Source organism: Xenopus laevis, chromosome 2S (assembly GCF_017654675.1).
Source record: "Xenopus laevis strain J_2021 chromosome 2S, Xenopus_laevis_v10.1, whole genome shotgun sequence".
Lineage (NCBI taxonomy): Eukaryota > Metazoa > Chordata > Amphibia > Anura > Pipidae > Xenopus > Xenopus laevis.
Window position 1 is genome coordinate 71,955,225 of NC_054374.1, and position 144,179 is coordinate 72,099,403.

A 144,179-nucleotide genomic window follows, 5' to 3' on the forward strand; every position below is an offset into this window, starting at 1 on the left:
CCTCGAAGCTCTAGCCAACCAGCTGTAGAGGACTCCCAACGGTGTACCCAATGACCCCCCAATGAAAACTTTGGCCAGGTGTTTCATAAAACTGTGATGGCAGGCTATAAAAAAATCCCATACCTGGTCTATATGGACACCACTCTGGGGTAATAAGTTACTAGGCAAATTCAAAACCTTGCCAGAGTTTAGCTTCTGGGTCAGTGCCAATGTAAAATACCTAGGTGACACAGTTGGAACAGTTGAGCTGAAACAATTCACTCAGCTGAAGGAGGAATATGGTCTACACAACCAGATGTTCTTTAGATTTTTGCAACTAAGGCATGCATTCCAGGCCCAATTTCATGAGGGGGCCCCTCAGGTAGCTGAGTAAACACTAGCACGTTACCTCCATAGACCAGAGCTGACCAAGCCTCTTAACTGGTTCTATGCAATCGTCCTACAAGGGAACTTTGACCCCATACAACAGGTGTGTAGAAAATGGAACAAGTAGGGAAAACTCACATGCCTGTGTCCTGGCTGCTTCTCGGCTATGTCCACTCCCAATGTTGTGCCGGCTCCCTCATGCTGGTCTCCATTCCAGCGGACATCATATGTGAGGGATAAGGTAGTTTAAGGAAGCCAATCCACACTTATGGCGTAAAATCAAATTTCCAGCTTTATTGGATCATAAAATAACAAACAGGCATCTATTACAGATGTACTCCTACCCTATGTGACCTAACATGTCATAGGGTAGGAGTACATCTGTAATAGATGCCTGTTTGTTATTTTATGATCCAATAAAGCTGGAAATTTGATTTTACGCCATAAGTGTGGATTGGCTTCCTTAAACTACCTTATCCCTCACGTGTAGAAAATGGGCCTCTAATTTTCCATCACTGGATGAGGAAGCATGGGCAAGTATACTTGAACAAATTCCAGAAGCCAATGTTTGTGTCAGAGATCACTTTATTCACACCAATTCTTAAACAGAGTGTACTTAACCCCCACACAGCTGGCACGTACATCATCCAGATGTATGTCTTAAATTTAATGTAGGAACTGGTACCTACTATTCATGTTTTCTGGGCTTGTCCTAAGATCCAACAATATTGGGCCACAATTCTTAGGTACATTCATATCTCCTTGGGACCCAACATGCCTCCTTGGACTACTAGAAGGACTTACCATCCCCTCCAGCGATAAACTGTGCCTACAACAGCTTCTCCATTATGGAGAAAAGCCATTTTACTGACTTGTAAAGCTTCAGAACCTCCTACACTTAGCTTCTGGAACTAGTTGATGACAGCCTCCCTAGGCAAAAACTGGCATATGCTGCCCGTGGATGCCTGGAAAAATTTGGGAAACTTTGGGACAAATGGCTTGCGAAACCTCAAACGGGTATGATATGTATTACCTAAAAGGGACACAAAGAACGTGTACTTGGGAAAGCTCATCTTGCTCCTCTTCTCTCTTCTTCTTTTCTTTCTTCCTCTTTTATCTCATGTTAATGGAAAACTCAATAAAGAAAACCTTTAAAAAAATATCTCATAGTGCTTAAGTGCATAATTGAATGCCTTCTTGTGATGCATTGAGAATGAACAGAAAATGAACTGCTGATTAATATTGGTTGTCATAAAACTTTAACACAGCACATAACAACAATCCATTTTACAAGACACTTAAATATGCACCCAAAATATAGTGGATGTTTGCACCAGGTGCAAATTTGTTACCACTAGGCTCATTCACTAAAATGCAAAGTTGCTTCCTGGGCGCCGAACATTGGCAACTTTTCGCCAACCTTCTGGATTTGATTGACTAGACGTTTCCCTGCTTATTATTATGAATATGTATTTATAAAGGGACAAAATATATTGTACCATTGTACAATAAATGTGGGAATGGATTGAACATACAGATTTGCATATAAAAAAAACTGATAACCAGTGCAAAAGGTAATGAGGGCCCTGTCCAAATGAGCTTACAGTCTAAGGTACTTAAATGTGGGCCCAGAAGTTAGCTTTGCCAGTTCCTTTCAGTTATCTAGATGACAAGGAGCACATCAGTAACCCTCCTTTCAAGTTGTGGAGATGTCTTGCATCACAGCGGGTGGTGGTTTGACTCTCAGGGGCAAATTCACTAACAATCGTAGTTTCGCCAGCGCTTCGCAAATTCACTAAAATCCGAAGTTGCGCACAGGGGTAGCGTAAGGTTGCGAAGTTGCGTTAGCGTTGATTTGCTAAGTAAAGCGAAGTTACGCTAGCGAAGGCTAATTTGCATAGGGCGCCAAATTCAAATTTCAATGGAGGAATACGTATCAGCACTACAAATGCCTAGAAAACCTTCAATTCATCAAATAAAAATTTTATTTTGCCCTACACATGTGCCCACTGTCTAGGTAAGTTGCCATGAGTCAGGAAATGTAGGGGGGAAGGAGGGGAGCCCCAAAAAATTTTTCGATCTTTTTCAGCCTATCACCCATAATGTAGAAAACACGCCAGCGTTTTTTGGGACTTAGAAACTTTTTTGACTTTTTTTGAAACAATCCCTATCTACTCTATTGCGCTTCGCCAGGTCTGAGGTGGCGAAGGAAGTCTAGCGTAAAAGGTAGCGTTCAGTACACTGCGTGCGTTAGTGAATTTGCGTAGTTACGTCGCTAGCGAAACTTCGCCAGGCGTAAGGGTGCGAAGTAACACTAGCGAAACTACGCCAGCGTTCGTTAGTGAATTTGCGCAGTAACGAAAATGACAAACGCTAGCGAAGTAACGCTAGCGTTCGGCGCTTCGTGAATTTGCCCCTCAGGGTTAGTTAAAAAGACAGGCCCGGATTTGGGCCTAGGGTGGCGGAAATTTAGGGGGCAGCATGCTGCCCAACCACAACCACATTGGTCCAAAAACACTGGGGATGCGCAGGAGAAAAAAACATTTTTTATATTTCCCCATTGCTCCAGTCCCAGTAATGAAAATTTGTATGTATAAAAGGGAGGGGACGGGCGACTGACGGCAGTGGGCCTAGGGGCACCCGCTATATAAATCTGGCCCAGTAAAAAGAACAGTTGGTAAGGTGTGGGGGTTAACTTGGGAGGCCTGGGGTTCTGGGGGGGGAAGTGGATAGGTAGCAGAATCCAAGCTTTGGGCCTGGGATCAGAGTCCGTCTTCTTGGAGGATTGGTGGAATAGTTTTACTGCTGTTTAATGTTTGTAGTAAAAACAGTTGTGTTACAAATAGTACAAAGGTGGCCTTCTCTTCCCAATTGTGGTTAGGGGTAAACTTTAAAAGGTACCACTACAGAGATTAACTGGCCACTGCATTGTTTAAACCTAAAATTCATTGTATTGTTCACAAATGTAATCCCCCTGCATTGTTCACACTTGGAACACCTCTATTGTTCTCAAACCTAAAGATGGCCATAGACGCAAAGATCTGATCATACGAATCGAGGATTTGTATGATTTTTGGACCGTGTGGAGAGTTACGTCATTTATAGTCTGCCTTTCCTATGCTCTGTGTGTGCCATACTCTGCCTGCACTATGCTCCCTGCATGTGTCATTCTCTGCCTGCCCTATGCTCCCTGTATGTGCCATAATCTGCCTTATGCTCCCTATGTGTGCCATATTCTGCGAGTGTGTGCCATACTTTGCGTGTCCTACTGTGCCTGTGTGTGCCATAATCTGTCTGCCCCATGCTCCCTGAGTGTGCCATACTCTGCCTGCCCTATGTTCCTTGGGTGTGTTGTACTCTGCCTGTTCTATGCTCCTTCAGACTAAATAATCGGAGACTCTGGGCATATGGTGATTTCCCCATCAAGACTTCGCCCTTTCTCTTTGCCCCTTTTAACCCATCTAGGTATATGGTAGTTCCTCATCTAGGGACCCTGACCTAGGCTCCCATGACTGGTTCCTCCCCCAAAAGCCTGGGATTTTTATTTCTTTACTGAAGGCTCCTGGCAATGGAACTGGCCATACAAATCAGGACTACCAGAGAGCAGCATCTTTTAGCAGCAATGTGAGGCCAGTTGTTTCACCCACAGTTCCTGGGACCTTTCTATTGGCTCCTGTGTCTTGCTACTCCCCCTGTTGCCTGGGGAATAGCTGAAAACTTCTCACCCAAAGCTCTTTGGACTCTGCCCTGAGAATATGGTGGTTCCCCATCAAGCCCTTGCCCTTACTCTATCTTTCTAACCCATCTTGGTGTATGGTGGTTCCCCATCTAGGGACCCTGAGTAGGAACAATTGCACATGTGCAAGCAAGGGGGCTTTTAGTGAGAGAAGAGCGAGTAAGGAGCAACTGTGCATGTGTAGGGGGTGGTAGACTTGCCAGCTGGAAGGCACTTTGGAGAGATTAGTCGCCCGAAGTAGTGAGTATTTGCCGCTGGTTGACTAATCTCCCCATCTGCCACCACCCTAACACTGCAGTGAGATGATGCGAGATAATACAAGATAACTCATTTCGATTTCTGATAACTGGCATTTCATCTGAATTTTTGTTTGGTGGTCCAGTTGTAGGAATAAGGCAGAAAAAAGTGCTGACTTTTCCATTTCTACATATGTCAGAATTTGCCAGGAGAATATTGAATAATGTAGCTCTGAGACTAGAACAAACTTTATAGCAAAAAGGATAGTATGAGCAGTAAATTCTAAAAAGTCAACCTAATTTGTTTTGTTACACCAAACAAATAAGACAGATAAACAATGAAGGTGACGTTTGTATAAGAATAAATATATGTAAATTTATTAACAAACATTGTATAACAGAAAAAGACAGATATTAACAGATAACTCAACCTGACTAAAATAACTGACATTCCCATATGTCTTTTTTAAGGCCAGAAGAGGTTTGGCACTGAACTGGTTCCAAGTATAACAAGTATATAAAAAAATATAAGCAATTTCTTATAATTCTAACTTTACCTTGCTCTAAGCTGTGCAAAAGGGGCAGTGATGGTACATACAGGTCTATACATTTATTCAAGATGTAAAGTTTCTCAGGTTATCTATGCTGGTTATAAACATTAGCAAATAATGTCCTTAGGACTTAGTACATCATGCTTATAGATTCAGTTCTGGGAAGAAAGTTGATGGGCTGTTATTTAAAGTGATAGTGACACCTCTAACTTTGTGCTTACATCTCTACTTTGATGGAAATAACTAAAATCGCAATAAAAAACTAAAAATCATAAAATTACTGATGTAAACCCACAAATTAGTAAATAAATTGTTTTGAAAAAGAAAAAACACTCCTCATATGGAGAAGGATACTACTTCCTGTAGGGGGCGAGTACTACTGCGTTCAGCCTCTCTTATCTCACACCCACTCCTGCAAAAAATAAAAGCTTCATCTTTCTGAAATCTTCTCTCCCACACTGCTCAGGTTTGGGGGTTTTTTCAGAAGGTGCTTTTAACTCATTCCCTTTTACTAGGTTATATATTTGTGTTACTGCCTGATTGACTTTTCCTGCACTAACGATCTACTCCAGCTCTGGGGGTTAAAAGGTTAATCTTGCAAGCAGTCCTGGCACTGATCATTCTGTCTGTGTAGGGAATGCAGGCAGACAAGGGCCACACATAAGTCAGAATAAGTTAAAAGCACCATTAACAAAAACGAGCAGCACAGAGCAAAAAGAGGAGTTTTGCAGTGTGGTGGAGGTGCAGAGTTTTGTTATTGTATAATCACATACCTGAACATGAAAGAAAGCAGGGGCACTGTGATACGGTGGCTGTAAACCCTGACCCTCTGTGTAGTAGTATAGTATAAGCACAACACCATTTAATTGTGCCGGATTTTTCCTGTCAGTCAAGCATTTAACTTCCGGCCTTGCAGCTCTGATTGACAAGCCCCAAGGGACCATAAGAATGTTTTGAAGTCCGCCACGCTCTTAAAGGAGAAATTACTTATGTCCAGTTTTACATATAAAGAGGTTGCATTGAGGAAAATGGTCCTAAAGTGCATATAGGCATATTTTGATGAAGAATTCAATTATGCTAAAACCTGATTCACTATCCCTTCAATTGAGGTTTGAAGGCCCATTGTGCAACATATGCAGTCCTGATATAGGAACCAAAATATATATGAGAGCAGACATGAACATGTTCTGTTCAGCAAGTACATATAAATGAAAATCTTAATTCAAGACACACAAAAAATGTGTTCTAAAAAATGATGAAGTGCAGAAGATGTCCAAGCAGGGTAAAGATTGGGAATAATGAGGCCTTATGAGAAGATTAAAACTTTAGGAAGAATCCAGAAGAGGCAGCCACTTTGGTTAAAGACTCATCTTCTGTGTTTCTTCAGAAACATAAATAAAATCTCAACATAAAACTGGGTAGTTCTGTACATTGAATCACCACTGGGCACATTTTCCTTCCAAATCTGGATCCTTATTGATAGTGGCGAGTGTCCAGGAGATGATATATGCTCAGGGGACAGGAACATTTGAAACCATCAATGATTTATGCCGAAGACAGATTCCTTCAGGTGCTCAACCTCCATCTGAAAATAAACAACTGGTTTATTAGCATTTGAAGGAGAAGGAAAGTAATTTGCAATACTCAACTATAATTGTTGCTTGTGTGCACCCCTCTGAACCCGCATTATTTTCACTGGCCCAAATCGGTCTGGGAGCCTCTCATACCGTTACGGGTCGAAGTTTTCCAAACGTTCTATTCTTTGCGGCCGGCACATTTTGGCCGTGTTCAACGTCATGTCCTCGTCTCTCCGAATTTGAAAATGCCCATTGCGCTAAATTAAGCCCTCCCCTTGACCTCGCGCGTCAACAAAAAAAAAAAACAAAAGCCCCCCCTTTTTTAAGCACCCCCCCCTTTTACTCAGAAGGCGTGTCTGCTGCTTCTTTCCCTGCTGGCTTGCTCCAATATGCGCATGCCTCAGGCATACTACAGAGAGGGAAACTGCGCATGATCCAGGTCGTGAGTCCGCAATGGGAAGATAGGCATGCTGGGAAAACGCTTCTCCTACTCTAACACTATCAGAGGAAACGGATCAACAGAGCTGCCTACAAAGAAAGCACACAGAGGTACATGTAACACACCAGCAGATCTTTAGTAACACAGGCTGCTTTTTTAAAGATAATTCATGTTTGGGCTTTACAGGTCCTTTAAAATTCTTGCATGATGTATGCATGTTGAGGATAATATAAGTTACATGTTTGTTCATTATGAGGTTTTAACAGACAATCATAAAAAAAAGGTATTTTACTGGAAAACTGAAGATTCTTTAACCCTGTTTAATGGACCAAATCAAAACTATTTTAAAGAATTAATGGACAAGCAAAGTGCAAACTAAATATTGACACCTACACATGATTTGATAATGTAGGTTGTTAAAGGGATACTGTCGTGGAAAAATCAGTTAATGTTCTGCTACTCCAGCAGACTTCTGCACTGAAATCCCAATTCATAAAAGAGCAAGATTTTTTTTATACTCTATTTTTAGAAATCTGACATGGGGCTAGACATATTGTCAGTTTCCAGCTGCCCCATTCATGTGACAAGTGCTTGGCACTTTAGGATGGAACTACTTTCTAGCAGGCTGAACAATAAACAGGATGACTGGGGAAACTGCCGCCCCAGCTATGCTCTCATTCTCAGCAAGGCACCCCCGCTCCCAGTGTTAGGATATATGCAAATCAACAAAAGAGCTGAGAGAAAGCAAACGAAGAGGCAGAACTTGCTGCTAAGTGCTCTTTATTGCACACAACACAACTTTCTAGCAGGCTGTTATTTCTCCTACTTAATGTAATCAATCAGTCTTAAGTGGGAACTTGGCTTTTTACTATTTGAGTGTTTGTTTTTAGATCTACCAGCTGCTATCTGGTTCCCAATTGTTCTTTTGTTAGGGCTGCTGGGAGGTAAAGTAAAGGGGATGATATCACTCCAACTTGCAAAAAGTTGCAAAGAGTGACTAAAGTTTATCAGAGCACAAGTCATATTGATTGGGGGCAGCTAGGAAACTGACAATATGTCTAGCCCATGTCAGATTTTCAAAATCGAATATAAAAAAAAAACCGGTTTGCTCTTTTGAAAAATGGATTTCAGTGTAGAATTCTCCTGGAGCAGCACTTTTGATTGTGTTTTGAAAAAAACACATTTTCCCATGACAGTATCCCTTTAAGCTCAACACAGACCCATACTGTTTTCCCATGCAACCTTCTCTTCACTCTACAAGCATGCCAAGTTTATTATGGGGCATGACTTTGTATTTTTACATTAACCTGGGTGCATGGTCCTCTCTAACAGGTACATAGAAAGCAAATACTCTACTCTAACCAGTCCTCAAGTTCACCCAGCAACAAGAAGATAGAAAAAAATTTGGGCACCAATTGTAAATTTGCTTATTTTGTTATTGTAGTAAATAACAACTGCAGAAAACACAAGTAAAGCACAATATAGTAAATGTTATGCTCACTTAAATTTTACAGTATCTAGTAAGAATTAAGTCAAGGCAAGTGGACATTTAGAGTTTTTTCTTGAAACATTTCCCCGCTCATTCGATGGCTCTTCAGTTCAACCTGAAGTGGTAGTGAATTCCCCCAACATGTAAACCCTTAAGGATAGTAAAGTCACCCCCCCCAGACATCCAATCGGCGGCTTCACAACAATTCACACTTCCAGTCATGTTCCTACCACTTCAGTTGAACTGAAAAAGCCGCTTGTATGAGTAGTGAAACATTTTCAAGAAAACTCTAAAAGTCCAGTTGCCTTTGACTTAATTCTACTAGATACTGTATATCATGAGCTGGATAAATGAGAATCTTCATAGTCACTTACATTTTATATAGTGAACTTTAAAGCATAACATCAAATAAAATAGTAATTGTGGCATGTATAAAAGTTTTATAAGGTGCCAGTGTTATTAGAAGACTTTTTCTTTTGACATGCATACAGGGTTTACTATTTACCTGGATTGCTATTCGCTTGGCTCTCTCTTCATTCATCTCTGATCTAATATCTTCCATATCTTTTCTGCCATAACAAAATCATAAGATGCAGTCAACAATCTGTCTGATGTATTAGCACAGCACAGACAGGCTTAATTCATAACCATTTTTTCCTCTAAACTCTAAACTAGGTACAAAAATGGATTAAGCATTGTATGAAAATGTTATACACTCTGGCCATGCTATACTTATATATTCATCAGTTTGTAAGATTGTGGCTACTTTGGAAACTTGAGTTGCAAGGTGCAACTGAAAATTGTAGCTCTATTTTTAGAGCCCCCTTATTTCATGAGCAGTACTTTCAAGTATAGGACTTCCTTCCTTTTGCATTGTGCCTGCAGGCTGTCGTGTTTTACGTGTTGCATTGTGGGTAGAGAAGTACAGAAAAAAATGTTTCAATCCCTCATGTGATTTTAAGGGTTCAGATTTAGTTCAGTCAATCTGTTGGATTCAGCTGAATCCTGAACCAATTCAGGATTTGGAGCATCAAGTACTGAATCCAGGATTTGACACATCCCCTAATAAAAATATGACTTAGCAGTACCACACCCTAAATAAAAACATACAAATGTTTGTTTCTCAAGATATCCATCATGAACTTGAGTGATGCAATCTCTGCTGCAAGGTCTTCTACTTTTGAATTATCCACAAAGGAGATGTGATTTCCAGCAGTCTTCTGGCTTTGCTTCTCAGTTGAGGCAGCTAAGGGAGACAGAGGGCTTGTCTTAGTTGGTGAGGGTGCAGGGCTAGGGGTAGTGGGGATCCTTGGATTCTGTTAATAAAAGGGAACACAAATTACTTTTTTTACTGTCATCATGAATAGGTATTGCTTAGAACAGGGTTGGAACTAGGGTTAGGTAGAAGAGGCATCTGCCTAGGGCGTAACGATGGGGGTCCTGGGCAGGTATCTGTTAATAGGTCTTCTGCCTACCCTAGTCCATGTTCGCTCCCCTCCCTCCCCTCTGTTGCTATTCCCTCCCCTCTGTCACTCTCTCCTACATCCCCTCTATCAGTCTCTCCTCCTCCCTCTATCAGTTTCTTCCCTTCCCCCTGTCAGTTCTTTGCTGTTACAGCACATTTCTTTGTGTGTGCACATGGGGGGTAGGGTTGCCCCCTTTTCCAAATGTTTACCGGCCTGGTGGGGGCAGGAACAAAAGGCATGATGTCAAAAGGGGCGGTGCATGCCGTAAAAGGGGCATGGCCACAGCGCGACATTTCAAGACGGGGACAAAGTCACAAAAGCTACGTTTTTACAGGAGATTGGGGTCAGGCGAGGGGTCTTTTTTAAGGGTATTACAAATTTACCCAGCAGCTACATTGCCGGTAAATTTGTAATACTGGCCCGACGACCTTGGCAGGTGTTTTTTGCCTAGGGTACCAAAACCTAAACTGTAGTAAGTATAAACAAAACACAATGCATAGCAAGAACTCTCATATACTGTTATACACTTGTCAAAGCAACAATTATATTAATCACAAAATAACAGTAAGACCTGCCATGTTATCTGCTTTATTACTTGTTTTTTAATGCTGTTTGCTAATTTAAATTGCTATACTCTGAATAAAATTTAAAAGGCTACAGATGGCATAAGTGGAAGATGTATTTAGGGACAGCAGGGCAGTGGGTTCTTGAGGCCAGGATTTATGAAAAAGTGTATACAGAGAACAAAGAACAAATAATCCTTGCACTCCTAAACTCGTCCTCATCAATATGTTAAAGGACATTGTGACATTTAGTGCAAATGCTGCTAAGTATATGTCTTCCGTATGAAAGGAGAAGTAAAGGTATCTTAGTGGTACCAAATCGATACCTGATACCCCAGGCCGGTGATTCCTTATCATTTTGGTATGTGCATGAGCAGTAGCGCTGAAGTTAAAGCTGAATTTAGAAGCAAAAAGCCAGCTTTTCATTTTACTGCACATGTACTCTGACCAGGAGCCAAAGAGAAGACCAGTGATGATATTTGGCAATGTCATTGTTGTCAATATATTTCGCTATATTTAAGATGGCCAACTAATTTAAATGAATCTCTATTCCGGTCAATCCTTTCTGATTCATCAAGAATTCGAATATTCCATTTTTTTATTTTATAGTTTATACATTTTACTAACAATTTGGCTTACTAAAGGGTTTCTATATTCCCAATTGGTTGTCCTTTTGATTAAACTTTTATTGGGATGCTTTCTTTGGTGTAATATAGTATACAATGTGGTTGGCCATCTTAAATTGATTACCTATGGCTTGCCAGAATTTTCTTAAATTTGATGAAATCAAAATCTTGAATTCTAATTAATTTGCCCATAAACAGTATCTAGTTTTCTATCAGCATGTAGTAACTTGTCATATCCTTATTGTACCCCTTCTTTATGATTTAAAATATTATTTATTTTAATTTAAAAATCTAGCAATTAAATCTGCCCCTTCCTCAATAAGGAAAGTAAGGTGTCAATAGGACCTGATGTCTAAATATACATTTGCAGATGAGGATACTTTGCTGTGAGAATTCACCTTCTCTTCATCCTTTTTATCATCTGATTCTGCTATAGGCTTCTTTAAAAAAAAAAAAATAAGCACAAATAATAATTCACCTCATTTAAGATCACCCAGCATTAAGTGCTTTTCTGGCCGTTCTGGGAGCTAGTAAAGTTTTAATTCTTCAAAATGGTTGGATTTATTTTCTTTATTTAAAAAAAAGAGTCTAAACTCACTTCAGAAGATGTCACCTTTCCCTTAGGAAGTCTTTTGCCCATCATTTTTGGTCTGTCTACAGTAGGATGTGCCAGCTTCATGGAGGACACCCTGAGTCCATCTAAAGTATCTGTATGGGGAAACCAAACACATCCACATACATGTAGCAATTCTAAAACATTATATACAAATCACACAGGGCAACAGACCAGATAAATATATTTGTATGTTTTTTGTGATTATTTCCAAACATTGTAGCTAGTGCCTTATTGGCAAGCGCTGTCTCTGATGTTGCTGTTTCTGTTAACCTCCAAGACCTGCAAATCAACTAGATGGAAGCCAAAAATATCTGGAAACTCCATCTAAAATGACAATAAACAAAGTCATCATAAGAACTATTCATAGGTAGCTTTGGGTTTTATGGGTGATCCCTGGCAAAAACATAGCATTACCATGTGCAATGCCAAGCATCAGCATGAGTGGTATGGAGGTCACTCCTACTGTGCTCTCTGGAGTACACTACCTGCCTGAATGTAGAATTAAAATGGTAAAGTATAGTAGATAAAGAATAATGACTAGAGAAGTTTATATGGTTTGGGCTAGGGCCCCATCAAAGCTGACTTAAAGCTACAGTGCACAGTGACATTGTTGAATATTCAGTCTCTTGTTTCAGCACAATATTGTCCCATGAAAACAGGGGTGAATATTTTGGACCACATAGCACAAACCGTTCTTTTGATTTACATCTTCTTTCATAAAAGGAAACAAAAAAATGCTTATGTTTTAAAGGACATAAATTAAAGGGATGCTGTCATGTGTAAACACAAAATGTAGTTACATATTGTCAGTTTCCCAGGTGACCCCATTCATGTGACTTGTGCTCTGATAAACTTTGGTCACTCTTTACTGCTGCACTGCAAGTTGGAGTGATATCATCACCCCCTCCCCACCCCCCAGCAGCCCATCAGTAAAACAATGGGAAGGTAATCAGATAACAGCTCCCTGGTAGATATAAGAACAGCACTAAATAGTAAAAATCCATGTCCCACTGTGACTCAGTTACATTGAGTAGGACAAAACAAGCCTGCCAGAAAGCAGTTCATTATTTCTTTTTCTTAACACAGCCAGTACAGTAAAATGCAGATTTTAGACAAGATGATTTTAACTTACATTTTTCCTTTCCACTAGAAATAGACAAGTAATGAAAATAGTTAAATCCAATAAAGAGCTACAACTTACTTGACCCCTTGGAATTTTGCTTCAACTCTTCTCTTGTTTCAGTGCTGGGTCTGTAAATATAAGATAACATCTCTAGGTTTTTAACTGTAACTATAACAACTGGATATAGTAGCACACATGGACCATATATATATATATATATATATATATATATATATATATATATATATATATATATATATATATAGAGGACAAGGTGACAGATGCTTTACTTTTGTTTGTGTATTTTTATATGGATGAGATCATTTTTAAAAGTTTAGCTTTTGTTAATGTTTTTGTTATATATCTCCAATGTCTCTGTAATAACCAGTGCAAATGTCTCTTTGCATATCTTACTTGTTGGAAGGACTAGCAGCATTATGTTTGACCTTGTTTGGCACTGGAGGGGGAGGAGCTGACTTCTTTGCTGGTTGGTTGTTCGCTTTGGGAGTATGGTCAGTCTTTGGTTCACGTTGCACTAAAACAAAGAAGGAAACCAATACAGACTTGCTTAAAAGCTTTGAAAATATGAGACAATAGTTAATGGGCTTACGTTTCTTATTGTTTATTCCCTATTTTACCATAGGCCCATGTGCTTGTTCTGGCTCTCTGCCAAAAGCCAATTAAGTTAGAAACTTTGTTTCTTTTTCTGGCTTCATTGCAGAGAAAAAACTGGACTTTCCAGTACAAATGAGGGGCTGCAGGTTGAGCTGTCAAAAGAGGGACCGTCCTCTAAAAATGGGACAGTTAGGTATGGAATGGCACTGAGCTAGGATATTGTATCAGTCAACCCAAGACTGCATGGTCTGCATCAGTTTGGCCACTTTGCAGAAATATCCCTCTAAATGTGACCTATTGTCAGATTTATACTGAGTTGGGCACAATTTTGCAACATTTGCATTGCAAAGCAAAGTTGTTTAGAAAGCACCACAGATGATCTTGGACCCATAAATATCACCCATGCAGTAAGACTCCTAAACACTTCCCATGGATTTCAGTGGAAAGTGTTTTGGAATATTCCAAGGGCCTTATTTGTTTCACCACATCACCAGTGACAATAGACTATGCTAGTGATCACATAACATTATTAGTGAGCTATGAAATTGGTAGGTCATTCCCTGGAAAATGTACATGTTGGGGAGTTAGCAGTTTTGACACTAAATGCAATTTTAAAGGGACAATATTGAGGAGCAGCATGAGGGGTTGTTCACCTTTGAGATAACTTTTAGTATGGCGTAGAGAGTGATATGCTGAGACAATTTACTTTCATCTTTTATTATTTGTGGTTTTTGAGTTATTTAGCTTTTTATTCAGCAGCTCTCCAGTTATAGAATAGAAAGACAAGAAATAAAAAGTAACAATAACAATACATTTGTAGCCTTACAGAGCATTTGTTTTTTAGAAGGGAGTCAGTGATGCCCATTTGAAAGCTCCAAAGAGTCAGAAGAAAAAGGCAAATAAATATAAACTATAAAAAACAAATAATGAAAACCAATTGAAAAGTTACTTAGAATTGGCCGTTCTATAACATAATAAAAGTTACCTTAAAGTTGAACCACCCCTTTAAGGTGAGCACAGTGATCGCAGGGCTGCCTAGTTATTTGCTATCTACAACTAAAGGGTTTCCCATGACACCAAATATTGCATGGGAATAAGTTGGTGTGAGTTCTGAAGACCCCATTGTATACTACAGAGTTTATCTGTTATCTGCTGTGTATCCTGTTCCTTTTCTCCTCTTTCAGCTTTGAATGGCTGCCCCCATGGCTACACAGCAGCTTGTTTATATAAACTATAGTTGTGAAGCAAATACTACATAGTTTTACCAGTGCAGGGCAATAGTACATTATATTTTCATTACTTTAAAAAACTTTCATTTTTTGAGCATATGACCCTAAAGCAACAGGACATGGGTATGGTTCCCGTGGGCCCTCAGCCAATTTCAATTGTTCTTAAAAACATGCAAGTATTACTAATATTGTACTGATGCTTTTAGTAAATGAAATGTTTAAAGAAAATGAGCGTTTTTCAAATTCAAATTTTTTGCTATGTTAGGGAAAATTGAAGCTAGGAGTTTTTTCAAAGATATGTATATATGTATAGTGTATAGTTAGCATTTGCATAGATCTGTATTGATATTCCTCTATGTGCTTCATGTTGCAAGAATTTATAGGTGGTTTATATTTTAAGTGAAGGTGATCATTATGCAGTTAATCAATTTTTTTTTCGGCCTAGAAAGCCAATTGAATTGCTGAATCCCAAGAGTGAGGTCCCTTGCAGGGATTGATTAGTTTAACCAAAAGCCGGTCTTTCAGGCAGTTCGGTAGAGGGTGGGTTTGATAGACCATCTTTGGTTGAGTATATTGACCCTAAGCAAACAGGCGAAGGGTAGTGGTTCTTCCTTGGGTCCCTCAGCAATTTAATTGTTCTTAAAAACATGCGCATAATTACTAATATTTACTGGTTGTTTTAGTAAATGGAATGTTAAATAAATGAATTTTCTTTTAATTCAGAATTTTATGCCTATGGTTAGGAATTAATCTAGGTGAGTTTTTTAAGATAGTTATTATATATGTATAGTGTTATACTTAGGCATTTTGCATAGATCGTAATTGTATTCTCTATGGCTTATGTTGTGTTGAAGAATTTCAGATTAGATTTTTAAGGAAGGTGATTTCATGTATTTGTTACTCAAGTTTATTTAGGCCTAGTAATCCATTGAATTGCTGAGTCCCCAAGGGGGTGGGTCCCTTTGCAGGGATGATTAGTATTAACCCAAGCGGTCTTCCATGGCAGGTTCGGTAGAGGGTGCTTGATAGACCTCTATTGTTGAGTATATGAACCCTAACAACAGGAATGGGTAGTGGTCCCTTGGGATCCCGCGAGCAATTTAACCAATTGTTTCTTAAAAAACATGCATATTACTAATAAGTTAACTGATGTTTTAGATAAATAAATGTTTAAAATTAAACAAGGTTTTTCAATTCAAATTTTATTGCTTATGTTAGGGAATTAAATCTAGGTGAGTTTTTCAAATATGTATATATGTATAGTTTATAGTTAGCATTTTGCCATAGGATCTTGTATGTATTCTCTGCGTGTGCTTATGTTGCAAGAATTTAGGTTTTAGATTTTTTAAGGTGAGTGATTTATGTATTGTTACTCAATTTATTGAGGCCTAGTAATCAATTGAATTGCTGAGTCCCCAAGGGGTGGGGTCCCTTTGCACGGGATGATTAGTTTAACCAAAGCGCCGTCTTTCATGGCAGGTTCGCGTAGAGGTGGGTGATAGAACCTCTTTGGTTGAGCATATGACCCTAAGCAAACAGGAATGGGTAGTGTTCCCTTGGTCCCCTCAGCAATGCAATTGTTCTTAAAAACAGCATAATTACTAATATTTGTGTACTGATGTTTAGTAAATGAAATGTTTAAAATAAATAAGGTATTTTTCCAATCAGAATTTTATTGCTATGGTTTAGCGAATTTAAGTCTAGGTGAGTTTTTTCAAGATATGTATATTATGTATAGGTTTAAGTAGCATTTTGCATAGAATGTGTATTGTATTAGAGTAGCGAACGCCGATTTGGTGTTCGCGAAACGCCTTCAGCGAACACCGGCAAAAAAATGGCGAACGTTCTATGCGAACAGTTTCGCGAACTTCGAACACCCGCTAAAATCGTGAATCGATCGGAACAATCGCAAGATTTTAATCGATATCAGTCGAAGGATTTTCATTCGAATCGAACGATCGAAGCCATTCGATCGAATGCTTTTCATCTGGATCAAATGCTGTACAATCCGTTCGAACGAAATGGAAATCGTTCGATTATTAGCGCGTCAAAGGAATTCGAGGATGGATCTCGATAACGAAATCGAACGCGAACTCAAAATGCGAACGTTCCCAAACGTATCTGCGAAACATTCGCGGAGCGACACGGTCGAAAGTTCGCGCGAACTAGTTCGCGGGCGAACAGTTCGCTACATTCCCTAATTGTATTCTCTATGTGGCTCTATGATTGAAGAATTGTAGGTTTTAGAGATTTTAGTGAAGGTGATTAACATGTATTCGTTAATCAAGTTTTTTTAGGCCTAAAGCCAATTGAATTGCTGAGTCCGCGAAGGGGCGGGTACCCTGTTGCAGGGGATGATAGTTTAACCAAAAGGTCTTTTCATGGAGGTTCGTTGGTAGTAGTGGTCTGATTAGACCTCTTTTGGTTGACAGTATATGACCCTAAGCAACAGGAATGCGCGTAGTGGTTCCCTTCCGGGGCCACTCAGCAATGTCCAATTGTTCTTAAAAACAAAGCATTTTACTAATATGATAACTGAATGTTTATTTAAATGTTTAAATAAATGAAAGTTTTTCAATTCAGAATTTTATTGCTATGTAGGAAATTGAATATAGGGAGTTTTTTCAAGATATGTATATATGCTATTAGTGTTATAAGTTAGCATTTTGCATAGATGGTGTATTTGTATCTCTATGTGCTTATGTTGAAGAATTTAGGTTTTAGATTTTTAAGTGAAGGTGGATTCAGGTTTTCGTTAATCAAGTTTTAGGACCTAGGAAAGCCAATTGAATTGCTGATCCCCAAGGGGAGATGGTCCCTTTGCAGGGATTGATTAGTTTAACCAAGCGGTCTTTCCATGCAGGTTCCGGTAGAGGGCTGGGTCTTTTGATAGACCTCTTTTGGTTTTGCAGAGTATGACCCTAAGCAACAGGGAATGGGTAGTGGTTCCCTTGGGTCCCTCAGCAATTTCAATTGTGCTTTAAAAACATGCAGATATTACTTAATATTGTACTGATGTTTTAGTAAAATGAAAAATGTTAAATAAATAGCGTTTTTCAATTCAGAATTGTATTGCTCATGGTTTAGGATTTTAATCTAGGTGAGTTTTTTCAAGATATTGTATATATGGTATAGTTATAGTTAGCGTTTTGCAATAGATCTGTATTGTATTCTCTCTGTGCTTATGATTGAAGAAATTTAGGTTTTAGATTTTTAATGAGGTGATTCATGTATTGTTACTCAATATTATTTTAGCCTTAGAATCAATTGAATGCTGAGTCCCCAAGGGGGTGCGGTCCCTTTGCAGGGAGATAGGTTAACCAAAGCGGTCTTCAATGCGCAGGTTCGGTAGAGGGTGGCTTGATAGACTCTTTGGTTGAGTATTGATGACCTAAAGCAACAGGGAATGGGTAGTGGTTCCCTGGCGTCCCTCGACAATCAATTGTTCGTAAAAACATGCATATTACTAAATATCTGTCTGATGTTTTAGTAAATGAAATGTTTTAAATAAATAAGTTTTTCAATTCAGAAATTTTATTGCTGATTGTTAGGAATTAATCTAGGTGAGTTTTTTCAAGATATGTATATATGTATTAGTGTTATATTACGCTTTTGGCATAGATCTGTAATTGTATTCCTCTGTGCTTATGTTGAAAGAATTTTAGGTTTAGATTTTAAGTGAAGGTGATTCATGTATTTGTTACTCAATTTATATAGCGCCTTAGTAATCCAATTGAATTGCTGAGTCCCCAAGGGGTGGGTCCCGTTGCAGGGTATGATTATTTAACAAAGCGGTCTTTTCATGCAGGTTCGCGTAGAGGGTGGCTTGATAGAAACCTCTTTGGTTTGAGTATATGACCCTAAGCAACAGGGAATGGGTAAGTGTTCCCTTGGGTCCGCAGCAATTCAATTGATTCTTAAAAAACATGCATATTACTAATATGTACTGATGTTTTAGTAAATGAAATGTTTAAATAAATAAGGTTTTTCAATTCCAGAATTTTATTATGCTATGGTAGGAATTTGAATCTAGGTGAGTTTTTCAACGGATATGCTTATATATGTTATAGTGTTATAGTTTAGCGTTTTGTCAAATCTGTATTGATATTCTCAAGTGTGGCTTATGTTGAAGGAATGTTAGGTTTTAGATTTTTAAGTGAATGTGCATTCATGTATTCGTTTAATCAAAGTTTTTAGGCCTAGAGAAGCAATTGAATGCTGAAGTCCCCAAGGGGGTGGGTCCCTTTGCAGGGGATTATTTAGTTTAACCAGGGACGGTCCTTTCATGGAGATTCGCGTAGAGAGGTGCGGCTTGATAGACCTCTTTGTTGAGTATATACCCTAAGCAACAGGGAAAGCGGTAGTGGTTCCCTTGGGCCCTCAGCAATTCAATTGTTCTATAAATACATGCATATTACACTATGTGTAACTGATGTTTAGGTAAATGAAATGATTTAAATAATTGAGGCAATAACCAGTTTTCAATTCAGAATTTTAATTGCTGATGGTTTAGAGAATTGAATCTAGGTGAGTTTGTTCCAAGATAGGATATACTATATGTATAAGTGTTATAGTTAGCATTTTGCATAGATCTGTATTGTATTCTCTATGTGTCTTATGGTGTGTTTGAAGAGATTTTAGGTTTAAATTTTAAGTGAAGGTGATTCATGTATTGCGTTAATTCAATTGTTTTTTTAGTATAAGCTAAGAAAGGCCAATTGAATTGCTGAGTCCCCCAAGGGTGGGTCCCTTCTGCAGGCGGATTATGATAGTTTTAACCAAAGAGGTCTTTCATGGGAGGTTCCGATAGAGGGTGGGTTTGATAGACCTCTTTGGATTGAGTATATGACCCTAAGCAACAGGGAATGAGGTAGTGGTTCCCTTGGGGCCTCAGCAATGCAAATTGTTCTTAAAAACAAGCATTTACTAATATTGTACTGATGTTTATTTAAATGTTTAAATAATAAGAAGAGAAGGAGAAAAAGGAGTTTTTTAATTCAGAATTTTATTGCTATGCGTTTAGGAATGTGGAATATTTAGGGGAGTTTTTTCAAGATATTGTATATATGTATAGTAGTGTATAGTTAGCATTTTGCATAATGTCTCATTGTAATTCTCTATGTGCTTATGTTGAAGAATTTGTAGGTTTTTAGATTGTAAGTGAAGGTGATTCATGTTTTCCGTTAATCAAGTTTTTTTTAGGCCTAGAAAAGCCAAAGTGAATTGCTGAGTCCCGAAGGGGGTGGGTTCACTTTGCAGAGGGGATGATTAGTTTAACGAAAGCGGTCTTTCATGGCAGGTTCGGTAGAGGGTGGGTTTGATAGACCTCTTTGGTTGAGCATATGACCCTAAGCAACAGGGAATGGGTAGTGGTTCCCTTGGGGCCCTCAGCAATTCAATTGTTCTTAAAAACATGCATATTACTAATATTGTACTGATGTTTAAGTAAATAAAATGTTTAAATAAATGAGGTTTTTCAATTCAGAATTTTATTGCTATGGTTAGGAATTGAATCTAGGTGAGTTTTTTCAAGATATGTATATATGTATAGTGTTATAGTTAGCATTTTGCATAGATGTGTATTGTATTCTCTATGTGCTTATGTTGAAGAATTTTAGGTTTTATATTTTTAAGTGAAGGTGATTCATGTATTCGGTAATCAATTTTTTTTTCGGCCTAGAAAGCCAATTGAATTGCTGAATCCCCAAGGGGGTGGGTCCCTTTGCAGGGGATGATTAGTTTAACCAAAGAGGTCTTTCATGGAGGTTCGGTAGAGGTGGGTTTGATAGACCTCTTTGGTTGAGTATATGACCCTAAGCAACAGGAATGGTGGTTCCCTTGGGCCCTCAGCAATTCAATTGTTCTTAAAAACATGCATATTACTAATATTGTACTGATGTTTTAGTAAATGAAATGTTTAAATAAATAAATAAGGTTTTTCAATTCAGAATTTTATTGCTATGGTTAGGAATTGAATCTAGTTGAGTTTTTTCAAGATATATATATGTATAGTGTTATAGTTAGCATTTTGCATAGATCTGTATTGTATTCTCTATGTGCTTATGTTGAAGAATTTTAGGTTTTATATTTTTAAGTGCAGGTGATTCATGTATTCGTTAATCAATTGTTTTTTAGGCCTAGAAAGCCAATTGAATTGCTGAGTCCCCAAGGGGGTGGGTCCCTTTGCAGGGGATGATTAGTTTAACCAAAGCGGTCTTTCATGGCAGGTTTGGTAGAGGGTGGGTTTGATAGACCTCTTTGGTTGAGTATATGACCCTAAGCAACAAGGAATGGGTTGTGGTTCCCTTGGGGCCCTCAGCAATTCAATTGTTCTTAAAAACAAGCATTTTACTAATATTGTACTGATGTTTAAGTAAATGAAATGTTTAAATAAATGAGTTTTTCAATTCAGAATTTTATTGCTATGGTTAGGAATTGAATCTAGGTGAGTTTTTTTAAGATATATGTATATATGTATAGTGTTATAGTTAGCATTTTGCATAGATCTGTATTGTATTCTCTATGTGCTTATGTTGAAGAATTTTAGGTTTTATATTTTTAAGTGAAGGTGATTCATGTATTCGTTAATCAATTTTTTTTTCGGCCTAGAAAGCCAATTGAATTGCTGAGTCCCCAAGGGGTGGGTCCCTTTGCAGGGTGATTAGTTTAACCAAAGCGGTCTTTCATGGCAGGTTCGGTAGAGGGTGGGTTTGATAGACCTCTTTGGTTTAGTATATGACCCTAAGCAACAGGGAATGGGTAGTGGTTCCCTTGGGGCCCTCAGCAATTCAATTGTTCTTAAAAACATGCATATTACTAATATTGTACTGATGTTTAAGTAAATAAAATGTTTAAATAAATGAATTTTTTTTAATTCAGAATTTTATTGCTATGGTTAGGAATTGAATCTAGGTGAGTTTTTTCAAGATATATATATATGTATAGTGTTATAGTTAGCATTTTGCATAGATCTGTATTGTATTCTCTATGTGCTTATGTTGTGTTGAAGAATTTTAGGTTTTATATTTTTAAGTGAAGGTGATTCATGTATTCGTTAATCAATTGTTTTTTAGGCCTAGAAAGCCAATTGAATTGCTGAGTCCCCAAGGGGGTGGGTCCCTTTGCAGGGGATGATTAGTTTAACCAAAGAGGTCTTTCATGGAGGTTCGGTAGAGGGTGGGTTTGATAGACCTCTTTGGTTGAGTATATGACCCTAAGCAACAGGGAATGGGTAGTGGTTCCCTTGGGGCCCTCAGCAATTCAATTGTTCTTAAAAACAAGCATTTTACTAATATTGTACTGATGTTTATTTAAATGTTTAAATAAATGAAGTTTTTCAATTCAGAATTTTATTGCTATGGTTAGAATTTAATGTAGGTGAGTTTTTTTCAAGATATGTATATATGTATAGTGTTATAGTTAGCATTTTGCATAGATCTATTGTATTCTCTATGTGCTTATGTTGAAGAATTTTAGGTTTTAGATTTTTAAGTGAAGGTGATTCATGTTTTCGTTAATCAAGTTTTTTTTAGGCCTAGAAAGCCAATTGAATTGCTGAGTCCCGAAGGGGGTGGGTCACTTTGCAGGGGATGATTAGTTTAACGAAAGCGATCTTTCATGGCAGGTTCGGTAGAGGGTGGGTTTGATAGACCTCTTTGGTTGAGCATATGACCCTAAGCAACAGGGAATGGGTAGTGGTTCCCTTGGGCCCTCAGCAATTCAATTGTTCTTAAAAACATGCATATTACTAATATTGTACTGATGTTTAGTAAAAAATGTTTAAATAAATAAGGTTTTTCAATTCAGAATTTTATTGCTATGGTTAGGAATTTAATCTAGGTGAGTTTTTTCAAGATATGTATATATGTATAGTGTTATAGTTAGCATTTTGCATAGATGTGTATTGTATTCTCTATGTGCTTATGTTGAAGAATTTTAGGTTTTATATTTTTAAGTGAAGGTGATTCATGTATTCGTTAATCAATTTTTTTTTCGGCCTAGAAAGCCAATTGAATTGCTGAGTCCCCAAGGGGGTGGGTCCCTTTGCAGGGATGATTAGTTTAACCAAAGGCGGTCTTTCATGGAGGTTCGGTAGAGGGTGGGCTTGATAGACCTCTTTGGTTGAGCATATGACCCTAAGCAACAGGGAAAGGGTAGTGGTTCCCTTGGGGCCCTCAGCAATTCAATTGTTCTTAAATACATGCATATTACTACTATTGTACTGATGTTGTAGTAAATGAAATGTTTAAATAAATGAGGTTTTTCAATTCAGAATTTTATTGCTATGGTTAGGAATTGAATCTAGGTGAGTTTTTTCAAGATATGTATATATGTATAGTGTTATAGTTAGCATTTTGCATAGATCTGTATTGTATTCTCTATGTGCTTATGTTGAAGAATTTTAGGTTTTAGATTTTTAAGTGAAGGTGATTCATGTATTCGTTAATCAAGTTGTTTTTTAGGCCTAGAAAGCCAATTGAATTGCTGAGTCCCCAAGGGGGTGGGTCCCTTTGCAGGGGATGATTAGTTTAACCAAAGAGGTCTTTCATGACAGGTTAGGTAGAGGGTGGGTTTGATAGACCTCTTTGGTTGAGCATATGACCCTAAGCAACAGGGAAAGGGTAGTGGTTCCCTTGGGGCCCTCAGCAATTGAATTGTTCATAAATACATGCATATTACTACTATTGTACTGATGTTTTAGTAAATGAAATGTTTAAATAAATGACATTTTTGAATTCAGGGTTATGTTTCTATAGTTAGGAATTGAATCTAGATGAGTTTTTTCAAGATATTTAGACCTACAAAAATCAATTGAATTGCTGAGTCCCAAGGGGGGTGGGTCCCTTTGCGGGGGGAATGACTAGCTTTAACCAAAATTGGTCCTTCATAGCGGGTTTGGTAGAAGGCGGGTTTTGATGTGCCTTTTTGGTTAAGCATATGACCCTAAGCAACAGGGAAAGGGTAGGGGTTCCCTTGGTGCCCTTAGCAATTGAATTGTTCTTAAATACATGCATATTACTACTGGTTGTACGATAATTTTAGTTAATGCAGAGAAGGGCACACACAGCAGAGTATGTCAAACACAGACAGAGAAGGGGCACACACAGGCCAAGCAGGGGCACACACAGGCAGAGCAGGGGCACACACAGGAAGAGCAGGGCACACGCAGGCAGAGCAGGGCACACACATGCAGAGTATGTCACATACAGGCAGAGCATACACAGACAGAGCAGGGCACATGCAGCAGAGCAGGGCACACACATGCAGAGCAGGGCACACACTGTCAGAATATGTCACACACAGGCCCTGAGCAGGCACACATCAGGCAGAGCAGGGCACACAAGCAGAGCAGAACACACACACAGGCAGAACAGTACACACACAGGCAGAGCAGGGTAGAGTCCTGCCGCAGGTCCGTTTTTTAGCTGAAGTAGATTGATCAGAAAAAAAGAGTAAAAACAGGAAGTGCTGTCACTGTAAACCGGAAGTGACGTGACCAGAAAAAAGGAGTGAATATTGATATTGAGAAGACCCGCGGCCCGACTCGCAGAACCCGCGGGTATAACCGCACCTGGAACTTCTAAACGCAACCCGCAGGTTTTAGCGGGTAACCCCCGGGTACACAAACCGCTGCAGGACTCTAGAGCAGGACACACGCATGCAGAGCAGGGCACATGCAGGCAGGAGCAGGGCACACACAGGCCAGAGTATGTCACACCACAGTCAGAGCACATACAGGAAGAGCAGGGCCACATGCAGGCAGAACAGGGCCCACACAGGCAGAGTATGTCACACACAGGAAGAGCAGGAGATACGCAGACAGGGTAGGACACACACAGGCAGAGCAGAGCACACACAGGGAGCATAGGGAGGCCAGAACAGAGCAGGAGACGGAGGAAACCCAGCAGGGCACACACAGGCAGAGCAGGGCACCACAGAGACAGAAACAGTTTTAGGCCTGGTTTAATCAGGGGGCAGGGCCATGGTGCAATGGAGCTGGGGCTATGACACTGGGGCGGCAGGTTGTGATGCCAGGGCAGGGCTATGACTTTGAAAACACTGATTGGCTGATTTCCACGTCAATCAATAAGGAATCATGCCTGGTTTTCCTGACTTGGAAAAGTCGGCAGGCTTGTTTGTGACTGATTTGATAAACTGCTCTAAAAGTCTCATGTGTCAGTAAAGATCACATAAGTATCAAGCACACGCAACAATGGTGGCCTTGTATGTGTTGCAATTGGCAAGCTGCCTGTATTTCTTGCTTAGTTAAAATAAATGCCTGTTGATTATATTATTGGATCATGACTCTTTGTGCTCTGCTTATTTTATCTTTTGTTGTGGTTTTCTTTCATACCTTTATATTCAATTAAACATCAGTTTAGGAATGGTTCCATGCATTTTGCAAAAGCTGGGTATGTCTTGTATTTTACATGAATGCTTTGGACATATTGTGGTCTGGGTTTTATTTGTAATGTATCATCATGCTGGGACTGGGGCTGCATTTCTATAGTGTGGGCTGTAAAATATGTATGCCAGTATGTTAACGTATAGTATATTTATTTTGACGTCTGTCCTTGTTTACAAAACTATACAAAAAGAGCTCTCCTATATAGCCAACATTGTGTTATGCTGAGTCATGTGTTTTACACTTGGTAATGAGTAAAACTGTCTCATTTCATTTGCTAAATCACTAAAACAATTGCAAAATGTCCTATTATTGCCCTATTCAGTGGCTTCTGAGTGGCTGCCCCATTACACAGCAGCTTACTGATATCAACTTTAGCAATGTTTCATTTTTACCAGTTCAATGTAACTACATATTTAAAATACATAGCAAACCTTTACATTTTTTAATGTAACTGGTCATTTAATATTAAAGATGCTCTTTGCACTGGCTATAGAGCCCAATAGCCATTAGAATACGTAACAACCCTAATACTGAGTGACAATATAGAGCGGGAAGAGAAAATCTCGCTATATACGGACAACATACTGGTGTACCTCGCCAATGTGAAAGATTCCCTCTCAATACTCCTGCAGGAGATTATAGAGTTTGGAGCGCTCTCAGTTCCTTAGGGTCAACTGGGGGAAATCAGTTATATTTCCAATAGACCGGGGCATTCAAAGGAACCAAGATATTATTAACATGTATTTATATAGCGCCAACATATTGCGTAGCACTGTAAGATACACAACTTCAATGTGGTCTCCCCTCATTCACCTATTTGGGTATCATAATTCACAAAAACCCTAAGAAATATGCAGAACTAAACTTAGCCCCAATAGTCAGATCTCTGAAATCTAAATTACAGCTGGGTTAACTACCCCTATCTTTACCAGGCCCAGTCAATATCTTTAAAATTATATTCTGCCAAAGTTTCTTTATGCGTCCCACAACGTACATACTACACTCACTAAAGCGTGGTTTAAGCAGCCTGAGGCATATAACAGAGACTTTATTTGGGCAGGAGAAAGGCCTAGGATAAGCATGCAAATGTTACAGGCCCCAGTAAAGAAGGGAGGCCTAGCCCTTCCTGACCTTTAAAACTAAAATTTAATTGGTATATTCGTGGTGGTGGCTCCACCTAGACCCTAACAGGCTACAGTAATAGAAGCTGCAGTTATCTCTTCCCTCGAAGCTCTAGCCAACCAGCTGTAGAGGACTCCCAACGGTGTACCCAATGACCCCCCAATGAAAACGTTGGCCCAGGTGTTTCATAAAACTGTGATGGCAGGCTATAAAAAAATCCCATACCTGGTCTATATGGACACCACTCTGGGGTAATAAGTTACTAGGCAAATTCAAACCTTGCCAGAGTTTAGCTTCTGGGTCAGTGCCAATGTAAAATACCTAGGTGGACACAGTTGGACAAGTTGAGCTGAAACAATTCACCTCAGCTGAAGGAGCAATATGGTCTACACAACCAGAATGTTCTTTAGATTTTTGCAAACTAAGGCATGCATTCCAGGCCCAATTTCATGAGGGGGCCCCTCAGGTTAGCTGAGTAAACACTAGCACGTTACCTCCATAGACCAGAGCTGACCAAGCCTCTTAACTGGTTCTATGCAATCGTCCTACAAGGGAACTTTGACCCCATACAACAGGTGTGTAGAAAATGGAACAAGTAGGGAAAACTCACATGCCTGTGTCCTGGCTGCTTCTCAGCTATGTCCACATCCAATGTTTGTGCCGGCTCCCTCATGCTGGTCTCCATTCCCAGCGGACATCATATTGTGAGGGATAAGGTAGTTTAAGGAAGCCAATCCACACTTATGGCGTAAAATCAAATTTCCAGCTTTATTGGATCATAAAATAACAACACAGGCCATCTATTACAGATGTACTCCTACCCTATGTGACCTAACATGTCATAGGGTAGGAAGTACATCTGTAAATAGATGCCTGTTTGTTATTTTATGATCCAATAAAGCTGGAAATTTGATTTTAACGCCATAAGTGTGGATGGGCTTCCTTAAACTACCTTATCCCTCACATGTGTAGAAAATGGGCCTCTAATTTTCCATCACTGGATGAGGAAGCATGGGCAAGTATACTTGAACAAATTCCAGAAGCCAATGTTTGTGTCAGAGATCACTTTATTCACACCAAATTCTTAAACAGAGTGTACTTAACCCCACACAGGCTGGCACGTACATCATCCAGATGTATGTCTTAAATTTAATGTAGGAACTGGTACCTACTATTCATGTTTTCTGGGCTTGTCCTAAGATCCAACAATATTGGGCCACAATTCTTAGGTACATTCATATCTCCTTGGGACCCAACATGCCTCCTTGGACTACTAGAAGGACTTACCATCCCCTCCAGCGATAAACTGTGCCTACAACAGCTTCTCCATTATGGAGAAAAGCCATTTTACTGACTTGTAAAGCTTCAGAACCTCCTACACTTAGCTTCTGGAACTAGTTGATGACAGCCTCCCTAGGCAAAAACTGGCATATGCTGCCCGTGGATGCCTGGAAAAATTTGGGAAACTTTGGGACAAATGGCTTGCGAAACCTCAAACGGGTATGATATGTATTACCTAAAAGGGACACAAAAGAACGTGTACTTGGGAAAGCTCATCTTGCTCCCTCTTCTCTCTTCTTCTTTTCTTTCTTCCTCTTTTATCTCATGTTAATGGAAAACTCAATAAAGAAAACCTTTAAAAAAATATCTCATAGTGCTTAAGTGCATAATTGAATGCCTTCTTGTGATGCATTGAGAATGAACAGAAAATGAACTGCTGATTAATATTGGTTGTCATAAAACTTTAACACAGCACATAACAACAATCCATTTTACAAGACACTTAAATATGCACCCAAAATATAGTGGATGTTTGCACCAGGTGCAAATTCGTTACCACTAGGCTCATTCACTAAAATGCAAAGTTGCTTCCTGGGCGCCGAACATTGGCAACTTTTCGCCAACCTTCTGGATTTGATTGACTAGACGTTTCCCTGCTTATTATTATGAATATGTATTTATAAAGGGACAACATATATTGTACCATTGTACAATAAATGTGGGAATGGATTGAACATACAGATTTGCATATAAAAAAAACTGATAACCAGTGCAAAAGGTAATGAGGGCCCTGTCCAAATGAGCTTACAGTCTAAGGTACTTAAATGTGGGCCCAGAAGTTAGCTTTGCCAGTTCCTTTCAGTTATCTAGATGACAAGGAGCACATCAGTAACCCTCCTTTCAAGTTGTGGAGATGTCTTGCATCACAGCGGGTGGTGGTTTGACTCTCAGGGGCAAATTCACTAACAATCGTAGTTTCGCCAGCGCTTCGCAAATTCACTAAAATCCGAAGTTGCGCACAGGGGTAGCGTAAGGTTGCGAAGTTGCGTTAGCGTTGATTCGCTAAGTAAAGCGAAGTTACCCTAGCGAAGGCTAATTTGCATAGGGCGCCAAATTCAAATTTCAATGGAGGAATACGTATCAGCACTACAAATGCCTAGAAAACCTTCAATTCATCAAATAAAAATTTTATTTTGCCCTACACATGTGCCCACTGTCTAGGTAAGTTGCCATGAGTCAGGAAATGTAGGGGGGAAGGAGGGGAGCCCCAAAAAAATTTTCGATCTTTTTCAGCCTATCACCCATAATGTAGAAAACACGCCAGCGGTTTTTGGGACTTAGAAAAATTTTTGACTTTTTTTGAAACAATCCCTATCTACTCTATTGCGCTTCGCCAGGTCTGAGGTGGCGAAGGAAGTCTAGCGTAAAAGGTAGCGTTCAGTACACTGTGTGCGTTAGTGAATTTGCGTAGTTACGTCGCTAGCGAAACTTCGCCAGGCGTAAGGGTGCGAAGTAACACTAGCGAAACTACGCCAGCGTTCGTTAGTGAATTTGCGCAGTAACGAAAATGACAAACGCTAGCGAAGTAACGCTAGCGTTCGGCGCTTCGTGAATTTGCCCCTCAGGGTTAGTTAAAAAGACAGGCCCGGATTTGGGCCTAGGGTGGCGGAAATTTAGGGGGCAGCATGCTGCCCAACCACAACCACATTGGTCCAAAAACACTGGGGATGCGCAGGAGAAAAAAACATTTTTTATATTTCCCCATTGCTCCAGTCCCAGTAATGAAAATTTGTATGTATAAAAGGGAGGGGACGGGCGACTGACGGCAGTGGGCCTAGGGGCACCCGCTATATAAATCTGGCCCAGTAAAAAGAACAGTTGGTAAGGTGTGGGGTTAACTTGGGAGGCCTGGGGTTCTGGGGGGGAAGTGGATAGGTAGCAGAATCCAAGCTTTGGGCCTGGGATCAGAGTCCGTCTTCTTGGAGGATTGGTGGAATAGTTTTACTGCTGTTTAATGTTTGTAGTAAAAACAGTTGTGTTACAAATAGTACAAAGGTGGCCTTCTCTTCCCAATTGTGGTTAGGGGTAAACTTTAAAAGGTACCACAACAGAGATTAACTGGCCACTGCATTGTTTAAACCTAAAATTCATTGTATTGTTCACAAATGTAATCCCCCTGCATTGTTCACACTTGGAACACCTCTATTGTTCTCAACCCTAAAGATGGCCATAGACGCAAAGATCTGATCATACGAATCGAGGATTTGTATGATTTTTGGACCGTGTGGAGAGTTCCGTCATTTATAGTCTGCCTTTCCTATGCTCTGTGTGTGCCATACTCTGCCTGCACTATGCTCCCTGTATGTGCCATAATCTGCCTTATGCTCCCTATGTGTGCCATATTCTGCGAGTGTGTGCCATACTTTGCGTGTCCTACTGTGCCTGTGTGTGCCATAATCTGTCTGCCCCATGCTCCCTGAGTGTGCCATACTCTGCCTGCCCTATGTTCCTTGGGTGTGTTGTACTCTGCCTGTTCTATGCTCCTTCAGACTAAATAATCGGAGACTCTGGGCATATGGTGATTTCCCCATCAAGACTTCGCCCTTTCTCTTTGCCCCTTTTAACCCATCTAGGTATATGGTAGTTCCTCATCTAGGGACCCTGACCTAGGCTCCCATGACTGGTTCCTCCCCCAAAAGCCTGGGATTTTTATTTCTTTACTGAAGGCTCCTGGCAATGGAACTGGCCATACAAATCAGGACTACCAGAGAGCAGCATCTTTTAGCAGCAATGTGAGGCCAGTTGTTTCACCCACAGTTCCTGGGACCTTTCTATTGGCTCCTGTGTCTTGCTACTCCCCCTGTTGCCTGGGGAATAGCTGAAAACTTCTCACCCAAAGCTCTTTGGACTCTGCCCTGAGAATATGGTGGTTCCCCATCAAGCCCTTGCCCTTACTCTATCTTTCTAACCCATCTTGGTGTATGGTGGTTCCCCATCTAGGGACCCTGAGTAGGAACAATTGCACATGTGCAAGCAAGGGGGCTTCTAGTGAGAGAAGAGCGAGTAAGGAGCAACTGTGCATGTGTAGGGGGTGGTAGACTTGCCAGCTGGAAGGCACTTTGGAGAGATTAGTCGCCCGAAAGTAGTGAGTATTTGCCGCTGGTTGACTAATCTCCCATCTGCCACCACCCTAACACTGCAGTGAGATGATGCGAGATAATACAAGATAACTCATTTCGATTTCTGATAACTGGCATTTCATCTGAATTTTTGTTTGGTGGTCCAGTTGTAGGAATAAGGCAGAAAAAGTGCTGACTTTTCCATTTCTACATATGTCAGAATTTGCCAGGAGAATATTGAATAATGTAGCTCTGAGACTAGAACAAACTTTATAGCAAAAAAGGATAGTATGAGCAGTAAATTCTAAAAAGTCAACCTAATTTGTTTTGTTACACCAAACAAATAAGACAGATAAACAATGAAGGTGTCGTTTGAATAAGAATAAATATATGTAAATTTATTAACAAACATTGTATAACAGAAAAAGACAGATATTAACAGATAACTCAACCTGACTAAAATAACTGACATTCCCATATGTCTTTTTTAAGGCCAGAAGAGGTTTGGCACTGAACTGGTTCCAAGTCTAACAAGTATATAAAAAAATATAAGCAATTTCTTATAATTCTAACTTTACCTTGCTCTAAGCTGTGCAAAAGGGGCAGTGATGGTACATACAGGTCTATACATTTATTCAAGATGTAAAGTTTCTCAGGTTATCTATGCTGGTTATAAACATTAGCAAATAATGTCCTTAGGACTTAGTACATCATGCTTGTAGATTCAGTTCTGGGAAGAAAGTTGATGGGCTGTTATTTAAAGTGATAGTGACACCTCTTAACTTTGTGCTTACATCTCTACTTTGATGGAAATAATAACTAAAAATCGCAATAAAAAAACTAAAAAATCATAAAATTACTGATGTAAACCCCACAATTAGTAAATAAATTGTTTTAAAAAAGAAAAAACACTCCTCATATGGAGAAGGATACTACTTCCTGTAGGGGGCGAGTACTAACTTTTCAGCCTCTCTTATCTCACACCCACTCCTGCAAAAAATAAAAAGCTTCATCTTTCTGAAATCTTCTCTCCACACTGCTCAGGTTTGGGGTTTTTTCAGAAGGTGCTTTTTAACTCATTCCCTTTTACTAGGTTATATATTTGTGTTACTGCCTGATTGACTTTTCCTGCACTAACGATCTACTCCAGCTCTGGGGGTTAAAAGGTTAATCTTGCAAGCAGTCCTGGCACTGATCATTCTGTCTGTGTAGGGAATGCAGGCAGACAAGGGCCACACATAAGTCAGAATAAGTTAAAAGCACCATTAAAAAAAAACGAGCAGCACAGAGCAAAAGAGGAGTTTTGCAGTGTGGTGGAGGTGCAGAGTTTTTTATTGTATAATCACATACCTGAACATGAAAGAAAGCAGCGGCACTGTGATACGGTGGCTGTAAACCCTGACCCTGTGTGTAGTAGTATAGTATAAGCACAACACCATTAATTGTGCCGGATTTTCCTGTCAGTCAAGCATTAAACTTCCGGCCTTGCAGCTCTGATTGACAAGCCCCAAGGGACCATAAGAATGTTTTGAAGTCCGCCACGCTCTTAAAGGAAAATTACTTATGTCCAGTTTACATATAAAGAGGTTGCATTGAGGAAAATGGTCTAAAGTGCATATAGGCATATTTTGATGAAGAATTCAATTATGCTAAAACCTGATTCACTATCCTTCAATTGAGGTTTTGAAGGCCCATTGTGCAACATATGCAGTCCTGATATAGGAACCAAAATATATATGAGAGCAGACATGAACATGTTCTGTTCAGCAAGTACATATAAATGAAAATCTTAATTCAAGACACACAAAAAATGTGTTCTAAAAATGATGAAGTGCAGAAGATGTCCAAGCAGGTAAAGATTGGGAATAATGAGGCTTATGAGAAGATTAAAACTTTAGGAAGAATCCAGAAGAGGCAGCCACTTTGGTTAAAGACTCATCTTCTGTGTTTCTTCAGAACATAAATAAAATCTCAATATAAAAACTGGGTAGTTCTGTACATTGAATCACCACTGGGCACATTTTCCTTCCAAATCTGGATCCTTATTGATAGTGGACCAGTGCCAGGAGATAATATGCTCAGGGGACAGGAACATTTTGAAACCATCAATGATTTATGCGAAGACAGATTCTTCAGGTGCTCAACCTCCATCTGAAAATAAACAACTGGTTTATTAGCATTAAAAGGAGAAGGAAAGGTAATTTGGCAATACTCAACTATAATTGTTGCTTGTGTGCACCCCTCCTGTGAAACCGCATTATTTTCACTGCCCAAATCGGTCTGGAGCTCTCATACCGTTACGTCGAAGTTTTCAAACGTTCTATTCTTTGGCGGCCGCCATTTTGGCCGTGTCAACGTCATGTCCTCTCTCTCCGAATTTGAAAATTGCCCATTGCGCTAAATTAAGCCCTCCCCTTGACCTCGCGCGTCACACACAGCTAGCTAGCTCAAAGAAGGCGTGTCTGCTGCTTCTTTCCCTGCTGCTGCTCAATATGCGCATGCTCAGCAGTACTACAGAGAGGAAACTGCGCATGATCCAGGTCGTGAGTCGCAATGGGAAGATAGGCATGCTGGGAAAAACGCTTCTCCTACTCTACACTATCAGAGGAAACGGATCAAAACAGAGCTGCTACAAGAAAGCACACAGAGTACATGTAAACACACCAGCAGCACTTTTAGTAACACAGCTGCTTTTTTAACGATAATTCATGTTTGGGCTTTACAGGTCCTTTAAAATTCTGCATGAATGTATGCATGTTGAGGATAATATAAGTTACATGTTTGTTCATTATGAGGTTTTTAACAGACCAATCATAAAAAAAAAATATAGAGTTGCATTAAGGTATTTACTGGAAAACTGAAGATTCTTTAAACCCTGTTTTAATGGACCAAATCAAAAAAACTATTTTAAGAATTAATCGGGACAAGCAAAGTGCAAACTAATATTGACACCTACAACTGATTTGATAATATAGGTTGTTAAAAGGGATACTGTCGTGGAAAAATCAGTTAATGTTCTGCTACTCCAGCAGACTTCTGCACTGAAATTCCAATTCATAAAAGAGCAGATTTTTTTTATACTCATATTTTAGAATTACATCTGACATGGCAGTTACATATTGTACAGTTTCCCAGCTGCCCCATTCATGTGACAAGTGCTTGCACTTTAGGATGGAACTACTTTCTAGCAGGCTGTTGATTTGATGCTCTCTAGCAAATCCAGGTGAATGCAATCATCAAACTCAGACTTGCCTAAGTGGTGGGACTTGGCTTTTACTATTGGAGTGTTGTTTTTAGATCTACCAGCTGCTATCTGGTTCCCATTGTTCTTTTGTTAGGCTGCTGGGAGGTAAAGTAAGGGGATGATATCACTCCAACTTGCAAAAAGTTGCAAAGAGTGACTAAAGTTTATCAGAGCACAAGTCATATGATTGGGGGCAGCTAGGAAACTGACAATATGTCTAGCCCCATGTCAGATTCAAAAATCGAATATAAAAAAAACGGTTTGCTCTTTTGAAAAATGGATTTCAGTGTAGAATTCTCCTGGAGCAGCACTTTTGATGTGTTTTGAAAAAAACACATTTTCCCATGACAGTATCCCTTTAAGCTCAACACAGACCATACTGTTTTCCATGCAACCTTCTCTTCACTCTACAAGCATGCCAAGTTTATTATGGGGCATGACTTTGTATTTTACATTACCTGGGTGCATGGTCCTCTCTAACAGTACATAGAAAGCAAATACTCTACTCTACAGTCCTCAAAGTTCACCCAAGCAACAAGAAGATCAGAAAAAAATTTGGGCACCAATTGTAAATTTGCTTATTTTGTTAATTTGTAGTAAATAACAACTGCAGAAAAACACAATATAGTAAATGTTAATGCTCACTTAAATTTTACAGTATCTAGTAGAATTAAGTCAAAGGCAAGTGGACATTTAGAGTTTTCTTTGAAAACATTTCCCCCTCATTCGAGTGGCTTCTTCAGTTCAACTGAAGTGGTAAGTGAATTCCCCAACATGTAAACCCTTAAGGATAGTAAAGTCAACAGACATCCAATCGGCGGCTTCACAACAATTCACACTTCCAGTCATGTTCCTACCACTTCAGTTGAACTGAAAAAGCCGCTTGTATGAGTAGTGAAACATTTTCAAGAAAACTCTAAAAGTCCAGTTGCCTTTGACTTAATTCTACTAGATACTGTATATCATGAGCTGGATAAATGAGAATCTTCATAGTCACTTACATTTTATATAGTGAACTTTAAAGCATAACATCAAATAAAATAGTAATTGTGGCATGTATAAAAGTTTATAAGGTGCCAGTGTTATTAGAAAGACTTTTTCTTTTGAATTGCATACAGGGTTTACTATTACCCTGGATTGCTATTCGCTTGGCTCTCTCTTCATTCATCTCTGATCTAATATCTTCCATATTTCTTTTCTGCATAAACAAAATCATAAGATGCAGTCAACAATCTGTCTGATGTATTAGCACAGCACAGGACAGGCTTAATTCATAACCATTTTTTCCTCTAAAACTCTAAACTAGGTACAAAATGGATTAGCATTGTATGAAAATGTTATACACTCTGGCCATGCTATACTTATATATTATCAGTTTGTAGATTGTGCTACTTTGGCTTGAGTTGCAAGGTGCAACTGAAAATTGTAGCTCTATTTTTAGAGCCCCTTATTCATGAGCAGTACTTTCAAGTATAGGACTTCCTTCCTTTTGCATTGTGCCTGCAGGCTGTCGGTGTTTTACGTGTTGCATTGTGGGTAGAGAAGTACAAGAAAAAAAATGTTTCAATCCCTCATGTGATTTTAAGGGTTCAGATTTAGTTCAGTCAATCTGTTGGATTCAGCTGAATCCTGAACCAATTCAGGATTTGGAGCATCAAGTACTGAATCCCAGGATTTGACACATCCCCTATATAAAAATATGACTTAGCAGTACCCACCCTAAATAAAAACATACAAATGTTTGTTTCTCAAGATATCATCATGAAGTTGAGTGATGCAATCTCTGCTGCAAGGTCTTCTACTTTTGAATTATCCACAAAGGAGATGTGATTTCCAGCAGTCTTCTGGCTTTGCTTCTCAGTTGAGGCAGCTAAGGAGACAGAGGCTTGTCTTAGTTGGTGAGGGTGCAGGGCTGGGGTAGTGGGGATCCTTGGATTCTGTTAATAAAAGGGAACACAAATTACTTTTTTTACTTCATCATGAATAGTATTGCTTAGAACAGGGTTGGACTAGGGTTAGGTAGAAGAGGCATCTGCCTAGGGTGTAACATGGGGGGTCCTGGGCAGGTATCTGTTAATAGGTCTTCTGCCTACCCTAGTCCATGTTCGCTCCCCTCCCTCCCCTCTGTTGCTATTCCCTCCCCTCTGTCACTCTCTCCTACATCCCCTCTATCAGTCTCTCCCTCCTCCCTCTATCAGTTTCTTCCTTCCCCTGTCAGTTCTTTGCTGCTTTACAGCACATTCTTTGTGTGTGCACATGGGGTAGGGTTGCCACCCTTTTCCAAAATGTTTTACCGGCCTGTGGGGGCAGGGGGCAGCATGATCAAAAGGGCGTGCCATGCCGTAAAAGGGCATGGACACGGCGCAGACATTTCAAGACGGCACAAAGTCACAAAAGCTACGTTTTTACAGGGGATTGGGGTCAGGCGAGGGGCCTTTTTAAGGGTATTACAAATTTACCTACCAGCAGCTACATTGCCGGTAAATTTGTAATACTGGCCCCGACCTTGGCAGGTGTTTTTAACCAAAACCTAAACTGTAGTAAGTAATGAACAAAAACAATGCACAGCAAGAACTCTCATATACTGTTATACCTTGTCAAAGCAACAATTATATTAATCACAAAATAACAGTAAGACCTGCCATGTTATCTGCTTTATTACTTGTTTTTTTTAATGCTGTTTGCTAATTTAAATTGCTATACTCTGAATAAAATTTAAAAGGCTACAGAAATCTACTATAACAAAAAAACTGATGGCATAAGTGGAAGATGTATTTAGGGACAGCAGGGCAGTGGGTTCTTGAGGCCAGGATTTATGAAAAAGTGTATACAGAGAACAAAGAACAAATAATCCTTGCACTCCTAAACTCGTCCTCATCAATATGTTAAAGGACATTGTGACATTTAGTGCAAATGCTGCTAAGTATATGTCTTCCGTATGAAAGGAGAAGTAAAGGTATCTTAGTGGTACCAAATCGATACCTGATACCCCAGGCCGGTGATTCCTTATCATTTTGGTATGTGCATGAGCAGTAGCGCTGAAGTTAAAGCTGAATTTAGAAGCAAAAAGCCAGCTTTTCATTTTACTGCACATGTACTCTGACCAGGAGCCAAAAGAGAAGACCAGTGATGATATTTGGCAATGTCATTGTTGTCAATATATTTCGCTATATTTAAGATGGCCAACTAATTTAAATGAATCTCTATTCGGTCAATCCTTTCTGATTCATCAAGAATTCGAATATTCCATTTTTTTATTTTATAGTTTATACATTTTACTAACCAATTTGGCTTACTAAGGTTTCTATATTCCCAATTGGTTGTCCTTTTGATTAATCTTTTATTGGGCATGCTTTCTTTGGTGTATATATAGTATACAATTGTGGTTGGCATCTTAATTGATTACCTATGGCTTGACCAGAGATTTTCTTAAATTTGATGAAATCAAATCTTGAATTCTAATTAATTTGCCATAAACAGTATCTAGTTTTCTATCAGCATGTAGTAACTTGTCATATCCTTATTGTACCCCTTCTTATGATTTAAAAATATGTATTTATTTTTAATTTAAAAATCTAGCAATTAAATCTGGCCCCCCCCCCCTTCTCAATAAGGAAGTAAGGTGTCAATAGGACCTGATGTCTAAATATACATTTGCAGATGAGGATACTTTGCTGTGAGAATTCACCTTCTCTTCATCCTTTTTATCATCTGATTCTGCTATAGGCTTCTTTTAAAAAAAAAAAAATAAGCAACAAATAATAATTCACCTCATTTAAGATCACCCCAGCATTAAAGTGCTTTTCTGGCCGTTCTGGGAGCTAGTAAAGTTTTAAATTCTTCAAAATGGTTGGATTTATTTTCTTTATTTTAAAAAAAAGAGTCTAAACTCACTTCAGAAGATGTCACCTTTCCCTTAGGAAGTCTTTTGCCCCATCATTTTTGGTCTGTCTACAGTAGGATGTGCCAGCTTCATGGAGGACACCCTGAGTCCATCTAAAGTATTCTGTGGGGAACCAAACACATCCACATAATGTAGCAATTCTAAAACATTATATACAAATCACACAGGGCAACAGACCAGATAAAGTATATTTGTATGTTTTTTTGTGATTATTTCCAAACATTGTAGCTAGTGCCTTATTTGGCAAGCGCTGTCTCTGCATGTTGCTGTTTCTGTTAACCTCCAAGACCTGCAAATCAACAAGATGGAAGCCAAAAATATCTGGAAACTCCATCTAAAATGACAATAACAAAAGTCATCATAAGAACTATTCATAGGTAGCTTTGGGTTTTATGGGTGATCCCTGGCAAAAACATAGCATTACCATGTGGCAATGCCAAGCATCAGCATGAGTGTATGGAGGTCACTCCTACTGTGCTCTCTGGAGTACACTACTGCCTGAATGTAGAATTAAAATGGTAAAGTATAGTAGATAAAGAATAATGACTAGAGAAGTTTATATGGTTGGGCTAGGGCCCCATCAAAGCTGACTTAAAGCTACAGTGCACAGTGACATTGTTGGAAATATTCAGTCTCTTGTTTCAGCAACAATATTGTCCCATGAAAACAGGGGTGAATATTTGGACCACATAGCACAAACCGTTCTTTTGATTTACATCTTCTTTCATAAAAGGAAACAAAAAAATGCTTATGATTTAAAAGGACATAAATTAAAGGGATGCCGTCATGTGAAAACATAATTTTTCAAAATGTACCAGTTCAAAATGGGGGCTAGACATATTGTCAGTTCCCAGGTGACCCCATTCATGTGACTTGTGCTCTGCATAAACTTTGGTCACTCTTTACTGCTGCACTGCAAGTTGGAGTGATATCAATCACCCCCTCCCACCCCCCCAGCAGCCCATCAGTGAAAAAATGGGAGGTAATCAGATAACAGCTCCCTGGTAGATATAAGAAACAGCACTAAATAAGTAAAATCATGTCCCACTGTGACTCAGTTACATTGAGTAGGAGCAAACAATAGCCTGCCACAAAGCAGTTCATTATTTCTTTTTCTTAACACAGCCAGTACAGTAAAATGCAGATTTAGACAAGATGATTTTAACTTACATTTTTCCTTTCCACTAGAAATAGACAAGTAATGAAAATAGTTAAATCCAATAAAGAGCTACAACTTACTTGACCCCTTGGAATTTTGCTTCAACTCTTCTCTTGTTTCCAGTGCTGGGTACTGTAAATAATAAGATAACATCTCTAGTTTTTAACTGTAACTATAACAATGGATATAGTAGCACATATAGTAGTGGGACCATATATATATATTATATATATATATATATATATATTTATATATATATATATATATATATATATATATATGATATATTATGAGGACAAGGTGACAGATGCTTTACTTTTGTTTGTGTATTTTTTATATGGATGAGATCATTTTTAAAAGTTTAGCTTTTGTTAATGTTTTTGTTATAATATCTCCAACTGTCTCTGTAATAACCAGTGCAAATGTCTCTTTGCATATCTTACTTGTTGGAAGGACTAGCAGCATTATGTTTGACCTTGTTTGGCACTGGAGGGGGAGGAGCTGACTTCTTTGCTGGTTGGTTGTTCGCTTTGGGAGTATGGTCAGGTCTTTGGTTCACGTTGCAACTAAAACAAAGAAGGAAACCAATACAGACTTGCTTAAAAGCTTTGAAAATAGTGAGACAATAGTTAATGGGCTTACGTTTCTTATTGTTTATTCCCTATTTTTACCATAGGCCCATGTGCTTGTTCTGGGCTCTCTGCCAAAAAGCAATTAAGTTAGAAAACTTGTTTCTTTTTCTGGCTTCATTGCAGAGAAAAACTGGACTTTCCAGTACAAATGAGGGGCTGCAGGTTGAGCTGTCAAAAGAGGGACAGTCCCTCTAAAAATGGGACAGTTAGGTATGGAATGGCACTGAGCTAGGATATTGTATCAGTCAACCCAAGACTGCATGGTCTGCATCAGTTTGGCCACTTTGCAGAAATATCCCTCTAAATGTGACCTATTGTCAGATTTATACTGAGTTGGGCACAATTTTGCAACATTTGCATTGCCAAAGCAAAGTTGTTTAGAAAGCACCACAGATGATCTTGGACCCATAAATATCACCCATGCAGTAAGACTCCTAAACACTTCCCATGGATTTCAGTGGAAAGTGTTTTGGAATATTCCAAGGGCCTTATTTGTTTCACCACATCACCAGTGACAATAGACTATGCTAGTGATCACATAACATTATTAGTGAGCTATGAAATTGGTAGGTCATTCCCTGGAAAATGTACATGTTGGGGAGTTAGCAGTTTTGACACTAAATGCAATTTTAAAGGACAATATTGAGGGAGCAGCATGAGGGGTTGTTCACCTTTGAGATAACTTTTAGTATGGCGTAGAGAGTGATATGCTGAGACAATTTACTTTCATCTTTTATTATTTGTGGTTTTTGAGTTATTTAGCTTTTTTATTCAGCAGCTCTCCAGTTATAGAATAGAAAGACAAGAATAAAAAGTAACAATAACAATACATTTGTAGCCTTACAGAGCATTTGTTTTTTAGAAGGGAGTCAGTGATGCCCATTTGAAAGCTCCAAAGAGTCAGAAGAAAAAGGCAAATAAATATAAAACTATAAAAAACAAATAATGAAAACCAATTGAAAAGTTACTTAGAATTGGCCGTTCTATAACATAATAAAAGTTACCTTAAAGTTGAACCACCCCTTTAAGGTGAGCACAGTGATCGCAGGGCTGCCTAGTTATTTGCTATCTACAACTAAAGGTTTCCCATGACACCAAATATTGCATGGGAATAAGTTGGTGTGAGTTCTGAAGACCCCATTGTATACTACAGAGTTTATCTGTTATCTGCTGTGTATCCTGTTCCTTTTCTCCTCTTTCAGCTTTGAATGGCTGCCCCCATGGCTACACAGCAGCTTGTTTATATAAACTATAGTTGTGAAGCAAATACTACATAGTTTTACCAGTGCAGGGCAATAGTACATTATATTTTCATTACTTTAAAAAACTTTCATTTTTCATTTAATAGGGGCTGCAAAGGTACAGTAGCATACCTTCCAACATTTGAAAAATGTAAAGAGAAACAAAAATATTAGATGAGTGTAGTGCAGCAACATTTTACCACGCCCTTTTTATAGACACACCCCCTAATTACCATGTCCATTTTACTAAATTTGGCAGGTTATGAAAGTTTGAACACATTTCTGGGAGTTTTAAGGGCCATGTTTTATGTGTTATAACAGTTTTGCTAATGAAGCAGAAATCGCCCTTTAAGCACCAAGAAACCTGCTTATCTTAAATTGTTACAAATGTATCAAAGTGCAGCTTCTCAGTGTTCTGGTCTCTCTGCTAAAAAGACTCTATTTTAATTACGTTTCAGAGACTTTGTATGTTTTCCTGGCATCAGTGCAGGAGATCAAAGAGAAACTTGTGATATTTCACTAAGAAACCTGGCGCTCCGGGCTGAGTTGTCAAAATCTGGACTGTCCCACAGAAAATGCAGCGCACACAGTAATATATACCTTCATAGTTTACTCTCTATCCCATGGAAAATACATTCTTGTGATCTTTATACCAATGTGCCTGTACATGTGCATGCTTATCAAGGGTTTACACCAAAAACGCAAATGATTGCACTTTAAAGGACCAGTAACTCAAAAAATGTTTTTAAAAAATTCATTAGTATAGAACAAAATAAAAACACCAATACAAATTAACTTTAAAATAGCAAAGCTTTATTAAGAAATAACTTACAGAAACTCTGCTTCCTGTCCTCTACAGAAAAGGCGACAGGGTGACGACGATCCATTGTGCATCGCTCAATTTCTTCTCCCATATTCTACTGACAGCGTGTGGAAGGCGATGTCGGCGGGCTCCCCATTAGCTTCCAGGTGTCCAGCGCAGGAGGAGGTAGCGAATCTACAATGTACTGTGGCCTGTACAATCGGAAGAGGCTCCCACACTGCGCCAATAGCGTGAACATATTTCATTTGCAGGCGCTCCTGACAGTTTCGGCAGTCACAGGTGTAAGGTGCATCGCTTGTGTATTCGGGCAGGCTAAGTCTCTCTGAGCCAAAGGATGAGCACTCTGTCCTCTTTGCAGCGCTCTCAGGTTTGATCCCGTAGTTGCGCCCGTTAGCTTGGAATCCAGAGAAGGAAGGCGCAGCACTGGAGATGGGATCCAGCCAGGAGTGTACCGTGTATCTGCCGCTGTCTGCCCGATGGGCTTCAACCACAAGTGCAAAGAAGCAGTTTCAAATGGCAGAGTCTTCAAAAATCTGCCCGGCAGCTGTCTGTGTGTCCTCCTGCCCCAGATCTCAGCAGCTCCAACCCAGTGTGTTCTTATTTCCTACACGCTGCATGTAGCTAAACATGCGAGGCAGGTCTCGTGCTGGAAATAAGGACACACTGGGTTGGAGCAGCTGAGATCTGGGGCAGGAGGAGACAGCTGCCGGGCAGATTTTTGAAGACTCTGCAATTGGGCAGACAGCGGCGCGCTCCTGGCTGGATCCCATCTCCAGTGCTGCGCCTTCCTTCTCTGGATTCCAAGCTAACGGGCGCAACTATGGGATCAAACCTGAGAGCGCTGCAAAGAGGACAGCGTGCTCATCCTTTGGCTCCCAGGGACTCAGCCTGCCCAAATACACAAGCGATGCACCTTACATCTGTGACTGCCGAAACTGTCAGGAGCGCCTGCAAATAAAATATGTTCACGCTGTGTGAGCCTCTTCAGTCTGTACAGGCCACAGGGCATAGGCACATTGTAGATTCGCTACACCTGGAAGCTAATGGGGAGCCCGCCGACATCGCTTTCCACACACTGTCAGTAGAATATGGGAGAAGAAATCGAGCATTGCACAATGGATCATCATCGCCTTTTCTGTAGAGTACAGGAAGCGGAGTTTCTGTAAGTTATTTCTTAATAAAGGCTTTGCTATTTTAAAGTTTAATTTGTCTTTGTGTTTTTATTTCATTCTATACAATTAAATTCTATATAATTTAGAAAGAATTTTGATGTTACTGGTCCTTTAAAGTGTCTCCTCATCTCTCTACCCAACCTCATGACTCATTTCAGAAAAGCTCTGTCTATATACTCTCCCATCTTAAAATCTGGGGGTGTTTTTTTCAATTTCCTATGATATACAACCAAACACACAGCATTTTGGCAACTGCAAGCTCAAAATTGCGATTTCCAACAATTCCTTAAGAATAAAATTCCTACTGTTTGACTGAGTAGGGTAACGCTGTTTCTATAGCATGGGGACTACACTGTAGTCTCTATTTTTAAAAAGGAAAAAAAGACTACAACATGCAGATGATTTGATCTAGAAAGCCAGCTAATGGAAATGGCCATAGTAATGTTTCCATTCCCTTCTGTGCATGTTTCTGTAAAAATGCCATCTCTGCTAGACTAAAAAAATTGAATTATTAAATAACTTGAGCAAATGTTTAAATATGAAGGACTATAATCTACTATGAATCTATGTGACAGTATAATGTTCATTTTCTCTAAAACGCAAAAGTCATGGGACACAAGTGAATTTACTACGGCATGATAACAACTGGTGACACTTTTTAAGCATCAAGGATATATTTTACAGGCTATTCATGGATCTTGTGTTTTATATAGGGAATAATGTACAGGTATGGGATCCATTATCTGGAAACCCATTATCCAGAAAGTTCCAAATTTCGGCATGGCCGTCTCCCATAGACTTAATTTGATTCAAATAATTCAAATAATTAAAACTGATTTTCTTTTTCTCTGTAATAATGTGCATTGTACTTGATACCAGCTAAGCTATACAGTAATTAATCCGTATTAAAGGCAAAACAATCCTATTTGGTTTATTGTTTCAATTTTTTTTTAGTAGAATTAAGGTAAAGTGGTCTCAATTATGGAAAATCCCTTATCCAGAAAACCCTAGGTCTCAAGCACTCTGAATAACAGGTGACAAATTTTAAAGATTCATGATTTTATGATGTAGTTTTTATTTCTAAATTACACTGCAAATAATTCACTCTACAATATAAAATTTCATTTGTGAACCAGCAAGTGTATTTTTTTTGGTTGTAATATTGGTGTGTAGGCAGCCATCTCAGGTCATTTTGCCTGGTCATGTGCTTTTCAGCACTTTAGGATGTAACGGCTTTCTGGTAGGTTGTTGTTTTTTCTACTCGATGTAACTGAATGTGTCTTAGTGGGACCTGGATTCTACTATTAAGTGCTATTCTTATATCTACCAGGCCACTGTTGTTGTGTTAGGGAGCTGTAATCTGGTTACCTTCCCATTGTTGGAAGCTTCTTTGTTTCCACTGGATGTGGTATTTCTCCCCTCAATTTTATAACCTTTGTGGTCAGTTCCTGTACCTCGTCCTTGGTACTGGCAATCAATTGAAAGTATAGTTGGTGGAACAGACCAAGGTAGACGCAGAGCTTTGCTGCAAAAAAATCCTTTTATTGACACAACATGTTTCGAGCAAAAATGTTTCGAGCACTTGACAAAGGGCATTTTTGCTCGAAACATGTTGTGTCAATAAAAGGATTTTTTTGCACCAAAGCTCTGCGTCTACCTTGGTCTGTTCCACCAACTATACTTTCAATTGATTACCTTCCCATTGTTCTGTTGTTAGGCTGCTGTGGGGGGGAGGGGGTGATATCACTCCAACTTGCAGTACAGCAGTAAAGAGTGTCTGAAATTTATCAGAACACAAGTCACATGACTGGGGGCAGCTGGGAAACCGACAATATGTCCAGTCCCATGTCAGATTTCAAAATTAAATATAAAGAAATCTGTTTGCTCTTTGAGAATGGATTTCAGTGCAGAATTTTGAAAAACATTTTTCCCATAACATTATCCCTTTAAGGATATTAGAAATCACAGATGAGAGGGGTTTTCATAACCATAACGGCACAAAGCCTTAGGCCAAGTGTTTTCATTCAAATTATGGAACTTCAAGTTAATGTCTAGGACTGGAATTGTTTCCTGTGTCATTGAATGGAAAATGCAGCACAGCTCTTTGCACCAGTGATTAAGGACAGCACCAGATTTATCTCAGGTGCTACCCTAGACATGGCTCCCCTTACCCAACCACTCTCTTACCAATTTGGCACATGCAAAATAATAAGTGTGCAGGACTGTATTTAGGTCCGATGCTGTCCTCGGAACCGAACGTAAACACGCCCCTACATGGCCGTGGCGGTGACGTCACTTCCGGCAAACCAGCCGGCCCTCTATGCTTCACCCCCCCAGCTCTTTCACCCTTTTACCTATGGAAATTCGTGGAAAAGGCCGGGCAATTATTATTTTTTTTTAATTTAAAAAATACATTTATAGGCACCTGAGGGCCACCCCCAAAAACCTGCTGCCCTAGGCACAGGCCGCTGGGTGCCTTAATATAAATACGGCCATGAGTGTGTGTAATATCATAATGTGAGCACTATGGGGCAAATTTATCAAAGGTCGAATTGAAAATTCTAATTTAAATATTTGAGTTTTCAAGTTTATTTTAGTGTAATTCAACCAGAGAATACTTGTGATGACAGTATCCCTTAAAGTTCTACAATCATAAGAACTAATGCTAATAAATGCAGGGTACAGTAATTTAGTTGATTGTATGAATAAAAAGCCTAGTTAAGAACGGATTTCCTTTAGTCAGCTGCATATACTCACAGTCAGTGCATGGCTTCTCAGGTGCTCCTGTCGGGTAAATCTTTTCCGACAAACGTCACAGGGATAAGGCCGCTCACCAGTGTGAGAGCGGATGTGGCGTTTGAGGATCCCTTTCTGCTTGGCTGTGTATGGACAGAATGGACACTTGTGCAGCTTGATAGGAACAACTAGGACATCCCCTTTAAGAAAAGGTAAGAAGAACACATGAGTGTGCAACCCCCATTTTATGTTTTTCAGCGGACCAGGAAAAATTATGTAAAATCATGGAAATTTGTTAACACAACTTTTTCTTCAAGGATATAAGCACGAGTCAGTTTGACTTTGAGATACAATATTTACTGTGTTAATAACAAGGGTTAAACATTGCAGCATCAATGTTACACTATGTGGGGCATGTGCAAGGCCTCTCTGTCAGTCACATACACAACCTAAAGCAATAAGTGATTGTTATATTTTAAACCTCTTTATTTGACTAATAACATTCACAAACAGAAATTTTTGGGTAGATCAGGACAAAATTGTTATGTAAAATCCAGGAAAACATTACTTAAAATCAGGTTAATGTACCCACTGAAATGCATTATAAATTGGTGGGACCACAAATAAAAATTGTAAAATGCAGGAGAACTTAAAATCAGGGTACTTAAAATCGAGGTTTCGTTGTAGTTTCCAAAGAATTAAAGTCTTCATGGTTCAAGTCTGCATTTTAAAGGAGAGGGTAAAGCCTATTTAATTGGGATTGCCAAAAGTTAGGCACGCCCAAGTGATTATATGTACTCACCTCAGACCCGGGCCGGTGCTCCTATCAGGAGAAAACTGCACCGGTCTGGGGTTTCTTCCAGTGAGTACCACAGAGCAGACTGGCTTCCCTCTTTCTTCAAATATCCCGGGGCAGGCGTGTCCGCAGTATAGCCGTCTTCTTTGTTAAAGTTGGGCTTTTACACGCTACTGCACATGCTCACCCGTGCAAAGAAAGAAGAAGCTGGAAGCCGATCACTCCGTGATGCTCACTGGAAGAACCCCAATGTTGGTGCAGTTTTCTGCTGATAGGAGCACCGGCCCGGGGTGTGAGGTGAGTATACACAATCACTTGCGGGTGCCTAACTTTTGGCAGCTCCAAGTAAAGTCAGCCTTTCCTTTTCCTTTAATGATTGAGATAAGTTGAAATGCAGCCACTTCAACTAGTTGGATCACAACCCAGTAGTGCATTTCTATGCCAGTTGCTATTTCATTATGCACTATGTGAACCAACCAAATGATTAATTTATAATGCAACGCATGATGCAAAGTGCACTTTTTAAATGCGGTTCATCATTCTTTCCCCACAATGCAGTGTTTTTCACCCAGAATTCCAGCATAATTTCTGCATCAACAGTGTGATGCAAGCAACATTAGCAGAGTGGGCATCGCACACAAAGTTAGTAATGGCTACTGATATGACCTGCCAGGGGAACCCTGGAATTACTGCCATATCCAGAATGGAGGTAATTCCAGGTTAAACACAAGTCAACAAAGCATGCGTATACAACTCCTCAGAGCAAACTGGGTGCATTAATGATCCTGCAAAAACACTAAAGGGCATATATTTGTATATAAGTTTGTAGCTTTTTTGTGATTTAAGAAATTCGCAGCTATAACCACAAATCTATATTTTCCAAATTAAAATTTTCACTATTTTGGATTATGGCACATGGGATAAATCTGCTCTATCACAAGTGACAAATATACTGAAAATGCTTTCTCACTGGCAATAATGTAAATTGCCAAGGGAAAACATATGCTTTGCTTTCTGAAGCTGCCTCTTTTTGAATGGGTTTAAGTGCACAATTTTATCTTGTATTATCTCCCCCAGCTCTGCTGAATTTTAAGGGATCTCTCTTATTTGGAAACACGATATCCATAAAGCATTTTACACAAATAATTCTATTTTCTAAGAATTATTTCTTGTTATCTATTATAAACCAGTAAATTGTGCTTGTTTCTAACCAAGCTGCATAAATTGGTATTGGTGGCAAAAACATTTGTATTGGGTTTATTTAATTTTTCAAGTTTTTCAGTAGACTTGTGATCCATAACTTACAAAAACACCTTGTGTCTGGAAATCCCCAGAATCAAAGTGTTCTGGATAATAAATCTTCTGCCTGCATTATAGGGTATGAAAAATACAGCTTTATATAATACAAAAACCCTCTTATGGTCCATTACCTGTGTCTTCCCCAAACCAGTCACCTTGAATATCCATCATAGAGCTCATTGGGACACCAGTATCTTCTTGACGAGATTCAAAGTCCCGTGGAAAATGATGCACTGCATCATCCTTCCTCTGGGAAGAACTATTTCTCAAAAGAGCCTCAAGAAATTGCTTCATGTGATAGTTATTGCATGCTATATCAACCCCAGATGCTGAATGCAGACCTTCCTCTCCCTGTTCCAGTCCTGTAGGAATATGGTAGGTTTGTACACCCTCTGACACCTCCACAACATCAGAGTCAAATTCCTCTTTTGGTTCTACTGCTTTGTTGGAACTTTTACTTTCATTGGAGCCTTCTGTTGGGTGATGTTTTACCATCAGCTCTATAGAGTTGCAACTACTGCAGTCGCCACCGGGTGGATCTTTCTGGCAGTCACTGTCATTTTCTTTCTCAGGTGAGGCCCCCAGCTCTGCTTCTCTTCCACTATTTATGCCATCGCTGCCACTGTCTGCCTGTCCAAAGGAACTTTCCTTCTCAATCTTCCGGCATATGTCTAATGAAGAGTGGATATAGGCTTTACAGAAGTTGACCACATCTGTCATCTGCAGATAACTAGCCGCACTCATAACTTCGATTACATTTTCTCCACACACGTTCAGCTTGCCTGAATAAAGAAAGTCCAGGATGGTAGAGAATGCCTCTGATGTGACAATATCCAGAGAGGCTGTGCTGTGTCTCCCGCTGTCCTGAATATAGTGAACTAGCATGGCTCCAAAATAACCACTGTTCGCAAACAAAACATTCCTGTGGGCTTTGAAAATTCGGCCCTCTACAATTATGCTGCAGTCACAGAAGAAATCCCTCTTCCTCTGTTCATTTAATTCCCCAAGTAGTTTGGTATAATATGATGACATCTCCATGGCTCCAACACAAAAATATCTCCTAGCTGAAAGAAGGAAAAAAACCATGAAGCAAATAAAATCATCAAATAAATGAACCGCTTCAAAATGATTGCTCTGAGAACATCTATTATTTTTAGGTTTAAAGGAAAACTATACCCCCCAAACAATGTAGGTCGCTATAAAAAATTGGACCAATCCCTGGATCAACTTTGTACTACAGTTAATTTCAGCAACCCTGTATTTTCTCACTTGCTAAAAAAACCATCCAAATTCTTCTGGGAGAAAATTCCACAACGTCACAGTTTGTGCTCCACATTATTAAAGTGATACAATAAAAACTGGAACGTGTCGGTATCAGTAAATAGAAGCTGCATGTTAAATATAAACAGCTAAAAGCTGCCCCCCAGCCCTGCGAACCTTAGTAACGGCGACCCTCCGACACCATTAAATCATCTTGCTGAGTTGTTTCACTCATGGTGGGCTGAGAGCGGTGATCCCTCGAATTACAAATGAAAACAGGACTCCAGCCTATGGAGGGATCGCCCCCAGCCCAGCCCAGCGTGACTGAAACAACTCAGCAAGATGATTTAATGGTGTCGGAGGGTCGCCGTTACCAGACTTTTGGGAGCTTTTAGCTGACTATATTTCACATGCAGCTTCTTTTCACTGATATTTTTCTAGGAACATGTCAGTATCACTTTAGGTTGGAATCTCCATCAATCTCAGCCACAATACATTGTAAAACAATCTACTCTGTAATCACATATTACATACTTTTCCGTTATCCAAGGCATGCTTCAAGATTTGCAGTAAGTCTATGGAACTCACTCTAAAGTGCTTAAGCCAGCAGCTATTCTAAAGGCATACCCAGCATATTGAAGTAAACTTCTGCCTACCATACTCTTTCTTCCTTTCCTCAAACATTACTAAAGGTGGCCATAGATGTAGAGATCCTCTCGTTTGGCGGTGTCGCCAAACAAGGGGATCTCTACCCAATATGCCCACATAGAAGTGGGCGATATCGGGCTGATCCGATCGTGGGCCCTAGGACCCAGCGATCGGATCATAATGGATCCGATATGGGCAGTCGGATCACAGGACCACCCGGATCTAGATCTGCCCGACTTTTGGCCAGATATCGATCAGGAAAGCCCGTCAGATGGCCCCACACACAGGCCAATAAGCAGCTTTTATCAGCCCGTATATGGGGCCTTTACTCATCACCTCAATGGGCTAATTGCCTGCCCTATTAGAATCGCTACTATTTACTTTTCAAAAAATATTAACTTTTTTTTGCCTTTCCCACAACTTTTCTCCAGGAAATCAGTGGGTTATTTACAATGTTTATTGGTCAAGTGCACGTAGAATTATGAAAGCAATTATCCAATATGGTCATTGGACTGGGACAACAGGTTGCCCATGATTACTATTTTTCATTATAAATGAAGGGTGAGTGCAGATAGACAGCCTACGTACTACTGCAGGGACACCACAAATGAACCCATGAGCTAGCAATGAATGGCGAGTGGGTGACTTACTAAACACACAAGCTAAGGCAGATGCATACAGGGCCGGGTTAGCCGCTAGGCGAGTGAGGCGCTAATGTAAGGCAAGTCCATCACACCGCCCAACAGTCCCTCTCTTCTTAACTCAGTCCGCAGTCCCGGAAAGCTGCTTCAACGCCCCGCAAACCCGATAATACCCAGCGCTTAGACTCCAGCAGGACAGCTTCTCCCGACGTCACAAGTCTCGTTTCTCGCAAGACTGTGGCGTCACGACGACTAACGTGTAGAAACGCAGTGACGCAGCACGTAGCCTTACAGGAAGGGGCGGCTTGTAAGATGCGCTAGGGGCTGAAGAAGTGCTGTGGCTTGTACTTGTCAGTGAAAAATAAAAAACACTTCGTATATTTCGTGTTGGTTCATAGCCATGACCACTAACACATTATTCCTTCAGAAATCACATATATTTTATTCTCAGAGCTCTTTGTGCTATCAGAACCTCTTCTCCCTATTTGTTCGAGGAGGACAGAGTTGGTGAAATGAAACAATCTTAAATCAAAGTGCTCCTAGCCCTTCTGCTATTTTACTAAATAAGGGGCAGAGTTTTCACACATTAAAGACCAATTTAAGAAAAGACGGGATGTTACAGCAAAAGTAATCTTTTAGGCACTTTTGTTCATGATGGCGGGAGAAGGGTCCTCACATCGCAGACCAAGGGCCAGTTTAGGAGAAGTAATGTGTTATATCTACCGCTCACCCGCCACTAAACTTATCCTGCAATGGTGGTGCTGGTCCTCCCTCAGCAATAGCAGTAAATGCACAGGTCTGCACACACTATTTATCTGCAGTCTGGGATGTGGCCCCTCTTTTTATTAATATTTCACCACAAAGATCAACGTTTTGGGGGGTTCAACCTCCCTTCGTTGATCTTTGTGGTGAAATATTAATAAAAAGAGGGGCCACGTCCCCGACTGCAGATAAATAGTGTGTGTGCCGACCTGTGAATTTACTCCAGTTTAGAAGAAGACAATGGGGCAAATTCACTAAGCTCCAAAAATTCGCCAGCGACGGCTTTGCTCTCAGCGCAACACTTCGCCAGGCGTAGATTCGACAGGACAATGCTAATTCACTTAAATCCAAAGCGTCCAGGACCCGAACTCTGGCGAAGTTGCACTAGCGTTACTGCGCCAAGTGAAGCAAAGTTGCGTTAGAATTGCCTAATTTGCATATGGCTGCGCTAGTGTTACTGTGCCAAGTGAAGCAAAGTTGCGTTAGCATTGCCTAATTTGCATACGGCGGGAAGTTAAAGTTGAATGGACGTATATGTTGCAGCAAATACATTATATTACACAAGCCCGGGAAACCTTAATAAAAGAAAATAGAGTTGTTATATTGCCCTACACATGAGCCCAGTGTAACGTTTATGTGCCATATGTTAGGAAATGTAGGGGGGAAGCAGGTTACCCCAAAAATATTTACGCTCTTTTTCAGCCTATCACCCTGAAAAAGGAAAAGACTAGCATTTTTTGGGACTTAGAAAAATCTTCAACTATTTTTTTAGGAAGTCCTATCTACTCTATTGCACTTAGCCTGGTCTGAGGTGGCGAAGGCAAGTCTGGCACAAGAGGTAACGTTCAGTAAAATCTACATCTTAGTGAAATGGCGTAGTTACATACCAAAAGAGATATCTTTTACACTTCATTAACTCTGTAAAGTTTGTAAGTTCCCTGTTCCAAAAAGGTGAAGAATGGTGCTGGCAGGGTCTTCCCTGTTTCGCTGTTACCATTAAACAGACTTGTTTCAAGTTCTGGTCCAGAGTTTTATAAGCAGAATTTTCACAATTTATAAAAAAATATGGACTAATTTGGGACAATATAGTAGATGAAACATACAAAATTTTACCTACCTTATACCAGGTGAAATATACCAACAGGTTTTAGGCTTTTTTGTCCACAGTGGCACGTGAGAGTGTGTTTTTTTGATAATTTAGGAGACGAGAATTTCTGAAATTGGGCCAATCTTGGATTTTTATACTATTTTTAAACTGGCATGATATTCTAGTGTTTTTGTCAAACTTTGGCCAGATTTTTTACAATTTGGGACAGAACTAGAGCAAATTTAGGGGAAGACAATGGGTGAAATTGATCAAAATTAGGATAGTGCTACTGATGCCAAATGGCCCGAGGTTAGCTGCCTGAAATTGGGGCCTAAGTGGGGGCCAGTTATTAACCATACATAGTTAGGTTTTAACAAGTTGGAAACCAGATTCCATGGTGCTAACTGTAGGTAGTGAGAGAGAGGTAGACAACTGTTCTACACCAAGGAGGAAGGAAGGGGCCAGCAGTCCTGTGTTACCTCAACAGTCAGGGACACATTGGTAACTGTTCAGGGCAAGACATGTTTTTTATGCTGCATGAATGGCACCCTTCGGTTTTTCCTAGTGGTTTTACAACTATTCACAATCCAATCATGTAGCTAAGGGGATGGCTCATTGTTTCAGAGGCTTATGGGGAGAAACAAACCCTTTACGAAAACCCCTACCCCCCCACCCCGCGTAGACCCCCTCCCTGCTCCGCCCCAGCCTAGCTGCCCCCCCCGGGAAATAGACCTAACTTTTTACTTACCCCTTGGTGCATATTTACAGCATCTGAGTTCATCGCAGCTATCTTCTTCCGGCTGCTGGCAATTTCCGTCCATTTCGGTCCTTATGCAGTTGTTGCAAACCGGTAAATTGCTCCAACTGTGCATGCACCACTTCGCCGGCAGCACCGGATTTCTCCCCTGGGCGCCCGATGCCTCAGGGTCCTATCGCCTGCTATCGGCTCACACCATTCCCCCTTCTTGCGCAAGTGTGCACATGCGCATGCATCGTAGCGCTGGAGAACTCTGCGTTCCCTATACATTCTAGGATGCGGCTGGGCGGCATGCCGCCTCTAAAATTTCGCCGCCCTAGTCCTGGGCCTTTGTGGTCTCGCCACAAATCCGGCCCTGTTCTCCAGTCTCTGTCTCAGCTTACCGTAGATGACCCAGAAGATGACTGCTGTGAACTCCGATGCTGTGACTCAGCACCGAGGGGTAAGTAAAAAGTTAGGGGCATTTTCCCGGTGGGGTGGGGGGGACAGCTAGGCTGGGGGGGAGGAGGGAAGGGGGGTTCTCTTTTAAAGTGCCAAAATGCAATGTGCTAAAGTTCCATAATCCACCCTCATCACAGACTTGTAAATTGCCTGTACTGCCTGGAAAATGGTATGGACACATCTCCAACAAACTACTGCCTGACCATCGATTTCAGTACAGTCTTCTGGGAAGCTGTACCTCATATTTGCATATCATTAGATTATCCAGTGACATGAAATATTCTGTTAGAGGAGTTGCTCAAGACAAATATATTTTAATGCCCTTTGGTAATTTAATGAGCTTTGTTTCTATGTAAAATCTGTCCTAGGGCCTTGCTAGAACAGCTGGAATTTTTTTTAGGTTTAGAGTGATACCTCATTCTTTGCAGCTGGATATACAATAGATTATAGTATAACAAGAAAAATCCAAGAAAATGTTTAAAGGACCTGCCATAGAAATGCAGAAAACATTCTAGTCTGCCTGTCTAAACGCAACACAAAGGGTTATGTCACACACAGTGCTTTCTCTATCAGTCTTTTTATGCCAGCAGGAAAATACTCAATATTACTCATAACTGTAGTGGCAACTGTCTGTTGCATTTTAATACCTAAATATATTCCAAGTATGCAGTGATAGAAGGTTGCCATTTAATTTACTGGCAGCATGAATGAGTGGTCTTTAAATAATTTTTGGGAGCACTTAACATCCATAACATCACATGCAACACAATACAGAAAGGCATATCTGAATCCAGTGCCAATTAACATCATCGGGAGTAAAGCAAATGGTGCATACACCGTTCTGGAACCTTAAAGTGGATGACTGTGGCATTTAAAGGGATACTGGTCCTAAGTGAGGTTCCCAGAAAAATCAGAAGTGAATTAAAAGTTCACTAAATTAAAAGAGAAACTTGCAGTTTATAATGTAATATTGTATAGAGCTGTCTTACCAATTGTGTTACACTTATCTTTAAGTAAATCTTCCCTTGTGTCTGTAAGTATATCATTTTAACTAGCACATGATTCTAATACAAGGTATTACGGTTTATTGTTTAAAGCATCAACATTTTACAGAACATTGATATTAAATGCAACTGCATTTAGATAGCAAATACACTTATGAAATAGGAGAGTAGCTTATGCATTCACATAAAACACATTTATATCTACAAAATCAAACAAAAAGTACACACAACTACTTTCTATAATCAAGAACACATATTCTTCTGAAAGTACTACACAACGTTTACCAAAAATATATATATTTAAGCATAAATGTAACATTGTAATAAAAACTCTTTAAAGGCATAAAGTGCACTTTGTGGTGGTTGTACACAAGAGTGGGGTTACTATGAGGCACTTATAGAAATACAATGTGCAGGGCAAAACGGATATATTTGCAGCAGTGCAGACTGTATCATACATAAGTGTACCTGGATATAGAGATAATTTATCATTTTACAGATTGACAAAGAAATGGACGTTCTCTTCTTAAAACCGCATGTAAAATGGGTTTAGGTTCTGAGCTTTGTCCCCTCTGTCCTGATCCAAATAACTTTCGTTGATTGGACACAAATAAACTTGCAGTTTTGTTGCCTAGTCCTACAAATACTTACTGTGATAATGTGGTATCAATGACAACCACAATAACAGAATCCCTTATCTCTTTTAAATCAATAGTCCACAAAGCAGAAATAATCTGTTGCTATTTCTCTGGAACACTGTCCCAAAATTTGTGGCACTCGCACTAGTGACTTCCAGCTGTGAATATAGACTGCTACAAGTTGTTTATACTGTATTGGTTATAACCAGATCAGGTATAATCTCAGCAGCATTATCACTAGTGTGGTAGGGAACAAATGCGTGGCTCTAGTCTTGGTGTAGGAAGGAGGGGTTTGGGTTCCTAGAGCACTGGGCTGATTTTTCCTTGGGGTACAACCTATACAGTCGTGACAGTTTGCAAATGGAAGGGGGTCCGCGGTGCTAGGGGAAAGAATGGCTAAGAGGTTGGTGGGGTGTTTAAACTAGGCAAGGGGGGTGGGTGAGATAAAGAATTATGGGGAAGCTAGGGTAGGTGGGGCAGTGGGATTAGTAAGGGGTTATTGGGGAGGAGTGAGGGGGGCATACAATTTACCAGTTAAGGAGGTCCCTCTGTTACAAGGAAAACAGAGTAGATAAGAAGTCAGCACTCACCAACGAGTTAGTGTGTCAATAAGGTGCATGTCTCAGGCAGCCACTTCCAGACGAAAATTTTGCAGCTTTTGTATACAAGAGTTACAAGGAATACTAACTTAACATATAATTTTGTATACAAAAGTTACAAGGAATACTAACTTAACATATAATTCTCCACTAAGTAATGTAAATTTCAAAAGTAAAAGTAGTAACCTCCGCTGTATGCTGGCAAAAGCATGGAGTTTGTCAGGTAAAATGGGAGACCTAAAATTAATTGCATGCTCTAAAAATTAGGATATAAATGGTATCACTGAGACCTGGTGGGATGAAACATGTGACTGGACTGTGAATTTAAATGGTTACACCCTTTTTAGGAAGGACAGAGGGATTAAAAAGGGTGGAGGAGTGTGTTTGTATGTAAAGCCAGAATTAAAGCCATGCACTAAAGAAATAACCATACCTGGCATGCCCTGACTAAGTAATTCAATAAATATGCAAGTGCATGTATTTTAAAATCAGGGTTTTTTAGTTACATAGTTATGATCATAAAATTGATAAGCCATTATACCACGTCAAGGTAAACACCACACAAACAACAAGTTAGGGACCACTGTGTGGGGTTTACCTTGACATGGTATGGTGGCTTATCAATTTTATGAAACCCTGTTTTTAAAATACTGTACATGCACTTGCATATTTATTGAATTACTTAGACAGGGCATCAGGGAATGTGCATTGATTGACCAGATCAGTAGCACTTCCTTTGTACCTAAATATATTAAAATTTAGCCTTAGGTGTGCACCCACAACCACCTTTTTTTGTATTTTCAATGTTGATGAATGCAAGGTTATGCACTTTGGACAGACATAATATCAAAGGCTATTGTGATACTAGATTCTATAGTTAGTATAGCTATGGGTATATAGAATTTATGTGAAAGTAGGGAGGGGTGTGTGTATGGATGCTGGGTTTTCATTTGGAGGGGTTGAACTTGATGGACTTTGTCTTTTTTCAACCTGATTTAACTATGTTACTATGTAACACCTGGGATTAAAATAATTTTCACATTTAGTAGGGGTAGCGTATACTGGAAAAAGAGGAGAGACTGAAGAAAGGTTTAGAACATACGGTATGTGAGGTAGAACTATTTTATAAATAAACCTGAAATGGTATAGACGAAGTTGCTAGGCCTAATGATCAAGTGTATCAATAGGTCTGTATACTGTATGCATGTGTATATACTGTAAATCTTTTCAAGGGGTTGAACAAATGTGAAATCTAATGGGACACACAATTAGGGATTGCAATGCCAAGCTTCAGATGAGGTCCTGTTGCATAGGCCTAAACTGTGGGAATACAATTACAATTTGAATGAAATCTAGAGAGGGACAGAACTTTCCAGGAAAGGGAACAGAAGGGCTGAAGCTTAAAGAGGTATTAGGTGAAACTTATGGACCCAGAAGAACATGAAATCTCAGTAGGGATTGTGTGGAGGACAAAGTATGGGTTTGAGGTTCCCCACCATGTCTGCATATGCCTACATTACCACCCCAAAATACCCTATCCATATGTGGGGCATAGCAATAGGAGTAGCAGATCCAGAAGTGGTGAGAACTCTATGGGATTCAGACTGATTTGTAGTTTAAAATATCTTACCAAATCTGGTCTACTTTCAAACAGTTTGGGTGGCCTAGAGAGAGATCGGTCCCACTTATTGTCCACATTTCCTAGTTATGCCACAGACCCTGTTGGTCAGATTGTTCTCCCACCCAGTGCTCACACTACATTTTTTCTGTTAAAATCTTATAATGGATACAACAAAAAAATCTGTTTCCTGAAAAAATACAACATTTTTGGTAGTTTTTGATGTTGCAAATTCATGCTGGTATGGGGGGTGGTTCTGCTCTGCCCCTCCACTGTCATAAGGTCAGCCTCTTATCAGAGGCCTCTTATTGGAGAGGCATGTTGCATAAGGCGTTCCCTGGACAATCATACGATTGCTGCAGTAGCTGGCAGAGGATAAAGGTGCCGGCCTTCTGCTTTATTATGGAATTTCTAAATACCTTGGATTATCCTGAGCATTAAATTCCATACCTGTTCACAAGGCTTTTTAAGTAAGGAAATTTAGATCAAAGGATATACTGAGAAATGGCAATGAGAGTAACAATTTGGGGAAAATGAAACAAAACAGCTTTTTCCATCTTTATAGTCTTTATGATTGGGGGAAGTCTTGCTGTGTTTGCTTAACTGACTGCTGCCCATATTTTTTTAAAAAATCATTGCTCACGAGCTTGGAGCCGATGAGGTCCCTACATAGCTATTCTGTTATTGGAAAAAGACAGGACTACTATTTGCAGTCCTTATGTGGATTTAATACTGTAATATAGAAAAACAGGGGTTTGAGTAAAATAATCAAACTACTGAAATGGCACATAAGGCTCTCTTGCCAATAGCAGTTCCTTTTAAAAAGTCCTTGTATCTTGCACTACCATGTTTCCTTTATAGTTAGCCATTTTTGTTAAGAAGGCAATATTCTTAATGCAGAATGTTTGGTAGTGAAGGCTACAAGTCAAATTTAGTCATTATATGCCCTTTTCTCAGTTAAAGTCTCCTCCCTGCTTCAGTGCTATCAATGTGTGCTGTATGATGTACATGTGTACTCCTTTCACATAAATTTACATGTGTACACCCAGCATTGTATACAGGCATGCTTTCTCAGTCTAAAAGCAACTGCTAGATCCTTCATTCCTAAAAACTGAAGATATCTCCATCCTCTTGGATCTTCAGTGCCTGCAACAGAGGGAAGTTGCTCAGGTTCTCGTCTTCAATAAGAAAGATGCTATCTTCTTCATTGTTACTGTGAAACCACATATTCTCATAGGTTTGGGGGCTGGGAGATGTGTTGCTAAGGAGAGGTTGTGTGGAGTTAGACCGTAAGTGGGAAGTTGATGTGGGACTTTGTCCAAAGTATCCTGTTATCACCTTAGCATACTGCACAGTGTCAGCAACATTGATATAGGGCCTCTGGACCCCAGCATCATCTGTACTGCATTGTGGTTTGTGTTCAAATGAAACAGGAGTGCATTTGGTGACATCTGTAGATGGGGGTTTCTTCTCAGGCCACCCCTCCAGAATTGTGAGATCACTCGTAATCATTTCTCTGATGTTAAGTGACATCTTGGGGGTCTATAGGATGTAACATCCAAACAAGTAATTACATTTCTTTATTACATAAATAATTAAATACAGTAAACATAAACTGTTTTGTATGTGCAAGGTATTCCTTATAGAAGAATTCCCAAAGATTGGGGTTGCCCCAACTGGATGGCCCTGCCTGAGATTAAAATAGCTTGACATCTGGGGTGAAGGCAGAAACACATTGTCAAGCAGCTTTGTTGGGATGAGATGTCCAACATCAAATAATTATCCCTGGTTCAATGTGGCTTTGCTTTTTTACATTTGCATATTTTATTGCGGAACAAGGTTTGAAGGATGCTATAAATCCTGAAATTTTCCAGGAATCTCCAATATTAATTTATTTTACCTCATGACATACTGGCCTCCATTTCCCCATGCTGCTGTTTGCAGGATCTGGTACAACTTGCCAAAACTTATTCTTCACTCTGTCAAACAAGAAAGCAACATGAACGGCTTACTAGTACTGTTGAACAATGAATAATTGTAAAAATATGCTGCTGACATCTAACTACCAGTAAGCTGGAGACTAGACTTGATCAGAGAAAAAATATTTGAAATTACTTGTACATAGCACATTCTTACTGGTGAGACAATAGATCAACCTTCTTGAAGGGCAATGCCCATGCTTGATACAAAATACAAATTTAATACAGGAAAGTATTTTGTGAAACAAAGTACAATAGGGCCTATAAAATGTGAAGATAGTAGTGAAAGAGGTTATTGCACGGTTGCTAGTTATGTTAAAAATTATTTTATACACAAGGCCATGTAATCACTGCCCAGAAATGGGTTGTAGAGGACTGCTTTAAGCCCCAAACTCTTTCACAAGAAATGCAGAAATTTACCCTTTATTTTTTCCCAGGCAAATGAAGGAGCTTCCAATAACAATCATCACAGATGACATACACAGAACCATTATTAATACATGGATCTCCATCTCATCTGGATAATAAAAGATTGTAACAATTAAAATATATTCTGTTAAAGTTTTTTTCTTGAATATAGATGAATAGGTGTTCCTGGTCCAAAAAGCTATAGTTTGTTAACATGTGTAATCGTGAGTTTGTATGAATGAGAAGATATGAATTGCCTTAATGAGGGAATAGTTTAAGTAGCTAACCTGTGCTGCACCAGTGCTTGCATATAATACAATCTATAAAAATAATTGTATAAAATCTAGTTCAAAATAGCCTTTAGGGGGTTATTTATTAAAGCCCGATTTTTTCTCATTGGCCATTTAAAGGGGAAAAACAGAATTTTTTAGTTTAAAAAATCTAAAATTGTTCCTGGATTTATTAAACCCAGAGGGTGTTAAAAATCAGAATAAAAAAAGTATTCCAACACAGACCTGCTGAGTTCATGTAGAAGTCAATGGGAGAAGTCGAAATGATATCCTGATCTGTGCTTGGTTTCACACACTAATCCGAACATTTTGTGGTTTATGGGCGTAAAATCTGAAAAAGTGGCAGTATTCAGCCATCAAACCCGAAAAAAGTTGCAGTTTTCATTTTTTTCGCGGTTTTATCAAGTTTTTTCCCAAACAAGACATTTTTGGGAAAATGTATTAATAGATAAGGGGAAATGTTTTCAGAAAATTCTAATATAATTTTGGATTTTGATAAATAACCCCCTGAGTTTTGTAATGACTGACATCAGTCTACATAACTTACAAAGTGTTCTTCTATCACTGTCAGTCCAGAAGACGGTGTAGTTTGTTATAAATCCATGGCGTCTCTCCAAGGGGACTGGTTCCCAGGACAGCTGGGCTGATGACTTTGTGACACTTATTAGTGTAAGTTTGGGGGCAATTTCTGGAACTGTAAAAGTATGAAATTATAACAAAAACACAGGAAACACGCAAGGAACACGTGGATATATACGGTAGCTGTAAGACTAGCTAGGGACACCCGTCAAGGAATCAATGCAATGTGTCCTCTGCACACCCGTTTTCTGAGCCAGCTAGGATGCCAGCTTGGATCTTGTTAGGAGTATCAGTTTCACTAATCAAGTTATGGTTAGTTAAAAGACAATAAAGCTTCACTTGTTTACTATTCTAAAATGAAACATTTGTAGCAAAAGTAGGGTTGGCCATTACCAGCCCACTATCACTGTCACATCTCATAGTGGTATCAGGGAGGCTGCTGCCATGAGGCGAGTTGAGAAACTTGCCTCAGGTATCAATAGCCCGCAAGGTAGCAGGGGTGGCTAAAAAGCTGCTCCTGGTAACTTTAGTAGCCCAACAGCCATTCTCTGCCTGTGATTCTCAGTTTTAATAAAATTACAAGCGTAATTTCGGTATAAAACACCCACCTCCTTGTCTGGAATAAGCATTAACCTGTACTGGGGACCCAACTTGATTTTCATAAACAGGATAAACCCAGACAGTGTACTGCTGAAAAGGTTCAATATCTGGAAGTCAATGAAACAAAGGTTAAATCTTAAAGAATAAAGACAGAGGTTAAACAGCCTTTGCGCATGTTCACTAGGTACACTTTTCAGATTTAATGATGGTTAGGTAGAGCTACCAAATAGCTGCATAAGGGCAGCACAAGACCCAAGCAGTTGGACTGTAGTGTACATGGGATCTTTTCTGAACTTTTAAAAAATCCCAAGCTCCATTATAAAAACAAAACAAAAAAATACAGTCAGCCTCATAATGTGGAAGTTAATGTGGGTCAGTTATGACCTCCAAAGTCATTCAGATGCGCAATTTAGGGAGGCAGAGGTGCAAGCTGCAATGTGTGCCTGTCTTTGGGTAGACAGTAAGGACAGGGCTGGCCTGTACCATGTTACACTGTGCACCTAGCCTCAGATTTTTTTATCCAGCACAAATGCAGCGTAGCCATTCCCATGGGCAGTAGTGCTCTAAAGAATGTACCTCTGCTTGGGGATAAGTAAATTACCACTAGTATAATAATATAACAGGAGACATGGGACAGGGTCTTTATAATTCTGATTTAAGTACCATATCATTTTGTTTAGGTTCTTAAAGGGAAGCTATAATCAAATACAAAAATATTTTTATTGCAGTTACTGAAATAAGCAGAATATTATTCTCTCTTCATGTCGGCTCCTGTGCGAACACACTCAACAGATTTTGCCTCAAATTATAAGTCTCACACTTCTTTGGCAAAATCCGCCAAGTGTGTTTGCACCGGAGTCGAGACAAGGCTTTCAGAGTAGGGTCGGGGGCTGAAATTGGCCTGTGGATTTTAGCTCTGTCTGACCCTAGACTTAGTTAATTATGGAAAATTATGGAACCATTATCTGGAAAACCCCAGGTCCCAAGCCTTCTGGATAACAGGTTCCATACCTGTATTTGTACTGCTCTGTTCCTTTTTACTGTATTTTTAGACAAGACACTTTCTGCCAAGCAGTATGTTGATTTTTGACAAAAGGCATGTTCTTCTGTCAAAAGATAGTGCAAGGGAGAAAAGTGTATTCTGCTGTAAATACATCAAAAAGAATCCAGTAGCACACTGATGAATTATCAAATAGTGAAAAAAGTGTGTATTCAGTCCAAAAATGCTTCTGCTGTAAATAAGCAGAATAAGTAAAGAAGTGCCTTTTTTCAAAATTAAAGTGGTCTTGCAGCAGCTGAGTATAGAGCAGCAACTATGGTACCAAGAAAGTGAAAAACAGTAAATAGCAGATTCAAATAAAAAAAAACCAGATATTGCACAGTCTTGTACAGGTATGGGATCCGTTATCAGGAAACCCATTATCCAGAAATGGCCATCTCCCATAGACTCCATTTTATCCAAATAATCCAAATTTTTAAAAAAAGATTTTCTTTTTTTCTGTATTAATAAAACAGTAACTTGTACTTGATCCAAACTAAGATGTAATTATTCCTTATTTGAAGCAAAACCAGCCCATTGGGTTTAATAATGTTTACGTGATTTTCTTGTAGACTTAAGGAATGAAGATCCAAATTACGGAAAGATCCGTTATCCGGAAACCCTCAGGTCCTGAGCTTTCTAGATATGAGGTCCCATACTTGTATTAGCTTTTGTCATTCAAAAACAGGTCAGGCTACACTAGTTTATTAATCATGAAATGATTTCATATTACCTACAATGCTTGGGAAATGGGGGTTTCCTGATAATGGTTTTTTTCCATAACCTGAATCATCATACCAAGTCTGCTAAAAACATTTAAGCATTAAATAAACCCAATATGATTGTTTGCCTCTAATATAGACAGAGAACAGTTTTATTATTACAGAAGGAAACAGGAATAATAATCTCCAAGGGAAATGGTTACACTTTTTGGTTAAAGGTTTACCAGATAAGGGATACCTGTAATAGAAAATACATCTGTACTTGTCTGCACATGCTACTACCATTCCCAGGGTAAACGATTGTTAGGACTAATTTACTATTGCTCCTGACTCAACAGCACTAAAAATTGTACCCCTTAGTTCCCTGACACAGTGGGGCAAATTTACTAAAGGGCGAAGTGGCTAACGATAGCGAAAATTCGCCAGTGTGACGTCATATCGTTACTTCACCGTTTTACTAATGGGTGCTGGTGTAAATTCGCTAGCGAAGTGGACCTACTCTAGCACTACTTTGCACCATTACACCAGGCGAAGTTGCGCTATGGCGAAGGGACTTAACTACGCTAATTCACTATCTTGCGCATTTTACTGAACGTTACCTCTTGCGCCAGACTTGCCTTCGACACTTCAGACCAGGCGAAGTGCAATAGAGTAGATAGGGCTTGCTTCAAAAAAAGTCCCAAAAAAACGTTGGTGTCTTTTACTTTTTTAAGGGTGATAGGCTGAAAAAGATCGTAAATTTTTTTGGGGGTACCCTCCTTCCCCCCTATATTTACTAACATATGGCACCTAAACTATACAGTGGGCGCATGTATAGGGCAAAATAACAACTCTATTTTATTTTATGAAGCTTTCACAGGCTTGTGTAGTGTAATGTATTTGCTGCTACATATACGTCCATTGTACTTTAACTTGACGCTGTATGCAAATTAGGCATCGATAGCGTAATTTCGCTACCTTTTGCCCCAGAGTACCATAAATGGCACAATGGCTCCCCCTTGTAATAGAGGTGCCTTGCACCCATTGGCTCATCCAACTTGCATGTCTAAATGACCTGCATGTTAGGGGGCATGATAGGGTATGTCTATGTCCCTCCTACCTCCTTCCCATAGATATGCAGCTCTTTTTCAATTTGTTGTAAAGTGTTGCAGATTTGGGCTCAACATGAGAACGGTAAAGAGGGCTGTTTTTTGCTCTTTACACCTTGCCTGGCAGTAATAAATTAGCCCTCGTATATAAATAAATTAATCAATTGAAAGGGGAAAGGCAGAAGCTTATAGCTAATAAAAAAGTTAGCTATGCATTTATACGGGGGTTGGGGACAGGGGGGTACTACTGTACCGGGCCTAAAAGGGGAGCTTGGCTGTGCTGCACCTTTCGAAATAGCTGGGCCCCCCTTGACTGCCAAGCCGAACAGCCGAAGTCCCGAAGAGTCGTAGTTCCGAAAAGCCGAAGGTGAAGTCCCGAAGCAACAAAAAGACCCGAAGTCATGAAAGGAGTCGAACTTGAAGTCCTGAAAAGACCTGAAGTCACGGAGGGAGTCGAATTTGAAGTCTCCGAAGCCGCTAAAAACCCCAAAGTCACGAAAGGAACTGAACTTGAAGTCCCGAAGCCGCAAAAAGAAACAAAGTCACTGAAGGGGTTAATTGAAGTCCTGATGCTTTGAAAAGACCCGGAGTCACGAAAGTAGCCGAATTTGAAGTCACGTAGCCGCAAAAAGACCCTAAGTCACAGAAGGAGCTGAACTTGAAGTCCTGAAACTGCAAAAAGACACAAAATCGTGAAAGGAGCCGAATTTGAAGTCATGAAGCCGCAAAAATACCAAAAGTCGCGAAAGGAGCTTAACTTGAAGTCCCGAAACCACGAAAAGACGTGAAGTCACGGTAGGGGGTCATGATGGAGCGAAAAGACCCGAAGTCACGAAAGGAGCCAAATTTGAAGTCACAAAGCTGCAAAAAGAAACAAAGTCACAAAAGGAGCCAACTTTGAAGTCCTGAAGCCACGAGTTCAGTTCTGCTGAACACTGATAAGGTGGCCTTTATTATAATCACATATGTTCTTTGAACTGTGGTGTGCACAGGATCTGGGGTGGGCGAAGCCAAGGGGGCCTGAAAATGTTGTTGTACGGGGCCCCAGTGACTTCTAATGTGGCCCTGGTTGGGTACATCCATGAGGTGCACGATATACTTGTTTGAGGTGCCGTATATTTCCCATGATTATTATGTAGCAGCAACATATTCAGCAGCATTGTAAATAAATGAACATTAAACATACAGAAACGACCAATAGCCGAGCTTACAATCTAAAGACATTGTTCCTACCTTGCAAGATGGAGGTGCTGCTTCCTTCTGGTTCAGTTTTCCATTTGAAGTCGCTTTCAAGATTTTGTGAGCTTTTTCTCCACTCCAGCACATAGCTCTTAGCCATGGTTTGCAACCTCCACTCCACAGCAAGGCTGTTATCAGTATTGGGTAACACATGGATCCAGGAGACAGGCATACCTGGAACTTCAATGGCGTTGACATGAAGTTATTTTACTAAAAACATGTAATCTGTTTAAAAGTTTGCTGGCTCTGTTTATTGCAATTGAAATGTTACTTGTGGATGGCTCCACTTACTAACATTGGTGCAATGGTCAGTAATCCATGGCACCCAATCAGTGACGAATTTTACTGAGTGACATTTGTTACTACAGGTTATTGCACTGGTGTAAAATGTGCTAGTATTACAGGCATGGGCTCTGTTATCCAAAAACCCATTATCCAGAAAGCTCCAAATTACAGAAGACTCCATTTTATCCAAATAAATCAAGTTTTTGTTCATTTTGCTACGGTGAATGAATTACATCTGAGCTATGAAAGTGCCCAGGGCATACATAAATTACCCCTATAACTTACTTTCTAAAAATACTTAGTACTTAGTTATGTAGTTCTTACATATTAAGAACCTTGTACTTACTTTTTCTATCTCTAAAGTCAATTTCCATTCTTGGTGAATGCCCAGCAGTGTTATAAACCCATAGATAAGCACCAGTTGCTCCATGTGGCAGATGGAAACTGCAGTTGAGAAAGGTTGTATTGCACACCACATTGCCATTCCAGTATGGCTCTAACCTGATACCCACTATGTACCAGGGGTTTTCAGAGTTGGCTTCTTCCTTCTTTAGTGCCTAATGGAGATCAACATAAACAGCTCTAGTCCTTTGACCTTATATTGGGCAATGGTAGCTTAATTCAATCTTCATTTTAGGACAGTGGTGTGTAGTGGATAGTAACCACTTTTGAAATAGTGGATAATCCCAAAGTGGCAATACTCTATTACATTATATCCCCCTCCTCCAGCAATTAAATATATTTTAGCATCTGTAACAATATGTTTCCTTATTTTATGATAGTTCTCCTTTAAGAATGAACTTGATGCATCTACTCAATGCTAAGTGAGAGTTTTAACTCCATATGCCACCCATTAGCACAATGCACAACCAGTCAATATATTTATTTTTAAAAATATACAAATTAATAAAACTAAATAATGTAAAGAAATATAACATCTTCATCTGGTGGTTCTTTTTCCTTAATGGACTGGTAGGTTCAGAAAGATAACAGCAGTTAATCATCTGAGGTGTCAGTCTATAGGCTGAAAGTTATACTTAGCTAGCTTTAGTATGAAAATTGAGTGTAGCTCAGACTATAGACACTCTTTGAAATCCACAGGGCCACAAATATAAAAAGTGAAAACGCTGTTTATTTTAATTTAATTAAACAGCAAATATGTCCAATGACCCCACACGTTTCGTACCCTATGGGCACATATTTATTAACTAGGCACTGACATGATAAAGTGCCTATAGGGCACCAAATGCGAAAGGCCATCAGAGATGTTTACTTTTAATTAAATTAAAATACAGTATTTTTTACTTCATGCTTGCGGCCCTGTGGATTTTCTAGCATGCTTGGAACTCTCCTTTGATAGTATTGCTGATGGTTTTCCGCACCCTTGAGTTGAGGGTCTTGGGCTGTTGCACCTGAACCACCTCAATATGGTAAGTTTATCAACACGTTATTTTTGGCATCTTCTCTGTGATTGAAAATAGCTCAGCTAGGCAGCTTATTCATGCTATCAATCACGCCAAATAATTTTTAAAGTGTTTTATATCCTTTTGGTTCAATTAAGTAATTCAGATGTAATTTTGTATCTGTAGCACAAAAGAGATTGTTTCCACTGAGAACAAAAAAAAATATTGTTGTCCGAAACTGAAGAGACACGTTACTGTAATTTCTTGCAAATGACTACACTTAAAAGCAGATTTATACAGCAATAAGTATCCAAACATTTCCCAGCAATAGCAGCCAATGGGTCTTATTCTACTAAAAACTAGGCACAAAAGCATTTGCAAGTTTGTGCACATCAAAATGCCATACAATAGGTTGCTCCTATAGTAATCAGAGGTGCATGGAAGAGCTGACCAGCCACTGACCAGACATAAAGTAAAGGGCTTTTTTGTGATTGTGGGTATGATAAAAAATTGCTTGCAAGTAAGGGTCATTAAAAATATATGCATGTAAAATGCACTGTGGTTATACTCCTCCTGTAACGATAACTGAAGGAAATGGAAACAAGTGTTTCATATTCTATACAGTATATATATATATATATATATATATATATATATATATATATATATATATATATATATATAATATAATATAATATAATACATATCACTAGGAATATTAGACCTCCCACATTAAGGCATTAAGAAAACAAAACTTTCTTATGGTTCACTTAGGATTCGGATTTGACTGCAAAATTGTGCTTAGTCTAGTTATACCTATGCTAGTTTCGTTTTATTGTATCTTTCTTAAATGAAAAATCCAAATAAGGTGACCCTGCTATTTTGACTTTCATTTGACCAGTTCAAATGGGCATGTCCTTATTAGACCCTGTTCCTTGGCTTGCTATGTCGCTTTTTTATCTACCCTCTGTTAGAGAATTATAATGCAATGTGCAATTTTAATAGAATTTTAATAGAATCTTGGACAATATACGGTATGCTATAGGAAAAGTATTATAAATTAACATTTCAATTAGACAAATAAAATGACGAATAAAACAAAAATGGATAAATAGTGACGCCACTTGCTTCAGTTTGGAAATATATTATGACCAGTGTATCATAATACAGTCAGGTGTACCATTCTGTGTCTTTAAATTTAAAAAATACAAACCTGATTCAGATGTGAGCAAACTTGTATCTGATCCCCACTCACTCCAGTATCCTTTCATAAATATTCGAATGCAGCGGAGTTGGAAATGATATCTTGTAGCAGGGGAAAGGTTGCAGTATTCCAACTCATCTGAATCTTTCATTATGGGTTTAGTCTAAAGTCATAAAACACATTTAGACAAAGACTCCCTAGCACTAGGAGCAGACTGGCAATCTGTGCAAATGCTAGAGGGTCTGCTGTAAGATGCCATAGTTACTATTTTTGGACCTGTAGGGGGCTGTTTGGGCCTCTGTGTATTTGAATTGCCAGAGTTTATTTTGATTCCATTCTGGACCTGCCTAGCACCCCTAGATCAATTTGGGCTCCGTAGCACACATATTTTTACTAGCACTTTCCAGGACTAGTAATATTGTAATCACAACTCCTGACTGCAGTATAAACACAAATTAAAAAATGTCCGGCATTTGACTATGCTTGGATTATACCTAGATTTGAATTCCGTTTATGCCCTCTTGCCTCATAAAATCTACAGATCAAGGGGCACATTTACTTAGCTCAAGTGAAGGATTAGAATAAAAAATACTTCGAATTTTGAAGTATTTTTTTGGCTACTTCGACCATCAAATTGGCTACATCGACATTCGACTACGACTTCGAATCGAACGATTCGAACTAAAAATCGTTTGACTATTCGACCATTCGATAGTCGAAGTATTGTCTCTTTAAAAAAACTTCGACCACCTACCGAACATCAATGTTAGCCAATTTGTGATCGAAGGAAAATCGTTCGTTTGATGGATTAAAATCCTTCGAATCGAAGGATTTAATCGTTTGATCAAACGATTTTTCCTTCGATCTTTCGATCGTACTAAATGCGGTAAATCCTTCGACTTTGATGTCGAAGGATTTTACTTCGACGGTCGAATATCGAGGGTTAATTAACCCTCGATATTCGACCCTAAGTAAATGTGCCCCTTAGTAACCAGGTTTGTACAATAACTTACCTCTGTCCATTGGTTCTCTTCTGCCTTTCTGTAGCGCAACTGATACCACTGTTCAATAAAACTCCCCGTTTCTGACTTTTTGGTCTGAATCCTGACACAGCCGGGGTGAGACAGGATTGGTGCTGCTTCCTTTATGACTGGAGGATCCAACTTCACTAAATAAAGAAAGCACAAAACTTAAAAAAAAGCTTCATTGTCCTTACACATAGCTATTGATATCATTTTGACAACATTTTTAATTTTTAAGGCAGTTTATTGAAATACTGGAGTGTTCACCAGCTTACAGAACACAATTCCTGCTCCTATATACTTTTGGTGAGTTCCCTCATGACATACTGTATGAGCCTTTGTGGACTACCAGTAATACAAGTAGGAATGTTGGGTTGTCCCCTGTACTCTCTCCAATCCAAATACTTTTGAGAAATGTATTTGTCTCCTAGCTTTACCCTCACATTCCCAGTCTTTCAGTCAATCTCTTAGTTGTTCCCTTTGCTCCTTGCAATGACAAACCCCATCCACTCTGGGAGTTCCTTTTAGGGGTAAGTAGACTTCCTCATGAGTCCTTCCTAATAATCACAATTAAATATGTTTACACAGGACAAGCTTCCTGTGTAAAGTCTGCTCCAATATGTGAGCTGGACCAGTGAAAAAGGAGTGTGTGGCCCACCTGTTCCTTCCACAAAATTTCAGCTTCCAGGACCATACGGCAAGCTTCTCTGAATATAGAAAACAACTCCCACTACTGGGGAATCAAAGGCAAAGTTCACTTTTTGACATTTTACTTTAGTCACCGGTTTCCAATATATATTGGAACATTTATAAAATTTGATTTAAAAACTGCCACTATCCTGTATCCAGTAATAAAGGGTTCAGCAGAACAAAAAACAGTTTGCCTGAATGTTCTGTAAAATTATATATCATTACCACATATCTGTCTATCTATCTATATACACAAACAAACAACACTGAGGGCTCCTTTATGTCCATGGGCAAAGATCAATTTCTCCATGTTTTTTTTCCACAATGAAGCATTTTTCCCCAGAATTCCAGCAGATGTAAATGAGCCCTTATATGTTGTCTCATTTCATGTAACTATATGGCTAATGTCTGAATGGGCAAACAATAGTACACTTTAGTCATTATCTGTCCTAACCATGGCCAGTAAGAGTAGCAATGGTATAACATAGTCTAGCAACCATCATTATTGTTTCCATTATTGTAGATCAGTAATTGTAGTTATTCAGTAGTTATTGTATTGGGGAAATCTTTATTCATGCTGTATTTCAGAATGCTAAGGAGATGCGTTAGCTTGCTTTGAATGTTACCAAATTACTACTAACTGAGGGGTGACGAGTAAAATGTGCCCACTGATTAGTTAGTATTGTTTGCTAGACTTTTACTCTATTCCCCAATGTAGAAACGATTCAGAGTAGAGAGGACGTTACCATAGTTCATTGGTGTGAGACAGAGATAGGATGAGATAACACGTCCCAACTCGTTTTGCGCTGTAATCCATACTGCATGTTTCTTGTAGAGATGGTATTGAGTACGAGGTATGGCGCATGATGTCTCACCAGGTCGAGGCACACAAGTGTATTTTTTTCCCTCATATGGTTTACAGTTTTTATTTGTCCTAAAATATAAATAATATAAATAAAAAATTCTGGTATTTGCAATTTCAGCATGTTTGGGCTTTGCTTTATCACGTAAGTTATAACATATATTACAGCTGAAAAACTCAAACAACTATTTGCTTTTTGAATAAAATACAAGGATACACCACCACTTTATAAATGTCTACATTAACTCAATGTTGAAATTGACACGGCCAACATTTCCTTTGTGCAGTTTGTATTGTGTATCATGTTTGTTATGTGGGCGGTATGTAAATCAGAAATAATGTTCTGTAACAGTAGACTTGTAAACAGAATCCACACAAGCCTTTATCAGTCATATCTTTTAAGATAATTTTGGGCTAAAACACGGCCTACTGAATAACAGACCGAGAATCAGCCCCCTACGTTGAATATACCTGGATCCATTATTACAGTATGTCAGCCCAGGTGCAGATACACACGGCCGATTCCAGTGCCGAAAAGCAAACATGTGTGTGCGTGTGCCTACATCCAGGATGACACACTGGTGCAATAAGAAGTAACAACACAGTTGTGCAGCTTTTGTGGCTCCCTTGATCCTTTTTATGTTCATGTATACCTGATCTTAACGGTGTGGCCATGTGGGGTAGAGCCATTCGTAATTCAAGACTTGGAGTGCGTTGGAGAATATTTATATATTATAAATCAGTACTTACTCAGCAATTGAGAGAGTAGCATTGGTCTTTATCAGGGGGTTACTCCCAAGTTGCCAACTGCATACTAGCCTTTCATCTGTGAGGTTTAGGTGGCAGGTCAGATTGGTCGGTTTAGCTGGAGGATCTACAACAATATAGAAATAAGTGTAGTAGATGATATACATCACAGTATTTGAAGTGGATATCTTTGTTATAAACCGCTGTATAAAAATATGTCATATGTAAAATTAGAGACTAAAGATTTTTATTTAACAAATACTGTCCTTTTTCTAATTAATTATTTACACATACAGTTATGGGATCCCTTTTTCTAAGTTTCTAATGATGGGAAGGCCATCACCCACAGAGTTCATTTCAAACGAATAATTCCATTTTTTCAAGGATTTTCTATTTTCTGTAATAAAAGAATACCTTATACTTGATGTTAACTGAGCTGCATAAATCTTAACTGAGCTGCATAAATCTATGTTTGTGCTAAAGAAATCCTATTAATTAATGTTTTCACGTTTTTATTATCTTATGGTACATACGGTAGATCCAAATTCTGGAAAGACCCCTTATCCAGAAAACCCCAGCATTCTGGATAATGAATGCCATACGTCTATATAACTATGGGGATAGTATTTATTAATGCTTCTTTTATATTAGGCTCTATAATTCCTAATTTTAGATTCAATACTGATTTAGGGGATTATTTATCAAAATCCAAAATTTGGACTTTCCCCCCTATTTATCAATACATTTTCACGAAAATTTCTTGTGCAGGTAAAAGACTCGTGAAAGAAATCAGAATCATATGACTTTTTCGTATTTGTCTTTCGGATTTGACGCCCGATACCACGAAATCTTCAAATTATTAAACTAAACCCAGAGCAGATCAGGATATCTTTAAAATGTCAATGGGACATTTGCCATTGACTTCTACATGAATTCAGCAAGTCTGAGTAATTTTCATTCTGACTTTTAACACCATCGGGGTTTAATAAATCTTGAAAAAGTGTTTTTCCCCTTTAAAAGTAAGACCAGAAAAGAAAATTGGACTTTAATAAATAACTGCATAAGTGTTAACTGTATTACTACAGAGAGGAGTACTGGCTTGTGTCTAGGGGCAGAAGTAAAGGATTCTAACTTGATGGTGCCAAAAGTTATGCAAGTACGTACCTGAAACCCCGGGCTGGTGCTCCTATCAGAAGAAAACTGCACCGGCCATGGATTCTTCCAGCGAGCACCTTCGAGTGATCGTCTTCCAACTTCTTCTATCTTCTTATTTCCCGGGGCAGATGCATGCTCAGTAGAACAAAATATCCAACGTTTTCGTTAAAGTTCAGCTTTTTGCGCTACTGTGCATGCTCAGCCACGAGAAAAAAGAAGCAGGAAGACAATCGCTCTTTGGTGCTCACTGGAGGAATCCCAGACCGTTGCAGTTTTCTGCTGATAGGAGCACCGGCCCAGGGTTTCAGGTAAGTACATGTGATCACTTGGGGTGTCTATCTTTTGACACCCCAAAGTTAGAAGTCCTTCTCCTTCAAGCACAAGTGGGATTTGAGTAGAAGTTTAAGTACAATCATACTGTATTTATTTATGAATTCTTACACATATAATTTGTACTTACACAATGCAGGTTAGAAATTTGTTTTAAGCTATTCATCAGTTGGGAAAGCCACTACATAGACAAGGTGTGCTAAAATACTACAAGGCTGCATATATCTCAAGGGGAAGCCGACACAAATTTATATTTGTATTGCTCTTGTGGGTTCTGAACCTGACCGCTAACAGCCCCCACATCATAGAGCGACAGAATGGGCTAATTGAGGCCTAGCTAAAACTGTTGCTGCCACCTGTCTTTGTCTGTTTTTAGACCTCTATTTGTTTCTTATCTTATCCCTCTCCTTTCTTTTCCGTTGTTACTTTTCTGTTTATTTTTTTGTGAAAAAAAACCTAAAATGTAAAAAATAAAAAAAAAGAGCAATAAAAACCAACAATCTTCTTGGAATATGAGACTCACAGCCAGCATTAATTTCCACTCTGTCCATTAGCTGTATTCCTTGATCCATTCGAAAGTGGCAAGAGAGCGCTGCAGAAGTTTTGTTGAAACTTCTGAAGTAAATTGAAGACATATTTTGATGAACATCAGTGTGATCTTTACTTGGGATGACATTTTGGTCTAGTTTCTAAATCACTTGGGCATCCAGGTTCAAACCAGGGCAGACTTGTTTGCCAACAGCACAGGATGCAAAGAGAGGGGAACCAAGCTGGACTGTGTGAGATTCTATGGAAATGACTCCACACGTTTTGGCTGTCACACCTGTGAAGATGGGTGGAATTAGTAAACACACTCGGCTCCAAATGTTATATTAATTAAATACATAGCCCTTTTGAACATCTGTTAGTTTAAAGGAGTTGTTCACCTTTAAATTAACTTTTAGTATATTACAGAATGGCTAATTCTAAGCAACTTTTAAATTTGTCTTCATTTTTTTCCTTTTTATAGTTTTTGAATTATTTGACTTTCAAATGGGGGTCACTGGCCCATCTAAAAACAAATGCTCTGTAAGACTATTGCTACTTTTTATTACTCATCTTTTTACTCAGGCCTCTCCTATTCATATTCCAGTCCCTTATTCAAATCAATGCATGGTTGCCAGGGTAATTTAGACCCTAGCAACCAGACTGCTGAAATTGCAAACTCATACCTCCTAACTGTCCCATTTTTGGAGGGACAGTCCCTCTTTTGACAGCTCAACCCGCAGTCCCTTGTTTGTACTGGAAAGTCTCGTTTTTCTCTGCACTGAACAGCCAGAAAAAGAAACAAAATTTCTAACTTAATTGGCTTTTGACAGAGAGCCCAAAACAGCCACAGCGGCAGAAAAGATACTTTTGTAACAATTTCAACAGGTCCCTTGGGAAAAGTTAGACTCACAGCTTAAAGGGCAATTCACCATCATTAGCAAAACTGTAATAACTGAAAAAAACACAGAAATATGTTCAAACTTTCATAACCTGACAAATTTTGAAAAATGAACATGGTAATTTGGGGGTGTGGCCACAAAAATGGGAGTTGTCCCTCTTTTTATTTCCAAAATGTTGAGTGGTATGCAATCTGGAGAGCTGCTGAATAAAAGGCTAAATAAAAAAAACCCATACATAATAATAAATGAAAACCAATTGCAAATTGTCTCCAAATATCACTCTCTACATCATACTTAAAGTTGATTTAATGTTGAACAACCCCTTTAATGGGATTTCAATGAGCGTCATCAGACTATAATTAAACAGACATGTGAAACCATTCATTCCCATGGCATATACAGTATATATTAAGTCATGACTTGTACTTGCAGATGTGTATAATACCTTACAGATACAGTATTGTTTTCCCTCAATCTCATTGGACCCAGAAGATTCAGACGGGGAAATTCACTAAGGTGCGAAGTGGTGAACGCTGGCGAAAATTCGCCAGCGTTAAGTAAGTTCGATACCTCGTCTATTTACTAATGGGCACTGGCGAAAATACGCTAGCGAAGAAGACTCTAGCGCAACTTCGCACTCTAACGTCAGAAGATTCAGACGGGGAAATTCACTAAGGGGCGAAGTGGTGAACGCTGGCGAAAATTCGCCAGCGTTAAGTAAGTTCGATATTTCGCCTATTTACTAATGGGCACTGGCGAAAATACGCTAGCGAAGAAGACTCTAGCGCAACTTCGCACTCTAACGCCGGGCGGATTTTCACCAGGGCTAAAGCTCAACTATCTTGAATAATTTTGCGCTATATCTGCCAAATCAATATTTTTTTTGTTTTTGTAGCTTTAAGTACAGGTATGGGACCTGTTATCCAGAATGTTCGGGGCTTGGGGTTTTCCGATAACAGATCTTTCCATAATTACCTTAAAGGAGAAACAAACCCGTAACATTAAAAAACCCCTACCGCCTACCCTTTGTAGACCCCCCTCCCTTCTCCCCTCCAGCCTAGGTGGTAACCGGGCCAAATGCCCCTAGCTTTTTACTTACCCCTCGGTGCAGATTCTGTCCCCTGCAGTTCATGGCAGCCATCTTCTTTTCTTGGTAAACATTGTTTTCGGTGCATGCGCAGTTGGAGTAATTTTCCGGTCAACTGCGCATGCGCCAAAAACGAAGGTCTGCTTCCAAAGTTTAACGAAGAAAAGATGATGCTGCCGTGAACTGCGGGGGACCAAATCTGCACCAAGGGGTAAGTTAAAGTTAGGGTACCACCTAGGCTGGGGGGGAGGAGGGAGGTGGGTCTACAAAGGGAAGGGGGGTAGGGTTTGTTTCTCCTTTAAGTATACTTAAAAATCATGTAAACATGAAATAAACCCAATAAGCAGGTTTTGCTTCCAATAAGCATTACTTATATCTTTGTTTGGATCAAGTATAATGTTCTGTTTTATTATTACAGAGAAAAAGAAAATAATTTTTAAAAATTTGGATTATTTGATTATAATGGAGTCTATGGGAGATGGCCTTTAATTGGAAACTTTCTGGATAATGGGTTTCCGGATAGCCGATCCCATACCTTCCAACAGGGCCAGAACTAGGGGTAGGCAGAGTAGGCACGTGCCTAGGGCGCAAAGCTGGGAGGGCGCCAGGCACGTACCTCCTCTGTCGCCTACCCCAAGTCCGGTTCCCTTCTCTGCCCGTTTCTTCACGCTTTTTTGCGCTTCTGCGCATGCGCGCAAACTTCAGGCATGCGCACTTTATTGCAAATGTGCGCATGCGCACGCGAGCGCATGCGCACACCAAACAGGTGCCGCGACTGCCCGGCCGGCCTAGGGCGCCTGCCCAGCGTGGCCTGGCACTGCCTTCCAAATCCCTGTTATGACAGCTGTCATTCACACTGGATTTTTATTGAGTAACTGTAAGCAATAACTTTAAGGAATATTTGTTTTTTTCAGCAGTTTAGTGTAAGTGGTATTAAGCAATGGTTGGGCTGTGCTGGGCATTATTTAAAAATTATTACTACTTGTGAGGTGTAAGGGGGAAAAGGGTTTGTTGGGATAGGGAAATAATGATGATATAAAAAAAAAATCATGTAAGAAGAAGTGGAATGTATTGACCTACATTTGTATTAAACTTAACGGGGTGGTTCGCCTTTAACTTACCTTTTAGTATGTTGTAGAATGGCCATTTCTAAGCAACTTTTCAATTGGTTTTTAGTATTTTTTTTTATAGTTTTTAATTATTTGCAAACTGGGGAGCTGTCGAATAAAAACGAAATAAACAAAAACTGCAAATATTTAAAAAAAATGAAAACTAATTGCAAATTGTCTCAGGGTATCACTCTCTACATCATACTACAAGTTAACTCAAAGGTGAACAACCCCTTTAACTGAGTTACTCTCCCAAGCTTGCGGTATAGGTTCCTAAAAGGCATATTCTTGCTGTTCATGGGAAGAAATGATGCAGATATTCAAACCATACCCCATTTATAAAACGTTCCATTTTTTTCAACTTTCCATTGTAGATGATGAATTGATGGCTTACCTCCAGACATGAGTAGAAGCAGTATTTCCATCAGCATAATTCCCCATTTTCTCCACATCTTTTGTCCCATTACCTGCAAATGAGTAATACAAGAACAGTAAGCTCTGCAAAAAAAAAACCATGTGGCTGGATGCGCAGTTACAGACCAAAAAAAGAATCGAGCCAACATAAATTCTGCACAAGTACATATTAATTGATCTTCATACACATTATGGCTTTAAATCCCTAAACGTCCTTGTCTCTCTAGTTGCTGGGCAGATGCACATGTATCTAGAGGTTAATTTACATATTCCAGTTATTGGCCAAGAGGCTTTATGATCACTCCCTGCCATACTTTAAACATTGTTTCTGATAAGGGGTGTTCCTTTCTCTTTGGCTTCTAGTTGTTTACCCGGCTGGCTCTGTTTCAGGGAGCCTGGCTACACCAAGTTCCAGTAAAGCCTTTGTGCACTTTTGAGGTATTTCTGCCTGGAGGAGGTATGCTGTACTACCTTGACTACATCTGCAGGGGTGACATTCAGCTGTCTCTCAATTACTGGCCTAGCCCTTGATGAGCAGTTTTGCATGTGCAATCTTTGGACTGTAAGTAATCCTGTGGATCTTTTGTCTCTGACAATTAAACTGTTTCTGTTCTGTTTCACTGCAAAAACCTCCTGGCATCATTAATTTCTTATTCTTATGCACAGTAGCCTGTGGGAGTTGTAGTTGTACTACACCACACCTTCCTTTCTTCCACTTAGCAAAGGCTCTGCCTTAAGTGTAAGGGCTCTTACTGACGAGCGTTTTTACCTGTGCTCCCCTGCGTTCCGTTTTTCTGCGTTCAGACGCAGGGGAGGGCAGGAATAGACGCATTACATTTTTTCCAATTTGGCTGTACTCACACAGGCGTGTGTAGGCGCCGAACGCAGGTTGAGACGCAACATGCTGCATTTTTCCTGCGTTCGGCGCCTACACGCGCCTGTGTGAGTACAGCCCCATTGGAAAAAATGTAATGCGTCTAATCCTGCGCTCCCCTGCGGCTAAACGCAGAAAAATGGAACGCAGGGGAGCGCGGGTAAAAACACTCGTCTGTAAGAGCCCTTAGAGTCAAATATAACCCATGCTCTATAGCTTTAGCTGGACATGAACCCCTTTGTGCTTAAATAGCCCAAAATAGCATTACAATATATAATTTCATAATAATTTTGCTCACTTATTATCATGACCTTTCTGCTTCTGGCATATTCTACCTTACTGAAATGATCTGTATCTCTCTTGAAACAACACTGTCTGGTTTTAGTATACAGCATCAGTTTATACTCCTGTCCTGCGAAAGATTTGACGCTTAGTTCAAGTTTAACAACTCTCCATGTAACATTATCTTTTGTGAGTACTGAGATATCCATATGAGCTTCTTGTTTTGAAGTTTTATAAATATTTGCGCGTTCAATTCAGTACCTGGTACTTGCTGGTAACTAAACTGGAGTAAATCCATGTTGATCATTTTTTGCTTACGTTTAAATGTATAGCATGGCATGATCAGGTCACAAGCATTCTAGGTAATAGATTCAATACTTGTATTTTATAATGGGTGAAGAGCAGCCATTTCAGTTGTAAATGAACTCCATCAAGTAATGACCTTAACTTGTATAGCAAAAGGTGAAATAAATGAGAGAGGGGATATCTTGCAACCATTACAAACTTTGATAATAGGTTAATAGGTTTCATATTCAATTAAATCACTTCCTATTGATAAGAAGATTAAAGCCAAGCAACCATATAGCAGCCAAAGGAGAACTATAAAAAAAAATAATTAAATAATATATTTAATATTAATATATAATAAATATTTAATATATAAATACTGTATACCATTTAAAAATATAATAATATAAAATATATATTTAATATATACATATTTAATACTAATATGTGATAGTTAATAGATATTTTTTATCCTAATAATAAGATCAAAGAACCTTATGTCATTTTCATATACATATCTGTAAATGGTGTCCTTTTACATATTTTACCTTGAGCCACTATTAGGGCTCTTAGACATGAGCGTTATTAGCTGTGTTCCGGTTTCATGCGTTCAGCCGCAGGGGAGCGCAGAATTAGATGCACTGATGGGGCTGTACTCACACAGACACATGTAAGCACCGAACGCAGGTTGGGACTAGGGATGGGCGAATTTGACCCATTTCGTTTCGGCAAAATTTTATTTTTTTGGACGCGCTTCTTTTTTTTGTCGCACAACACCATCTAATTATATGGGCATCATTTCCGCAGGGAAACAAGGCGAAAAAAATCGCCATCCCTAGTTGGGACGCAGCATGTTGCATTTTTCCTGCATTCGGCGCTTACATGCATCTGTGTGAGTACAGCCTCATCGAAAAGAATTCAATGTGTCTACTCGTGCGCTCCCCTGCAGCTGAACGCATGAAACCGGAACGCAGGGGAGCGCAGCTAAAAACGCTCCTCTGTAAGAGCCCTTATGTGTTGCTTTGTATGCTTACTCACTAAAAGACACAACCTTCTTATTTATTGGCTGATATAACTTAGCATATATGTGTGCACTTGGTTTATGTTCACTTTTAAATTAAACTTTAGTGTGATGTATGAGAGTTAGACAATTTGCAATTGCTTTTCATTTTTATTATTTGTGGTTGTTATTTAGCATAAAATTCAGCAGCTCTTCAGCTTGCAGTTTTGGCAGTCTGGTTGCTAGGATCCAAATTACCCTAGCAACCATGCATTGATTTGAATAAGAGAGGGGCTAAACAGAAAGTTGAGTGATAAAAAGTAGCAGTAACTATAAATGTGTAGCCTTACAGAGCATATGTTTTAGATGGGGTCAGTGACCCCCATTTGAAAACTGAAAAGAGTTAGAAGAATATTTCAAATAATTCAAAAACTATAAAAAATAATAATGAAGATCAATTGAAAAGTTGCTTAGAATTGGCCCTGCTATAACATACTAAAACCACCCCTTTAATGTTTAAAGGTATATTATAATATTTACGGTAAGCCATGTTGGCCTACATTATAGCAACATAGTCCTATCTGGAAACAAAACATTACACATAATAGAACCCTTACCTGTAAATTAATTAAAATAAATAAATTAAGATGAAAATGAAAACTTGAGGCTATCCTTAATTCTACCACAGCCTCAAACACACCCTACTTCCCCCATGACTCAACAGAAGCAGACGGTGTCTTGACGGCAAATACACCATCACTATTAATCAATTTTCCAAGTTAAAGCAAGTCAGTGCAGCCTGCCTTGAGCAAGAGTAGGTACGGTAGGTGTGTAAAGTGAGAGGGGTTGAATTAGGCTGATCTGGGTGTGATGCCACTTGGAACTAAGACAAGCGATTTACCCTCCTATAGTGCTAATTATATACAAATGCATTTAGGCTGCATATTTAACATTAACACAGTGAGTAATACAAAGGCAGTATTGTGCTATGTTTATGGATATACCATTTGTAAAATTTGAGATCAACATCTTCATGTACAGGTATAGGATCCCTTATCCGGAAACCTGATATCCAGAAAGCTCCGAATTACGTAATGGCTCCCATAGACTTCATTTTATCCAAATAATCCAAATTTTTAAAAATGATTTCTTTTTTCTCTGTAATAATAAAACAATAGCTTGTACTTGATCCCAACTAAGATATAATTAATAGGGATGCACCGAATCCACTATTTTGGATTCGGCCAAACCCCCGAATCCTTTGTGAAAGAATCGGCCGAATACCGAACCGAATCCAAACCCTTATTTGCATATGCAATTTAGGGGTGGGAAGGGGAAAACATTTTTTACTTCCTTGTTTTCTGAGAAAAAGTCACGTGATTTCCCTCCCGCCTCTAATTTGCATATGCAAATTAGGATTTGGTTCGGCCGAATCCTGCTGAAAAAGGCCGAATCCCGAACCGAATCCTGGATTCAGTGCATCCCTAATAATGAATCCTTATTGGAAGCAAAACCAGCCTATTGGGCTTATTTAATGTTTAAATTAATTTCTAGTAGACTTAAGGCATGAAGACCCAAATTACGGAAAGATCCGTTATCCAGAAAACCTGAGGTCCCAAGCATTCTGGAAAACAGGTCCCATACCCATATTAATTATTTTCTAGGAATATTATTTTCCTACATTGCATCCTTTCTTTTTCCCTTGTAGTCAATTTAAACAGTAATAATGTGGTAATTTTAAAGAATTTGAGAAATATACGCCTCTGCCACCACACTGACGTGTATCGTAGTGGGATCACTCCTAATTATAGATATCCACCCAGTATATATTTTACTCTGTAACTTTATGTAATGGAGGCATGAAATGAAACTAAAATGAGCAGACTCTTCATGTTTGATGTTTTTGACAGTAAAAACAAAACAATCACCTATGCACATTCAGGTATTGGACCTGTTATCCAGAATGCTTGGGACATGGCGTTGTCCGGATAACGGATCTTTCTGTAATTCGGATCTTCATACCTTATGTCTACTAGAAAATCATGTGAATATTAAATAACCCCAATAGACTGGTTTTGCTTCTGATAAGGATTAAATATACATTATATGGGAAAGTCTCTGAGCTCTTAGTCACTGCATATAAATGTAGTAGTGGATATTTCTGCCAAGTTTCATGACCTTCCAAAGGTTTTGTTGTTTAAAAAAGTATCAGGTACAGTTTATCAACAATTTTTTAACCCCTAGGAAACTGCTAAACTCATCAAATCATGTTTTAACAAGTGACGAGTAATAAGCCAAAAATGGACCCACATGCCTCTATGATTTTCTTTTAAAAGGGATTGTGGCTCACAAAGCTGATTATTATAGTGCTGTGTGCTGTATGCACTTGATGTAGTTTCAGGTCTATCTATCTATCTATCTATCTATCTATCTATCTATCAGGCTGATCTATTTTAAATATGGGATGGCACACTGTGTATTGTATTGGCTCTTTATTCTACAATGATTAGAAGTTTTAAGTATGCTCTATAACTTCAGCTACTTGAGCTACTACATCCTACTCCACAGAACCACACAAGGTGTATTTTAACACCAGGTTCAGTACTTCATCTTTGTTTTAGTGATTCCCAGACTTAAGTTCTGGGTCCCCCAAGAAAACAAACAAGAAAATTATATTATTATTTTTATTGACTTTGTATTTATTTCTTATTATTACTATCTTTGTGCCATTCAATTTAAGATAACATATTGGCACAATATTTATATTTATAATAACAGTCACAGAGGACATATAATAATAATGCTCTAATTAAAGAAGAGCGATGACTCTTAATTAAATTGAGTAACATGGCCCGGTAGAAATTGAGTAACATAGCCTGGTATATATTTCCTGCTCAGTTGTTGCTGGAGTCCCTACTTCTAATCAGAACATTTGCACTGTTTGCTGTCAACAGAGTATTAGTGATTAAATGGATTGTGATTTTTTCATTAGAATCTGATGAAAGAGATTTGAAGGATTAATGGTCAGTCTTATGTTTCATAATTCCTTAGTTGCCTAAGTATCAGGTATCAAATTGACCTTTTAATAACTGGTTTCAAATAGTCAGTTGTCATATGTGTAAATCAAGGTTATATATACACACACACACACACACACACACACACACACACACACACACACACACACACACACACACACACACACACACACACACACACACACACACACACACACACACACACACACACACACACACACACACACACACACACACACACACACACACACACACACACACACACACACACACACACACAGACACACACAGACACACACACACACACACTCTTCCTAATGTTTAAATTATGAATTTGGGAACTGATAGAACTCTGTGCAAACGTTGATGCTCTGTTGAGCTGTTGAGGTAAACACCTGCCTCAGCCGCAGAACAGAGCAAAAAGATAGGTGTCTTCCCTATATGCAGCATTGCTTATAGAATTGGTGGCACATGGATGGGATATAGGCAACCTTTCACTCTTTGTGTGGAGAGCAAGTGGTTGCAAGGTACTCCTGAAAAAAAATGTGTGCTTATATTTTACAAAAATGATAGGGGACATTGGTTGAGTAGAGCTACATAGATCAACTATGGGACTATCCCAGCTAAGCTGCTGCTCTGTCATATAGGACACTTAGATTTAATTATTATATACAGGTATGGGACCTGTTATCCAGAATGCTTGGATAACAGATCTTTCCATATTTTAGATCTTCATACCTTAAGTCTACTAGAAAATCATGTAAACATTAAATAAACCCAAAAGGATGCTTTTGCTTCCAATAAGGATTAATTATATCTTAGTTTGGATCAAGTTAAAGGTACTGTTTTAGTATGTCAGAGAAAAAGGGAATTGTTTTAAAATTTTGAATTATTTGCATAAAATGGGGCCTATGGGAAATGGCCTTTCCGTAAGCTTTTTGGATAATGGGTTTCCGAATAATTGATGCCTTACCTGTACATATATATATTTTTTTTTACTAAAATTTGTATTGTTTTTTCAGGTTACAAAGATGTAAGTTGGGAAAAAGACGTGGGAGCATGTAAGTAGTAGGTAAGTAATGGAAGGGGGATGGGGGACATTGGCCAATGTTGTTTGCTACTTATTCTTTTGGCTGCTACACTTGGCTTCTTTTTTGCTGTGTACAATGTACAGTAAGGTTGTCCATAAATCCGTAAGGTTGATCATGTTCTCCCTAGTTGATTTCGTTAATCTTGGTGTAAGTAGTCTGGCTGAGGTGAGGATGTGGAAAGTTAGTTTCCTTAATTTGGGAGTAATATCTTGTAATCCATGGTTGAGTAATGCTAAGGGCTCTTACTCACTTGCGTTCTGACCTGCGCTCCCCTGCGTTCCGTTTTTTGGCGTTCAGCCGCAGGGGAGCGCAGGAATAGACGCATGTCATTATTTCAAATGGGGCTGTACTCACTCAGGCGCGTGTAGGTGCCGAACGCAGGAAAAATGCAGCATGTTGCGTCTCAACCTGCGTTCGGCGCCTACACGCGCCTGAGTGAGTACAGCCCCATTTGAAATAATGACATGCGTCTATTCCTGCGCTCCCCTGCGGCTGAACGCCAAAAAACGGAACGCAGGGGAGCGCAGGTCAGAACGCAAGTGAGTAAGAGCCCTAACGCTGGGGTCAATCATATTGGGATGGTGGTGACTTCCTTTCAAAAGGGAGCTAGTGCCGCGCAGGCTCACCAAATATAAAATAGGGTTCCTTTTGCTGCACTGCATCTTCAACAATTTGCAGGTGTATTTGGGAACATGTACTGAGGGTGCTTTGTACCACCTGTACAGGATTTTTCTTTGATTTTTTGTACTATATATTTTTAGCCCAGGTATAGGATCTATTAATTATAAACCTGCTTTCCAAAATGTTCTAAAATATGTCATCGCCGATTCCCATAGTGTTCCATTTAGACAAACTCTTTAGGTCTTGACTGATATGTATTTTATTTGCTCAGACACTGCTTGTACCTGCTAAACTAGCATAAAACTACTGGCATAACTACCATATAACATACTACGCATCTGCAAGGTGGATCTACTGTATGTTTTAGTATGTTATAGAATGGCTAATTCTAAGCAACTTTTCAATTGAGCTTTATTTTTTTCTATATTATAGTTTTTGAATTACAGTGACACCTCAATTTTACAAGCCCCTGATTTTAAGTTTCCCCTCATTTTACACCATTTTTTGTGGTCCCACCACAATTTCCCTGCTCTAACATTTTCCCAGATTTTACATAATTTTTTACTGGTCACCTGAAAACAGCAAAATAGGGAGTTTCTCTGTATTTGCCTTCTGTTTCTGACTCTTTCCAAGTTTCAAATAGAGTTCATTGACCCCAAAATCTAAAAAACAAATGCTTTGCAAGGCTACAAAGGTCGAATTTCAAATTCATGTGAATTTTTTTTAATTCGAATATACTCACAATTCGACTGGGAGATTATTAAGAAAAAATTCGAATTGTATTTGATTCATATGAATTGAGTTTTTCTCTGAAAAAAAATGTCAGGAAGGCTATTAACATCTCCAAATGGCTCAACGGATCTCTGCCATTGACTTGTACATGAACTCGGCCGGCTTTAGGTGGCGAATATTTGAATTAGGACTGTTTCCATGGTCAAGCTGTGATAAATCTCACATTCAAATTTACATTTGAATTGGCGGGATTAAATAAAAATGTGTGAATTTTGACACTGGAAAATTTGAATTCAATTATTGGCGCCTTGATAACTCTGCCCCCTAATGTTATTGCTGCTAAATTATTTTTATTATTCATCTTTCTATTCAGACACTCTCCAATTCATATTCTAGCCTCTTATTCAAATCAATGCATTGTTGCTAGGGTAATTTGGACCCTAGCAACAAGATCAATGCTGAAATTCCAAACTGGAGAGCTGCTGAATAAAAAGCTAAATAACTCAAAAAACACAAATAATGAAAAATAATTGCAAATTGTCTCGCAATATTACTTTCTACATCGTACTAAAAGTTAATTCAAAGGTGAACAACCTCTTTAAGAACATTGTGCCCACATTATGGAAAGACCTCTTATTCATAAGAACCCAGGCCCCAAGCATTCTGAATAAAAGAATACATTTCAGGATACCTACTGTATAAAATTGTGAAGCAGAACTATACTGCTTGCAAAACAAGTCAGACGTGTATCCTGCCCAACCTGATAGCAATGCGAACAAATACCAATATTGTAATAAAATAAATGAATCATCAGCCTCACAGGCTGAGCACACAGGTCTGTGCAAGTAGCAGAAATATGTATGTCATGACGTTAAATGCATTCAGCACTTTGCCTTTGGGTACATGGAGCATTAAAGCTATAACGTTAAACAATTTGAGAGCTGTAGTGGGTAAATGTACTAAATCTATTCAATAAAGCATACAGCTTTTATAACTTCCCTGAATGTTAAAGCATTCAGAATATGAGTGAACAATAGATCTCAGATTTTACTATCATTTGTACTGGAAAATCAAAGGTAAACATTCTCTACATAAGTTAAAAAGAAAGTAAGAATTCTATTAAAGTTAATATCTTGTTGCTGTCTCATTGGCAGCACTGAAACTTCTAAAACAGAAACTAAATGGTTAAAACATCTTAGCATGATAAACTGATATCTTCATATATCTGAAATTAAAGGTAAATGTTCTTCCTCCTACACAACACAGCCTAATGCTTCTGCCATGCCTTGCCTTGCCTTGTCGACTGTAAATCATTCAGTTTCCTAATTAACTGCACCAGTTAATTAAGTAAGTAGTAAGTTTACTAGAAAATCATGTAAACAGTAAATAAGCCCCATAGGCTTGTTTTGCTTCCAATAAGGGGGCAAATCCACTAACCTCCGAAAATTTGCCAGCGACAGCTTCGCTCACAGCGCAACACTTCGCCAGGCTTAGATTCGCCAGCACAACGCTAATTCACTAAAATCCGAAGTTGCATCCAGGGCGCCGAACGCTGGAGAAGTTGTGCTAGCGTTACTGCGCCAAGCAAAGCGAAGTTGCGCTAGCGCTGCCTAATTTGCAACGGCAGGAAGTTAAAGTTCAATGGACGTATATGTAGCAGCAAATACATTGCATTACACAAGCCCAGGGAAGCTTAATACAATAAAATAGAGTTGTTATATTGCCCCACACATGAGCCCAGTGTATAGTTTATGTGCCATATGTTAGGAAATGTAGGGGGGAAGCCGGTTACCCCCAATAAAATGTACGCTCTTTTGCAGCCTATCACCCTGAAAAAGGAAAAGACCTAGCGTTTTTTGTGGAACATTTTCAACTATTTTTTGAGGAACTCCTATCTACTCTATTGCACTTCGCCTGGCCTGGGGTGGCGAAGGTAAGTCTGGCGCAAGAGGTAACGTTCAGTAAAATCCGCATTTTAGTGAATTTGCTTAGTTAAGTCCATTCGCCAGAGTGAAAATTCGCCTGGCGTTAGGGAGCGAAGTATCGCTACAGTCTATCTCCTTCACTAGTGAAGTTACGCTAGCGACCGTTAGTAAATCGGCGAAGTTCCGAAATGACGTCACTCTGGCGAATTTTCGCCAGCATTAGTGACTTCACCCTTTAGTAAATTTGCCCCAAGTTTGGATCAAGTACAATGTACCTTTAATATATATATATATATATATATAACTTAAACGTGTATCATCCTCAAGGAGCACTCACGGGTCTTACAACTCATCAAAAAAATTGAATATAGTGTGGGCAGAGAAACTAACATTTCGGCTGGAACACCACTTTGAAAAAGGCTGGTGTTCCAGCCGAAACGTTAGTTTCTGTGCCCACTATATATATATATAACACCATTATGTATTAATTCATCTGCATAATTAATTGCACACAATGAAAGATAACATACTTAAATAATACAATAACTACATTAGCCAAATGTAACTAAATAACTAAATATATTTACTAGTATAGTATGTAAATTAAGGATAAAAGTCCCATCCTGAACAGACTTAAAAGAGTTCAGAATTAGGTAATATCAGACAGAGAAACATACTCTGTAAAAATAAAATGCTGATGATATTTTCCCCGCTTGATGCCAAAGGGGGAATTGCTTGCAGGTAGTTCTCACCTTGCTTCTGTCGGTTAGCCGCTGGTTCCTGCACTCTGCTCAGTGTTGTTTGCCAGCTGCAGTTCCCAGCATAATGATGCCGTTACCGTCTCTCCAACCCACTGGAAATTGCAAAACACTTCCCTGATCATTGAACAGGCATGAGAGCTGGAGGAGGGGAGAAGTGACACTAGAATTGCCACAAAGGGGACACCCCTTCCACTTGTAAGAAAAAAAGTCCTTTTACTATCACTGGTGTAAAAGTTTATTTTGACAGTGTTAATATTCAACAGAATTAGATTTAAACAGCAAGGGTTTGCACAAATTAGTAAACCATCCCTAATACAATAGTTTATTGTAAAAGCACTAGAAAGAAACTATATGCCTCATGCAACGTTTAGCATCAATATTATAGCATATTAAGTGCCATACAATACAGTGCTAAGTGAAGAAAGATATCAGGGTTTTTTTCATCTTCCAGGGTGACACTACAAGAGCTCTATGGGGTAAAAGGTTGAATCCTTTAGTCCTAACTTACTGAGCGCATACCCCAAGGCAATTCTACTCATGGCAGTGCTAGATCAAAAATCCGGCACCTGGTACAGAGAGCTGGGTCAGAAGGTGCATCAGATGTGATCCCTTGTCCTTAGAGCCTGTCTTAGGAAAGCAGTAGGGACAGTGTCCTATTGCAGGTTACACCTCCTGACTTACCAACTTGCGAGTTAGAATGACACACAAGTTAGGGGACAGGAGGGTGGTACACCTACGTGCTCCCAACTGACTGGCCCTTCTGGATACAGTGCATGAAGGGGCAAATTTAGGGGCTTCAAAGTTGCACCAGCGACGGCTTCACTCGCTTCACAACACTTCGCCAGGCATAGATTCGACAGGGCAGCGTATATTCACGAAGATCCGAAGTTGTGCACAGGTTAACGAACGGTTGCGCTAGCGATAATACGATAAGCAGTCTGAAGTTACGATAGCGATGCCTAATTACTGTAGCATTCGGCGTGCAGTTAAAGTTGAATGGACGTATATGCTGCAGCAACTACATTACACTACACAAGGCCAGGGAAAATTAATAACATTAAATAGAGGTCTTATATTGTCTTACACATGTGCCCACTGTATAGTTTAGGTGCCAAATGTAAGGGGGAATGAGGGTATCCCAAAAAAAAAAATTTCAGCCTATTACCCAGTAAAAAGTAAAAATGCCAGCGTTTTTTGGGACTTAGAACAATTTTCAACTTTTTTTTGACCAACTCCTTTCTACTCTATTGCACTTTGCCCGGTCTGAGCTGGCGAAGTAAAGTCTGGCGCAAAAGGTAACGTTCACTAAAATCCGCAACTTAGTGAATTAGCGTAGTTACTTCCCTTCGCCAGAGTGCAACTTCACATGGCGTAAGGGTGCGAAGTACCGATATAGTCTGTCTATCTACTTCGCTAGCGAATTTACGCCAGGTACTGTTAGTAAATCGGCGAAGTGGCAAAATGACGTCATGCTGGCGAATTTTCATAAATTTGCCCCAGAAGAGTCCAAAAAATGACAATTTTGATTTAAGTTAACTTTTAGTATGTTATAGAATGACCAATTCTAAGCAAATGTTCACTTGGTCTTCATTATTTATTTTCTATAGTTTTTTTAATTATTTGCCTTTTTCTTCTGACTCTTTTCTAGCTCTAACTCTTTTTTCCCTATTAATAACATTGGGATCAGCCATCATTTTTACAGGCCATGCCGTTAAAATACCAGCCAGACGGCAACCCTATTGTACAGAGGCATTATTTTAATCATTGAATATGCTTAAACTCAATAGAGATGTTGCAACTGGATATCTGGAATACCTTCCTAAGCAAATTTCTCTTAAAGGAAAACTATGCCCCCAAACAATGTAGGTCTCTAAAAATATATTGCATAAAACAGCTCATGTATAAAACCATACTTCAAGTAAATAAACCATTTTCATAATAATATAAATGTTTAGTAGTATATGCTATTGGGCAATCCTTAATAGAATATTGCCATTTTAAAAAAATAAGGGCAGCCCCCTTGGATCTTAGATTTACGGTGCACATAAACACATGAAACAAACCATACATGTTAGGTCATATGATCCAATTAACAGACAGAGTTCTGTCTTTTGCTTCCACAATTCTTCCTGTTACAGTTAGAGTTGTAGCATTTCTGGTCAGGTGATCTCTGAGGCAGCACACAGACCACTTTGGCTTCCATAGTTTTTGTAGCGTAAAGACAGGGAAAGCTATTACCTCAAGTCTCCACCATGTCATACAACCCCACGGCTAAAGGTTTTTTTCAAATTTCTTCTGATTTGTCCCGCTGTGCCCTCTGAAACGAGTTCAGTTGCAGCCGCCATTCTCTTCTCTGTGACATCACTAAGATGGCTGGCAGCACCAACAATTTGCACACATGCCAAAAATTCTGTGCTGAATAGGTAGCGTTGCCAGGACATAGCAAGCTGGTGAACGAGAAAGGAGTAGCAGCAAACCACACATTGATCAACTCAGAGGGCAAAGTAATAAGCAGTGGCCAATCAGTGCATATATCTTCCACCTTAATGCGTGCATCACCATGCCAACCTTGTTAGTAGCGATGCAAATTAGGATACGGATTCAGTATGGCCGGGCAGAAGGATTTGGCTGAATCGGAATCCTGCTGAAAAAGTGTGAATCCTGAATCCCGAACCAATCCTGAATTCAGTGCATCCCTACTTGTTAGTGTGTTGTGATTGGTGCACTTAATGAAGGGAGGGCTTTGCCAGGGTCAGTGCTTGGGAGCACTCATTCTCCCACAGTACAAGGGGCACCCACTAATTTTATCTATGCGTTTGCGCTGCTTACTAATTCTATGTTGTTCTCATCTTCCACAGTCTTGGTCTTGGAGCAGGAGAGGTGAATGATGGGATCCAAAAAAAGGCTTGACATAAAGGAGATTGAATACCACTAATGGCAACACTAGAGGTATGCCTTTCATGACGCTTAACTCTTTAATAGCCTTTCCTTGTCCTCTAAGAGGTAATGTCAGAGGACCTAAAAATTGTCACTCTTTGAAGCAATTTTCACTTGGGAATGTAAGCTGCCCTTACTCGAAAGCAGTGATCCCCAACCAGTGTCTTGGGAGCAACATGTCTCTCACCAACCCCTTGGATGTTGTTCCCAATGGCCTCAAAGCAGGTGCTTATTTTTCAATTCCAGGCTTGGAGGCAAGTTTTGGTGCATAAAAACCAGGTGTGCTGTCAAACAGAGGACTGTGGCAATCTCTACCTTCACTTTTTGATAAATATACCCCATTGTGCGAATAGAGTGAATTTGATGTCTTAAGAGGCTTAAAGCATAGATTAACCATTCCCCTACAAACTTTAAATTTTATAGTACAGGTATGGGATCCGTTATCCACAGAGCTGTTATCCAGAAAGATCCGAATTACGAAAGGCTGTCTCTCATAGATGCCATTATAATCAAATAATACACATTTTAAAAAATAATTTCCTTTTTCTATTTAATAAAACAGTAGCTTGTACTTGATCCAAAGTACGATTTAATTTACCCTTATTGGAAGCAGAACCAGCCTATTTGGGTTTATTTAATGTTTACATGATTTTTTAGTAGACTATTGGTATGAAGATCCAAAATATGGAAAGATGGCATTCCATATGGGACCTGTTATCCAGAATGTTTGGGACCAGGGGTTTTCTGGATAACGGATCTTTCCATAACTTAGATCTTAATACCTGAAGTCTACTACAAAATCATAACGGGGGGATATGGGATAACAGATCCCATACCTGTATTTATATTTCTGCACCCCCATAGGGGTAAGTTGCACAGTAGCTTGCTTTTTCAGGAGATGTGAAAACAGCTGGGTAGGAAAGAGTTAAAGGGGTTGTTCACCTTTGAGTTAACTTTTAGTATGATGTAGAGAGTGATATTGGTTTTCATTTTTTATTATTTGTATATGAGTGATTTAGATTTTTATTCAGCAGCTCTCCAGTTTTCAGCATAAGCAATCTGGTTGCTAGGGTCCAGATTACCCTAGCAACCATGCATTGATTTGAATGAGAATATGGAATATTAATATGGGAGGGTCGGAACAGAAAGATGAGTAATAAAAAGTAGCAATAACAATAAGGGGCAGATGTATCAAGGGTCTAATTTCGAGGGGTTAAATCCCTCGAAATTCGACTGGGGAATGGAATCGAATAGGCAATTTGGGCGAATTTACGTGCTGGCGAATAGTCGAATGAGCGAATATTCGCCCGGCGAATAGTCGCACGATCGAATATTCGATCGAAGGATTTTCATTCGATGGAATGTCTTTTTATTCGATCAAAAACTTAGAAAACAAGCATATGGGACTTTCCCATAGGCTTTTAAAGCAATTCGGTAGGTTTTAGGTGGGGAAGTATGCAGTCAAAGTATTTTTAAAAGAGACAGTACTTCGACTATCGAATGGGCGAATAGTCGCAGCGTTTTTGCGCTCGATTTATTCGAATCATTCTACTCAGACAAATTCACGCCAATTCGATAGTCGAGGAGCACAAAAAACGACTCGAAATTCGAGTATTTTTCCCTCTATTCCTTCACTCGAACTAAGTGAATGGGCCCCTAAATGTGTAGCTTTAGAGAGGATTTGTTTGGTCAGTGACCCCCTTTTGAAAGCTAGAAAGAGTCAGGAGAAGAAGGCAAATAATTCATAAACTATAAAATATAAATAATGAAGACCAATTGAAACGTTGCTTAGAATTAGCCATTCTATAACAAACTAAAAGTGAACCTGAAGGTGAACCACCCCTTTAAGTGTCGTACAAAAAGAGTTAAACTAGTACAACGCAGATTTTAGAAGATTTTAGATGTAGCATTTTCAATCAGCCCGCAGATGGTTCAGTTAATGAGTTACAGATAGCCATCCACAGTCAGCATGGCAACAGCTTCTCACAGCATCCCTTCCTCTATGTACGTTTGCCTGTGAAATATATATATTTACTTATTTCTGAAATAAAATCCTATCAAATAAAATTCTAGCAAGGACTGAACATGTTTGTGCAGAATATTGCCAGTTTGGAATATTTGCCAACATTGCGCACTTGTTTTTTTTAAATTGTTACAAGTATTGTGCTTATGAGAAGGCACTTAGCACTTGGAAAAACATGTAAAAAAAAAAAAACTTTGGCTAAGCAGAGTAAAAGTCAATCATCAGACAAGATTGAAGATGATTATAGGCAGGAGAAAAGTCACTAGAGGTACCTAACATCCCAGAATGCTGGCCAGAGATGAGTCAAACAAATGATATTACCTCTATTGGAGTATGGATAGTTCAACTTGCATTTGGAAGTTGTCCCTGTGCTTTCTGGCCTTCTGATAAAATTCCCCATATTGTGTATGTTTAGATTGTAAGGTCCATTGATGCAGAGACTAATGTGAATGACATGATATAGATTTTTTTAATCTCTGGTTGGATCCTCCATTCTAGTGACTAGCATGCATGACAAATGCCCTAAAGCAGGGGTCCCCAACATTTTTTGGACCGAGGACCAGGGGTGTGGGGTCAGCGAGGTGGGGTTGGCGTCGGCGGAGGTTGGCAGCAAATTTGGACGCGCATCTCATTTTTGCTGCCGAGCCCAGTGCGCGAGTGTCCGCGGCCCGGCGGTTGGGGACTCCTGCCTTAAAGTGATCAAGATGCCCTCAGCCGCCATATTTTGGGATTTCTGACCCCCTCGCCTTTCAAAACAAGAACAATTTAAATATTTATTGTTACTGTAATTTAGGACAGTAAATAAGTGTTCACCTGGAATGTCACCCTAAATGACCTAGGATTTCAGGAGTACCTAGATATTCTCCATGAATTGTATCCTAGCTGGACTTTTGGCTTGGCCCTCTAAGAACTGAATAGAAATTAACCAGCACACTCATGTATATTTCATAAACTCTGGGTATATTTATCAAAGAGTGAAGTTAGACAGCCACAGTCTGTTAGAATAAAATTCCACCATTTCTACATTCATTTCTATGGCATATTTAAAGGTGAACTTTCACCCAGTGATAAATACTCTTTTAAAATCCCATAGAAATGAAAGGAGAGTGGCGGAATTTCACTCTATCGGACTGTGGCGATCTCTAACTTCACTGTTTGATAAATATACCACTCTGAGTGGTTTAGACTTTCATTATCTCTGGAGCACACCATACTTCCATAAAACTTCTTCTCTGTTTGTCTAATAAGGTTTAAATCCTGCTTCTAAGTGTTTTGACCAGTGGGTGTTGAGGCAGTTAGCTCCATGGGTTTAGTTTCCTGCCTTGTGTTTTTGTGCTAGTGCAATACTGCAATACTTCCTATACTGGAGACAAAAGAAAAATTCCAACTTGTGCAATGCTGAGGCTTATGTCTCAAAGTCATCCAGAGATATTTACCTCCTTTGTTTGGGTGAAAATCTTTGTGGATGTTTTCACAGAATAATACATTTTCAATTCCACAACAAATTCATAATTTACTCAATACAGGAATGGAACTTGTTATCTCGAATGCTCTGGACCTCTGGTTTTCTGGATAAGGGGTATTTTTCTAATTTGGATCACCGTTGTCTAGTAAAAAATTATTTTAACATTAAATAAACCCAATAGGATTGGATTTTGCCTCCAATAATGATTAATTATTTCTTAGTTAGGGACAAGTACAAGCTATTGTTTTATTATTACAGAGAAAAAGGAAGCAGTTTTTAAAACTTTGAATTAGTAAATTAAAGTGAAGTCCATGGGAGATGGCCTTTCTGTGATTTTGAGCTTTCTGGATAACGGGTTCAGGACAAGGGATCCTATACACAGCAGATGATATTGTAGATGTCTATCAATCTTTTGTCCAAGTGAAATCTGCCCAACGTCTAATCTATCTGATCCAGAAGAAGGTAAAACAAACACCTGGGGGGATGGTTAATCCAAAGGGCAATCCACATACAAACTAAATTTAGCTCAGTTAATGAAAGGGGTGGTTCACTTTGATTTAACCTTAAAGGAGTGGTTCACCTTTAAGGTAACTTTTATTATGTTATAGAACAGCCAATTCTAAGCAACTTTTCAATTGGTTTTCATTATTTATTTTTTATATTTTTATAGTTATTTTCCTTTTTCTTCTAACTCTTTGCAGTTTTCAAATGGGCGTCACTGAATCCCTTCTAAAAAACAAATGCTCTGTAAGGCTACAAATATATTGTTATTGTTACTTTTTATTATTGATCCTTCTATTCCGTTGTCTCCTATTCATATTCCAGTCTCTTATTCAAATCAGTGCATGGTTGCTAGGGTAATTTGGACCCTAGTTACCAGATTGCTTAAGATTGAAATTGAAGAGCTGCTGAATAAAAAGCTAAATAACTTAAAATACACAAATAAAAAATGAAAACCAATTGTAAATTGTCTCAGAATATCACTCTCTACATCATACTAAAAGTTATCTCAAAGGTGAACAACCCCTTTAAGTATTTTATAGAATGGCTAATTCTAAGCAACTTTTCAATTGGTCTTCATTATTTTTATAACTTTCGAATTATTTGCCTTTATATTTCCAGCTTTCAGATGGGTCACCGGCGCCATCTAAAAAGAAATGCTCTGTAAGGCTACACATTATCAAAGGTCGAGGTGAATTTTCAAATGAAAAAAATGCAAAAATTTCGAATTCGATCGAATGCACTATTCCTTGATTCGAATATGGATCTATTCGATTGAAAACGGACCTGTTTGACCTAAAAAAAACTTCGACTTTATTTGGTCGGTCTTTTTAAATTCGAATTTCGAAGTTTTTTCAATTCGAAATAAGACCCTTGATAAATATGCCCCTAACTGTTATTGTTTCTTTTATTACTCATACTTCTATTCAGGCCCTCTCCTGTTAATAACCCTGCCCTATATTCAAATCAGTGGTAGAGGAATTTGAACCCTAGCCACTAGATGCTGAAATTGCAAACCGGAGAGCTGCTGAATATAAAGCTAAATAACTAAAAAAACGCCAGTACTATAAAATGAAAACCAATTTCAAATTGTCTCAGAATACCACGCTCTACATTATAAAAAAGTTTAATTAAAAGCTGAGCAACCTCTTTAAGTAGATGGATCATAATATAATTTCTTATATGTGTAGCTACTATTTGTCTTAATGGGATTTTGTTTTTTAAATCACTGTCAGGATGCTTCAAGGCACTGGAGATGTGTCTTGAATTATAAAAGGTAATAGGTAGTGGTGCTCTTCTAAGGCTTTGCGCGTGCCTGCAAAGAAAAGAGTATACTGATGTGTGTTGTCTTTTTAAATGAGCGACCCGTGTAACAAATTACATCTACTCACATACAGTAGTGATAGTTAGCACTTATATGAATGTGTTGGACGGAATCCTCCGCGAGGTTATACCTGCTGAACCAAAACTGCATATAGTGAAGTACTGTGGAAGCCTCTCATATGGCCGCACTTGGATGGTAGTTATAAGATTGAATCTACAAGTCGGCATATCCTGGTCATAGATTGGTCTCCGTGTTTGCGGGTTTTCTCTGCAGGCAGCACTTGTTGCACTGGTTTGAAGGTTGCGGGGTTTCAATTTCCCGGGTCATATTCCTTCCTCGTGGATCCCTGTCTCAAACGGTTTCAGGTCTGCGAGCGTCTTATGAACTCTGCAAAACTCTGCTAGATGGTAGTTTCGTGGGAGCAGTAATTTGAATATTTGCACGGGATTGTATGGCAGGAAGACTCACGAATCTACCATCTAGTACTTCACTATATGCAGTCTTCGTTCAGCAGGTATAACCCACAGGAGGATTAACTATCACTATCGAATGTGAGTAGATCTAATTTGTTACACGGGTCACTCATTAAAAAACTAACACACTATCAGTATACTCTTTTCTTTGTAGGCACACACGAAGCCTTAGAGCAGGGGCACACGGGCAGATTCGGGGAGATTTAGTCACCTGGCGACTAATCGCCTCTTCTGGTGACAATCTCCCTGAACTGCCTTCTGCTGCTAAAATGTCAAATCGCCTGCGGCAATGCACTCGCTGTGCTTTCCTTGTGAGGCAACTTCGGAAATCGAAGCACCACGAGTGCCATTGCGCTGGTGTTTTCTCATTATAGCAGGTAGAAGGCAGGGGGAAGGGAGTTCAAGGAAAATTGTCACCCGAAGAAGAGGCGATTAGTCTCCAGGCGACTAAATCTCCCCGAATCTGCCCGTGTGTCCCTGCCCTTAGAAGTGCAACGCTACCTTTTATTTTAACTTAGGGACAAGTGGATACCGGAATATAAGATGGTGCTGCTACTAAGCCAGGAGTGTCCAAAAGTATACCAGAATACCAGCAAATTCCAAAAGTATACCAGAATATGGCCCACACACAGGGTCGGACTGGCCTGCCGGGGCACCGGGGAGCTCTTGCGGCGTGCGCTGCGTCTGCATGTAGGGATTGATTGCGCATCCTCATCCTGACGCGACTAGCCAGAAGAAGGACCCGAGGCCTGCTTGCATGCACACACACGCTCAGCACAGCGCAGCAGGGAGCAGTGATGGCCCTGAGACGGCAGCATTTAAATATGATCAACATTTTGTTGCTTCCTAGTAGCCATCTTCCAAGTGCTGCCTGGACAGGAGGGATGTCGGTAGTGTGAATGAGAAGCGAAAGGGACAGGGGAGACAATAGTGGAGGTGGGTGAAGGGGAGAGGTCCAGTATGAAGAGAAGGAGAGTAAGAAGCTGCTAGGATGGGGAAGTGAAATTGGAGCAGGAGGTCAAGTGAAATAGGGCTCCATGATGAGCAAAGTGGGGTCTGGAAGGGATTAAAAAAGCAGGGCCCACATCCTATTGTTCCAATGGGGTTAAAAGGCAATTGTAACAAAGCAACACAATATGGGGTCTTGGACAAATGTAAGGGGCTACAAAGATTTGTACACAGCACTGAATACTATTTGGCCATACCCTTGTTTGACACACCAAGGGTTGCAACATTTTATTACTAATTTAGGGCCTAAATCGCTATTTAGCTACCTCGGAAGGGATATCGGTGTCAGGCTGAATGTAATGGTTGGCCCCCGCACATTTTCACATCACCAAATCTGGCCCTTGCGAAAAGTTTGGACACCCCTGCACAATTCCCTGCACTAAGTGTGGAGTTCACTTATACTGTAATAACTTTGTGTCTTTAATTATGCACAGTGATATTATTATATTAAGGGTTAGATTTATCAAGGGTCGAAGTGAAAATTCTAATTTTTGAAGTTCGAATTTGAATTTTCAAGTTTTTTAGTGGAATTCCACTGGGGAATAGTTAAAATTAGATTTGAGGTTTTTTTTAAAAAATCTTCAATTCCAATTCGATTCCAATTCGCCTCGAGTTTGTGGGTCGATCCCATGCACCCGAATTTGAATAATTCAATTAATTTTTTTTTAGATTGCTTGTTTTTTTTCGAATTTCAAGTTTATGGGAGGTTATCGGACAAACTCCCATGAACTCGAAAATTTAACCCTTGATAAATCTGCCCCTAAGGGTGATAACAACATATAACACATATTTGTGTGAGTTATACAAACTACAATGTCATAGCGGTGATGTAAATTTACAAGCAGGCACACTGTATGTATAAATCATAGCAAATTAGTATTTGTAGTTTGTGTTTATTCCCATACATCTTCGGGTTACCCAAAGCTTGTGTTTCTACATATCCTTAGTATGAAGCAACCAGTACTATTTTAACACTGTATTGCAAGATGGATCCTGCCCAGTCCTCTCTACTGGTAAACAGTATACAGCTGGAGGGCTGCAATCTCTTTCTAAAGCTACAGTACGTTTATTAAGGCAGGAAGGCTACCAAAAGACATATAATAATACTCTTACTATAAGTTAGTACAGGCTGACCAACATGATTCAACTTTGAATTGCTTTGTTGGTCAATTAGTGTCTCATGTCATTTGGTAGCCTTCCTGCCTTAATAAACTTACTGTAGCTTTAGATAGAGATTGCTGCCCTCCAGCTGTTGACTAAACAACTCGAAATACTAAGGGGCAGATTTATCAAAGGTCGAGGTGGATTTTCGAATGAAAAAAATTCGAATTTCAAGCTAGTTTTTGTGTTTCATTTTTTTTTTTTCGACTAGGGAATAGTCCAAATTCGATTTGAAATTGAAAAAAATTAGAATACCTACATACTGTCTCTTTAAAAATTTAACTTCGACCATTCGCCATCTAAAACCTGCTGAATTTCTGTTTTAGCCTATGGGGAACCTCCTAGAACTCATTTGGAGTTAATTGGTGGACTCTGAAAAATCAATTTTTTGGGGAAAAACTTATAATTGAATTTGATAGAATACGCTATTTCTTCGATTCGCACAATTCGAATTCAGCCGAATATGGACCTATTCGATCAAAAATGGATCTATTCAACCCAAAAAAAAATTCTACTTAATTTTGGTTGGTCTTTCTGAATTTGAATTTCGAAGTTTTTTAAATTTGAAATTCAACCCTTGATAAATATGCCCCTTAATACCCATTAATATCTCTCCCTTTTACTTTAACACTGTAGCCATTACATATATAAGATTTTGTTTGTCTTGCTATTGTCCATTTGTTTGTATTTTTATTCTTACAATTGAATTCAACTTCAGCTATAAAACTGCAACTTATTAAGAAACATTTTCTTTGAATGTTCTTTAAAATTAATCCTTTAGATTTCCGAAGCGAAGAAGATGGCGCCCATGAACTCCGATGCCTAACTCTGCACCGAGGAGTAAGTAAAATGTTAGGGGCATTTGCGTGGGGTTCCAGGGAGGGAGGGAGGGGGGTCTATGTATAGGGGGTAGGGTTTTTTTTAACTTTAGGGTTGAATTTTCCTTTAAAGGGCCATTGCAGAATCTTAATTGTCAGTCAAATACTTGTGCTGCCATAGTTCTATAGTATTTCTTTGTTCAGTCTATGAGAAAACATGGAGGGCATGTTATAATAATTCCCCTTAAAAAGGACAAAAAAAAAAGAATGTTGAAATGATCGAAAACGGAAGATGATAGTCACAGCAGGTAAAAGGAAAATATGAGTTAATTTTGAACATACTGTACAGTTTAGGATGAGTCATTTACCCTAGAAAAATACATGGAATGTATACTTACATGCTTATACATGCTTCATAGATGATATAAGGTATTGGACCTGTTAAATTAGAATGCTCGGGACCCAATAGGCTGATTTTGCTTCTCAATAAGTATTAATTACATCTTAGTAGGATCAACTACAATCTAGTGTTTTATTATTACAGAGAAAAATGAATTATTTTAAAATTTTTGATTAAGTGAATACAATGGAATCAATGGGAGATGGTATTATTGTAATTCAGAACTTTCTGGATAACAGGTTCCAGGGAAATATATGGGCATATGTTTTTGGACTGTGACCCGTGTACCAGGATATAAGAATTAAAGGGGTTGTTCACCTTTAAATTAAATTTTAGTATGATGTAGAGAGTGATATTCTAAAACAATTTGCAGTTGGTTTTATTTATTTATTTTTAATTGTCTGTGTTTTTAGCTATTTAGCATTTTACACAGCAGCTCTCCAGTTTGCAATTTCAGCAATATGTAATATGAAGAGGAGATAGCCTGAATAGAAAGATGACTAATAAAAAGTAATAACAATAAATTTGTAACATTTGTTTTTAAGATGGGGTCAGTGACCCCCCATTTGAAATATGAGTCAGAAGAAAAAGGCAAATCATTCAAAAACTATAAGAAATAAAAAAAAAATGAAGGCCAATTGAAAAGTTGCTTATAACTGGTCATTCTAAAACATACTGAAAGTTAACTTAAAGGTGAACCACCACTTAAAGGATTCCCACCTCTAATCCTTCATTATACTTGTAAATAAAATCCACAGACTACTTGAATATTACAGTTGACTAATAATCACTGTTAAGATTACCAACTAGCAATTGTCAACTGAAAGATGTATAGATATATAGCATACCTATGTAGAAATGTTTCTTACTGAAAAAGACTTGACCTGGCTGATACCTTAATGCCTGTAATTTTGTTTTTCCCATGAATTTATTCTGAGTTGAATAATTATTTTTTTAATGAATGTATTCTTTCTCGTTCTGTTTTATTTTCATTAGTCATCCATTTTGAATTCACCATTGATACCTGACATGGTACTGTATTAAAATATAACATCTGTGCATCTAAATTTTACTTCTGATAGAAATTTGATGTCTGGCTGCTAGACCAACCTTTTAACTATACCAAAAATGTTTTGGTTTATATGTTATTTTCACATTTTTATGCAAAGTCAGAGTTTTCAAATATACTGTATACCAGTGATCCCCAACCAGTAGCTTGCAAATAACATGTTGCTCGCCAACCCCTTGGATGTTGCTCTCAGTGGCCTCAAAGCAGGTGCTTATTTTTGAATTCCTGTTTTTTAGGCATGTTTTGGTTGCTTTAAAACCAGGTGTACTGCCAAACAGTACCTCTTGTAGGCTGTCAGTCCACATAGGGGCTACCAAATAGCCAATCACAGCCCTTTTTGTCATCTACAGGAACTTTTTCAACTCTTTTTGCATTTAAATTTGGCTCTCGGATAAAAAAAGGCTGGGGATCCCTGCTGTATACTATAAAAGGTTTTCCCAGTAGCAGTAATCCATAGCAACCAATAAGATGTTTAAAACATCTTTAAACAGGTGACCAGTAAAAGCTACCTTCTAACTGGTTGCTATGGGTTCCTGTTCCTGGGCAAGCTTAGTGTCTTTTAAATAACCCCCAAATAGTTATAATTTATTAAAGAAAAAAAGTACTAATCTTGACAAATAGCACTAAAAATCTTTCCGAGTGAAAGGTGATGAATTTCTATAGCAGTCAATGTCGTGTCTGAAAAATGGCACCCCCCCCTGTTTATTAAACAGTCAGGATTTTCAGTCTACTTGCAAATTCACGTTTCTCTTAAATATTTTAGCACATCTATTATATATGTTTCTCTTGCCTAATTGGGGGACACAGGCTCCATGGGGATGAAGATCCTACAGCTGGAGATGGACACTAAGTTGAAAATTATGACTCCTCCTCCTGCTCTGGGCTTCATCCCCTGCCTCCTCCTACTACCCCCAGTTTCTTTTAGTGTCCTCAGAAGGAGAAGACACCATTTTAAGTGGCTGGAGCACTGATCAAGGCCCGGTCTAAGATCACGCCACGCTTAGGGGCCACTGATTGAATCAAGAGCCTCTCCAGCTATATTCTTCCTGCCCTTCAGCCTTCCCGCTCTACAGAGGTCTGTAGGCTTGCTCCTCACCCCCTGCACTGTTTTCCCACTCTCCGGAGGTCTGCAGCAGTGGTATACACCCACCTGGATGTATACTAACATACATATACATATATATTTCACTTGTGTGCATATATATATTTATCTGTGTGTTTCTTCACAGGGGACAGAACTCACTGGGCACGGATTGGCTGGCTTCTTTGGTGAGTACAAAATTCTTTATCCAAAGTTTTACCACCCTGGCAACACATATTGCTAACAGCAGCAAATGGCCAACAAAATCTTACTTGCGTTCCAACGCCACGCTCTCCCCTTGCGTCCCACCACCCACGCCTCTCTCTGTCTCTTCCCGCCGAAGCATCCTTCTCTGCCTGCATTCTAACGCTTATGGGACTCCGGCGCACTTCTCACTCATGAGGAGCAGGTTAGTAACTTTCCTATCGGAAAGCTTTTACAGCTTCAGCCGACAACCTGCTTATCCACCGCCCTAACTTCGGCTCTCCCTCTCTCTCCTTCTGTCCTACTCAGGACCGTGCTCACCGGCTCCACATGCTGTTTTCGCACCATTCCTCCACCCCATGCAGAGCCCAGACCAGGCTTCACAGCCAGCACCACCTTCCTACGCACATCACAGCGCTGACAGGCAAGTCTCTATTCTTCTATGCACATAGGGGGAAAGAGCGCAGGGCCCCCAGGGGCCCCTATTATTATAACTACCTATGCCTTGTTATCTCCATAGACTACGTACTACACCAAGGAGAAGCCCACAGGGCTTATCTTCTCTAGGCTGGCTACCCCTGCCTCCTTTTAAAAAAAAAAAACGTACTTTACTGCATAAAATTCCCTACTGGGGTTTTTACACCCTACCCTCTAGACTAGGGGAAGGAGCACAATGGCCAACAAGGCAGAAGAGCCCAGGACCAACAAGTCCTCAGCTCAAACACACCCACAGGTCTCATTTTTGGCCTGCTCAAATTGTAAAACAAAACTTTCTTCGGCCTCGGCTGATTCTATGTGTGGGGCCTGCAGAAATACTGACTCACTACCGATACCTTCGGCAGGTAGCTCAGACCCTGAACTTCTTAGGGCTATTTCCCTCTCACTTGCAGGCATTCAACATCTGGCCCGCATTCCAGAGACCTTAGACAAAGTGCTTGAGCACTTATCTCAACCCACACATCATGAATGTCGCCCGGGGACCTCAAAACATCACGCACCCTCCCCTCCAGACTCCCCCAGGGAACTGTTCTCTCCCTCTGACGAGGAAGGCCAGGTTCTATCCGCTGATGACTCTGATCAGGACCTACCTATCATTTCCAGGCTTCCAACCATAACCTCAGACAGAGCCAAATTCCTCGCCATCGTTCAAGCTCTTGCCTTGGCGGGAACCATTCAACCTGTACCTTCATCTGCCAGGGGAAGAGGTTCCCAATTTGAATTTGTGAGTTTTGACCAACAATTCAAATTTGAATTTGAATTTACAATTCGAATCTTAATAAATCTGCCCCTTAGTATGTGATTATTCAACCATATTTAACTATTTCCAATGTATCTGTATGAAACTATGAATCAATTAGTTGCACAATTTACTTGACACAGAGCTTGCTGGTATGTATGTTATCTAAAAATAAAGATTTATCTTCCTTGTCCTGTGGCTTCTCTATCAGAAAAATGACATAAAAAGTTTTGTAATCTTAGGTAAGAAGAGCACAGTCATTGCACAAACCACTTCCGCTTTTTATCCTGGAAAAAGCAGAAGAAAGAGGATACATCTACCTCTGTTGTACTGTATATAAATGTACCAACTTTAAATAGCAGAACAGCATGGGTTAAGGGCTTGTCCACAGCTGTACAGTTTGTTCTGTTAAAGATTTTTCCCGTATGTTTTTAACAGTAATTTATGGTTAGGGTGTGAAAAAAGTAAAAGATTTGTCGAACAAGTGCCACATGCTAACATTTTAATTTGTGTCCAAACCTAATTCCTAGCTGGTGCAAGAATATCTACATGCCACTCATAGACCTGCAATAAAAGCGGCCCACTATTGCGATCAATATTTACTAGCTAAAATAATCAATTTTATTAATCAAAAAATTAATAAAACCTCATAGTAGAATACTTACAATCCACTAAATTGTGACAGTGAATAATACACAATTGGCAAACTGGCAACCCTTAAAAAAGTGCAAATTTGTGTTGAGGTATACTAATGTTACGAAACTTGACAGTATCAAAGGGGTGATTTAGTGACTTTTTAAAATCCCCAAAATGTGTGTCACATGCATGGCACCACCAATTTATAAGACACCAAAGCTATGCTCACATTACAATCAATAAAAAAAAAAATTGTTACAAGTAGGGTTGCCTTCTGTCAGGTTTTGACCCAGAGAGCCCGGTAATTTGAAGGGCTGCCTGAGTCAAAACTTCCTCCAAATTCGGAAAATTGGGCAGGATTCCCCATGATTGACACAGTGACAATCGCCGTTCGCCACATCATAGTCACGCCCCCTGACATCACGGGCCGTCCCCCCTCACGTCATGTCCTGCCCCTCCGTATCACGGCCCGCCCCCTGCCCGGTCTTCACTGCCAGAAAAGGTGGCAACCCTAGTTACAAGTGCTCATCAACTTTAAGGGATATAACTTTTTTTTTTTGATAGGTAAATTTTTATTATTATTTTAAAGTAAAGAGGGTAGGATACAGAGGAAGAAAAAAAGGGGATGGGAGTACAGCGGACTCCATTAATCCAGAACATCATTTGCATTATATAAACATCCAAAATAATGTTGTTCTCATCTCAAGGCAACGTTAACATTAGTCCAGGGGTCCCATATTTTGCCAAATTTTTCAGGGCAGCCCCAGGCTTCATAAGTTAATTTAATCAGAGGGAGCATTCGATTTGCATATTGTACCCATTCACCTTTTTTTGGGGGGAGCGGAGCCATCCATCTCATGATTATTGTTTTCTTAGCATAGTAAAGAAGAGACCTTAGTAGCATTACGAAAACTAGACCCAATAGGCATATTTCAGGTGTAAAGATTGAGGGGAGGTCAAGGATTTCCCCTATCTAATGTGTGACCTCTGCCCAATATCTATGAATAACCAGGCACGTCCAAAGCATGTGCCAGTAGGACCCATCCTGCTCCCCTCACCGCTTACATATTGGGGCATGGATTTTCCCCATGCGATACAACCTGTTGGGAGTGAGGTAGGTTCTCAATATAAATTTATGCTCTATGAGCTTGTCTCTCGCACTTATGAGGAAATTGTAAAGGTTTCCTGTCCCTTCTTTCCACTGATCAGCGCTAAGATTTGGAATGTCTCTTTTCCACGCTGCTAGAGCTTTATCAAAGGGGTTAGGACCAGTTTCTATTATTATGGCATATAATTTGGAGACCATTTTGGAGGTGTCTGCCTTTCTGAGTTGGCTTAGCAACGGGAGCTCTCCCATCTATATGGCTTCTGAAAGGGATATGACTTTTGCGAGTATGATGTGCATTCATAATGCTTGACAAGTGAGAATTACACCAAAATTCTAGCATATTTAAAAAGCAGCTAAGGCAAGTGCAAAATGTTCAAAAATTATCTGGCAATAGAAGTACCAAGTTGGCTGGCAGGGAAAGGGTTAACCATTTGGCCTATAGACCCATCATGTGTATGGGGCAGATTTCAAATTGTAGTGCATTTTTACACAAAAATCCACCCTATGTGCTCAGACAGGTGAATTACAACTTTTGCCAATACTTACAGAATAACATTGGACTGAATCAGCCACTGACACTGGAAAATCACTGGTGAAGAAACTGTTAGGGGGTTATTTATTCATTATTATAGGGGAAAAAACAATTGTTTCAGAGAAAACAATACTTGATTTCTTTTCGGGATTTATTAGTGTAATAAGTGTGATGGTGTTAAAAGTTCCATGAAAAAAGTACTCCAACTCAGACCTGCCAAGAACATGTAAAAGTCAATGACAGATGTCCAGTTAATAACTGGCCTATTTTCTTAGTTGTGCTGGGTTTCCGAAAACAATTGTAGCTTTCGGGTGATTTTACGAAAAAAATTGTAGCTTTTGGGTGAAAATTCCTAAGAAAATCCTATGAATTTTTTTTTTTCATTTTTACTATTCAGTTTGCTTGGCCTTTACTAATGGAATTATCATTTTTCAAAATCGCATGCCCCATGCAGATTTAAATTGTGAATGTGCTCCCCCACCCTGGAGCGTAACTTGGCGCCTTCCATGCTGATGCGCTGACCCGCATCCGCAGTAGACTGCGGCGCGTGACACGTTCATTCATTGGGTGTCAGTCACATCATTGCAACGGATCGGGCAGCAGCAGAGAGGACCTGTGCACGCTACAGGGAGAAACTCGTGCTGAATTCCTGTCCCATACCTCCCAACTGTCCCTCTTTTGACAGCTCAACCCGCAATCCCTCGTTTGTACTAGAAAGTCCAGTTTATCTCTGCACTCAGCCAACTGCTTATACGATACTTTTGTAACAATTTCTAGATAGGCAAATAAGTAATTGTAACAATATAAGATAATAGGTCCCTTGGGAGAAGTTAGACGCACAGCTTAGGGCAGGGGCACACGGGCAGATTTGGGGAGATTTAGTCGCCTGGCGACTAATCGCCACTTCTGCGGGGAAACAATCTCCCTGAACTGCCTTCCACCTGCTATAATGAGAAAATGCCAGCATAATGGCACTCGCGGCAATTTGATTTCCAAAGTTGCCACACGAGGAAACTTCAGACGACTTCAGAAATCAAAGCGCTGCGAGTGCATTGCGGAAATAGTGTTGATAGTAACTTAAATTCACTATATTCAAATGCCACTATATTGAAGTGAAGGACCGCCTTTCGACACAAGTAGCTTCAGTGTCGGACTGGGCCGGCAGGACACCGGGAAAAAACCCGGTGGGCCCCGACGGCCCAGATCCGCTTCTTAGTGTTGCGCGACCCCTCTTTGTTGGGGGTCGCAGCAAAATAAAAAAATTTCATGTGTGCACTGGTGTGGTGCTGTGCGCACATGCAGAGACTTGGCACCACGCTCGTATAACGCAGAAACGCAACGCAGTGCACAAGAGCGCCAGCGGGGGGCGTGAGGAGGACCCTGGGGCAGGTAGCCCTGGGGCAGTAGCCCAAGCCCCCCAGTCCGACCCTGAGTAGCTTTAAAGGAGAAGGAAAGGTTAAAACGAAGTAAGCCTTATTAGAAATATACCTAAATATACCAGTAAACCCTCAAAGTAATGCTGCTCTGAGTCCTCTGTCAAAATAAACACTGCATTTCTTTCTATTTCACTTATGTATCTCCTTGCCCCTGGCAAGAGCATGCTCAGTTTGCTCTTCCCCCCCTCCCTTCTCTACTGTAATCTGAGCCCACAGCTATAAGTGAGCAGGGAGAGACTCGGGCAGGAAGTGATGTCACGCCAAGCTAATACTGCAGCTGCGATCCTAAACAAACAGAGAGCTTCAGAGCTTTTTACTCAGGTATGGTAAAACATTCTACAGAACAAATAGAGCATTGTAGCTTATCTGCAATAAAATGCCTCTGTAGCTTTCCTTCTCCTTTAATGAATGGGATTTTTCATGCAACTGATGGAGGCCAATTTGATGCAGGGAAACGAAAGAGCTCCTGCAACCTCTAAAGGCTTCCCACAGTGGGCTGCATTTACTTGCATCCAAAGAATCAGATGCAAATTTTTGTTGGTGCATGCCGAAAATTATGACATCCCAAACACAAACATTTTTTGTGTGACAATTGTGTCCTTTTGAAGCGCACCACAACTGTGCAAGTTATAATGCATCAGCCTCGATTTTGTCGTGCAAATTGCCACATCCCAACTGCAATTACACTTGAAGTGTTAAAAAATGTTTCACATAACTTTTCCACTTGCATTTTTATACAGCACTTGTGCTCATCAATGAATCCCCTTGCCCCACGCTAGTGTTCCTCTCAAGCAGAATAAAAGCATGGGCCCCAGGTCCCCAAATCTAAAATCTTTATTAGAAACTGAAGGTAAATATGCGATATTTGTAGTGTAGGGGAGACTTATTTAGATACATGTGTGGATTTAGGAATAGTTTCTCCCATCAGTGAGGTGAAAATTAGATGAGATCCAAGAAACTGACACTGATATTGACGTGGGCCAACATGACTAACAGGAATACAGACTGATGAATTATATCAGATTACTGATTTACCACTAGATGTCAGTACAGTATACAGTAGTAGAAAACATTCTAGTTTCCTATTCCCAAAGCTTTTAACCAAGGTAAGAATTGTATGACATATTATTGTATGTGTGAGCAAAAACATACTGGGGGTTGGAAAGTTGTATTACACATTATGCAAACGACTACCATCCCTATAAACTGCATTCTCAGTATGGTGTGTCAAAACTTCTTCTCAAGAGGCTTATTCATATTAACATTCTGTAGCAGTTGAAGTTGATAGAAGATACATCACATTCAGGCTTTTGCTTAGCCAAATGACTGGCCAGCTAAGCCTAATTATTAGTAAAATACTTCAGAGTGTCTATGGCAGGGGTCAGCAACCTTTACTATCAAAAGAGACATTTTGCCCCCTCTTCCACTAAAGAAAAATAGTCTGGAGCTGAAAAATATTACACAGCTTATGAACTTTGAAAAGTTGTAAATTTTGTTACAACAACAGAATACAACAAATCATACCTCCCAACATTTTGGAAACAGAAAGAGGGACAAAAAGTACGTGCGGCAACATTGTATTGACCATGCCCATTTTGTGGCCACACCCCCTAAATTACCGTGTCCATTTTACACATTTTGGCAGGTTATGAGAGCTTGAACTCATTTATGTGTTATTACAGTTTTGCTAATGAATGTGAATTGCCCTTCAAGTTGTGACTAAAGTTCTTATCTTATCTAAAACCGTTACAAAAGTTTCTTAATCTTAAAGTATGTATTCTGGGCTCTCTGCCAAGAGCCAATTAAGTTAGAAACTTTGTATCTTTTTCTGGTTGTTCAGTGCAGCAGATCAAAGAGAAACTCAGGACCTATCAATACAAATCCTGGACTGTGGGTTGATCTGTCAAAAGCGGGACTGTGCCGCTCAAAACGGGACTGTTGGGAGATATGAACAAACAGAAGTGCAGTGTGTATGTGAAGGCCTACTTTGAAATAAATGAAACACTGAATAGCCCTATGAAATGCTAGTGTTCTCATCTGTTTAATGTGATTTCTGTTTCTGAAGCTCCATGCTGATCTTCCCTCTCTTGTCTTGAGTTTGTAACCAGGGTAAGGACCATGATCAATCATCTTGCTGCGGCTCGGTCTTGCCTGTCACTCCTGGAACATCTATATAAGCCTATTCAGTGTTTAAGCCTACACGTGCACACTGCACTTATGTTTGTACATACCTCCCAACTGTCCTGTTTTGAGTGGGACAGTCCAGCTTTTGACAGCTCAACCTGCAGTCCCGAATTTGTATTGATATGTCCCGAGTTTCTCTTTGAACTGACATCTGTACAGCCCTCGCACCTGCTGGCGGCTTCCTGAGTGTGCGACCGTGGTAAATTAACTGTTAGCTTACCGTAGTCGCACACTCAAGAAGCCGCCAGCAGGTGTTAGTGCTGTATAGACGACATGACAGGCAAAGCAGCAAGTCCGAGCTGCAGCAAGCATGATGAACAACCGCATGAGGCTCCGGAGACGCGGTTACCTACCCCTGATCTATGGCATACAGATATGCAAGGACTTGTATTTACAGACAAAAGGACTCATTTGCTTTCCTTACAGACATCACTAAGGCTTAGAGCAAAAAATAACAGCAAAAAATGTGTGATGGTTCTTGTATCTATATGGATCTCTAACCTTATAGTTATATTAAGAGGTATAGTATTTGTGAGATGGAAAATATATTAAGCACTTATCATGGTCTTAACTTGTATGTGTATTTGATAGGTGGTGAATGCAGCTCTCTTTTCTTGTCCCCTCACTCCAGGATCCAAACAATACAGTATAAGAGAAGCCAATCTACAAGGAAGTACAAAGAAGATAATATGGTTTAGTATTTTGATAAAAACGTATACACCTGTTGAAACACACGTTAGTGTAGTTTGAAAGTTTGTGAGAAAAGTGACCAGTGCAATCCAAAGGTGATTCACCTTCATCCCAACATGTGGTGAGTCAATCTACTCAATAGAGTGTAACAGGTACAGTGTGCATGCACGCTGTGACAATTCTGCATCACAACTTTTTGTGCAAATATGCTGTTGAAATTGACATCACCCTGTAATGAGCAAATACGCTGCAAATATTCTACATCATACAGTCATGTAAATAAAATACATATGCGTGTTGGTGCTAGGGATGCACCAAATCCAGGATTCGGCCATTTTCAGCAGGATTCGGCCAAATCCTTCTGCCTGGTCGAACCGAATCCTAATTTACATATGCTAATCTTAATATTGCATATTTGCATTTTTTGTTACAAAACAAGAAATTAAAAAATGTTTCCCCTTCCCACCCCTAATTTGCATATGCAAATTAGGATTTGGTTTGGTATTCAGCCGAATCTTTCGCAAAGGATACGGGGATTCGGCTGAATCCAAAATTCAGTGCATCCCTAGTTGTTGCATCACTTGTCAAAACAAACAAAAGTGCATCTGTTAATAGTGCTGCTTCTGCGTTGAAATCCGTTTTTTTTTAAATTTAAAGAGATACTGACACTTCTCAGGTTTTAGCATAATCGAATTCTTCATCAAAATATGCCTATATGTCCTTTAGACCATTTTCCTCAATGTGACCTCTTTCGATGTAAATCGTACATAGATCACTTCTCCTTTAAGAGGGTGTCGGACTTCAATACGTTCTTATGGTCCCTTGGGGTTTGTCAATCAGAGCTGCAAGGCCGGAAGTTAAATGCTTGACTGACAGGAAGAATCCGGCAGCACAGTTAACGGCTTATACTAAGTTGGCCACACAGGATCAGGGTTTACAGCCTCTTTATCAAAGTGCTGCTACTTTCTTTCATGTTCAGGTATGTGACTATACAATAACAAACTCCGCTCCTCCGCCGCACTGCAAAACTCCACTTTTGCACTGCTCTGTGCTGCTCATGTTTTTTTTTTTTTTGGAAGAACCGCTACAAAAGCAATGTGAACCTTAACTGGCTTATGCACTTGTTCCTGAGGAAGTGTGGCCAAAACACGTAGAATTTTTTTACATGCATGATGCTAACTTGAAAATTGTGAGTAGCCTGTGTGATGTGACTGTTTTTTTTTTAAATAAACATATTACACTATATTACACTAATGTGCTTTTTCTTCTTTTAGATGACAAGTGGTTGGTTGAGCCTTGATATCTGACTCTGGTGAATAGCCATTTCCTTTTATTGAGGCTAATATTAAACTGTATAGTATTTGGGAAATTGAGCTGCGATATGGTTGGAGTTATGGACTAGTTGTCCTGAATCATTTTGAATTGTTTTCTAGCCTGGAGGGTGCGCTGCTAATTCCCCTCACTCGCAGTGTCGGACTGGGATACCAGGAAAACTCCCGGTGGGCCCAGGTGTCCCTCTTGCTTCTAACCATTTAGCCTATTTCATGGTCATTATTTCTTTATGGAGAAAAATGCTTAAAGGACCAGTAACATCAATTTTTTTTTAAAAAAAAATTCGTTAGTAAACATCAAAAAATAAACACCAAGACAAATAAAATTTTAAAATTGCAAAGCCTTTATTAAGAAATAACTTACCGAAACTCCACTTCCTGTCCTCTACAGAAAAGGCGACACGGCGACCATCCATGGTGTGGCGCTGGATTTCTCCTCCTTGGCTCTGTCTCATGCTGTATTGACAGCATGTGAAGCGGCTGCTGCATCAGGGAGCGTGGTTTCCATAACCGAGGATTGCTGGCTCATCGGCACATCTGTAGAGTGGGGAGGCTGCTAAGAGAGGAGCTGGGCCACATCGTGGATGTTTGTAATTCCAGGCTGATCGGAGTTCCCAGTCACGTAGCCACTCTCAACATGCGCTGCTTTCCATATCGAGCGCTTCTTACCGACCTGAATTCAATGCGCTGCTTTTTGTGCTATCTTAAACCCGCACTGTGTGTCCGCTTGCAGTTTAGCGCTCGATAGCACGCAGCCACTCTCAGATGCGCTGCTTTCCGTGCACACGTGTTTAAGAAAGCAGCGCATTGAATTCGGGTCGGTAAGAAGCGCTCGATACGGAAAGCAGCGCATGTTGAGAGTGGCTACGTGACTGGGAACTCCGATCAGCCTGGAATTACAAACATCCACGATGTGGCCCAGCTCCTCTCTTAGCAGCCTCCCCACTCTACAGATGTGCCGATGAGCCAGCAATCCTCGGTTATGGAAACCACGCTCCCTGATGCAGCAGCCGCTTCACATGCTGTCAATACAGCATGAGACAGAGCCAAGGAGGAGAAATCCAGCGCCACACCATGGATGGTCGCCGTGTCGCCTTTTCTGTAGAGGACAGGAAGTGGAGTTTCGGTAAGTTATTTCTTAATAAAGGCTTTGCAATTTTAAAATTTTATTTGTCTTGGTGTTTATTTTTTGATGTTTACTAACGAATTTTTTTTTAAAAAAAATTGATGTTACTGGTCCTTTAATAATGGAAGAATATAGGAAGTAGATATAAGAAGAATATAGTAAGTAGATATAAAAGAATAGGAGAATAAAAAGGTTAGGAAACAACCAGTCCTTAAGTGAAGGGGAATTGCCCAAGGAGGAAACAGAGAAGGGAGAGGATTCTGCAGCTTCCTCTCTGGACAACATTGACTCATTAATTTCGGGCATACTTCAATGTTTAGACCTTAAGGGGGCTGATACCACCGCTGACTCTTCACTGGCACTGTTTAAGCGACAAAAGCTTCTCCATGTTTCCATCCCACACTCAATTGGATAGTATTATCCAAACTGAATGGGACCATCCTGAAAGATGATTTCAATCCAATCGTCGATTTAAACTCCTCTATCCTTTTCCACAGGAAGTTCTTGAGAAATGGACAGTTCCTCCATCAGTGGCTGCACCAGTTTCTCGCCTATCAAGAAATACAGCCCTTCCAGTTCCAGATGCTACTTCTTTCAATGATCCCTTGGACAAAAAGCTTGAAGGGTTCCTAAGATCAATCTTCGTCTCAGCGGGTGAATCCTTGCGCCCAAAATTGGCATCTGCCTGGGTCAACTGAGCAGTTCAGTCCTGATCCACGGCCCTTGTGGACGGCATCAATTCGAGCATGCCCAGACAGGAACTCCTGAATCTGGCGGTGCAGATCAAGGAAGCCAATGATTACATTTCAGAAGCTTCCCTGGATGCAGTGCATGTGACCAGTCGTACTTCCGCTCTATCTGCTGCGGCATGCCGCTCTCTTTGGCTTAAGCTGTCGACAGCAGATTTGTGCTCCAAAAAATCCTTAATTACAATTCCCTAGCAAGCTCCTTTGTTGGCCAGATAATCAGTCAAACCACTGGGGGCAAGAGCACGCTTCTACCCTAAACCAAATCCCAGACGACCTTTCGCCGGGGTGTTTTTTTCCCCCCTCCAAGAATTCCAAGGGCTCATCAGACAGAGACTACAACAACCACTTTGGCTCCAACCACTTTGGACACAAAAACTGCTACCAAAACCGATACAGACCTGCTTGGCAAGGAAACCACTCCGAAACCAAGACCTCAGAAAAGTCCTCCAATGCATGACTGTCTCGAGCCAGTCGGAGGGAGACTATACAAATTTCAGGAAGCTTCGGTACACCTCACCCAAGTTCCCTGGTTACACGAACCGGTGTCCTCAGGATATCGCATAGAATTCATCTCTCTTCCCCTTCTCATTTTTGCATGTCAAGAACCAAGAAAGAAAGCTGCCTTTCTTTCAGTAGTCCAAAATCGACTCCAAGAGCAAGTCATCATTCCAGTTCCCACAGGCGAAAAATTTGAAGGCCTCTATTCCAACTTGTTCATTGTCCCAAGAAAGGACAACTCCTACCCGCCAATTCTGGACCTAAAACACCTTGATGCCTTTGTTCGCTTCTCCCATTTCAAAATGGAGTCCCTACGTTCAGTCAAGGAACCGAGGGGACTTCCTTACAGCAATCAACATCAAGGATGCGTATATCCACATCAAGGGCGATCCTGGCCCCTCCGCCGCCTGAGGCAGCTTGCAGTTGCTGCCGCCCCCCCCCGTGGGCTCACCTTTTTGCACTGGGGGGTCTGCGAGGGCAGCGAAGAGGGCCATGACGCTAGCGCAGAGAGCATAATTGCGCTCTCTGTGCTAGAAGAGCCCTATTTTGGAAATTCGGCTCTTAAAGTACCAGGAGCGGCATTTTTTTTCACGGCCCTGTCCTTCGGTCTCACCTCTGCCCCAAGTATTTTCACAAAGTGATGGCAGCATTGACAGCTGCACTCCAGATACTGGCTATTTACATCACAGCCCTGTCTCTCCCAGAAGCTCAACGCCAACTTTCCCTAGTGATCAAGATACTGACCAGGCTGGGCTGAATGATCAATCTGTCAAAATCCCATTTGACCCCGAGCCACCACATGCCATTTCTTGGCATGGTCTTCGACACCGAGGCCCACAGGGTTTTTCTGCCAGATGAGAAAATAACAAACATTCAGAAGCTGGTTTGACAACTTCTAGAAAACCGTCACACAACGGTCCGTTTTTCGATTAAAGTCTTAGGCTCCATGGTAGCCTCTGTCGAGGTGGCTCCCTTTGCTCAATTTCGTCTGAGGGAACTTCCGTGAAACATACTAGCCCAGTGGAACCACAGCAGCCTCAACCAGAGAATAGTCCTCTCACCCTTCACAAGGACGTCACTAGCTCGGTGGCTTCATTACCAGAACCTAGCACCGTGGCAAGAGCCACAGTGGCAGATAGTCACAACCAGTCACAAAGTGGTCTTGACAGCCATCTACATTCCAAGCCTAGAAAACTGGCAGGCCGACTGCCTAAGTCGCCAAAAGCTTGACCCGGGGGAATGTTTCCTCAAACAGGAAGTCTTCCAATCCATAGTGTGCAAGTGGGGTCTCCCAGAAGTGGACTTCATGGCATCACGGAACAAACACAAGGTTCCCCAATTCATGGCTCGTTGCCGGGACCCTCTGGCACTAGCTGCAGACGCTCTCACAACCCCGTGGGATTTTGGTCTAGCCTATCTGTTTCACCTGCTTCCACTCATTCCAAGAGTGCTCAAAAAACTAAAGTGGGAAAGATGCACAGTTATACTAATAGTGCCTCACTGGCCCAGACGGGCTTGGTTTTCGGAACTAGTCTCTCTCAGCATCGACGATCCATGGACACTTTCACTTATTCCAGATCTTCTTATTCAAAGTCCGATTCTACACCCCAAGGCCAACCTACTATGTTTGTAAGCTTGGGGGAAAAAACCCTACCCCCCACCCCAGGTAGCCCTCCCTCACTCCCCCCCCCCAGGCTAACTACCACCCGGGGGAGATGCCCCATACTCCATACTTACCCCTCTGCGCAGATTCTTCCAGCGAAGTTCCACGCCTCCATCTTCCAGCTCCTCGGTAAGCTGAGTGAGAGATCGGCAATTTCCATGTAATTCTGCGCATGCCCAGTTGTCGCAAGCCGGCAAACTGCTTCATCTGCGCATGTGCATAAATACCAATCTCTCAGAACCTGGGGGGAGGAGGGAGGAGGGGTTGCCTGGGGTGGGGGTAGGGTTTTTTTTCCCCACAGGTTGATTTCTCCTTTAACTCTTCAATGCAAGGGATTTTTCAGAATAAGTCATCCGATCCATGTCTGCAGCGAGAAAGCCCATTTCATCCAAGGCTAACTACAGGGTGTGGAAATGTTACAGAGACTGCTGCATCCGACACAACGTCTCTTTTCATAAACACTCCATTCCTCACATCCTGGAGTTTCTACAAGAAGGTCTTGAAAAAGGACTATCCTTGGGTTCTATTAAGTCCCCTCTTTTATATTCAAGAACTTGTACTGACAGGAATAGAAACCCCTGTGTGCCAAGTGGGAAGAAGAGCGGTAGAGCTTTCTTGAGGCATCTCATGACCAATGTCCAGTATTCCATGCTATCGTCTTAACCAGTGATCCCCAACCAGTAGCTCGCGAGCAACATGTTGCTCACCAACCCCTTGGATGTTGCTCCCAGTGGCCTCAAAGCAGGTGCTTATTTTTGAATTCCAGGCTTGGAGGCAAGTTTTGGTTGTATAAAAAACAGGTGTACTGCCCTGTAGGTTATCAGTCCACATAGGGGCTACCAAACAGCCAATAACAGCCCTTATTTGACATTCCCATGGACTTTTCATGCTTGTGTTGCTCTTCAAACCTTTTTTACATTTAAATGTGGCTCACGAGTAAAAAAGTTTGGGGACCCTTGGTCTTAACCATAGCTGGACCACCATTGCCCATGAGCTGCTGTAGGTGGGGAAGCTAAACAATGTAATCAGTAAGGGACCTTAACATTACAACTGTTCTTCTACTTATCTGTGTTAATGTACTAGGACCATTATGCAACTAGCTTTAACGTCATACTTTGTCAAGAATCATTTAAATAGATGCTCAGTGATGGGATGTAAAGTAGCTAACTGGCAGATAAAAATAGGAGGACTAGGTATTAAATGTTTTTTTTAAAAGTTAAACAAATGCATCACAGTGTGAACAAATATTTACAGTAGAACCCCCATTTTACATCCCGGGATTTTAAGTTTCCCCTCATTTTACATTTTAGACTTCTGCAGACATTATCAATGAAGTTGTTCTGGACAAAATATTAACTGAAGCAAAGCACTAATAGCCTCAGGAGGAAAGACTAAGTGGGACATTCACTAAGATTCGTAGTTGCGCCAGGCTTAACTTCGCTGCACTTCGCCAGGTGTAGTTTCGCCAGCGCTTCGCAAATTCACTAAAATCCGAAGTTGCACTCATGGGTAGCGTAAGGTTGCGAAGTTGCGCTAGCATTGATTCGCTAAGCGAAGCGAAGTTACGCTAGCGATGGTTAATTTGCATACGGCGCCAAATTCAAATTTCAATGGAGGAATATGTAGCAGCACTACAAATGCCTGGGAAACCTTCAAAACATCAAATAAAATTTTTATTCTGCCCTACACATGTGCCCACTGTATATTTAAGTTGCCATGAGTTAGGAAATGTAAGGGGGAAGGAGGGGAGCCCCAAAAATTTTTTCGATCTTTTTCAGCCTATCACCCATAATATAGAAAAAACGCCAGCGTTTTATGGGACTTAGAAAAAATTTTTAACTTTTTTTTAAAGAAATCCCTATCTACTCTATTGTGCTTCGCCTGGTCTGAGGTGGCGAAGGAAGTCTAGCGTAAAAGGTAGCGTTCAGAACAATGCGTGCGCTAGTGAATTTGCGTAGTTACGTCCGTTGCGCAAATTCGCCAGGCGTAAGGGTGCGAAGTTACGCTAGCGAAGTTACGCCAGCATCCGTTAGTGAATTTGCGAAGTAACGAAAATGGGCAACGCTAGCGAATTGATGCTAGCGTTAGGCGCTTCAGCGCATAGTGAATTTGCCCCCAAGAGAGGACTGCTGTAGAATAGGTGATCCATCAAATGTTGAATATCAACAGTGGTCCAAGTCTTCTATAAGAATATTCTTATAGAAGATTTTTGTTACTTAGAGATCTTCCCAGTCAGCTGAATACACCTCATTATTCTGCAGCAGGGAAATTCAATAGCTTGTGAACTTCATGGTAAAACTCCATGTATCACGTTTGGGTCATGTCTCACTCTCACACCTTAAATGAAATGTATCATAACATTAATGTAGAAACAGCAAGCAAAAACAGTCCTAAAACACTTAGGGGCACATTTACTTAGCTCGAGTGAAGGATTAGAAGGAAAAAAACGTTGAATTTCGAATGTTTTTTTTGGCTACTTCGACCATCGAATTGGCTACTTCGACCTTCGACTACGACTTCAAATCGAACGATTCAAACTAAAAATCGTTCGACTATAAGACCATTCGATAGTCAAAGTACTGTCTCTTTAAAAAACTTTGACCTCCTACTTCGCCACCTAAAACCTACGAGCATCAATGTTAGCCTATGGGGAAGGTCCCCATAGGCTTTCTAGCAAATTTCTGATCAAAGGAATTTTGTTCGATCGATGGATTAAAATCCTTCGTTCGATCGATTGAACGAATAGCGCTAAATTTGAAGTCGAAGGATTTAACTTCAATAGTCGAATAGTGAGGGTTAATTAACCCTCGATATTCGACCAATAGTAAATGTGCCCCTTAGGGTGTTATTTATCAAAGTCTGATTTTCTGCTACAAACTCTGATCAAAGCCGCTTGGGTTTCTTTATGCTTATTTATTATTACATTTTCCCGAAAATTTGCTTTGCAATTCACGATTTTTTGGGATTTTTCACCCAAAAACTCAGTTTTCTTATGCTTTTTCCCCGAAAACTCTGAAAACTTCGGGGTATTACACAAAACCCAATGCACATTAAAACATCATTGGGACTTCTCCCATTGACTTATATGCCCCCACAAATTTTGCATTCGGAGTTTAGTAAATGGCCCCCTTACTGTACATTACCTATACAATGCAGTCATTAGGGAGGAACTGGAGGGAAGGGGGATTGTTACAATCATTCTTGTAAATAACTTACAAAGCAATACTTAGTAAGCCAAGATCACCCCAACTAAAGTACAGCATTGCGAGTTTTTAATGGCTTCTCTATTTATACAAGACATATATGTATTTCTTACTTAAGAGAACATTTTGTGGTTTCAGAAATTATGCTAATGGATCAGGGCATGGGGAGAACATATCAGTCAGTACATGGGACAAATGTATCATTCAGTGCACGGGGCAAACTTTATAATTCACAATTTAAGAACTATGAAAGTTATGGATCAACTATTTTATCTTCCAGCTGCTGGAACGTCTGCCTGTATCCCACTAACTTGCCAGTGAACAGAACCATTGTTGGTTGTGCACAATACCATTGTGCATGTATAAAGCTAGGTATGCACAACATTACTATATAATACTATTATATAAGGTTGCTTTATGTAGAAAAATGGTAGTGTAGGTGCACAGATTCACTATATTAACAATAAATACATGAAAGCATCATGCCATATATTTGAAATTACCTTTTTTCATTTCATTTTCATAATTGAATAGCATACTTTCCCTATAAAAACTTATGCTTTAGATTTTACAGTACTGTTTGTATTATAATAAGATGCATAAGATCCTAGCACAACCAGATAGAAGTTGGAAATCTAGGACGCAGAGCTGTAAAAAATAAAACATAGATTAAAAACAGTGGGATGGGCTAATGCAGGAAAAATGGAGAAGCAGTATACAGCCAGAAGTGGACAGCGTGAGATTGCATGAAGGATCCAGGGAACATAATATGGCAAAGATGTTTAGGGGCCCTTCTAAAGTGTGGTTATATATTTCCATATACCCCCATTGATGGGTAATAGTGATAGGTGAATAAAGTCGCCAGGCACTAATTAGTGTTTCGCTACCAGCAAATAAATTTGCGAAAATTCACCAGCGACAAATCCAACGCATCAAATAAAAATTGTTGCACGCCAAAATTAGCGTGCATCAAAATTGGCACGTGCATAACAATTTTAGAATGTCAAAATGATTTTGACTCCCATTGATTTTAATACATTTGGTCAAAATAGTCGCTCATATAAAAATTGTCATTTGCGTCAAAATTGATGCATGTCAGAATTATTTTGACGCCCTTTGACTTCAATCTGTTTCATGAACCGATTCGCCCATCACTAATGGGTAACCCATCCAACACCATAAATAGAAGTTATGCGATCTGCAGAATTTATGGGTAGAGAGTTGAACTGTCCCTTTAAAGAATCACATACTTAAAGCATACTGGAACTATGTTAGCCTGTTCATACAGCCATATGTGCAAGCCCAGATCTGTATGGGTCTGACCTTACAGATGAATACAAGAGGTCCTCTACTCTAAGTCCATAATCAATATATTAAGGACATTGAGAAATTTTGTACATTCATCAAAAGGTCATGTCTAAAATATCTGCAGCTAGATTGTCATTCGTTTCTAGAAAACAAATCCAGTGCTGTATGAACGGTCCTGGTGATCTGTTGCTGGGATGTCTGCTGGGTAATGTACTCAGATAGAAGCACAGTCTATCATTTATTAAACAGTAAACCCATGTTGCAAATATACTATACAGCACACTTATCTTGGCACCATTCTAAAATCTCATGTCCTTGGGTGGAAAACCAACGACAGAGTTTTAAAGGGTGGTTCACCTTTAGTATGTTATAGAATGGTCATTTCTAAGCAACTTTTCATTTGGTCTTCATTATTTATTTTCTATAGTTTTTAAAATGATTTGTCTCCTTTATCTGACTCATTATAGCTTTCAAATGGGGGTCACTGAACCTGTCTATAAAACAAATGCTCTGTAAGACTAACAATTTATTCAGGTCCTCTCCTATTCATATTCCAGTCTCTTATTTAAATCAATGTATGGTTGCTAGAGTAACCAGCAACCATATTGCTGAAACTGCAAACTAAAACTGCTGAACAAATAGCTGAATAACTCAAAATCAAAATCAGCATGGCCTTATGAAGGATAGGTGATGTCAGACAAATTGATTGCTTTTTATGATGAGGTAAGTAAGATGCTGGACAGTGGGGGAGCAGTAGTTGTGATCTATTTGGATTTTGCCAAAGTGTTTGATACCGTGCCCCACAAACAACTGCTTTCTAAACTAAGGTTTGTTGGGCTTAGAGGAGTTGTTTGCACATGGATAGGAAACTGTCTACAGGATTGGGTACAGAGGGTGGTTGTTAATGTTACATTCTCTACTTGGAGTAAGGTTCTTAGTGGGGTCCCTCAGGGTTCTGTATTGTGTCCAATTCTATTTAACTTGTTCATTAATGCCTATGGGGAGGGTGTTGTAAGTAATGTATCAAAGATTCAATGTTGATAAATGTAATGTCATGCACCTGGGGATGTAAAAATATCCAAGTCACTTATACTCTTAATGGGACTGCACTAGGCAAATACATTATGAAAAAGGACCTTGGGATCCTATTAGATAATAACCTACTTGGCTGTAGCAAGCAATGCCAGTCAACAGCATCAAGGGCAAATAAGTTCTTGAGCTGTATTAAAAGTGGCATTGATTCCTGGGAGGAGGGGGTCATTCTTCCACTGTATAGAGCACTGGTAAGGCCCCATCTAGAATGTGCTGTACAGTTTTGGTCTCCAGCGCTCAAACCGGACATTATTGAATTATAGAGGGTACAGAGAAGGGCAACTAAGCTGGTAAAAGATATGGAAAATCTTAGCTATGAGGAAAGACTGGCGAAATTGGGGATGGTCACACTGGAGAAGAGGCGCTTAAGGGGTGATATGATAACTATGTATAAATATATAACGGAATCCTATAATAATTTCTCTAATGCTTTATTTACCAGTAGGCCTTTCCAGCTGACGCGAGGTCACCATTCGGATTCAAAGAAAGGAGGTTCTGCCTAAATATTCGGAATGAGTTTTTTACAGTGAGAGCTGTGAAGATGTGGAATTCTCTCCCTGAATCAGTTGTACAGGCTGATACATTAGATAGCTTTAAGAAGGAGTTGGATTGCTTTTTAGCAAGTGAGGGAATATAGTGTTATGGGAGATAGCTCATAGTACAAGTTGATCTAGGGACTAGTCCGATTGCCATTTTGGAGTCAGGAAGGATTTTTTTCCCCTCTGAGGCAAATTGGAGAGGCTTCAAATGGGTTTTTTTGCCTTCCTCCTGATCAACTAGCAGTAAGGCAGGTTAAAACAGACTTAAAAGTTGAACTTGATGGATACGTGTCATTTTTCAACCTAACTTACTATGTTGCTATGCTATATGTGCTGACAGGCCAGGGCCCAATCTCCCACTAACGTACAATGTACATTTTTCTGCAGATGATCACTTCCCTCTGCATTGGTAGCTTCTGTCACCTCTGCAGAGGGTCAGGAGGTATGAAAGCCCACTGGGCAACGTGGCTGTCACATTGGTCCTGAGATGCAATCAGAGAACACGTCTGCTGCTCTCCTGGATTCCTTGTCCCCCCAGCGCAACCCACACCCTTCCTGCTGCTCCACACTCTGCAGGCTCAAACCTCCAGGACCTCTCCAGTGATTACAGCTTCCTTCATTCTCCAAAAAAAGGTAAATGGCCCTTGTTTACACATTTACACACTCACACACACACTTTAGTAAAGATTGCTATTTTTTATTTTGCACACTTATTCACATATACAGTATGCACAAACTTACATGCTCAGATACAATCCTCTCCTCCTGCTAATTCCTCTGTAACACTTATCTTTAAAAAGCAGCAGCCCATTAAGAGTGCACACTACAATATAAGCTACAAAATTGGACTGCATGAATGAGTGTCTTAAAGTCTACACAGTAGTCTACAGGCGATCCCACAGTCCAATTGTCCTATAGGCGCCTGTATTGGAAGAAGTGCGCACACTTACTGTTCTGCTGCTTTTTAAAAAAAAAATGTTACAGGGGGAATAAGGCAGGAAAAGATGATCATATTCTTGCTGTCTGTGTTGTGAAAAAGATTTATGTTACTGGCAGTGCAAGACTGCAAAAAAACTTAACTTGAAATCACTGCAGCTCCCGCTAACAAGCAGGAAGTGAAATCAGAGTCCGGCCGACCTGATACTAACAGGTATGTTCTGGTCATTTACAGGTCCCGCACTCAGTCCTCAGTCCAGCCCTGGAGAATTCATAGAAATAAAGTAGCACAAATCTGTGCTACACACAGCCACCTACTAACTGATGCGGATAACCAATGAGGATTTGTTGCTTTTTTTCTGTCCAATCAGACGCGAGTACAAACTTTTCATGTGACACTTTAGGACTTTTTAGTGTTAGTGACAAGAAAAATCTATGGTACAGGTGTAACTAAGGGAAACCATAAAGAGCTCCTGCTATAATCCCAGGATGTACACAATGCAATGGCAAACTTGTGTTAAGTAGATTTTAGTCTTTTGCGGCGACGGGGAGAAAAAGGTGAGATTTCTAGATGCGTACATCCATTTCCAAAGATGAAGTGGCAGAGATGCATAGCTGAGGAACATCTGGAAATGTAGCCTGGATGGTAACTATCGCTCCATTTTACAGGAAGGTGCAAAGATGCCTGTCATTCTGAACAAGCTTGTTGCGCTGTGTTAGCTTGTCATTGTAAGGTTAATAGATAGCAACAGTGGCATAATTATTCCCCCATAAGCCTGAGTAAAAACTTTGTCCCTGGCCAGCTCTGCCCAGTCTTAATGCCCCATTGTCTATCTCTCACTCTGTACCCCCTTTTCTTTCCCACACCGATACCCCCCCGGTCTTCTCTCCCATCCCTGGGGATTCATTTCCGTGACGTAAATTGGCATCTTCTCGCCTGAGGCCAATGTGTGGAGTGATGTCCTGTCACTGCTGCTGGGAAATGTCTGTGAATGATGTGTATCACCTTTTCATTTAGACAAACATGTAGCTGACCTGTACCATTGGGTGGTGGAAAAGGGATGGCATGACTAAACCATCAGGAACTGTAAGGAGACATTTTTAACCCCAAGATTCATAACAAGTTGCAAAATCTTTTCATTACCATAAATCTATGGCAGAAATATAAAATGCAACAGGCTGACTTTAGGGGAGTGCAGCTGGGTGTTGTTAAGCTGTGGAGATAGGGGGCCCAGTGGTCAAAGAATGTCATGGGGCCAAATGTGTCATTATTGAACTGCCTAAACAATATCAGAAGTTATTCTTTTCTGGGCTTATTTATTGTTGTTATTATTATTTATTGTTTTTATTATTGCTCATCATTATTGCTGGTATAATGTGCAGGAAGGAGGAAAGTCTGGGAAGGGGCTAGTTCTACAATTTGGTCTTTGTGGTATTTGGGCTAAAATATATGTACTGAATGTACTAAGAGACTTCCTGGGAACATTCAGCTGAGATGCCAGGAGACTGCACCATTGCATGGAGGGGGGGTACCTGCTGTCTAACATCAAGTACCTTGCATTAAAATACTGTAGCTAAGCATTTAAAGGGGTTGTTACCCTTTAAGTTAACTTTTAGTAAGATGTAGTTGTTTAGTTGGTTTTTATTTTCTATTATTTGCAGTCCAGGTGGCCCTAGCAACCATGCACTGATTTGAATAAGAGACTGGAATATGAATAGGACAGGACCTGAACAGAAATATAAGTAATTTTAAACAAATTCAGGTAGCACACACCTTGTTGAATTCTTAGTAATTTGGGTGCATCTCCCTCAGTGTCCTTCCACGCTTAGAAACACTTGTGGAAATCGGAAATGGGCAGCACTTCAGAGTTTAATTAAAAAGCCTTTATTTTCAGTAGCAGGGCAACATTCACAGCAACATTTAAATGTCTGTCACATGATAAAGAGCCGTGACAGGCTCGAAACGTTGCTGTGAATGTGCCCTGCTACTGAAAATAAAGGCTTTTTAATTAAAATCTGAAGTGCTGCCCATTTCTGATTTCCACTAGAAATGTAAGTAATAAAAAGTAGCAATAACAATAAATGTGTAGCCTTACAGAGCATTTGTTTTTAGATGGGGTCAGTGACCCCTATTTGGAAGCTGGAAAAAGTGAAAATAAAAAGGCAAATAATTAAAACACTATAAAAAATAAATAATGAAGGCCAATTAAATAGTTTCTTTGAAATGGCCATTTTTAAAAATGAACCGCCCATTTAAGCTGCAACGAAATAGACAGTGCTCTTCTGCAATGCCATCATCACATGCCCCAGTGGTTTAGAACTGCCATTTATTTATGTCATTTTAGTTATGTGAGAAGAATTGAAAGTAGCATGATTCCTCCGCAGTTATTGATCTGCCCTTAAACATTGGAAAAATTAGAGAAAACTGAGAAGATGAACAGGAGTCAAGAAGAGGAGAACGCTGGGTAAAAAAAGGGATTCTTGAAGATAATCATCAGAGATGAGTAGGCAGAAGAGCGAGGCAAGTAAGATGCAATTATAAAAAGCTGATTTTATGCATGGAGTACGATTTTTTTTTCCATGTAAATCAACTATATTTTGTATTGTGATTTTGCAGCCTTTTGTTTGTGGCTTATTTACTAACAATCAAATGGGGATTTTATTCCACAAACCTTGAAAAATTGAAGTTTTTTCCTATATTTCTTCTTAAATGCCTTCCCGCCGGCTAGAATGTAAATCCCAGACGGGATGGCACTCGGAACACTTTGTTTCTGAAGTTGCCTCACGGGGAAACTTCGGGCGACTTTGGAAAACGAAGAGTTACGAGTGCCATCCCACCGGCGATTTACATTCTATTCGGCGGGAATGCATTTAAGGGAGATTAGTCACCTGAAGAAGAGTCGATTTGACACTGGGCGACTAATCTCCCCCAGTAGCCTCGTCTGCCACCACCCTAAAAGTTGTTTAAAGGAGATGGGAAGGGGCAGTGAGACAATGAGATTTTTTGATAAGAGAGAAGCAAGATTTTTTGATAATTTGTAGCAGATAAGCACTGGAAGGCGAGTGAAGAGAGTAATTTGCAATTTCAAAAGGCAATTTTTTTGTGTTTATGCTTAAGGTTACGTATTTAACAAATTCTCATAAATTTATTGTATTTTGTACAGCGATTGTTGCAGTGCCGACCTTCAAGCAGCAGATGTGATCAGATCGCCCAAAAACAATAAGTGGTCTTTATTTAAACACTTACACAAACTTACATACAGTACATTTATACAGATATGGGACCTGTTATCCAGAATTGCTTCCAATAAGGATTCATTATCTCTTAGTGGGGATCAAGTACAAGGTATTGTTTTATTATTGCAGAGAAAAAGGAAATCATTTTTAACATTTGGATTATTTGAATAAAATGGTGTTTATGCGAGAAGGCCTTGCCCGTAATTCAAACATTTGTGGAAATCTGAAATGGGCAGCACTTCAGAGTTTAATTAAAAAGCCTTTATTTTCAGTAGCAGGGCAACATTCACAGCAACATTTGAGTCTGTCACATGATAAAGAGCCGTGACAGGCTCGAAACGTTGTGGTGAATGTGCCCTGCTACTGAAAATAAAGGCTTCTTAATTAAACTCTGAAGTGTTGCCCATTTCTGATTTCCACTAGAAATATAAGTAATAAAAAGTAGCAATAACAATAAATGTGTAGCCTTACAGAGCATTTGGTTTTAGCTGGGGTCAGTGACCCCTATTTGGAAGCTGGAAAAAGTTAAAATAAAAAAGGCAAATAATTAAAACACTATAAAAAAATAAATAATGAAGACCAATTAAAACGTTTCTTTGAATTGGCCATTTTTAAAGGTGAACTGCCCCTTTAAGCTGCAGAGAAATAGACAGTGCTCTTCTGCAATGCCATCATCATATGCCCCAGTGGTTTTGAACTGCCATTTATTTATGTCATTTTAGTTAAGTGTGAAGAATTGCAAGTAGCATGATTCCTCCGCGGTTATTGATCTGCGCTTAAACATTGGAAAAATTAGAGAAAACTGAGAAGATGAACAGGAGTCAAGAAGAGGAGAATGCTGGGTAAAAAAAGTGATTCTTGAAGAAAATCATCAGAGATGAGTAGGCAGAAGAGTGAGGCAAGTCATTTTAAAAAGCTGATTTTATGCATGGGGTAAGTATTTTTTTCCTTGTAAACCAACTATATTTTGTATTGTGATTTTGCAGCTGTTTTTGTTTTGGGAATACCTTTTCCATTTCCTAGTGGCTTATTTACTAACAATTAAATGGGGATTTTATTCCACAAACCTTGAAAAATTAGTTTTTTCCTATATTTCTTCCCTAAATGCCTTCCCGCCGGCTAGAATGTAAATCGCCTGGCGGGGATGGCACTCGGAACACTTTGTTGCCAAGGTCACCCGAAGTTGCCTCACGAGGAAACTTAGGTCAACTAAGGAAAATGAAGAGTTACGAGTGCCATCGCAACGGCGATTTACATTCTATCTGGCGGGAAGGCATTTAAGGGAGATTAGTCACCTGAAGAAGAGTCGATTTGTCGCTGGTCGACTAATCTCCCCCAGTAGCCTTGTCTGCCACCACCCTAAAAGTTGGTTAAAGGAGATGGGAAAGGGGCAGTGAGACAATGAGACTATTTGATGAGAGAGAAGCAAGATTTTTTGAGTATTTGAAGCAGATAAGGACTGGAAGGTGAGTGAAGAGAGTAATTTGCAATTTCAAAAGGCTATGTTTTTTTGTTTATGTATAAGGTTACGTATTTAACAAATTTTCATAAATTTATTGTATTTTGTACAGCGATTGTCGCAGTGCCAACCTCCAAGCAGCAGATGTGAACAAATCGCCCAAAAACGATAAGTGGTCTTCATTTAAACACTTACACAAACTTACATACAGTACATTTATACAGATATGGGACCTGTTATCCAGAATTGCTTCCAATAAGGATTAATTATCTCTTAGTTGGGATCAACTACAAGGTAAATTTGGATTATTTGAATAAAATGGCGTTTATGCGAGAAGGCCTTTCCCGTAATTCAGAGCTTTCTGGATAATGGGTTTCCCGACAACGGATCCCATACCTGTACAAACATTTTAATAGAGATTGCTAGTTTTTATTTTGCTCACTTTTGCACACTTATTCACATATATGTAAACACTCACACAATCAGACAACTATGGAAAGACTGTCTCCCATAGACTCCATTATAATCAAATAATCTGGAATTTTAAAATTGATTTTTTTTTTCTCTGTAATAATAAAACCTTGTACTTGATCCAAACTACTATATACTTAATCCCTACTGGAAGCAGAACCAGCCTATTGAGTTTATTTAATATTTACATGATTTTCTAGTAGACGTAAGGTATGAAGATCTAAATTACGGAAAGATTCATTATGCGGACAACTCCAGGTCCTGAGCATTTTGGATAACGGGTCCCATACCTCTATACACAAAAACTCAGAGTTTTTTGTTTTTTTCTTATTAATTTTACAGTTTGGTCTTTTGTTTTTCACCTAAAAACTGTTTATTTTTGCAGAGTGACTAATGGATCAGAATGAGGCAAATTGTAAAATTATTAGGTGATTTTCAGAAATGTCATAAACACCACTAAGTTTAGGAAGGATTCACAGTTTGGAAGTTTGCTGTTTACCATTGTTGGCATTTTCAGTGTGTACTTTCCAAAAATATATATTTTTCTGGGTGTGTTTGTACAGTTAGGGGGCCTTGCAGTACATAATACACAGTGAGGGGGCTCAGTTTGCAAAAGATGATTTGGCAGGGGAGAAAATTCATATGCACAATTTTCATTTGGGGTCCATACATACTACATTACTGTATATATATCTTTATCCATATTAGACATCAAACTGTTCAGTAGAACTGGGCATCAAACTGTTCAGTAGACCTCCGGTGTTCATATTTATGGCCTTCATATTTAGGGTGATTTATCTTGGTACCTAATGATGTGATGTGAGAGATAGAATGCTGCAAAGTGGAAGCTTTGAGGTGATTTTAAAAAATGTCATCAAAATCACCAACTTTTGGAATGATTTACGGTTTGGTACTTTGGAGTAGAAAGACGTATTTACTAATTTTTTATTTGGGGGATGTGTACTTTCCAAAAAATATATGATTTTGTAGCTTTATCCCACCTAAAATGCAGTAAATGTGTTGATTTTGCAGGAGCTGGAATGACAGAGAATGATAGAGCATATAGGGGCCAATAAAGGCCACATATTTGGGTAAATCTATGCAGATTGGGCATCACACTGTTCAGTGGACCATTAGCCTTTTTATTTAGGGGGATTTATCTTGGTACTTAATGTTATGTGGGAGATAAAATAATGTAAACTGGAAGTTTTGGGGTAATTTTTCAAAAATGTCAGAAAATGTCATAAAAACTGATAACTTTAGGAAAGTGTTTGGAATAGAAAGATATTTATTTTTTTGGATTTTTCAGGATCTGTTCTTGCCTAAAATGTATAGTTTTTTTTAAGGTATTCCCAATGTTAGTGAAGTTTCTTGGCTTTGAAAGCAGAAATTTGCAGGTTTCCGGTGCAGTGATTTGGAAATGTGGTAGTGTACTGCTGGGAGATTTTCACCTCTCCATAAATCTGTACATATTTGCTATTGGAGACATAGTTATTTTCAAATCAGTTGTAATTTTGTTCATAAAATAAATGATGTTTCTAATACAGGTATGGGACCTGTTATCCAGAATGCTCGGGACCTGGGGGTTTTAGGATAAGGGATCTTTCCGTAATTTGGATCTCCATATATTAAGTCTACTTGAATATCATATAAACATGAAATAAACCCAATAGGCTGGTTTTGCTTCATATACAGATTAATTATATATTAGTTGGGATCAAGTACAAGGATCTGTTTTATTATTACAGAGAAAAAGGAAATAATTTTTAAAAATATGGATTATTGATTATAATGAAGTCTATGGGAGACAGCCTTTCCGTAATTTGGAGCTTTCTGGATAATGGGTTTCCGGATAACAGATCCTATACCTGTATATGTGTTGATAGTATGACGAGTATGAGTTTTTGTCACAGTTAGAAGCCTATATATTGTTACAGAAGTGGTATTACACCACAATTCTAGCATATTTTGAAAGCTTAGCTTGATCTGAAAAAAATTATATATTGTTTTCCAGGGTAAAGCTCAAGTCGTCTCCAGGAAAGGTCCCTAAACTGAGAGATCACAAACTGTATGGCAATAACACCAGACCAAATCGGCCAACAGTGAAAGAGTTAACTTCATGCAGCAATAAAACCAGCACACTAGGTTGTGGACGATCACATGGACAATGAAAAGACATTTCATTTGCTAGGGACACACTTAACATTGGGAAATCCAAGAAACAGACACATATCCACTACTGAATACTGCTAACTATTTTCCTGCTTTGTTATTATGGGATATTGGTTATTATGGGATGTTGGTTATTATGGGATGTTGGTAATGCTGTCCCTGCTTTGTTATCATTGGTTGCTGTATGTGCCCTGGGCGGCTTAAACCAGTTGTAACTGCCTCAGAGCTGCCAGAGTGAGTGTGAGTGAACAGTGTAAGGGAGTCTGCCAATAAACAAGTTACATCTTTCTTAGCTAATTTGGGCTCAGTGCCTCAAAAGTTGGTAAAATAAGATGGGAAGGGGCAGTTGAAAAGAAATGGAAGGCAGTGAGACCCTTTTGATGAGAGAGAAGCAAGATTGTTGGAGTATGTGTAGCAGATAAGGACAGGAAGGTGAGTGAAGAGAGTAATGTGCAATTTGAAAAGGCTATTATTTCTGTGTATGTATAAAGTGGTTTTTTTTTAAAAAAAAGAATTCTCATAAATTGGCTGCATTTTGTACAGTGATTTTATAACCACTTTTGATGGTTTTTGTCATTTTGGGGCAATTTGTTGTGACTAAATTTACAGTTGGTATAAATAGGAGGGATGGTTGGGTTAATTTCATGCAGCAATGGGCTAAATAAGTTTGTTTTTGCTGGAGACACTAAGTGCAGAATCACATGGGCAATGCAAAGTCATTTCATTTGCCTGGGGACATATTTGAAATCCAAGATATACACACATCTCCACCTGCTTTGTTATTATGGGATATTGGTTATCATGGGATGTTGGTAATGCTGTCCCTGCTTTGTTATCATTGGTTGCTGTATGTGTCCTGGTCGGCTTAAACCAGTTGTAACTGCCTCAGAGCTGCCAGAGTGAGTGTGAGTGAACAGTATAAGGGAGTCTGCCAATAAACAAGTTACATCTTTCTTAGCTAATTTGGGCTCAGTTCCTCAAAAGTTGGTAAAATAAGATGGGAAGGGGCAGTTGAAAAGAAATGGAAGGCAGTGAGACCCATTTGATGAGAGAGAAGCAAGATTGTTGGAGTATGTGTAGCAGATAAGGACAGGAAGGTGAGTGAAGAGAATAATGTGCAATTTGAAAGGACTATTATTTCTGTGTATGTATAAAGTGATTTAAAAAAAAAAAAGGATTCTCATATTTTGACTGCATTTTCTACAGCGATTTTATAACCACTTTTGATGGCTTTTGTCATTTTGGGGCAATTTGTTGTATCTTGACTACATTTACAGTTGGTATAAATAGGAGGGATGGTTGGGTTGTTTTCATGCAGCAATGGGCTAAATACGTTTGTTTTTGAGGGAGACACTAAGTGTAGAGTCACATGGGCAATGCAAAGTGATTTTATTTGCCTGGGGACATATTTGACATTGGGAAATCCAAGAAACAGACACATCTCCACCTGCTTTGTTATTATGGCATGTTGGTTATTATGGGATGCTGATTATTATGGGATGTTGGTAATGCTGTCCTTGCTTTGTTATTATGGGATGCTGGTTATTATGGAATGTTGGTAATGCTGTCCCTGCTTTGTTATTATGGAATGTTGGTTATTATGGAATGTTGGTAATGCTGTCCCTGCTTTGTTATTATGGAATGTTGGTTATTATGAGATGTTGGTTTTTATGGGATGTTGGTAATGCTGTCCCTGCTTTGTTATTATGGGATGCTGGTTATTATGGGATGCTGGTTTTTATGGGATGTTGGTAATATCCCTGCTTTGTTATTATGGGATGCTGTATGTGTCCTGGGCGGCTTAAACCAGTTGTAACTGTCTCAGAGCTGCCAGAGTGAGTGTGAGTGAACAGTGTAAGGGAGTCTGCCAATGAAGAAGTTATATCTTTCTTAGCTAATTTGGGCTCATTTCGTCAAAGTTTGGTAAAATAAGATGGGAAGGGGCAGTTGAAAAGAAATGGAAGGCAGTGAGACCCTTTTAATAAGAGAGAAGCAAGATTGTTGGAGTATGTGTAGCAGATAAGGACAGGAAGGTGAGTGAAGAGAGTAATGTGCAATTTGAAAGGACTATTATCTCCACCTGCTTTATTATTATGGGATGTTGGTTATTATGGGATATTGGTAATGCTGTCCGTGCTTTGCTATTATTGGTTGATGGTTATTATGGGATGTTGGTTATTATGGGATGTTGGTAATGCTGTCCCTGCTTTGTTATCATTGGTTGCTGTATGTTCCCTGGTTGGCTTAAACCAGTTGTAACTGCCTCAGAGCTGCCAGAGTGAGTGTGAGTGAACAGTTTAAGGGAGTCTGCCAATAAACAAGTTACATCTTTCTTAGCTAATTTGGGCTCAGTTCCTCAAAAGTTGGTAAAATAAGATGGGAAGGGGCAGTTGAAAAGAAATGGAAGGCAGTGAGACCCTTTTGATGAGAGAGAAGCAAGATTGTTGGAGTATGTGTAGCAGATAAGGACAGGAAGGTGAGTGAAGAGAATAATGTGCAATTTGAAAGGACTATTATTTCTGTGTATGTATAAAGTGATTTAAAAAAAAAAAGGATTCTCATATTTTGACTGCATTTTCTACAGCGATTTTATAACCACTTTTGATGGCTTTTGTCATTTTGGGGCAATTTGTTGTATCTTGACTACATTTACAGTTGGTATAAATAGGAGGGATGGTTGGGTTGTTTTCATGCAGCAATGGGCTAAATACGTTTGTTTTTGAGGGAGACACTAAGTGCAGAGTCACATGGGCAATGCAAAGTCATTTTATTTGCCTGGGGACATATTTGACATTGGGAAATCCAAGAAACAGACACATCTCCACCTGCTTTGTTATTATGGCATGTTGGTTATTATGGGATGCTGATTATTATGGGATATTGGTAATGCTGTCCCTGCTTTGTTATTATGGGATGTTGGTTATTATGGGATATTGGTAATGCTGTCCCTGCTTTGTTATTATGGGATGTTGGTTATTATGGGATGTTGGTAATGCTGTCCCTGCTTTGTTATCATTGGTTGCTGTATGTGCCCTGGGCGGCTTAAACCAGTTGTAACTGCCTCAGAGCTGCCAGAGTGAGTGTGAGTGAACAGTGTAAGGGAGTCTGCCAATGAACAAGTTACATCTTTCTTAGCTAATTTGGGCTCAGTGCCTCAAAAGTTGGTAAAATAAGATGGGAAGGGGCAGTTGAAAAGAAATGGAAGGCAGTGAGACCCTTTTGATGAGAGAGAAGCAAGATTGTTGGAGTATGTGTAGCAGATAAGGACAGGAAGGTGAGTGAAGAGAGTAATGTGCAATTTGAAAAGGCTATTATTTCTGTGTATGTATAAGGTGATTTTTTTTTAAAAAAGGATTCTCATAAATTGACTGCATTTTCTACAGCGATTTTATAACCACTTTTGATGGCTTTTGTCATTTTGGGGCTATTTGTTGTATCTTGACTACATTTACAGTTGGTATAAATAGGAGGGATGGTTGGGTTAATTTCATGCAGCAATGGGCTAAATAAGTTTGTTTTTGAGGGAGACACTAAGTGCAGAGTCACATGGGCAATGCAAAGTCATTTCATTTGCCTGGGGACATATTTGACATTGGGGAATCCAAGAAACAGACACATCTCCACCTGCTTTGTTATTATGGAATGTTGGTTATTATGAGATGTTGGTTTTTATGGGATGTTGGTAATGCTGTCCCTGCTTTGTTATTATGGGATGCTGGTTATTATGGGATGTTGGTAATGCTGTCCTTGCTTCGTTATTATGGAATGTTGGTTATTATGGGATGCTGGTTTTTATGGGATGTTGGTAATATCCCTGCTTTGTTATTATGGGATGCTGTATGTGTCCTGGGCGGCTTAAACCAGTTGTAACTGCCTCAGAGCTGCCAGAGTGAGTGTGAGTGAACAGTGTAAGGGAGTCTGCCAATGAAGAAGTTATATCTTTCTTAGCTAATTTGGGCTCATTTCGTCAAAGTTTGGTAAAATAAGATGGGAAGGGGCAGTTGAAAAGAAATGGAAGGCAGTGAGACCCTTTTAATAAGAGAGAAGCAAGATTGTTGGAGTATGTGTAGCAGATAAGGACAGGAAGGTGAGTGAAGAGAGTAATGTGCAATTTGAAAGGCTATTATTTCTGTGTATGTATAAGGTGATTTTTTTTTAAAGAAGATTTTTATAAATTGTCTGCATTTTGTACAACGATTTTATAACCACTTTTGATGTTTTTTGTCATTTTGGGGCTATTTGTTGTATCTTGACTACATTTACAGTTGGTATAAATAGGAGGGATGGTTGGGTTAACTTCATGCAGCAATGGGCTAAATAAGTTTGTTTTTTCTGGAGACACTAAGTGCAGAATCACATGGGCAATGCAAAGTCATTTCATTTGCCTGGGGACATATTTGACATTGGGAAATCCAAGAAACAGACACATCTCCACCTGCTTTGTTATTATGGGTTATCCTGGGATGCAGATTATTATGTGATGTTGGTTATGCTGTCCCTGCTTTGTTATTATGGGATGTTGGTTATTGTGGGATGTTGGTAATGCTGTCCCCTGCTTTGTTATTATGGGATGCTGTATGTGCCCTGGTTGGCTTAAAGGGGTTGTTCATATAACTTTCAAAAATGTAACAGTTCATGTAAAAATAAGCTTTGCCATATAAATGTTTAACAAAAAATGTGCAGTTGATATTCATCTCAGATTGATCCCTTTGCAGATGGGGTCCTTTCATCATGGGCCCCCTGTTGGGGGGTTGCCGACCCCCAAAATGATACAGTGACTGTTGTACTTCCTTATTTACATTATACACACTCCTGGCAGAAGCAGGAAGTGCACACATGCAGCAGTTTCTAAGCTTAACTCTGACGGAGGGAGGAGGGGTTCATGGAGTGTCTGTGTGTGAGGGAAGGTAAAGTCAGTGCTGGGTGGAAGGTCTGTCACTTGTGGGAACATGTGAGGAGGGAGAACTCTGTCTTTTGTGTGTGTGGAGGGTGACTGTGTTATAATGGGGTTTGTTAGGAGAAAATGTAATGTTTGTACTTGGGAGTGCTGCGTGAATAGTCTCATGTGGAGGGAGAGCTCAGTCACTTTCAGGCAGGGCTCAGCTGACATTTCTCAATGTTTGGGGGTAAGTTATAAGTGTACAGACTCCATTTTCTAGAGGGGAATAAGTGTTGAGATGGTGTCTTCATCTTGGTTATGGAGTATGTCTTTCACATGATACTTCAAATGCAATATGTTCTGCACAACAAGCTGTACAAATGATCAATACAGACACATCACCTTAGCGGAGTGTTCTTATTGTGTCTGTATTCTATACTCAAATGACTCTGCACTTTAACTTTCCAAACACAACTCTGCCTGTGTCACATACATTACATTTTAGCATAATTTGCTGAAGTAAGAGGATTTCTTTTATTAATTACTCTCTAATCATGATGTAAAAACCAGGCAGCCCTGGGATTTATTATTAACCTTCAACTCCTGTGTACCTGTGTCAATGAAGGGGAAAAAAAAAAAAAAAAAATATATATATACATATATATATATATACATATATATATATATATATATATAATGGTGTGAAGGATCAACACTCTCCCATTAGTTTAGTGAATGAAGTGTTGTTTTATTGAATACACAACATTAGATCCGACGTTTCGGTACCACTTGGGGACCTTTTTCAACGTCGGAACGTCGGAAAACTGGCCTGTTTTCTGTAAGAAATCAGTCCCCACAGCCAGTGAGATTTTTTTTATTTTAATAAAATTGCAATTTAATCTCATTTAGACACAAATCACATACAATACCAGCTACAAGGATTTTTTTATGGTTTTGAAAAGTAGGGTACTATTTCATATTACATATCGACCAAAAGCAGAATTCCCAGAGTCTGGCACACATGGAGATTTGATGTGGTACAGGTATGGGACCTTTTATCCAGAGTGCTCAGGACCTGGGGTTTTTCAGAAAGTGAATCCAGAATTTGGAAATTTATACCTTAAATCGACTAGAAAATTAAGTAAAAATTAAATAAATAAAGTGACTGTTTTTTAATTCAGAATTTTATTGCTATGGTTAGAATGGAATCTAGGTGAGTTTTTCAAGATTTGAATATTATGGATAGTGTTTTAGTTAGGATTTTGCATAGATCTGTATTGTATTCTCTATGTGCTTATGTTGAAGAATTTTAGGTTTTAGATTTTTAAGTGAAGGTGATTCATGTATTCGTTAATCAATTTTTTTTTAGCCTAGAGCCAATTGAATTGCTGAGTCCCCAAGGGGTGGGATCCCTTTGCAGGGGCATGATTAGTTTAACCAAAGCGGTCTTTCATGGCAGGTTCGGTAGAGGGTGGGTTTGATAGACCTCTTTGGTTGAGCATATGACCCTAAGCAACAGGGAATGGGTAGTGGTTCCCTTGGGTCCCTCAGCAATTCAATTGTTCTTAAAAACATGCATATTACTAATATTGTACTGATGTTTTATAAATGAACATGTTAAATAAATGAGGTTTTTCAATTCAGAATTTTATTGCTATGGTTAGGAATTAATCTAGGTGGAGTTTTTTTCAAGATATGGTATAGTATGTCTAGGTGTTATAGTTATGGCGTTTGCATAGATCCTGTTATTGCTATTCTCTCTGTGCTTGATGTCTTGAAGACACTTTAGGTTTTAGATTATTTTAAGTGAAGGTGATTCATGTATTTGCTTACTTCAATTTATTTAGGGCCTGAGTAATCCAATTTGAATTGGGCTGAGTCCCAAGGGGGTGGGGATCCCTTTGCAGGGATCGATTAGTTCTACGAAGAGGCGGTTCTTTCATGGCAGGTTCGGTAGAGGTGGGCTTGATAGACCTCTTTGGTTGAGTATAGTGACCCTAAGCAACAGGGAAATGGGTAAGTGGTTCCCTTGGGGCCCTCAGCAATTCAATTGGTTTCTTAAAAAACATGCATATTACTAATATTGTACTGAATGTTTTATGTAGAATGAAATGTTTAGAATAAATAGGTTTTTCAATTCAGAATTTTATTTGCTATGGTTAGGAATTGAATCTAGGTGAGTTTTTCAAGATATGTATTATATGTATATGTGTTATAGTTAGCGTTTTGCATAGATCTGTATTGTATTCTCTATGTGCTTATTTTGAAGAATTTTAGGTTTTAGATTTTAAGTGAAGGTGATTCATGTATTCGTTAATCAGTTTTTTTTAGGCCTAGAAAGCCAATTGAAATTGCTGAGTCCCCAGGGGGTGGGTCCCTTTGCAGGGGATGATTAGTTTAACCAAAGCGGTCTTTCATGGCAGGTTCGGTAGAGGGTGGGTTGATAGACCTCTTTGGTTGAGTATATGACCCTAAGCAACAGGGAATGGGTAGTGGTTCCCTTGGGCCCTCAGCAATTCAATTGTTCTTAAAAACATGCATATTACTAATATTGTACTGATGTTTTAGTAATAAATGTTTAAATAAATGAGGTTTTTCAATTCAGAATTTTATTGCTATGGTTAGGAATTGAATCTAGGTGAGTTTTTTCAAGATATGTATATATGTATAGTGTTATAGTTAGCATTTTGCATAGATCTGTATTGTATTCTCTATGTGCTTATGTTGAAGAATTTTAGGTTTTAGATTTTTAAGTGAAGGTGATTCATGTATTCGTTAATCAAGTTTTTTTAGGCCTAGAAAGCCAATTGAATTGCTGAGTCCCCAAGGGGGTGGGTCCCTTTGCAGGGGATGATTAGTTTAACCAAAGCGGTCTTTCATGGCAGGTTCGGTAGAGGGTGGGTTTGATAGACCTCTTTGGTTGAGCATATGACCCTAAGCAACAGGGAATGGGTAGTGGTTCCCTTGGGTCCCTCAGCAATTCAATTGTTCTTAAAAACATGCATATTACTAATATTGTACTGATGTTTTAGTAAATGAAATGTTTAAATAAATGAAGGTTTTTCAATTCAGAATTTTATTGCTATGGTTAGGAATTGAATCTAGGTGAGTTTTTTCAAGATATGTATATATGTATAGTGTTATAGTTAGCATTTTGCATAGATCTGTATTGTATTCTCTATGTGCTTATGTTGAAGAATTTTAGGTTTTAGATTTTTAAGTGAAGGTGATTCATGTATTCGTTAATCAAGTTTTTTTAGGCCTAGAAAGCCAATTGAATTGCTGAGTCCCCAAGGGGGTGGGTCCCTTTGCAGGGGATGATTAGTTTAACCAAAGCGGTCTTTCATGGCAGGTTCGGTAGAGGGTGGGTTTGATAGACCTCTTTGGTTGAGCATATGACCCTAAGCAACAGGGAATGGGTAGTGGTTCCCTTGGGTCCCTCAGCAATTCAATTGTTCTTAAAAACATGCATATTACTAATATTGTACTGATGTTTTAGTAAATGAAATGTTTAAATAAATAAGGTTTTTCAATTCAGAATTTTATTGCTATGGTTAGGAATTGAATCTAGGTGAGTTTTTTCAAGATATGTATATATGTATAGTGTTATAGTTAGCATTTTGCATAGATCTGTATTGTATTCTCTATGTGCTTATGTTGAAGAATTTTAGGTTTTAGATTTTTAAGTGAAGGTGATTCATGTATTCGTTAATCAAGTTTTTTTTAGGCCTAGAAAGCCAATTGAATTGCTGAGTCCCCAAGGGGGTGGGTCCCTTTGCAGGGGATGATTAGTTTAACCAAAGCGGTCTTTCATGGCAGGTTCGGTAGAGGGTGGGTTTGATAGACCTCTTTGGTTGAGCATATGACCCTAAGCAACAGGGAATGGGTAGTGGTTCCCTTGGGTCCCTCAGCAATTCAATTGTTCTTAAAAACATGCATATTACTAATATTGTACTGATGTTTTAGTAAATGAAATGTTTAAATAAATAAGGTTTTTCAATTCAGAATTTTATTGCTATGGTTAGGAATTTAATCTAGGTGAGTTTTTTCAAGATATGTATATATGTATAGTGTTATAGTTAGCGTTTTGCATAGATCTGTATTGTATTCTCTATGTGCTTATGTTGAAGAATTTTAGGTTTTAGATTTTTAAGTGAAGGTGATTCATGTATTCGTTAATCAATTTTTTTCGGCCTAGAAAGCCAATTGAATTGCTGAGTCCCCAAGGGGGTGGGTCCCTTTGCAGGGGATGATTAGTTTAACCAAAGCGGTCTTTCATGGCAGGTTCGGTAGAGGGTGGGTTTGATAGACCTCTTTGGTTGAGCATATGACCCTAAGCAACAGGGAATGGGTAGTGGTTCCCTTGGGGCCCTCAGCAATTCAATTGTTCTTAAAAACAAGCATTTTACTAATATTGTACTGATGTTTATTTAAATGTTTAAATAAATGAAGTTTTTCAATTCAGAATTTTATTGCTATGGTTAGGAATTGAATATAGGTGAGTTTTTTCAAGATATGTATATATGTATAGTGTTATAGTTAGCATTTTGCATAGATGTGTATTGTATTCTCTATGTGCTTATGTTGAAGAATTTTAGGTTTTAGATTTTTAAGTGAAGGTGATTCATGTTTTCGTTAATCAAGTTTTTTTTAGGCCTAGAAAGCCAATTGAATTGCTGAGTCCCCAAGGGGGTGGGTCCCTTTGCAGGGGATGATTAGTTTAACCAAAGCGGTCTTTCATGGCAGGTTCGGTAGAGGGTGGGCTTGATAGACCTCTTTGGTTGAGCATATGACCCTAAGCAACAGGGAATGGGTAGTGGTTCCCTTGGGTCCCTCAGCAATTCAATTGTTCTTAAAAACATGCATATTACTAATATTGTACTGATGTTTTAGTAAATGAAATGTTTAAATAAATAAGGTTTTTCAATTCAGAATTTTATTGCTATGGTTAGGAATTTAATCTAGGTGAGTTTTTTCAAGATATGTATATATGTATAGTGTTATAGTTAGCGTTTTGCATAGATCTGTATTGTATTCTCTATGTGCTTATGTTGAAGAATTTTAGGTTTTAGATTTTTAAGTGAAGGTGATTCATGTATTTGTTACTCAATTTATTTAGGCCTAGAAAGCCAATTGAATTGCTGAGTCCCCAAGGGGGTGGGTCCCTTTGCAGGGGATGATTAGTTTAACCAAAGCGGTCTTTCATGGCAGGTTCGGTAGAGGGTGGGCTTGATAGACCTCTTTGGTTGAGTATATGACCCTAAGCAACAGGGAATGGGTAGTGGTTCCCTTGGGTCCCTCAGCAATTCAATTGTTCTTAAAAACATGCATATTACTAATATTGTACTGATGTTTTAGTAAATGAAATGTTTAAATAAATGAAGGTTTTTCAATTCAGAATTTTATTGCTATGGTTAGGAATTTAATCTAGGTGAGTTTTTTCAAGATATGTATATATGTATAGTGTTATAGTTAGCATTTTGCATAGATCTGTATTGTATTCTCTATGTGCTTATGTTGAAGAATTTTAGGTTTTAGATTTTTAAGTGAAGGTGATTCATGTATTCGTTAATCAAGTTTTTTTTAGGCCTAGAAAGCCAATTGAATTGCTGAGTCCCCAAGGGGGTGGGTCCCTTTGCAGGGGATGATTAGTTTAACCAAAGCGGTCTTTCATGGCAGGTTCGGTAGAGGGTGGGTTTGATAGACCTCTTTGGTTGAGTATATGACCCTAAGCAACAGGGAATGGGTAGTGGTTCCCTTGGGTCCCTCAGCAATTCAATTGTTCTTAAAAACATGCATATTACTAATATTGTACTGATGTTTTAGTAAATGAAATGTTTAAATAAATAAGGTTTTTCAATTCAGAATTTTATTGCTATGGTTAGGAATTGAATCTAGGTGAGTTTTTTCAAGATATGTATATATGTATAGTGTTATAGTTAGCATTTTGCATAGATCTGTATTGTATTCTCTATGTGCTTATGTTGAAGAATTTTAGGTTTTAGATTTTTAAGTGAAGGTGATTCATGTATTCGTTAATCAAGTTTTTTTTAGGCCTAGAAAGCCAATTGAATTGCTGAGTCCCCAAGGGGGTGGGTCCCTTTGCAGGGGATGATTAGTTTAACCAAAGCGGTCTTTCATGGCAGGTTCGGTAGAGGGTGGGTTTGATAGACCTCTTTGGTTGAGCATATGACCCTAAGCAACAGGGAATGGGTAGTGGTTCCCTTGGGTCCCTCAGCAATTCAATTGTTCTTAAAAACATGCATATTACTAATATTGTACTGATGTTTTAGTAAATGAAATGTTTAAATAAATAAGGTTTTTCAATTCAGAATTTTATTGCTATGGTTAGGAATTGAATCTAGGTGAGTTTTTTCAAGATATGTATATATGTATAGTGTTATAGTTAGCATTTTGCATAGATCTGTATTGTATTCTCTATGTGCTTATGTTGAAGAATTTTAGGTTTTAGATTTTTAAGTGAAGGTGATTCATGTATTCGTTAATCAATTTTTTTAGGCCTAGAAAGCCAATTGAATTGCTGAGTCCCCAAGGGGGTGGGTCCCTTTGCAGGGGATGATTAGTTTAACCAAAGCGGTCTTTCATGGCAGGTTCGGTAGAGGGTGGGCTTGATAGACCTCTTTGGTTGAGTATATGACCCTAAGCAACAGGGAATGGGTAGTGGTTCCCTTGGGTCCCTCAGCAATTCAATTGTTCTTAAAAACATGCATATTACTAATATTGTACTGATGTTTTAGTAAATGAAATGTTTAAATAAATAAGGTTTTTCAATTCAGAATTTTATTGCTATGGTTAGGAATTGAATCTAGGTGAGTTTTTTCAAGATATGTATATATGTATAGTGTTATAGTTAGCATTTTGCATAGATCTGTATTGTATTCTCTATGTGCTTATGTTGAAGAATTTTAGGTTTTAGATTTTTAAGTGAAGGTGATTCATGTATTCGTTAATCAAGTTTTTTTTAGGCCTAGAAAGCCAATTGAATTGCTGAGTCCCCAAGGGGGTGGGTCCCTTTGCAGGGGATGATTAGTTTAACCAAAGCGGTCTTTCATGGCAGGTTCGGTAGAGGGTGGGCTTGATAGACCTCTTTGGTTGAGCATATGACCCTAAGCAACAGGGAATGGGTAGTGGTTCCCTTGGGTCCCTCAGCAATTCAATTGTTCTTAAAAACATGCATATTACTAATATTGTACTGATGTTTTAGTAAATGAAATGTTTAAATAAATGAGGTTTTTCAATTCAGAATTTTATTGCTATGGTTAGGAATTGAATCTAGGTGAGTTTTTTCAAGATATGTATATATGTATAGTGTTATAGTTAGCGTTTTGCATAGATCTGTATTGTATTCTCTATGTGCTTATGTTGAAGAATTTTAGGTTTTAGATTTTTAAGTGAAGGTGATTCATGTATTCGTTAATCAAGTTTTTTTTAGGCCTAGAAAGCCAATTGAATTGCTGAGTCCCCAAGGGGGTGGGTCCCTTTGCAGGGGATGATTAGTTTAACCAAAGCGGTCTTTCATGGCAGGTTCGGTAGAGGGTGGGTTTGATAGACCTCTTTGGTTGAGCATATGACCCTAAGCAACAGGGAATGGGTAGTGGTTCCCTTGGGTCCCTCAGCAATTCAATTGTTCTTAAAAACATGCATATTACTAATATTGTACTGATGTTTTAGTAAATGAAATGTTTAAATAAATGAAGGTTTTTCAATTCAGAATTTTATTGCTATGGTTAGGAATTGAATCTAGGTGAGTTTTTTCAAGATATGTATATATGTATAGTGTTATAGTTAGCATTTTGCATAGATCTGTATTGTATTCTCTATGTGCTTATGTTGAAGAATTTTAGGTTTTAGATTTTTAAGTGAAGGTGATTCATGTATTCGTTAATCAATTTTTTTTAGGCCTAGAAAGCCAATTGAATTGCTGAGTCCCCAAGGGGGTGGGTCCCTTTGCAGGGGATGATTAGTTTAACCAAAGCGGTCTTTCATGGCAGGTTCGGTAGAGGGTGGGCTTGATAGACCTCTTTGGTTGAGTATATGACCCTAAGCAACAGGGAATGGGTAGTGGTTCCCTTGGGTCCCTCAGCAATTCAATTGTTCTTAAAAACATGCATATTACTAATATTGTACTGATGTTTTAGTAAATGAAATGTTTAAATAAATAAGGTTTTTCAATTCAGAATTTTATTGCTATGGTTAGGAATTGAATCTAGGTGAGTTTTTTCAAGATATGTATATATGTATAGTGTTATAGTTAGCATTTTGCATAGATCTGTATTGTATTCTCTATGTGCTTATGTTGAAGAATTTTAGGTTTTAGATTTTTAAGTGAAGGTGATTCATGTATTCGTTAATCAAGTTTTTTTTAGGCCTAGAAAGCCAATTGAATTGCTGAGTCCCCAAGGGGGTGGGTCCCTTTGCAGGGGATGATTAGTTTAACCAAAGCGGTCTTTCATGGCAGGTTCGGTAGAGGGTGGGTTTGATAGACCTCTTTGGTTGAGTATATGACCCTAAGCAACAGGGAATGGGTAGTGGTTCCCTTGGGGCCCTCAGCAATTCAATTGTTCTTAAAAACATGCATATTACTAATATTGTACTGATGTTTTAGTAAATGAAATGTTTAAATAAATGAAGGTTTTTCAATTCAGAATTTTATTGCTATGGTTAGGAATTGAATCTAGGTGAGTTTTTTCAAGATATGTATATATGTATAGTGTTATAGTTAGCATTTTGCATAGATCTGTATTGTATTCTCTATGTGCTTATGTTGAAGAATTTTAGGTTTTAGATTTTTAAGTGAAGGTGATTCATGTATTCGTTAATCAAGTTTTTTTTAGGCCTAGAAAGCCAATTGAATTGCTGAGTCCCCAAGGGGGTGGGTCCCTTTGCAGGGGATGATTAGTTTAACCAAAGCGGTCTTTCATGGCAGGTTCGGTAGAGGGTGGGTTTGATAGACCTCTTTGGTTGAGCATATGACCCTAAGCAACAGGGAATGGGTAGTGGTTCCCTTGGGTCCCTCAGCAATTCAATTGTTCTTAAAAACATGCATATTACTAATATTGTACTGATGTTTTAGTAAATGAAATGTTTAAATAAATGAAGGTTTTTCAATTCAGAATTTTATTGCTATGGTTAGGAATTGAATCTAGGTGAGTTTTTTCAAGATATGTATATATGTATAGTGTTATAGTTAGCATTTTGCATAGATCTGTATTGTATTCTCTATGTGCTTATGTTGAAGAATTTTAGGTTTTAGATTTTTAAGTGAAGGTGATTCATGTATTCGTTAATCAAGTTTTTTTTAGGCCTAGAAAGCCAATTGAATTGCTGAGTCCCCAAGGGGGTGGGTCCCTTTGCAGGGGATGATTAGTTTAACCAAAGCGGTCTTTCATGGCAGGTTCGGTAGAGGGTGGGCTTGATAGACCTCTTTGGTTGAGTATATGACCCTAAGCAACAGGGAATGGGTAGTGGTTCCCTTGGGTCCCTCAGCAATTCAATTGTTCTTAAAAACATGCATATTACTAATATTGTACTGATGTTTTAGTAAATGAAATGTTTAAATAAATGAAGGTTTTTCAATTCAGAATTTTATTGCTATGGTTAGGAATTGAATCTAGGTGAGTTTTTTCAAGATATGTATATATGTATAGTGTTATAGTTAGCATTTTGCATAGATCTGTATTGTATTCTCTATGTGCTTATGTTGAAGAATTTTAGGTTTTAGATTTTTAAGTGAAGGTGATTCATGTATTCGTTAATCAATTTTTTTTAGGCCTAGAAAGCCAATTGAATTGCTGAGTCCCCAAGGGGGTGGGTCCCTTTGCAGGGGATGATTAGTTTAACCAAAGCGGTCTTTCATGGCAGGTTCGGTAGAGGGTGGGCTTGATAGACCTCTTT

At 39.3% G+C, this 144,179-nt stretch overlaps 1 protein-coding gene, 1 long non-coding RNA gene and 1 pseudogene across 10 annotated transcripts; 1 reads left to right on the forward strand and 2 right to left on the reverse strand.

Moving 5' to 3' along the window:
• Positions 1 to 9,504: 9,504 nt before the first annotated feature.
• Positions 9,505 to 50,406, reverse strand: LOC121400588 (zinc finger and BTB domain-containing protein 8B-like). 9 transcript variants are annotated; one of them, XM_041583951.1, is made up of 7 exons: positions 50,239 to 50,406; positions 47,700 to 48,632; positions 45,495 to 45,673; positions 13,203 to 13,323; positions 12,867 to 12,916; positions 11,648 to 11,757; positions 9,505 to 9,640 (listed from the first exon to the last, which is right to left on the reverse strand). In XM_041583951.1, the coding sequence occupies exons 2-5, from the start codon at positions 48,604 to 48,606 to the stop codon at positions 12,888 to 12,890; spliced, it is 1,236 nt and encodes a 411-aa protein (XP_041439885.1). In that variant the 5' UTR covers positions 48,607 to 48,632; positions 50,239 to 50,406; the 3' UTR covers positions 9,505 to 9,640; positions 11,648 to 11,757; positions 12,867 to 12,887. The 9 variants fall into 9 exon arrangements, with proteins under 9 accessions (XP_041439885.1, XP_041439884.1, XP_041439889.1 ...); XM_041583950.1 differs by having other exon boundaries at positions 50,127 to 50,405; XM_041583955.1 differs by having other exon boundaries at positions 50,291 to 50,403.
• Positions 50,407 to 57,650: 7,244 nt separating this feature from the next.
• Positions 57,651 to 87,415, reverse strand: LOC121400782 (annotated as a pseudogene).
• Positions 87,416 to 90,040: 2,625 nt separating this feature from the next.
• Positions 90,041 to 103,207, forward strand: LOC121400589. The gene is made up of 4 exons (XR_005965841.1): positions 90,041 to 90,263; positions 98,988 to 99,046; positions 101,723 to 101,762; positions 102,088 to 103,207. It is a non-coding gene; the product is annotated as an uncharacterized LOC121400589 (long non-coding RNA).
• Positions 103,208 to 144,179: the final 40,972 nt, after the last annotated feature.

Excerpts from the sequence above, each read along its gene's own strand:
- LOC121400588 (XM_041583951.1), bottom strand. The coding sequence starts at position 48,606 with ATGGAGATGTCATCATATTATACCAAACTACTTGGGGAATTAAATGAA. Across the intron at positions 13,324-45,494 it reads TGAGAAGCCATGCACTGACT|TGCAACGTGAACCAAAGACT; the intron begins GTGAGTATATGC and ends TCTTTGTTTTAG. Across the intron at positions 12,917-13,202 it reads GCTGCTAGTCCTTCCAACAA|ACCCAGCACTGAAACAAGAG; the intron begins GTAAGATATGCA and ends TTATATTTACAG.